This window comes from Cimex lectularius, unplaced genomic scaffold, assembly GCF_000648675.2.
Source record: "Cimex lectularius strain Harlan isolate CLEC.00 unplaced genomic scaffold, Clec_2.1 scaffold6, whole genome shotgun sequence".
In the NCBI taxonomy this organism is placed as follows: Eukaryota; Metazoa; Arthropoda; class Insecta; order Hemiptera; family Cimicidae; genus Cimex; species Cimex lectularius.
Genome location: NW_019392677.1, coordinates 3,527,066 through 3,671,244, shown reverse-complemented (window position 1 = coordinate 3,671,244; position 144,179 = coordinate 3,527,066). Strand labels below are relative to the sequence as shown.

At 34.8% G+C, this 144,179-nt stretch overlaps 5 protein-coding genes and 1 non-coding gene across 11 annotated transcripts; 4 read left to right on the top strand and 2 right to left on the bottom strand.

The window, feature by feature from the left end:
- The first annotated feature begins 13,577 nt into the window (after positions 1-13,577).
- Positions 13,578-13,652, top strand: Trnal-aag. The gene has a single exon. It is a non-coding gene; the product is annotated as a tRNA-Leu (tRNA).
- A 24,540-nt stretch (positions 13,653-38,192) lies between these two features.
- LOC106673647 lies at positions 38,193-40,391 on the top strand. 2 transcript variants are annotated; one of them, XM_014405830.2, is made up of 2 exons: positions 38,193-38,296; positions 39,245-40,391. In XM_014405830.2, exons 1-2 carry the CDS (start codon positions 38,290-38,292, stop codon positions 40,384-40,386), a joined length of 1,149 nt encoding a protein of 382 aa, XP_014261316.1. In that variant the 5' UTR covers positions 38,193-38,289; the 3' UTR covers positions 40,387-40,391. The 2 variants fall into 2 exon arrangements, with proteins under 2 accessions (XP_014261316.1, XP_014261322.1); XM_014405836.2 differs by lacking the exon at positions 38,193-38,296 and adding an exon at positions 39,019-39,188.
- A 13,276-nt stretch (positions 40,392-53,667) lies between these two features.
- Positions 53,668-71,662, top strand: LOC106673637 (abhydrolase domain-containing protein 2). Of its 2 annotated transcripts, none has more exons than XM_014405825.2 (8): positions 53,668-53,753; positions 56,070-56,306; positions 56,366-56,535; positions 64,613-64,780; positions 64,848-65,034; positions 69,627-69,821; positions 69,880-70,034; positions 70,093-71,662. In XM_014405825.2, exons 2-8 carry the CDS (start codon positions 56,152-56,154, stop codon positions 70,284-70,286), a joined length of 1,224 nt encoding a protein of 407 aa, XP_014261311.1. In that variant the 5' UTR covers positions 53,668-53,753; positions 56,070-56,151; the 3' UTR covers positions 70,287-71,662. The 2 variants fall into 2 exon arrangements, with proteins under 2 accessions (XP_014261311.1, XP_014261305.1); XM_014405819.2 differs by lacking the exon at positions 53,668-53,753 and adding an exon at positions 55,637-56,013.
- LOC106673665 (beta-1,3-galactosyltransferase 1-like) lies at positions 70,143-83,546 on the bottom strand. 4 transcript variants are annotated; one of them, XR_002909973.1, is made up of 7 exons: positions 83,200-83,546; positions 80,763-81,007; positions 80,438-80,709; positions 80,228-80,376; positions 75,325-75,545; positions 74,807-74,978; positions 70,143-70,269 (listed from the first exon to the last, which is right to left on the bottom strand). XR_002909973.1 is itself a non-coding variant. In XM_014405858.2 (6 exons), exons 1-5 carry the CDS (start codon positions 83,315-83,317, stop codon positions 75,325-75,327), a joined length of 1,005 nt encoding a protein of 334 aa, XP_014261344.1. In that variant the 5' UTR covers positions 83,318-83,546; the 3' UTR covers positions 70,143-70,269. The 4 variants fall into 4 exon arrangements, 3 of the variants coding, with proteins under 3 accessions (XP_014261344.1, XP_014261338.1, XP_014261347.1); XM_014405858.2 differs by lacking the exon at positions 74,807-74,978; XM_014405852.2 differs by lacking the exon at positions 74,807-74,978 and having other exon boundaries at positions 70,214-70,302.
- A 240-nt stretch (positions 83,547-83,786) lies between these two features.
- LOC106673618 (guanine nucleotide-binding protein-like 1) lies at positions 83,787-91,879 on the top strand. The gene is made up of 12 exons (XM_014405800.2): positions 83,787-83,879; positions 84,037-84,210; positions 84,277-84,388; positions 88,707-88,917; positions 88,990-89,130; positions 89,674-89,983; positions 90,049-90,134; positions 90,276-90,401; positions 90,465-90,590; positions 90,661-90,808; positions 91,041-91,181; positions 91,260-91,879. Exons 2-12 carry the CDS (start codon positions 84,132-84,134, stop codon positions 91,517-91,519), a joined length of 1,740 nt encoding a protein of 579 aa, XP_014261286.1. The 5' UTR covers positions 83,787-83,879; positions 84,037-84,131; the 3' UTR covers positions 91,520-91,879.
- Positions 91,880-94,057: 2,178 nt separating this feature from the next.
- On the bottom strand, positions 94,058-140,153 carry LOC106673787 (vacuolar protein sorting-associated protein 13D). The gene is given in 65 exon segments (XM_024225489.1): positions 94,058-94,805; positions 94,865-95,027; positions 95,099-95,230; positions 95,288-95,428; positions 95,613-95,725; positions 96,554-96,753; positions 96,822-96,996; positions 97,057-97,446; positions 97,525-97,830; positions 97,904-98,011; positions 99,509-99,690; positions 104,209-104,241; positions 104,466-104,646; positions 104,706-104,901; positions 105,376-105,578; positions 105,650-105,794; positions 105,857-106,035; positions 106,123-106,347; positions 106,410-106,517; positions 107,855-107,962; positions 108,022-108,201; positions 108,272-108,491; positions 108,574-108,790; positions 108,862-109,015; positions 109,246-109,385; positions 109,446-109,537; positions 109,917-109,940; positions 110,041-110,181; positions 112,692-112,862; positions 112,918-113,311; positions 113,375-113,510; positions 113,571-113,765; positions 113,899-114,172; positions 114,434-114,941; positions 115,001-115,204; positions 117,784-117,979; positions 118,058-118,226; positions 118,288-118,549; positions 118,614-118,779; positions 118,854-119,023; positions 119,079-119,465; positions 121,964-122,246; positions 122,308-122,500; positions 122,565-122,786; positions 122,946-123,125; positions 123,197-123,365; positions 123,438-123,686; positions 123,753-123,947; positions 124,162-124,257; positions 124,324-124,515; positions 124,574-124,728; positions 126,332-126,510; positions 126,759-126,897; positions 126,968-127,128; positions 127,184-127,307; positions 128,274-128,593; positions 129,472-129,670; positions 129,743-129,899; positions 131,738-132,167; positions 132,279-132,596; positions 132,712-132,876; positions 132,940-133,188; positions 133,863-134,045; positions 134,103-134,293; positions 139,864-140,153. Coding segments are annotated over 65 exon segments (12,660 nt in total). The 5' UTR covers positions 139,961-140,153; the 3' UTR covers positions 94,058-94,679.
- Positions 140,154-144,179: the final 4,026 nt, after the last annotated feature.

The following is a 144,179-nucleotide window of genomic DNA, read 5'->3' as shown; positions in this document are numbered from 1 at the left end:
TTCTTCTCATTAGAAAAATCGTAGTTGTTCTGACTACTAAAGCTCAACCAACCTTTCAACCACATATTACAGACCTTCTTCTTCTAATGTCGAAAATCCTTGAAAAACCATTCTTAAAGAGCTTAATATCAATACTAGATTCTCATAATATCGCTCCTTCTCTCAAATTCGACTCCCGTCCTCTTCATTCCATGAGTTATCGACACTATCTTCTATGCTTTAGAGAATGAAGTATTATTTGCGTGCTCAGAAGGAGCATAGGCAAGCTTTATAAACTTAAACCTTTCTTACCCACTTACCCTAACCTGAAATCCTATCTAACGACCGCTACTTCATATTGAGGTACGGCAATGAGTTCTTGGAGGTCTGACAGAAACACGTCGGCGTCCCACAAGGGATCATTGTTGGTCTAATCCTTTTTATTATTTAAACTGCTGGCCTACGTCGTTACACCCAAAAGCCAGCATCACTACCTCACCAGCTGATCGAAATCCCCAAAAAACAATAACTAACCTTATAAAAATTTTTTTCGACTACTTTGGGCATCTGGAGTGGAACTGTCTGTCAATCCATCCAACAACCAGCAGGATCATAAGCACGTCCAATCCTTCCAATCGAAATTGATCAGACAAATCGTCAAAGCTCACAACTACGCCACTAACCTCACAATTTATAACGATCTCAACATGCCTATTCTCAACGCACTGAAAATGAATTTGTCCTCAAACTGAGTGGCTTCTCATGGCTTGTGTCTTCCTGGTGCAGCGCTAGACTTAGTGCGAGTGTTGTGACCGCGTGAAAAACATAAATAATAATTTCACTAATTTCGTGGTCCGCTTGATCAATTAATACATTACAATTAATTAAGGTTTTTAGTTGAGATGAAAAAAAGTTAATGGCACGAGCGGGATTCGAACCCACGATCTACGGCTAGATACGCCGCTGCTCTACCACTTGAGCTATCGTGACCTCGATCCACTCGGACATCAACTTCCTATCTCAACCCTTTTTTTCGTCTCAACTAAAAACCTTAATTAATTGTAATGCATTAATTGGTCAAGCGGACCACGAAATTAGTGAATTTATAAGATTTAAAATTAACTACACTTCACTAAAGCTCTCCGAGGCCATTTCATTTGTCGTCGAGAATCCAATCCGATTACACTACATTTGAAAAATGGCAAAAAGGAGGGAAAACTCATAAGGTGGGGTTGAGATAGGAAGTTGATGTCCGAGTGGATCGAGGTCACGATAGCTCAAGTGGTAGAGCAGCGGCGGATCTAGCCGAAGATCGTGGGTTCGAATCCCGCTCGTGCCATTGACTTTTTTTCATCTCAACTAAAAACCTTAATTAATTGTAATAAATATTAATATGTATATAATAGAAATAAAAACATTATAAAGGATTTTAGAAGAATGATTTATACTCGGTCGTACTGATACCACCGCTTTGGCATATACACCCGTAACAATTTTTAAACTATCCTTTTTCGGAAAATCGCTGGTATGCAGAAAAGAAAATATTGAACGAAGATTTTCTTTTTTGTCTTTAAAATATTTATCTGGTAAGTGGACAGTAATACTGTCCTCTATCCATTGCTGAAGTTTCCAGTCAAACATCGAAAATAGAAAGCTTTGAAGACTCAATTTTAATAAATAAAAATGTATAACGTTCAATTACAATTATTTAAAAAATTCTATTTTTTAAATTAAAGTGTTCCTTTAAGCCAAGTAAAAATTAAAAGAAAACAAGCTTTTGAATATACCGACACATCCCGCTAAGTCCCCAGGCCCGTACGATTAACTTACTTCTTATTAAGTTACCTTTTATAAAAAATGCAACATCTGCGAATTACAAAAGTTGGAACTTTCTTGAATTGCCCTCCGTTTCTTCTTTCTAAGTGAAAAATCCGTTCTGAACTTTCGGCAGTGGAGAGAACTTTTGATAGTTTATAAGTTAAGGTTAGATTCGTGTTTCTATAGTCATTTACAATTTTTTTTTTTAATTTGGAAGTTGTAAAAGTTTAGCAATTGTCTTGTAAATACGTTTTTTTTTTGTGTTTTGAACTTCTGATAACCCATTTGTAAAATTTACGTTCTACTGAGTATTTTTGTTGTTTATAATATTGAAAATTCAGTATTTTACCTTACCAATGAAAAAACACGTTACCTATTAAAAAACAACTCTTCCAATAAAATTGAATTAAAGTATGGTTGACTTAGCTGCATCAATAGAATGGGTCAAACCAGGTAAAAAATTGAAACTGTCCTTTCATCCTTTCTTATCGCCGTAAAATGTAACATAACTCAAATTTTGCGACGAAGAAAACCCCGAGATTTCTTTTCCGTTGGCCATGTATCACGGCGTGACCGTCCTAGCGAGGATCCTCGGGAAAAAAACATGGAAATTGTAAGAAATATATTCGTAATATTTACGTTTATAATATGCTTGCTATACGTATATCAATATATCAAATAGTACAATATCTTTCGGGCGATGCGTAGGTACCCATTGTGTTAGGATATAACGTTCGACCACCTTTTCAATTATAAAAGGTTCGACGTACATAAAACATATTTCGGCATATCATCAAACCTGTGCAAATGTCTTGAGGCACGGCAGCGAGCACAAATCGTGTACCTCAGGGTTATAAGGAATTTTAAACGAATATAGAGTTCATGGCTAGGTTTATTTACTCGAGAATGGAGTGTGTTCAACCCCGCTTCGAGGAATATCGAGTATTCTGGTGGAAGGAATATGAACAGATTTCTATGTTTGTATCTAGTGTTGTGTTTATGTTAATTTATTGAAATGATTACATCCATTATATACTAGCGTAAAAGAAGGGCTTATTTATCCCCGCTTCGAGGAATATCGAATACCCTCGGGTGAGTCTGTGACGTCTGGAGGGTAAAAGTATTTATTAGCGAGAATAGACTGGGTTCAATACCGCCCCGAGGAATATTCGAGTAGTCTGAGGTGAGTGTGCGACGTCCGGAGAGTAAAAGTAATTTATTAGCGAGAATAGACTGGGTTCAATACCGCCCGAGGAATATTCGAGTAGTCTGAGGTGAGTGTGCGACGTCCGGAGAGTAAAAGTAATTTATTAGCGAGAATAGACTGGGTTCAATACCGCCCCGAGGAATATTCGAGTAGTCTGAGGTGAGTGTGCGACGTCCGGAGAGTAAAAGTATTTATTAGCGAGAATGGAGTGGATTCAACCCCTCTCCCATTAATATCGAGTACTGTGGGTTACTGAGTGATACCAGACTTCTATGCTTGTGATGTTGTATATATGTTTTGCACATATTTTACACTTGACAACCTAAGGGACAAACGAGAGGCTAGCAATTTTGGATATCGAAAGTGTATATAATTTTATATCCAGTTTATACACACTTATATAATTTTCTGACAAAATAACTTTCAACTGATATCATTCCGGCGTCTATCCGTAGAATATCAGACGGCTTTATTTTTAACGAGTGAATTTTAAAATTTCTACCCTTCCCGGGTTTTAAAATTAACAGAATGATTGTATGTATACATACATATATATATATATATATATATATATATATATACGATGTACAGAGCCAATGAGTCAATAACAAAATAGAGACGCCTAAACGGCTGTAATTTAAAAAAAATCATTAAAGATCAGAAAAATATTTAAAAAACACGCAGATGATCTCAGCGTCTGTCGGTCCATAAATTTCTTACTTTATATAATTATTAATATTTTAGTTTTGTCAAATTTCAAATTTCAGCATATTAAATACATCATTTTAATGCCAGTTTTACTAACAATATCCTTTTAAAAAGGACAAAATATCCTATTCTGAACAATAGCGTAAAGCTCCTAAGCAACACGTTGCAATGGTTTTTCAGCTAAAGAATTTATTCTTTTATTGTTTATTCTCAAATTTATCCGTACACTTGTGAGATAATTATTTTGTACTAAATTCACAAGTTTTCGTGGTCCGCTTGACAAATTAATATCATGCAATTAATTAAGGTTTTTAGTTGAGATAAAAACGTCAGTGTCACGAGAGGGATTCGAACCCACGAACTTCCGCTAGATACGCCGCTACTCTACCACTTGAGCTATCGTGACCTACATCCATTATTTTTCTCAAGTAACATTAATTACTTGAAATATATTAATTGGTCAAGCGGACCACTAAAACTATTGAATTTAATTAGTTAAAATGAAGTATACTTCCCTAAAGCTCTCCGTGGCCATTTCATTTGTCGCGATCACAGAACCGCTGAAGTCTACTGGTTGAATTTAGTTAATGACCTCTTTTTTTTTTAGATATATGGAAAGAAATTAATTTAATTATAGTTAACAAACTTATAATATTATCAGAATTTCTTTATGCAACTTTCTGACAAAATAACTTTTAACCGATATTATTCCGCCCTCTATCTGTTGAATGTCAAACGGTTTTATTTTTTACGAGTTAATTTTAAAGTTGCTACATTTCCCGGGGTTTAAAACGTATTAATCGGACGATTTCTTTGATCGTCACATTTTGATCTCCGAAAATTAATTAGAGTGTAGAGGAATCCTAAGTTTTAATTTACATAATATATTTTGAAAATAAACGTAAACACCTTTCGCTGGTAAGAAATGTACGAGCCAAGGGAAAAAAATCCAAAGGGAGCAGGCAAGGTTATGTGAAAATCATGTCCTGCATTACGGATCGGTCGTGCCAAACTGTATAACCTAACGCCGTCCTCTTTCTTGTTTTTATTTCGTTATCCCGCTTTTGGGCACGTGCTCCACCAGTTCTAAAAGCCCTTGACGATTTTTTACAAGAACAAAAACTCAAAAAATAAATAAAAACTATTTAATTGTTAAATATAAACGAACATGTCATTAAAAGAACAACAACAAAACAGAATAAACAATCTGTTGATGTCGTCTAATTGACAAAATTACTTATTTAAACTAATTATTTTTTTGTATAAGGTATTAGTTGAGATGAAAAGTCAGTGTCACGAGCGGAATTCGAACCTCGCCTAAGTGGTTAGAGCAACAGCGATTAGCTGAAGATCGTAGGTTCGAATCCCGCTCGTGACACTGAATTTTTCATTTCAACCAAGACCTTACATAAAAAGAATAATTAATTGAAAGAATAAACAATTTTCAATAGAACATGGTCTTCTGCGCCTGAGAAAAAAAGACGATAGCTCAAGTGGTAGAGTAGCGGCGTATCTAGCCGAAGATCGTGGGTTCGAATCCCGCTCGTGCCATTGACTTTTTTATCTCAACAAAAAACTTTAATTAATTCTAATAAATAACATTATAAAAAATAAAAAATTTGACAAAAATAAAATAAAAATAAATAATTAAAGAGTATGCAAAATGGAATTTTTTAATTTTTGTTTTGTCAAAGTACGACGTCAGGGTGTCCCATTTTGATTTTTGCTAATACTGGAAATACCTATAGCCAATTGAACCGTATTCTATCTTGCCCCTAAGTTACCTTTCAATCCACGTGGTGAAATTCAGAAAATTCTAATGCGCAATTTCTGTCTTTTATGTTCCGTTTGACTTTTCTCTCCTTGTTTTCAATTCGGCTTTTTTTTCTTTTTATATAACACGAAGTGAGGGTTGTGCCAAACGAATATCAGATGGAGTGAAGCTGCGTATAGGGACTTCGGCCTCGGAGACATATCGCACCCTCTGGACCTCTTACGTTATCAAGCCCCCTTAGCACACCCCAAGCTCACTCAACTCGACAAACCCCTCTTACATTTTTCGCCCATTCCTATAACCCTCTCTTTTCAGGGTCGGAACTGCTTTTCCTTTTGAGCTTTTCCTCAAACAAGAAAAATTCCTCCGTGAAAAACCTAGCGTGAATAACATAACCCTCCATGCGTATTAAGATTACACAAAAAATCAAATCTATATATTTTATGCAGGCAAAATAAAAAATAAATATAAAAATATTGCATAATTAATACAATTAAAATATAAATCTATCATTCTATTGAATAATTTAGACTACCAAGCTAAAAAGAGAAAAAAATCCATCTATCTAATTTATGAAATAAAAATAAAACTAATAAATGCATTGAATAATTGAAACACTAAATATGAAACCTTTTAATAATTTAACAACCAAACTTAAAAAAAAAAAAAAAAAAAAAAAAACCTCGAATCTATTGAATAATAAAAAACTATCCAAACTATGAAGTAATTAAAAAATCAAACTAAAAAACCTTAAAAACCTAAAAAACAAATCTATTGAATGATTTAAAAAATCAAACTAAAAAAACTTAAACACCTAAAAAACAAACCTAATGAATGATTTAAAAAAATAAAAACCATTTACTCTATTGAATTAAAAAAACCTATCAAATCTATTGAATGATTTAAAAATCAAACTAAAAAGCTTAAAAATCTAAAAAACAAACCTAATGAATGATTTTAAATAATAAAAACCATATACTCTATTGAATTTTAAAAAAAAGTATCAAATCTATCGAATGATTTAAAAAATCAGACTAAAAACACTTAAAAACTTAAAGAACTCACATTTATTAAATAATTAAATAACTAACACTTATCAAATCTATTGAATAAATGTGTAGTGGTTAGTGACCGTTAATCAATAATTATTCAGAAATTGTGAGATGCGGTCTGGTGTGATGTAGGTTTCAGAAAAACATTTTCTTTATCGTGCCAACGTTTCAATCTTTATTCAGATCATCTTCAGGGCTCAAAGTGTTTGTCTTCAGCCCTGAAGATGATGTCAATAAAGATCGAAACGTTGGCACGATAAAGAAAATGTTTTTCTGAAACCTATCACACCAGACCGCATCTCTCGATTTCTGAATAATCTATTGAATAATTTAAAAAATCAAAGTAAAAAAGCCTAAAAAGTTAATTCTATTGATTAATTAAAAAACACAATAAAATCTACACAAGAATAACACCACACTTTATGCCCTGAAGATGACCCGAATAAAAGTCGAAACGTGGGAAAAAAAATGAACAAGTGTTTTTCATTCTTGAGCGCTCATCACTTCAACAAATTATGAAACAATAGGTCATAAAAAAAACCCTAAACAACTCAAGTCTATTAATAATATAAAAAACTGAAATCTCTGAAGTAATTAAAAAACTACAAAAACTTAAAAATCTAAAAAACAAATCTATTCAACAGTTTAAAAAAATAAAAACTATACACTATTGAATATTTAAAAAACTAACAAATCTATTGAATAATTTAAACAATCAAGCTAAAACACTTAAAAACCTAAAAAACTCAAATCTATTGAATAATTAAAATCTACACAACACTTTCACACAAAACCAATATGACACCGCAAGAATAGCACCACACTTTATGCCCTGAAGATGATCCGAATAGAAGTCGAAACGTCGACAAAAAAAATGAAAAATGTGTTTTTCTAAACTACCGCATTAAAAAACTGAAAACTCAAATTTATTAAATAATTGGCAAAAATAAAACCTATCTACTGTATTGAATAACTTAAATAATAAAAACTAGCAAATCTATTAAATCATTCAATTGAAAATAAAAAGAAAACAAGGTATTAATTTTTTTTTTGTTTACGCTGGCATATTATTAATTTTTTATATTTAAAAAATCAAAATATAAAAAATTATCGAATCTATTGAATCATCAAATTAAAAATAAATTAAAAACCATCTATTGAATAATCTAAACAAGCAAAGTATAAAAACTATCAAATCTATTCAATAATTTAAACAATCAAAATTTAAAAAAACTTTTGAGAGATTCAAACAATCAAAACATAAAAAATTATCCATCTATTGAATTACTTGAACAATCAAAAAGTGAAAAAATATCCCAAAAATTAAGAGAAACTATCAAATTATTTAATAAATTAAACAATGAAAATAAAAAAAGACATCTTTTCTGGAACGTTTAACTAGCTGAATAAATACTTTTGAACTTACTTCATCAGTACTAACTTTTTTATTATTTCAATTTAAAAAAATCTTCGTTCTTTTTCTTTTTAATAAATAACACCATCGATTGATGCTTTGAAATTCGGCATTAATTGGAATTCGCTCAACCATCTTGGTCCTCTTTTCGTCCTCATCAATCTGTTCGAGTGTTCTCGATCCGCTCGTCAATCCACTCACGAACGTTTTTATTTAATTCAATCAAAGTCAAGAATGTACGGAAAAATATTTTTTTAATGAAATATCGTCGATGTTTCTTTTCAGCCTGAGGGGGCGACGTAGCGAGGATACATCGTAAAACTGCCAAACACCCAATATTCAGTTCAATAATGTTGACTGTATTGTCGTCTGTGGTTGGGAATCCAGTTTTTTTTATCAACTCAACGTTGAAAACACTGGGAACAGGAAAAGCACCACGACGACTGACCACATGTTTCAATAGAGTCTGAGAACAAAGAATTGAATTTTCAAGCCTTTTTTAACTTTGTTTCATCTAAAGGTTTACCAAATACAATATAAAAAAATTATAAAAGACTATATAGTTTTAAATATATAATTTTTTTTACATTTACACACTCATATTATTTCATCATTAATTTGAAAAATTAATCATTTCCATATACGCTTAATTCCGGGATAAACTGCCCAGATAATTCTCGGGTATTGTGACAGTTTTTGCTTCAGTTCTGATGAAGACATGCGGATGTTGCTGCGGGAGACAGGTACGTTTGTCAGTTCGTCTACACTTTCTTTACCAGAAAACTGGATTTAAAAAAATTAATAAATAAAAATAGCCAGGTTTCTTTTCGGTTTAAACATAAGATTTTCTAAAGAGGTATTTTCAAAACGCATTTTTATATTACTTTAAAATCAACCTTGGCCCAAATATTATTATTCTGGGGAGAATCTTGAAAGAAATTAATCGCCCTGTTGACGTTACCCGGGGAAATTCGGGACCTTGAAATTTATATTCAGCGCAGGGTGGCCTTAAATAAAAGAAAAGTATTACTTCTTTATTATATACTGGACAAGTCCGATCCACGACTCAATTATGAAAAAATAAGGCATCAAAGTTGCAAAATCTGAATTGTAGGAAAAAATACTTAATAAACTAAGTCCCTGTGGAAGAGGATCTTGAACAGCCATCGGATTCAGGCAGTCTATTTTATTTTGGAAAGGTTCCCATTTTCCGCACGGTCCGTAATATCCGGCCGGCCGTCCTAGCCGCGGATGAACTTTGCTCGTCGTTCCACCCTCCGAAACCACTCGGTCCAAGTTGGCCCCGCTTTAAACTTTACCGGCTCACATACGGGGTCTTAGAGAAGGCAACTTTTAACGACCCTTCGGAAACGGTTCGTGTTGTTCACATCTCCCTAAGGCGTTTTGAACCACCATCTAACGAACTACTATCGGCTTTCGACGTGATCTTTGTTTCCTCTGGCAACGTCTGTCATTAGACTCACTTCGGTGATCAACTTTCGATTTCTGCTCTAAATCAAAATAACCGGTTACGCTTAGAAGGCTGCCTAATTTTTTTATGTACGTTTTTAAGGTGTTTTTCAGGGACATACAACCATTTCGACGTATCATTTTATTACAGCGAAATAAATTTCGGGGGCACCAGCCTGCCCTCTTCAGTCTACATAGTAAAAATTACAAAGTTACATATTAAGAACAATTTTTTCAATGTAATTTTAAATAAAACATAGTTAAATAGCTAAATTGCTTAAACAGAAACCTACCTTGTTTCAATTTCAGAAACGCATGCACTAAAGCGGGGAACGCACTTACCCGCTGCAACACTAATCGAAATTGGGCATAGCAATTGTAGGAATCTGTTTTATTTTATTAATTGTTTTTGCAACCACAACAGCGCGCGCCTTTACAGTTTACAGTGTCTGTTCTGTAATGCTATGTTTTATGTATTTACGGTAGGGATATGTTTGTATAAATTTATGTTCTTGTAATAAAAAGATCCATAGGTAAAAGTAATAATTCAGTGAAGTAATTTTTCGCCGAGTTTATTATTGTATGAATCTCTGAAGATGATCTCAATAAAGATTGAAACGTTGGCGCCACAAGGAAAACGTTTTTCTAACATCACAACCGACCGCATCTCACGATCTTTTAACTAAGTACATTGATCCAGCATACTTCTAACATATAAATAAACACAAAAACGGAAAGAGGCTTACAATGAAGTAGGTAAAAAAAGTTCGGATTTAAGCACTCTTTAAAACCATTGAAAACAAATTTGCATAGCAATACAAATATAATTATTTGAGCGGCAAATAGCCTAGTGCAAGTTTTGTCTCGCGTGTCCGATGTTTCACTCAAAAATTCATACCTCCTCTAAATTTTATCCAAATTCAAAGTTACCATTAAAACGTTCTATTTATGTTCTTTCGAGCTATGTTAACAAGATGTAGAATAAATCATTACCAAAAACATGTTACATACTGTGCTTGAACAATATAATCTGGCTCTTTATAAAAAGCGAGCAGTACAAACTTCACGATACAGCATTGGCCATCTATTACTAATTTTGAAAGGTACAGCGTCGATCGTTCGCCATTTTTGCCATTTAAGGGGATGAATTTCCAATAGAATAAGAAGAAAATATAAATCTATTTGTAAGAATGTACATTACATATAAATTTACAACAAAAAATAATTACAATTAATTAAGGTTTTTAGTTGAGGTGAAAAAAAGTCAATGGCACGAGCGGGATACGAACCCATTTTTTTCATCTCAACTAAAAACCTTAATTAATTGTAATGTATTAATTGGTCAAGCGGACGACGAAATTAGTGAATTTAATGAATTAAAATGAAGTACACTTCACTAAAGCTCTCCATGGCCATTTCATTTATCGTCGAGAATCCAATCCGATTACACGACATTTGAAAAATGGCAAAAAGGAGGGAAAATTCAAAAAGGTGCGGTTGAGATGGGAAGTTGGTGTCCGAGTGGATCGAGGTCACGATAGCTCAAGTGGTAGAGCAGCAGCGTGTCTAGCTGAAGATCGTGGGTTCGAATCCCGCTCGTGCCATTGACTTTTTTTCATATCAACTAAAAACCTTAATTAATTGTAATGTATTAATTGGTCAAACGGACCAGAAAATTAGTGAATTTAACAAAAAATAATATTTGCCTGCTGTCAAAAAGCAAAGCTTTTACTAGACAGGAGTTTTTGGAGATCATCAGAGAAATAAACGGAATATATGATTACAAAAGCATAATGAAAAACAAGCAAATAAACAAACATAATATAGAATAAACGTGAAGCATGAAAAAAAATATCTTAACTACAGTTAAGATATTAAATTTTTTGCTTTCTTTGATTTTTTGAAATTTTGAATAATGATCTTCTCTTTATAAAAAAACGAAGTGCCATATTTAATGAAAAAATTTAATATTGCGTAGTTTTTACATTGTAAAAATGTCAGTTGGCCGATGAATTTTGTCTTGTGTTATATAACTAGTTATAAGATTATTTTTATATATACACTGTAAGCAAGAGGAACAGGCAAGCATGAACCCACATCATTACAGTTACAAGTATGAAAAGCAAACTTTAAATTATAAGTATTGTCACGATAGCTCAAGTGTTTAGGGCAGCGGCGTATCGAGCCGAATATCGTGGGTTCGAATCCCGCTTGTGACACTAGCTTTTTCATTTCAACAAAAACTTACATAAAAAGATTAAGTAATTGAAAGAAGTAATTTGATCAATAGACCACTAAATATAATGGAATTAGTATTTATTTATTTTTTAATGAAAAGTGTAATACATTACATTTTTTGTGTTTAAAAATAGAAAGTTTGAGTTTAACCAAAAATTAATCATTTTCATATCATTATTTATAGTTTTAGTTAAATTAATTAAATTATCACCTGAGAAAATGATACAAGTATCATCTGCTTAACTAAAATTTTTCTCATAGAATTTCATTTTCAAAAAATCATTAATATATAATAAAAACAAAGTTGGGCCTAAAATAGTACCTTGTGGTACTCCTGATTCAATGTGTAAAGTAGAACTATAAAATGTCCCAATCTTTATGATTTGAGTTCTGTCCGATAAATGCGATTGAAGGAGTTTAACGGGAATATTAAATTTATAATAAAATTATTGTTTTCTCAAAAATTTGTTTTCGTCGTTCCTTTTAGGTGCGAAAAATGAAAATCGCCTTTATTTAAGAATATTAAATGGCAATGACCGCACAACGAAATGTCAGAACGCAGACTTCACCTCTTAAACGGTCGTGGGTTCGATTCCCAAAGTCCCACCTGGATTTTCTGACACTTCCCACAGGTATTTTCTCAAGTTTTCTTTTAAATTTAACTAATTAAGAATATTCTTAAAATATTATAAAACAGTAAAAATAATATTCATCAAAGGCCAATAAAAAAATTGAAACTAATAAGATTTATTAGTTAAAGTTTTATGAAACTTTTTTTGAAAGTTTTATTGCTTCAATTTGTGCTCTAATCAATTCTGCAAGTTATGTTAGTATAATTGCTGTTAGAAATTAATATTTATGATCTGTGAGGTTTCAAATTATACATATTTCAACACCAAGAGTCCAATTTACTTAATTAATTTAAATGGTTTAGTTAGCGTAAACTTCTACCACGAATGTATGGACGGCTTTACACGGCTTTTAATATTTGTTTGGAAACTGTCGCAATAAAAATAAAATATTTCGGATTAAATATATAAACTCGATTGGTTTAAATGTAGAATGATGTGAATTTTTCCTGAATAGAGAGGTAAAAGAGTTTTAAAAGCGTATTCGTTCAGGTGAAGCCCCCTTAAGGCGAGTAATCTTTATAAATTGTACTCCAGGGATAAGGAAAAAATCTGGTCTGCCAAGTCGTTAATAAATCTGTGTGTAATTCTTCGTTTAGATATGTTGAAGATCCGATGTAACAGAAGGTTAAAATAAACGCTTGGTAATAATAATAATTATCCATTAGATTTCGTGGTCCGATTGACCAAAAATATCTTTCAATTAATTAATCTTTATGTAAGGTATTGGTTGAGATAAAAAGTCAGTGTCACAAGCGGGATTCGAACTTGGGGAGTTGGTGTCCGAGAGGATGGAAGTCACGATAGTCACGCTCAAGTGGTAGAGTAGCGGCGTATTAAGCCGAAGGTCATGGGTTCGAATCCCGCTCGTGACACTGACTTTTTTATCTCGACTAAAAACTTTAATTAATTGAAAGATATTAATTGGTCAAGCGGACCACGAAAACTAGTGATTTTGATAAGTAAAAATGAAGTATATCTTCAGAAAAAGCTCCCCGTGGCCATTTCATTTGTCATCGAGAATCAAATAGATTACAGGACATTTGAAAAATGGCAAAAAGGAGGGAAAATTCAAAGGGTGGGGTTGAGATGGGAAGTTTTTTTTTAACGAGGGTTCGCAACTGCAGAGGTCATATAAACCCTCAGGGTGCCGGTGTTTTTGAAAAAAAGCCCATTTGTAAGCATGTCGGGTTCGAATGCAGGGCCGCTGTATTCGAACCCCGGACCTTTACCTTACAGTGATGAGCGCCTTGTCAAAGACTGGAAGTTATTGTCCGATTGGATCGAGGTCACGATAGCTCAAGTGGTAGAGCAGCGGCCGAAGGTTAGCCGAAGGTCGTGGGTTCGAATCCCGTTCGTGACGCTGACTTTTTTATCTCAACCAAAACCTTACATACCTTACCCAAAGAATAATAATAATAATTGCTAGTTTTCGAAAATCACGACATTCTGCAGTCTAACTGTTTTTCACTGAAGCTGTAGAAGTTATCGTATGATTCTTTCTTTCTTTCTTTCTTTATTATTATTATTTTTTTTTTTTTACCAAAACCTTACATACCTTACATAAAGAGTAATAATAATAATCGCTGGTTTTCGAAAATTACGACATTCTGCAGTCTAACTGTTTTTCACTGAAGCTGTAGAAGTTATCGTGTGATTCTTTGATTCTTTCTTTCTTTATTTATTTTTTATTTTATTTTTTATTTTTATTTTTTATTATTTTTATTTTTTACCAAAACCTTACATACCTTACATAAAGAGTAATGATAATAATCGCTGGTTTTCGAAAATCACGATATTCTGCAGTCTGACTGTTTTTCACTGAAACTGTACAAGTTATCGTGTGATTCTTTGTTTTCCTTAGTCCTTGTTTATTACTATTGTTTATTCTGTTATTTGCTTTCTTCATATCGAAAATCGAATCCAAAATACGCCCTTATTCAAGTAGATTTTCCAAGGCATCTATGATTGATATTTAAAATATTCTTTTTGATTTTCAGTTTTAATAGTTTCTCAAATATTTTGATGAATTTTTTTTAAGTATCATCGAAAACTAAATTTTTAAAAATTGGGTAAAAGTTTTGTAAAAATTTTTGACCTTTTTTTTCTAGAGTTACAGTCGTCAATTTCTTAAGTTTTTTAAATAAATAACCGTTTTCAAAAGTCAACAGAGTAAATAGGAGATTTTTAGAACTCCTTCTCATTTATTTTGGTTGTTTTTGAATTCATGTGATGGGGTATTGATTGGTTTTTGGACTTAACAACGACTTCGTATAACTTTTTATCTCTGATCCATGATCAATGTTATTACTACTGTTAAAAAGCTCAATTTATTTTCCTCCAGTTTCTTTAAACAAGTTGTAGATAGATAAAAAAACAAGCATTAAGAAGAAACCGCATTTCAAACATTAAGTAATGGATTCTGGTTGACGGAAATGAGAAAGCCAAAGGATTGTAATCAAGTCGTCAGTTTTCGACCATTGGAATCGAGATTTTACAAGTTTTTTTTTTTTACAAAATTAATATCATGGTCTTGATGCATAAAACGAAAAACAAGTTATCTTGCGATAGATTTTGTTCCGAAATGTTTAGATCCACCCAACTTTTTAACACGGTGATGTATTTTTTTAAATGCTAACTTTTAAAAAATAGTCAGGCCTAATTATTTAAGTTATAGTTTTTTATCTAAGGTCTTGGTTGAGATGAAAAAGCCTCTAACCACTTGAGCCATCGTCCCTTCCACACTTTTCCCATCCCCTTTCAATTAATTAAGGTTTTTAGTTGAGATAAAAAAGTCAATGTCACGAGCGGGATTCGAACCCACGACCTTCGGCTAAATACACCGCTGCTCTACCACTTGAGCTATCGTGAATTGACCCTAAAACAAATGGATTAATATTCAATATGTAAAAGAAGTATCACTTCACTAACAGCTCCCCGTGGCCTCTTCATAAGTCGCTGAGAATCCTGATTATACGCTTTTGAAAATTGCAAAAACAGGGAAAACTCGAAAGGACGTAGATTGAGACGGGGGCTAAATACGCCGCTGCTCTACCACTTGAGCCATCGTGACTTTGATCCCCTTTTGAATTTTTCCTCCTTTTTGCCATTTTTCAAGGAGGGAAATTTCATCTCAACCTACAACGTTTCAAATTTTACGAAATTTTCGTTGGAAAATTGGAAAGAGCTGGTTATAGCAGCATATGGCCGAAGGCCGTGGGTTCAAATCCGGCTCATGTCACTAGGTTATTTCATCTCAACCTAGACCTTCGATAAATAAAGATAAAATAATCAATACGATCAATTAAGACTTCTAAAAATATACCTAATTATTACAATTAATTAAGGTTTTTAGTTGAGATAAAAAAGTCAATGGCACGAGCGGGATTCGAACCCACGATCTTCGGCTAGAAACGCGCTGCTCTACCACTTGAGCTACGTGACCTCGATCCACTCGGACATTAACTTCCCATCTCAACCCCACCTTTTGAGTTTTCCCTCCTGTTTGCCATTTTTCAAATGTCGTGTAACCGGATTGGATCGAGTGGATCGAGGTCACGATAGCTCAAGTGGTAGAGCAGCGGCGTATCTAGCCGAAGATCGTGGGTTCGAATCCCGCTCGTGCCATTGACTTTTTTATCTCAGCTCAAAACTTTAATTAATTGTAATATATTAATTGGTCAAGCGGACCACGAAATTAGTGTATTTAATGAATACCTAATTATGTTAAACAAACGCAGTTAATTTGAAAATGCGAAGATTTACACGATATAGATTAGATCATTAGGTCAGGTGACGGAGCTTATGATCGATGCGATGTCACGTCGTAGGTGACATGAGACATTGCGACACCTTAATTACAATCAGACCTTGATTGAGATCACAGACAAACGTTGAAATTGTCGTTACGCTTCGCTCAGTCGCAAACAGCTGTAACGTTATATCGAAACATCCTAAAATTTGAAAATAATTACAGATCTCCTAATGAAGTATTAAAATGAGTGTTAATAATTTGTCCTCGACTTGATGAACAAACTCAGACGTCAAAATCGGTCGATTTTGATAATTTAATAAAACTGGTTTACTGAAAAACCGTTTAAACTGAAAGATTACAGAATAAAAAGTACTCAGAATTGAAAAAATTTATTCATTTAGTACTTAGTTCAAACCGTCCCAAAACTGAATAATCAAAATATAATAATAGTAATAAAACCATTAGGTGTTTTATAACAGTTTATAAGTAAGTATCTCATTAACTTCATTAATTTCGTGGTCCGCTTGACCAATTAATACTTTACAATTAATTAAGGTTTTTAGTTGAGATGAAAAAAGCTAATGGCACGAGAGGGATTCGAACCCACGATCTTCAGCTTGATACGCCGCTGCTCTACCACCTGAGCTATCGTGACCCCGATCCACTCGGACATCAACTCCCCATCTCAACCCCACCTTATGAGTTTTCTCTCCTTTTTGCCATTTTTCAAATGTCGTGTAATCGGTTTTGATTCTCGATGACAATTGAAATGGCGATGGAGAAAAATGGCAAAAGGAGGGAAAACTCATAAGGTGGGGTTGAGATGGGGAGTTGATGTCCGAGTGGATCGAGGTCACGATAGCTAAGGTGGTAGAGCAGCGGCGTATTTAGCCAAAGGTCGTGGGTTCGAATCCCTCTCGTGCCATTAGCTTTTTTTCATCTCAACTAAAAACCTTAATTATTTGTCATTAGCGTCGAAAGTTGTGATACTCTTCCCTTGCAAATAATGACTCATTTCATTCATTTTATCGAAAATATCTGATAAACATATATTGCCATTTCTCATCATTGAATACTTGGGCAATTTGACATTGGGGCCCATCAACAGAGATGAGACTTCAGAACGTAAATCGTCAAATTTATTATGCATGTTAGCTAACAATATCAGACAACGAATAAAAAACGGTTAACATTTAAAAATTTTAAATAGTTAAATTCACTAATTTCGTGGTCCGCTTGACCAATTAATATATTACAATTAATTAAGGGTTTTAGTTGAGATAAAAAAGTCAATGGCACGAGCGGGATTCGAACCCACGACCTTCGGCTAGATACGCCGCTGCTCTTCCACCTGAGCTATCGTGACCTCGATCCACTCGGACATCAACTTCCCATTTCAAGGTGTGGGTTCGAATCCCTCTCGTGCCATTAGCTTTTTTCATCTCAACTAAAAACCTTAATTAATTGTAAAGTATCTCATTAACGTTATACATATCCAAAATTCTAAAAAAAAAAAAAATTAAAAATAGATTCACTAGTTTTCTTGGTCCGTTTGACCAATTAATATCTTTCAATTCATTAAGGTTTTTAGTTGAGATAAAAAAATCAGTGTTACGAGCGGGATTCGAACCCACGACCATCGGTTAAATACGCCGCTACTCTATACTTGAGCTATCGTGATTTCGATCCACACCAACTTCCCATCTCAACCTAATTTTCGAATTTTCTTCATTTTTGCCATTTTTCAAATGTCGTGTAATCAGGATTCGATTCCCTGCGACAAATGAAATCATGCAAGTGAAACTACACTTCGTTTTACTCATTAAATCCATTATATTTAGTGTTATATTGACCAAATTATTTCTTTCAATTAATTAATCTGTTTTTTGTAAGTTTTTGGTTGAAATGGAAAAGCTAGTGTCACAAGCGGGATTCGAACCCACGACCTTCGGCTAAATACCCCGCTTCTCTACCACTTGATCTATCGTGACTTTGATCCACTCGGACACTAACTTCCCATCTCAACCCCACCTTTTGAATTTTCCCTCCTTGAAAAATGGCAAAAAGGAGGGAAAATTCAAAATGTGGTGTTGAGATGGAAAGTTGGTGTCCAAGTGGATCAAAGTCAGGATAGCTAAAGTGGTAGAGTAGTGGCGTATTTATCCGAATCCCTCTCGCGACACCGAATTTTTTTATCACAACTAAAAACCTTAATTAATTGAATGAAATTAAAAATAGATTATTGTACATCTTTACTGAAAATAGAATAATTTCTGAACCAGAAAAACTTTGAACTCTTCTAATTTTATTTGAAAGTAGGTTTTATCATTTCTTGTTTTTACTTGACGTCCTTTACTTTTTTATACAGAAGAAACTTTATGGAGTAAAAAAACGAAAAAATTAAAATGGTATGAGATTTGAAAAATATGACCAACCATGAAATTCGTGGTATGTTAGTATCTGACGATCATTTTGTACTCGTTTTTAAATTACAAGAAAATACCATGAAGAGCAAGATGATACTCATAAGACTAAAACTATTTCAGTAGTTAGTCACCACAAGAATTTATAATTTTATTTTTCTTCCGTTAATAAGCTTTATACGTTGAAAAATGTGTAATATTTTTTGACATTCCTAATTTTGACATTTTGTTAATTTTATACTTTTATTTTGTTATTTTTTATTATAAATTTTGCATAATGTAAATATTTTTATTAGTTGTAATCCTAGTTTTATTAAATTGTTCGTTTTATAACACATTTCGATATGTTATTTGTTATGATATATTATATTTATTCTTTTGTGATTTTTGAATAATTATAGAGATTTTTTCCCAATCTTTATGAGAAATATGATTTGCTTCTAGATTTGGAATTTGTATATATTGTATGATATTTGTGAATAGAGATCCAGAATTGTAAAATTATTAATTCACTATTTTCGTGGTCCGCTTGACCAATTAATACAAGACAATTAATTAAGGTTTTTAGTTGAGATGAAAAAAACTCATAAGGTCGGGTTGAGATGGGGAGTTGATGTCCGTGGATCGAGGTCACGATAGCTCAGGTGGTAGAACAGCGGCGTATCTAGCCGAAGGTATGGGTTCGAATCTCTCTCGTGCCATTAACTTTTTTTTCATCTCAACTAAAAACCTTAATTAATTGTATTATAAAATTAATTGAGATGGTTGGTGAATAAAGGAAAGCCTCTGGCTTCTTCATGCCTATAGTTGCCAATTTGGCTTGCTGATGATGGGTCAGCAAGTTCGAAACGTCCGTGAAAATCATGATTTTTTCGCTAAAGTGGTTATAAGATGCAACAATAGAAATTATTTTAATTTCTTTTGTTAATCAAGCAAAACTGCCACAAAAAAGGAAGAATTTGTGTTTGAATAGCTTATATTTTTATCGAGTTCAAAAAAAGTTTTGCTAATTTTTGTTCAATTTTATAAAAACTTGTACACACCCGTCTCTATTTTATTTTCCTCTACACGTATTTTCCGGGCTGCAATATTTTCCGCAATTTGGCCAGATAAAAATGTCAAACGTCAAGCTGGCAATTTTTTTTCTCTGTCCCGAAGGGAATAGGAGAATGCTTGGCATTCTTCGAGGGTTGGACTTCAACTTTGCAACAGCATTATCGAATTTCGCTTCCGATCAACTTCACGAAGGGCGTCGAGCTCATGATATAAATCCTAAGCTGAGCCGATTAGATTCGGCTTCTTTTCGCCTTTCCTTTGACCCGGCCGAGGCGCAACGGGTAATTGGTATTCTTTTCATTTTTCAGCTGCGAATGGACGAATCTCATGACTAACGGCTCACACCCATTTGTTCCTTAGCAAACTTTTATATTAAACTCTGCACTTTTTAACCAAAAAAATCCAGTTAAACCGTACAAGAATCATTATTTTACTCATCTTAAACTATTTTTAGCATCTAGGCACTAAATTATCTCCGCTTAGGCCATAATGTTTTATAACAAATGTACAGATTGCAATAAATAAACCTAATTTATATAAAAACAATAAAATAATATTGGAATAAAGTTACAATATATTTAAATAATATTTGAGAATTACGTGAAATCGATATTTTCCGCTTTTTAAAGTTGAAAGTACTTCTGAACTAGTTACAAAAGTGTTAAGGAACTGTTCGAAAGTTTGCCTCAAGAAGTATCCCACGTAAAGTTTTAAGATAGCTTGTCATACACACTTGCAATAAGTTTTTTAATATCTTCATTTATTTTTATTATTTACCGAAATCCTATGTTTATATCCCAATCCTATCCTAGGTATAGAAACAATCAAACAACGGCTGTGTCTATGTTTCTTTTTAATAGATTTTTCTATATTATTGGTGGTCCACGTCTCGTCCAAAAACTTTCCCTATCGGATGGATGGTTTAAAATATGAATCGGCATCGTTTTTTCATCAATCAGGCTAATCAAAGCTGGCGTTCTACAAGGACGTTTCCTAAGTGTAATTCTCTATACCATGTACACTGCTGACATACCTACACGTCCAAAAACCCAAACAACACCGCAATCCTATGTACATGTTCCAATCCTATCCTAGATATAGAAGCAATCCAACAAAATCTGAATCTCATTACCATTAATCGGTGGTGGATCAGGTTGAACAAAAAAGCCAATAAGTAACGTTAAAGCTCAAATGTCAGACCTGCCCACCAATGCTCTTAAACAAGACGTCCATCCAATCACGTCCGGATATCCCCTACCTTGGGCTTTACTTAGATAGCGGACTTACGTGAAGGATTTAGGACCATCTGAAGTCGCCTGAAGTAATGATCGACTGCGAAGTTCAACGGATTCAGATTTTATTGCTTTTACCTCATTACGGAGAGGTCATTTAATAGGTTCCTTGATAGGTAGACAACTCCAGACGGCCCGTAATATATGAGTGATCTTTAAAACAGTCATTGTTCGTTATCATCGGTTTCGTGAGAATGCCCTAGTCTCTAAAAGTTCCGCGTCAGTCTGCACCTGGCCTATTCGGCCTTTTCGGACGTTTTGATTCTCAAGATGAGAGCTGACGCACCTCCGCATACGACAGAAGTGTGTTATATTACGTTTTTTCCTTCTTCTCGGGAAAAAATTAATAAAGCTTAAATAGTGGCGGGACGAACCGAGAAGAGAAACGCGAGAAGCAGGAAGCAATTCGCGGCCTGCAAGATCCTGATCGGCAGGGCATTGGGTCCGAGATTGAAAAAAAGAAAAGAAAAAAAAGCAAGGAGAGTCAGTTCGACATAGACGCTCAGAGGACGAGGTGGTCTCCGTGAGGAAAGAAAATATTCTTTAAAAAAGTGTAAGTGTTTGAGTGGCTTGTGATCCTAGTCGTGATGATCGGAGAGTTCCTACGAAGAGAAAGGGGCTGATCCCGGCAAGTGAAGAGTGATCCCGTGAGTTGGTTTATTTCAAATTTCTTATCAAGCCTGATAATTGCGGGCTAGAGACATTAGCTATAAGTATAAGCCTTTGTTAGCTTTTAATTTAAAAGAATTGGTCTATGAACTTGTAAATAGAATAGTTGTGATTAGTATTCGTTTTTTAAAAATCGTACTTTTAAACCCTAAGTAAGCTAAATACCTTAAGATATCTTGCTTGTGTTAACGAATTAACTCGGATAGAAGCAGGAAGAACTTCATCATTTAGCTCCTATCATAACCCTGGGTGGAAGCGCCATCAGAAAGAAGAGAGCGAGAAGCGCTACATCAGTCGTCTGGGGCCTGACATGGAAACCGTATCTGTCCTTCCTTTTCTTTTTCTTTCTATTGTTCTACTCTTCTTTTCCTTCCCCCCCCCTGGTTTCGGTATTTATCCTTCTCCAAAAATACCGTGTCGCTCAACATAACACCTGTAAATAAACTTTCACCTCCTCACCGACCATCACTTGTCTCTCCCTTCAACACGTCCCCCACTTCTCCACTGAGCTACCGCCAACGTACGTGCAGACACAGTAGTAGTAAGAAGCTGTAACAGTTACTTCCGCAGCATTGGTGTAGAGGCAGCTCAGCCCCGAAGGACCAAGAACCTCGCTCTCCGCTTGCCCGTTCCGAGTGGTCGAGTCCGCATTAAGCATCAAACCGTATGCCACGCGCAAAGGGCTACCTAAGCCAAAATCAGCCTGGTCTCTCGCCCACTCCCTAGATAGAGAAGGCTACTCTACCTCCAAGAGTAGTGGGGCTTCCCCAGCGTAGAAATTACCGGATCCGCTCCGGCCGCGGTTTGTTTAAAGTGGAATTGCTAACCACCCCCTAGAGAAGACCGCCTACGGTAAAAGCCTACCAACGAGCTCAGCCTACTCCTACATGCAAAGCATACTCGAGCAGGAGCAACCGATTCACTACCTCAACGCTTATACGCTGCCGTCCTATCCGCCGTATCGTTCCCGAGAACTCGTCGTCAACAAGACAAGAGGATCTTTAGCGTCCGCACCTGGCCTACTTGGCCTTATCGGACGTTTTGATTATCAAGATGAGAGCTGACGCACCTCCGCATACGACGGAATGGTGTTACCGCCGCAGCATTGGTGTAGAGGCGCCCCAGCCCCTAAGGGCCGCGACAACCTCGCTCTCCCCTTGTCCACTCTGAATGGTCGGGCCCGCATTGTGCATCGGGTCGTATGCCGCATGCAAAGGGCTAACAGGCCGAAGTACATCAGCCTTTTCTCCCGCGTACTCCCTAGATATAGAAGGCCACTCTATCTCCCTGAGTATAGGGGCTCCCCTTGCGTAGAAACTTTCGGACTTCCGGGAACGCCCCGGCAGCGGTTTAGTTTAAAGTGGGATTGATAACAACACCCTAGATGAGCACAGCCTACGGTAAAGTCTTTTATCGAGCTCAGCCTACACCTACCACGCGCATTCGAGGGTCGCCATAGGCTCAGCCTAGGTGGTCCGATCCTTCGCTTCCCCAAGGGTACCACGCCGGCCATACGCACAACAATGCAAAGCATACTCGAGTCAGAGACACCGATTCACTACCCGTTTCCGTTCGCTTACTCACGCATTCGAGGGACTATTCAGCATGGTCGTCTCGTCCTCAACGCTTACACGCTGTCGTCCGGTCGCAACGTCTCCCCTGAGGCCGGGGATAATTACACTGGCCATACGCATAAGTGCCGGTTTGGTTTGTGGCGATCTGACGACTGGGGCAGTATGTGGAGATAACGGCCGGTTTCATATGCTATACATGAGTCACATTCTTTCTAAAGACAGTCAGTTATGGCATGGGATGTCCCATTCGCCCAATTTATGGAGGATTACATGGCGTTAATGCACGATAATGCTCGACTGCAAGTAGCTCGTGATATCACCCGTTACTTGAACAATATGGAGATTAGCATTGCAAGCCAGTTCCCGTCATAGCATAAATTAAAATAATTGTACTGAATGTTAAACATATATTTGATCCGACGGGTGGCCCACCCAGTAGGGAGGTAAAGGACTTTTTCATAAACTGATCATAGAAATGCGATAGTTGAATAGTCTTTCCATAGTAATGGCTCTGTAGTTTAAGTCGAAGGGTTTTCTCGTGTGAGAAGGTTGTCGCAAACACGGATCATCTGGCTGTGGGACATCATAAATTTCCGGTCACGTCAGACGAGGAGGCGATATACAAGGGGTCAGGAGATAATTTGGAAACTCCCGACCATTATGAGTTATTGCTCGGCCAATCATTATAAGAAAAAATTTGACCATCTGAATCGACAGTTTTTGCTTTACCTTCTCTCCCCTACTATAGTTTGGGGATGATTTGGAAAGCAAAGCCAGTCAACTAGAACACTCATTCAAGCCAACTCAGGGACTTAATCTGGTGGTTCAGAGAGCCAGACAAAGGCATGACTTCGACTTCAGGGAGTAGAGTCGAAGAGTTTCCCGATGTAGGATGAGTCGAATTTCAAGTGTCTCGTAAGCGGTAGATAGGAGGACGGACTTAGTCAGCAAGATTCAGAAGGACTCAGAGCAGTCATTAAGCCACATACCGTCTCTGACTCGGTGAAAGGACTCATCCAGCAAAAGGACATGGACCAGAATTGCGGCCAAACGGATAGTCGACTGTCAAGGTTCAGGAAGCTGCAGGAAGAAAACAGGATTCGAATCCACAATCTTCGGCTCAATTCTTCGCTGGTCTAATCACTTGAGCTATCATGACTTCAATCCACTCACAACACAATCACAACCTACATCTTTTCAAATTTTTCCCTCTTTTTGGCATATTAATTTAAAAAAGCTATTGATAAAAAAATAATAATTGACTTTTAATGAAACCTTTTAGGTTGCTGGTAATAAACCGAAGTATAATTCTAAAGCTGTTCTAACCAGCACGTTAACCGTGTTTTACTGAAATGTAAAATGATGAGAGATAGAACTAGTCGTGAACGTACACTCAATCGAACACCCCTAAATATTTTTAATCCTGAGGAGATTGGTGAAAGCCCGTTGCGGTTACAAAAGCACTAATGACTGGAGAAATAATTCACCGCGGTCCCGGTTTGTGTATACAATACAATGTATCACAATCAACTCAGCAATTCTAAGTGTGGAATCGCGATTTCAAAACAATGGCATGAATGGTTCAAACTGCGGCTGATGACTATTGAACGAAACAAACCCAACGAGCACTGTTTCACTCCTAATGTTAATTTATTTAGCCTAATTGAAACTCTATTTGAATTATTACAAACATTTACTTCGAAATTTCTCGAAACAATACTATTTTCAGTTCAAATTTTTTGCAAAATCGGATTTTTGCCGGTTTCAAATTTCTAAAACTTCCACACTTCGGTTGTATGTAAAACCGGGTTAAAGAGATTTTTCTAAGAAAGCGAAATTTAAGACTACCAAATGAAATGTGTGGTGATTAGTGACCGTTAATCGATAATTATTCAGAAATCGTGAGATGCGGTCTAGTGTGATGTAGGTATCAGAAAAACATTTTCTTTATCGTGCCAACTTTTCGATCTTTATTGAGATCATCTTCAGGGCTCAAAGTGTTTGTCTTCTGTGCGCACTCAACATGTCACGCAAGAATGACACAATTACGCAGAAGACAAACACTTTGAGCGCTGAAGATGATCTCAGTAAAGATCGAAACGTTGGCACGATAAAGAAAATGTTTTTCTGAAACCTACATCACACTAGATCGCATCTCACGATTTCTGAATAACTACCAAAAGACTATAAAGGAGTTTGTGATCAAATTTAATTAACTATATATTTCATCTAAAGTCTTGTAAAAGCTAGTGTCACGGGCGGGATTCGAACCCACAACCTTCGGCTCAATACGCCGCTTATCCAACCACTCGATCTATCATGACTTCAATCCACTCCGAAACCAGCTCCTCTTTATAACCTAAACCCTTACGAATTTTACGAAATTTTAGTGTTTTTTATGTTTTTATCTAGAAACCTTATTTCCTTATGTCTTCTGAAAAGAAAGTACAGTTAATAATTGATAATACAATACATAAACATCGAATTACATGGCGTTGATTAACACTTGAATTAGATCAAATACACGAACCACACTCAACTTTAAGTTTGGTTTACATGTGAGCTTAGTTTATTTTCCTGAGGTGGTAACAACACAGTCGATCTTTACGGTTTGTAAGCATTGAAATTTCGTTTTCGTATATACAGGTGTCAGGTTAATAACGTCATAAACTTTGCCGGTGAATTTCACAACACCAGATTGACAAAAAATTTCGTATGAACCGTCGTCCGATTCTCAACCCTGCGGATATTCAACATTTTATGATTTTTTTTCAAATATCTACGGATTTTGTCATAAATCTACTCGTAGCTCCTGAACTATTCGTTTTTGTGGAAATAAAAAAAGAGCATTAAATTTTCTTTATAAAGATATCCTTGTAGAATTTTTGGTAAACAAAAACCACTAAATCTTTCAAAAACTAAAATATTAAATTAAAAAAAAATTACATTTGCAACATTTGGAAAAAATCACGAAAGTGCTTGTCAAATTTTATAAAACTTTCTTCGTTTAATAAACTTTCTAGCGGTATAAACTTTTCTTTAATTACATCGAACAAAATGCAAAGATTTTCTGCTAAATGGGAAAAAAGAAGTGCCGTGTGAAAAAAGCAAATAGGGTTAATCTAGTAATTCAACTTTTTCTCCCGGGCCAAAACTTTGATTTGATTAAAAAGCAGAAAACGAAAGAAAAATTAAACAAAACACATAAAAAAGTGACAGTAAACACAGCAAACAAACAAAGCAGAACAGTTAAAAAAATATCGACATTAAAGACAGACAAAAGAGAAAAATGAGCAACAATACAGAAGTTGTACAACACAACTTTAACTTTATAAAAAAACACTAACATTTCAACGAAAAAATCAAATAAAACAGTGACAGTAAACATAGCTAAAAACCAAAGCAGAAAAATTCGAAAAAATATCACATTAAAGACAGACAAAAGAGAAAAATGAGCAACAATACAGAAATTGTAAAATACAACTTTAACTTCATAAAAAGACACAAACATTTCAACGTAAAAATTAAACAAAACACATAAAATGTGACAGTAAACATAGCGAAAAAACGACAGTAAACATAAAAAAAGGTCAACGTAAACAGCAAACAAAACACATAAAAAAGTGACCTTAAACATCGCCAACAACCAAAACAAAAATAATCGAAAAAATATCGTCAGTAAAGACGGATAAAAGAGAAAAATGGACAATAGATGCAGAATTTAAAAAAAAACACAACTTTAACTTTATAAAAAAAGCACAAAAACGTTCATCTTAAAAATCAAACAAAACACATAAAAAGTGACAGTAAGCATGCAAACAACAAAAGCAGAAAAAATAGCAAAAATATCAACATTAAAGACAGACAAAAGAGAAAAAAATGAACAACAATACCGAAGTTGTAAAACACTACTTTAATTTTATAAAAAAAAAGCACAGAAATTTCAACGTGAAAATCGAACAAAACACATAAAAGAGTGACCTTAAACATAACCAACAACCAAAACAAACAAAAAAATCGAAAAAATATCGTCATTAAAGACAGACAAAAGAGAAAAATGGACAATAGGTACAGAATTAAAAAAAACCACAACTTTAACATTATAAAAAAAGCGCAAAAAAGTTCAACGTAGAAATTAAACAAAGCACATAAAATGTGACAGTAAAGCAAACAACCAAAGCAGAACAATTCGAAAAAATATCGGTATTAAAGACAGACAAAAGAAAAAATGAACAACAATACAGAAGTTGTAAAACACTACTTTAACTTTATAAAAAAAGCACAAAAACGTTCATCGTAAAAATCAAACAAAACACATAAAAAGTGACAGTAAACATGCGAACAACAAAAGCAGAAAAAATAGCAAAATATCAACATTAAAGATAGACAAAAGAGAAAAAAATGAACAACAATACCGAAGATGTAAAACAATACTTTAATTTTATAAAAAAAGCACAGAAATTTCAACGTGAAAATCGAACAAAACACATAAAGTAGAGATAATATGTATAGTGAACAAACAAATTATGTTGAATTTTTCTTTTTTTTATTAAGTTAAAGTTGGGTTTTACACCTTCGGTATTGATGTTATTTTTTTAATGTGTTTATTGTTGATATTTTGCCCAATTATTCTATTACTGTTGTTCGCTATGTTTATTATCTTTCGACGTGAGCATAGTCTGAGAATGTTCATTGATTGCACTCCACCATTTGAAAGCATTCCGTCCAAGACAACCAGAACGTTTCTTTCATACTGCAAATAAAAAGGCAGGCTTATCACAAAGAACTTTTGAAGGGGATGGTCGACCTGAGATTAGAGATCACTTTGCTTAGAGTGTACTAAGGAGATCCGCCTCTTATCTTCTACTCGAGGCATTCGCCATAAAACAAACTATACGCTTTCTAAATTTTCCATGTGAGAAATTTTCACGGTTTGTAATTGGTTTTATTAATTTCATATTTATGAAAATAACACAGTTATATAATAAATTAATTACTGAGGCGGAGTGTAATTTAATTTACCGGAAACCGTTTATTATAACGTTTGGAAATTGGTTTGGACCGAATTTTCCGTATTCATTAATATTCATCGCCTGCGTGGGCTACCCTCGTGGGATTTAGCAGAGTAACAAATACGAGGTTAGTAGAATAACCGACACCCCAAACCGCCGGCCGACCAGCAATCGCCTAACCAGGGGAAGATTTGATTTCAAACAGCAAATAAGGGCCGTCAGAATTGGTAATCAACAATGTGTTGGAGATTCAGTTTCAATTTTGAAAAGCCGCTTCTTCTTGTTCATCAATTCAACTCTACTGAAGAAGACAAAGGTTCTTGTTAAGTTGTTAAAAAAAATTCAAAACTGTACGAAATTTTTGTAGATTCTAATTCACGCCGTTTTCATTGGATGAACAATAGGTTAAATAGCCATGTTAAATATCACAAGTGTTAATCATAGAGCATAATAGCGGCATAGTGATGTTACGTCGCGCCTGATGGTGAACTATAACAGCATATTATCGGATTTCTACATGAAGCCTGCGGGGTGATGATCGTAATTTGGTCGGTTTCAGTTTTGTCTGTTTATCCAATGGAACCAACGGATAGGTTTTTGGTTGTTCACCACATCCAACAGTCGGACCAGCATGACCAGCAAAGCTCAACTATTAGAAAAAATGTGAAATATACTCTTGAGGTTTACGGGGTTATGACTTAAAATTTGACCATTTTCTATCAATTGTCTGCCTACACTGAGTATAACCGACAGGCTTTTACCTTTTTACCATACCAATATCGAGTTCGACAAACTGAAAAAACGAGACCAGACGGTCCAGCATGCTTCAAAAATCCAAGCTGTTAGATCAAATATGAGATATAATTTTGAGATGACCTATAACTTAGCCTTTTCCGATTATTCTGGTCTGCCCATCCTCGCTGTGTCTCACCGACAGGCTTTTACCATTTCACCATAAACAATAACGCGTCGGACAAGCTGAAAACAGCGAGAACGGACGGACCAGCATGCTACAAAAAGTCCAAACAGTTAGACCAAACATGAGATATCCCCTCTTGAGGTCGATGTGGTTATGATCTAACATCTGGCCGTTTCTGATAATTTTGGTCTGCCTACCTTCACCGAGCCCTACCGACAGGTTTTTTTGTCTTTTCACTATACCCAATAACGCGTCGGGCAGAGTTAAAAAACGAGACCAGACGGACCAGCATGCTTCAAAAGTCCAAGCTGTTCGATAAAATATGGGATATACTGTTGAGGTCGTCTGCGTTATGACCTATAACTTACCTTTTCCCGATAATTTTGGTCTGGCTATCCTCGCTGTGTCTAGCCGATAGGCTTTTACCTTTTTTAGCATACACAATAACGCATCTGACAAACTGAAAACAGCGAGACCAGACGGACCAGCATGCTACAAAAAGTCCAAGCTGTTAGACAAAATAAGAGATATGTTCTTGATATACAGTGACGTAATTTGGTCTTTTTCAGTTTTGTCTGTTTATCTAATGGATCCAACAGGTTTTTGGTTGTTCGCCACAACCAACAGTCGGACCAGCATGACCAGCAAAGCTCAAACTATTAGACAAAATGTGAAATATACTCTTGAGGTTTACGGGGTTATGAACTAAAATTTGACAATTTTCTATCATTTGCTGCCTATCTTCACTGAGCATAACACTCAGGCTTTTACCTTTTCACCATACCCAATATCGCGTCCGACAAACTGAAAAAACGAGACCAGACGGTCCAGCATGCTTCAAAAAGTCCAAGCTGTTAGATCAAATATGAGATATACTCTTGAGATGACCTATAACTTAGCTTTTCCCGATAATTTTGGTCTGGCTCTTTTCGCTGTGTCTAGCCGACAGGCTTTTACCATTTCACCAGAAACAATAACGCGTCGGACAAGCTGAAAACAGCGAGAACGGACGGACCAGCATGCTACAAAAAGTCCAAACAGTTAGACCAAACATGAGATATCCCCTCTTGAGGTCGATGTGGTTATGAGCTAACATCTGGCCGTTTCTGATAATTTTGGTCTGCCTACCTCCACCGAGCCCTACCGACAGGTTTTTTTGTCTTTTCACTATACCCAATAACGCATCGGGCAGAGTTAAAAAACGAGATCAGACGGACCAGCATGCTTCATAAAGTCCAAACAGTGAGACCAAATATGAGATATCCTCTTGAGGTCATCGGGGTTATGACCTATAACTTAGCTTTTCCCGATAATTTTGGTCTGGCTATCCTCGCTGTGTCTAGCCGACAGGCTTTTACCTTTTCACCATACACAATAACTCATCTGACTAACTGAAAACAGCAAGACCAGACGGATCAGCATGCTACAAAAAGCCCAAGCTGTTAGACAAAATAAGAGATATGTTCTTGATATACAGTGACGTAATTTGGTCTTTTTCAGTTTTGTCTGTTTATCTAATGGATCCAACAGGTTTTTGGTTGTTCGCCACAACCAACAGTCGGACCAGCATGACCAGCAAAGCTCAAACTATTAGACAAAATGTGAAATATACTCTTGAGGTTTACGGGGTTATGACCTAAAATTTGACCATTTTCTATCATTTGTCTGCCTACACTGAGTATAACCGACAGGCTTTTACCTTTTCACCATACACAATAACGGACAAACTGAAAACAGCGAGAATGGACAGACCAGCATGTTGCTAAAAGCCCAAACTGTTCACAGTTTTGTAACAACAACTGTTTTGTCCAACTAAATATGAGATGTACACTTGAGACCGGGGTTATGACGTATAACTTGGTCATTTCCGATAATTTTTGTCTGCCTATCTTTGTTGTATCTAACGGATGTATTTTGTTGCTTTTCGCCAATTTCAATAACGCGTTTGCGGGCTGAAAACAGCAAGAACAGTCCGACCATATATCACCATATTCATTTTTTTTTATTTTGCAGTCCTAATTTATTTAATTTCGTGTTATAATTGATCACCTTTGAGGTTGTTCATCATGTTTGAGCCTAAGACTTTGTTGGCCGTTCGTTGGCCGGTTTTTTCAGGTTGAACTGAGTACCTACTCTGAGTACGCACCTCTAAGGGATCTGAATATTTGGTTCTAGAAACGAACCTTCTTGCGTTCTGGACCCATCAGTGTCAGGAGAATCTTTTGGCCTACAGCATATCTTATTTTCTTCTTTCGATGAACCTCATATTTTATCTATTTAAAAAAATCAGATATGCGCGCTGCGATTCCCTCATAAAAAATACACGAAAAAGCGGGTAAATTTTGCCGATAGCAGAGCCTAGGGTAACTGGAAGCATTTCACCGCAAAACTCCCCCCTTAATTAATATTCTACGTAAAGGCCGTACGTGAGACAATTAAATAGAAACGTGCCCCCTTGCAGCTTTCGGGGGTCCTCCAGCCGATTAATTGTTCCGACAGCGATCAATCACGGTTATCTCATGTTAAAGTTCTGGCCAACTGAAATCTCTCATATTTCACTTATTCGGCAGGTTTATGCTATTTGTCCGGGAGTAATTATTGGAATGTTTATATGTACAAAAAGAAAAATGTACCATAAAAAATCTACAAGATATTAAACAAACAAGAGGAAGCATAGTGAACTTCAAACAATTTTAAATCATTTGAAGGTATTTGCATTAAACGTATTGTTATAATAACATATTTCACTAAGTACAAGTTATTTTCAGTACATAATTGTACATTTTTAGCATTTTTTCTTTAAAAAATGGCTACTGCACGAACCTCCCGTAATGTTTACAGAGCGGTTCGTATTTGTCGCGCTAGTGGCTTTAGGTTCGAATCTCAGCAATTACCCATGGATTTTTAATTGAGGATAACCTGAAAAATACAATTTTCGAGATAAGTTCGACCCACGGTATAAAGATGATGAGGAAGAGGATTGGAATAAAGACAATGAATCTTATTGGATCCTCGTCCTCATCATATTGGGAAAATTGTATGACCCCTCCTTAGCGACACCCAGACTTCTTTAAGATGAAAAATGGTACTGGAATTAGCTCGACCACGACCAACCTTTAAGCCAAAACTCCAAAAGAAATGTTTTCATATCAGATCAATAGAATAGATTGAATTTTTTATTTTTAAGTAAGTTACAACAAAATAGACCAAAAAAAGAACTATGTGTTTGACAGCATGGATTTTATTCCGTCCGCCGGAGTTTCTTTTACAAAATCATAAAACCTGAAGTAATAATTAATAAGAAATAGATAATGCTTTATTAATGTAAAAAGCTTACATCGAAATATTTTATTATTTTAAAACTTAAATTCTCTTAACCAATTCATACTTATACTGACAAGCATGTCTGGCATATTTATAAGGGAACCAACGTTTTCCTTCAACAGAAACTCAAGTATTTGTACCTTTGTTAGTTGAAAAGATCATACACGTGTCACGTTCAGATTTAAATGAACCGCCATGCCCCTCCACACACTCAAACAGTGAAAGGAGTAGGGGTCAAGAAGGGCTATTTTTTTCAAGTCCTAGAACAGATCCTTTTCTGGCTTGTGTGGGTAAACAGCTATTTATGGTAAAAAGAAAAAAATTGGTGTGCACACTATTCAAGTAAGTTAATTTTATTACTTTGACGTCAAAATAAAAAAATAATAATTGTAATTTATTTTTAAAAGGGTATATATTTTTATAAAGAAAGATAAAAGAAATATTTCATTTTAAAAGTTGTTTTAATATTTTAATTGTATTTTCTAATTGGTGGTCAAAATTTTAATAATAATAATTTCTTTACCTTTCTTTATGGAACTATAAAACGAGAATCAAATTCCATTTTAAAATAAAGATTTGTAGATTTGAGATAGGTTTGTTATAGGATAAAAGTTTCTTTAAATTAAAAATAATAATTAATAAAATATATTGTCATTTTATGTGAAAATAAATTGTAATTAAAGATTCAAATTTAACAAACATTTGGTGTCGTATTTACTTTGGTTTAAATGAAATATAAAAGGTGCCTGGTCGATAAATGAAATAATTGTAGTCAGGTCCGATCGTAAAAAACCTCTGGGACCTTGTTTTCGGTTTTCCGAATTCAGGGTTGGGCCCAACAAAAAAGAAGAAGAGACACGCTATATCACATATGCAAAAACCGAACCTGGACTGCATGGATTTCATAAAGAGCATAACCTCTCAATGTCTTGCCGCCAACCCTATTTAAGCATGGCACTTCGCCACTCAACTTGAACAGCCATCGAAGATCAGATAGATTTAGACCATCTAAGTTTGTCTAAGGTCAAAGAGATCAGGTGAAAAACCTGCAAAGAATATATTTCTTCGATAGATGAACACGACGGAGGGACTCATTTCGTTGAATTTCGGAAGTACGGCTAATCCAAAAATTACTTTTGCCGAAATATTGGCAAGTCTATAATCTGCGGACCTTAAAGTTTTGACTTGAGCAAAGTTCACGTTTAGAGTATAAACAAAAGATCAATGCAGTTTCCAAGCACAGTAGATGGTTGGGTTTGGCAGACGGTTATGTAAATAATTTCGTGAAGATGAAGTGTTGTACTTTCTCCACCTCATCGTACAATTGGTATCCCAGATTTGGCACCGGTAACATATAATTGATCTATAGACTGCATTGAATACGAAGTATTTTCCTCTCAGCGGTACGACGTTCTGCATAATGAAAGCAGACCAGGTTTATCGCTGTTTTGGAGTCAAGAGCTTTTTTCGAGATAAGTATGGACAATGAACGATTGATTGTGAGTATAACTCCAATGTATTTGTAATTATTGACTGTTTTGATTCTCTTCCTTTTCAAGGTAAGTTTATCTGTTGAACGGAGTTGGCCCCCTCTTCTAAAAAAAACCCCACCTTTATAGAAATAACAAATGATGGAGGGAGTGTGGTGTTCAATCCTTTTTAAACAGATAGTTCCTACTCACAGTAAGTTGTTTTGCAACGATCCGGATTTCGAGCCTTTTAGCTCATCATCAGGTTGTAGAAGTCCTTCAACCTGATGATGAGCTAAAAGGCTCGAAANGTGGTTTGTTAAAGTTAGGAGGTTATGGATTAATTCGAATTAATCCTTTTTAAAAAGATAGTTCCTACTCACAGTAAGTGTTTTTGCAACGATCCGGAATTCGAGTCTTTTAGCTCATCATCAGGTTGTAGAAGTCCTTCAACCTGATGATGAGCTAAAAGGCTCGAAATCCGGATCGTTGCAAAAAACTTACTGTGAGTAGGAACTATCTTTAAAAAAAAAAAAAGTTTTTGTCAGAAGAATTTTAGATTCCCTACGTTTTCAGACGTACGGCCGTATTTATTTATTTTATTATTTTTTATTAATAAAATCTAGCCAGAAAGAGGAAATATTCTGCTTCCAACGGTTGTAATTTGGATAAAATTCGGAGAATTTTTCAATTTTTTAATTGAGAAAACGATTTCCCCACTTACGGATCTAGCTAAAAATATTTTTTATTGCCTTGAAAATACGTATTGAAGAGCTTTAAAGGGTGCTTAAAAGGACTCCGAATTGTTAAAAAAAAAAAAAAAAATTGTCAGCCTACTTCACTAAAAATGTTTTTTGATTTTTGTAAATATTTATACACATAATCTCATTTAATTTCATTCTGCTCATTATTTTCTCATATTACAAAAAACCAAATCAATTGGTAATAATTGGTGTAATAAACTTGAATTTCATGCATCGATATTTTCTTGTCTTATGTACAAAAACAAATCGACCGATATATAATTTATAATTACTATGGATTACAAGTACAAGCAAAAGAAATACTGCAGAATTTGAAGGATTCGATTTTTTTAATTTTCCAAAAATTGCAATAATTTTAAAAAGAAGAATCCACTGATCCACAGTAAACTTTACAGGGATTTAGGCCTTTATAATTTACACCAAAGGCGTGAATTTAGTCTCCGTGAATTAATTAGAACCGGAAAATAAATTAAAACATTAGGGGAGATTTTTGTTCATGTTATTCTTATTTTTTTCCCCTGATAATAACATAAAATCTAGCCAGAAACAGGAAATATTCTGCTTCCAACGGTTGTAATTTGGATAAAATTCGGAGAATTTTTCAATTTTTTCATATCGAAAAACAATTTCCCACCCGCGGATCTAGCTAAAAATATTTTTTATTGCCTTGAAAATACGTATTGAAGAGCTTTAAAGAGTGCTTAAAAGGATTCCGAATTGTTTTTCAAAAAAAATTGTCAGCCTACTTTACTAAAAATGTTTTTTGATTTTTGTAAATTTTTATACACATAATCTCATTTAATTCCATTCTGCTCATAATTTTCTTATACTGCAAAAATATCCAATCAATTGATAATAATTGGTGTAATAAATTTGAATTTCAAGCATGGCAAAGGCAGAAAACCATAACAAAACAGACTTACAAAAACAAACAAAGTGTTTGGCTTGCCGAGAAAGTAGCTAAAAAAATACTTATATTTATGTATATTTTGAGGTTTGAGGTCCACTTGAACTAACGGGTGATGAACTTCGGTTTTTTATTTTCTTGTCTTATGTAAAAAAAAATCGAATCACCTGATATATAATTTATAATAACTATGGATTTCAAGTACAAGCAAAAGAAATACTGCAGAATTTGAGGGATTCGATTTTTCTTTAATATTACAAAAATTGCGATAACTTTGAAACGAATCCACTGATCCACAGTAAACTTTACAGGGATTAAGCCATTATAAATTACACCAAAGGCGTGAATTTAATCTCCGTGAATTAATTAGAACCGGAAAAATAAATTAAAACGTTAGAGGAGTTTTTTGTTCATGTTATTCTTATTTTTTCCCCTGATAATAACATAAAATCTAGCCAGAAAGAGGAAATATTCTGCTTCCAACGGTTGTAGTAATGCTCAAATTGGATAAAATCCTGAGAAGTTACGGATTTTTGATTGGAACACGGGACGTCTGTGAAAAAAATTGCCCCTTCGATGGATCGGGCCAAAATATATCTATATTTTTATTGTGAGGAAAATTCGCATTTAAGGGATTTGAACGGTGCTTAAAACGAATCCAAAATGAAGCTAATTATTTTCTTACCTTGCATAAAACCTGTAATAACTTTCAAATATATAAATAATGAAGCAGAAAACTATATTTAATAAAAGACTTAAAAAATCCAGGTGAACTTGAATTTTTGCTTTATTTTCTTGTCTTAAGCAAAAAAAAAAAAATCGAATGATATACGATAATAACTTCAAATTATACGCATAGGAAAACAAATTGCAATTTAGAGAAGACTTCGATTTTTTTTTCTTCTAAGATTACAAAAATTATGGTAACTTTGAAATGACTCCACCGATCTACAGACAACTTGACTGAAGTTTCGAACCTTACAAGCTACACGTAACAGCACAAACTTCGTCTTGGTAAATCAATCAGAACCGGAAATATAAAATGAAACGTTCGAAGTGGTTTTGTTGATTTCATCTTTATTATTCACATTTATGACGACATAAAATTTCAACGTCTGGCAAAAATTACGTTTTCCGAAAATCACAAAAATCGTGTTAACTTTGAAATAACTCAACCGATACGTTAAAGGATTTAGAACCCCTATAAACTTCACGTCATGGCACGAACGCGGACTCCATAAATGAATAAGAACAGAAGATATAAAAAATAAATGTTTATTGATTTCATCCTCATTTTTCTCACTTATAATGACATAAAATCTAAAGACGTAACATTACATGAAATAAAAATATTCTGCTTCCAATAGTTAGAATAACGTATAATTTGAATAAAATAGAAATGATAAATGATGGAGTGAGTGTGGTGNAAGGCTCTAAATCTGGATCGTTGCAAAACAACTTACTGTGAGTAGGAACTATCCTTTTAAAAAGTATTTGAATAAAATTCCAATGAGTTATAAATTTTTAAGTGAAACTCCTGACAATAAATTAAAAAAGGCCCCCCAACTAGCCCTAATCCAGCCCAAAAAGTCTATTTAAATATACATTTTTTAGTAAAAAAACAATGTTGATAGTCTTTTTTGTGTCTCCCAAATTACCCCTGAATACAAATTTTTGGGAAAAACAACATATTTTTTTCTCGAGTTGTTCACTTTAATTTTTTTAAAACAACAAAAACGGTGATAATTTTAAAATTGCCGATCCGCTTTATCCCTACCAATTAATATATTACAATTAATTATGGTTTTTAGTTGGGATAAAAAAGTCAATGGCACGAGCGGGATTCGAACCCACGATCTTCGGCTAGATACGCCGCTGCTTTAACCACTTGAGCTATCGTGACCTCGATCCACTCGGACACCAACTTCCTTTTGTCGCCGAGAATCCAATCCGATTACACGACATTTGAAAAATGGCAAAAAGGAGGGAAAACTCAAAAGGTGGGGTTGAGATAGGAAGTTGATGTCCGAGTGGATCGAGGTCACGATAGCTCAAGTGGTAGAGCAGCGGCGTCGTAGATCGTGGGTTTGAATCCGGCTCGTGCCATTGACTTTTTTATCTCAACTAAAAACCTTAATTAATTGTATTATATTAATTGGTCAAGCGAAATTAGTGAATTTAACCGACAATTTATTTCGTGGTTTTGCTCATAAAATAACACCATTTTCGTCGAGTAGCGTCACAACCATATTTTTTGTAGTTTATTTCAAACTATGTATATGTAATTTTGTCGTTATATTAATTACAACATTCCTATTTTAATATAATCAAAATTAAACGAGATCAAAAATTCATGAGTTTTTATAAAAATTATTTAATTATGATGGTTAGGCAGAAAATTTATCAAAACACCGGAATAACTTTATTTAAAACTATTAAATTTAACTAACAATTTATTATATGGTTGTGCTCATAAAATTTAACTAACAATTTATTACATGGTTTTGCTCATAAAATTTAACTAACAACTTATTATATGGTTGTGCTCATAAAATTTAACTAACAATTAATTACATGGTTTTGCTCATAAAATTTAACCAACAATTTTTTTCATGGCTTTGCTATAAATAATGCATTAAGAACAAAAGAGGGGTCGCGATTGTGATACACGCTGTGTGACTGTACGTGGCGTGCGTTTGACGTCGGATAGATGTGCACACCTTACTAAAACGTGGCAAGGCGTCGGGTAGCATCTGGTAGCGTTGCATGGCGTAGCATCGGCTAAGTGTGTTCCCGGCTTAAACCGTTGGCCACCCGTGTCAATTTGTCAACACAGGATGGAAGGTAAAAATAGAAAAGTAGAAATATTGCCTATAAACTTCAAGCCTACTAAAATTTAAAATGTTCTCGACTGTTGTTTTTTATTCTTACATAAACCTCGCGGTCTCTTTCAGGCCAGAAGGTGCCCATACAGGTTATACTGTATGGCCAATGCATATGTCTAACCAGAAGAAAAATTTTTGTTGAGCTTTTATTGATTTCAACTCCATTTTTCTCACTTATAAAAACTAAACGTTAAAAAATTCCATTTACGTTTTCTTACTCAGTTGATCAAGTTACTTCTTTTAATCAATTAATTATTCTATGTAAAGTCTCGGTCGCGATGAAAAAAGTTAGTGTCATGAGCTGGATTCGAACCACGATCTTCGGCTTGGTGTCCGAGTGGATCGAAGTCACGAAGTAGACAGTTGACAATATTGCCTCGTCATGCCTGCTAAAATTTAAAATGTTCTAGGCTGTTATTTTATTCTAGCATAAACCTTGCGGTAGCTTTCAGGCCAGAAGGTTCCCATGAGTTATTCTTGTATGACCTATGCTTAGTCTTGCCATTATGGCCTTTTCCCTTTTTGTTCACCATGGACCAGAAACCGATTTCTTTCTTAACCTGCCAGTTCATGCGATTTTTTCATTTTTTTGCTTTAGACAACCCCGCTAGAACATATAATTTTTAAAAATCGTCGAAAATTGCAGATTATATTTAATTATTTGTTTGCTTTATTTAAAAGTTTGATAAACCAAAGAAGAAAGAACGAAAAATTTCTAGTAGTATAAAAATGAGAGGTTAAATAAATATGGATCATTTTGACATAGTATGTGATGGAGGTAACGGTTCCACAGATGGTACATTTTGCCTTATTAAATAAAAACCTACACAATAATGGAAGAAAATAAAAAGGTTAAAAAGTCAATTACTATAAAAAAGTTAAATTAATTGACAAATCAATGTTTCAGATTGGCTTCCGATGGGATTTCTCATGAATGAAGAAGTTGAGGAGAAAACTGGTGAAAAATGGAAGTGTTCCAAAGAGGAAATGCGTTCATTTCTGCTGTCGAACGATAGCCAAAGGCACGAAGCATTAGACCAAGAGAGAAAACTCCCAGACGACAAACCGGAATGGTACGACGAAGAACTTCTTAAAAGTGGGCAACAGTTTTCGCAGAAATTTTTCATGCCGATCTGCATGTCCCAGATCGTTGGACTTTTGACATTGCTCTCTTTTAAAAACAGCATCAAGCCTCTGGTTTACACACGAAAATCCGACTCGTTGTATACGGCCAAAGAGAGGTATCTATCGACGGTTTTAATAGTGAATTCGTGGTACGAGTCCGATCTGTGGGACAAGAATAGTCAAGGTAATAAAAACCTCCAAAAAGTGCGGAACTACCATTTAAGCGTTAGCAAAAAGATCAACTCCCTATCGGACGCCGAATTAAACAATAAATGCTCCCTTTCTAGCACAATAGGCCGGGAGAATATCAAGTGCCATCTTTTTGAAAAAGTGGCCAAAGATTTAAAAGGGTTGGGCGGGGAAGAGATAAGGAGATACAACCATCGCACGGTTTATTTTAACCAGGCGGAGATGTCGCTCACGCTTTTCGGTTTCATGGGTTTGGTGGTCGCTTGTCCGGAAAAATTCGGCGTTCCCGATAATGAGGAAGGTCTCGCTGGTTTCGTCCATTTATGGAGGGTCGTAGGATACATGCTGGGCGTAAGAGACGAAAATAACTTTTGCAAAGGATCTTTGGCCGATGTGAAAGAGAATTGTATTAAATTGATCAAATACGTTTTTAGGCCGAACATGGAAAATATAAACGACGAATGGGAACATATGTCGAGGTGCGCGGTCGACGGGCTAAAAATGGAACTGGGCGGTTACCAATTCGAAGTTATCTTCCTTTGTTTATTATGGGTTTATGATTTAGACCTAACCAACATATTAAAAAATGTAAGTTGGGTTTGTAGAATTAAATTTTACATGTATAAATTTGTAATAGCTTACTTGTACAAATTTCATTTAATTAAAAGCGCAATTAATTTTTCATTAAAAACCACTTTACGGCATGCTTTGAAAAAAAGAAATAAAAACGTATAAACAACATTTGATTTTATTATTTACACCAACTTCCTGCCCAATGCGACAACCAAACTTCGTTATAACGTTCTTCTGATGTCCAGGGCAAAACAGCTCTATACCCAGGATGTAATAAAGCCCAACAATGTATAAAAAGGGTTATACGGTTACGTATACATAAAAAACTTTTTACTTCATTTATAATTAATTGTACACGTATTATATACAGCATTTTCCAGTCAAATGAAACTTTTGTCCAGGCAAATTAAAACTTTTTCCAAGCAAACAAAAACCTTTTTCAAACAATTGTAACTTTTTCCAAGCAAAGGAAACTTATTTTCAAGGAAAGGAAACCTTCTTTCAAACAAATGAACCTTTTTCAAACAATTCAAACTTTTTCCAAACCAAGGAAATTTTTGAAACTTTTTTCAAACAATAACTTTTTTTCAAGCAAAGGAAACCATTTTGTCAAACAATTGGAACTTTTTCTCAAGCAAATGAAACTTTTTTCAAACAATTCAAACTTTTTTTCAAGCAAAGGAAACCATTTTGTCAAACAATTGGAACTTTTTCTCAAGCAAATGAAACTTTTTTCAAACAACTGAAACTTTTTTCCAAGTAAAGGAAACCTTTTTTCAAACAACTGAAACTTTTTTCCAAGTAAAGGAAACCTTTTTTCAAACAATTTAAAATTTTTCCCAAGCAAAGGAAACCTTTTTTTCAAACAATTGAAACTTTTTCCAAGCAAATGAAACATTTTTCGTAACAAAGGAATTCGTTTTTTCAAACAATTGAAACTTTTTCTCAAGCAAATGAAACGTTTTTTCAAACAACTGATACTTTTTCCAAGTAAAGGAAACCGTTTTTCAAACAACTGAAACTTTTTTCAAAAAATTTTTCCTAACAAAGGAAACCTTTTTTTCAAACAATTTAAAAATTTTCCCAAGAAAATGAAACCTTTTTTAAGACAACTGATACTTTTTTCCAAGCAAAGGAAACTTTTTTCAAACAATTTTTCCTAACAAAGGAGACCTTTTTTTTCAAACAATTGAAAATTTTTCCCAAGCAAATGAAACCTTTTTTCAAACATTTGTAAGTTTTTCTCAAGGAAATGAAACTTTTTCAAACAATTTTTCCTAACAAAGGAAACCTTTTTTCAAACAATTGAAACTTTTTCACAAGCAAATGAAACTTTTTTTAAACAATTTTTCCTAACAATGGAAACCTTTTTTCAAACAATTGATATTTTTTCTCAAGCAAATGAAACTTTTTTCAAACAATTTTTCCTAACAAAGGAAACCTTTTTTTCAAACAATTGAAAATTTTTTCCAAGCAAATGAAACCTTTTTTCAAACATTTGTAAGTTTTTCTCAAGGAAATGAAACTTTTTCAAACAATTTTTCCTAACAAAGGAAACCTTTTTTTCAAACAATTGAAATTTTTTCCAAGCAAAGGAAACCTTTTTTCAAACGACTGAAACTTTTTCCAAACAAAGGAAACATTTTTGAAACCTTTTTTCAAACAATTGAAACTTTTTCTCAAGCAAATAAAACCTTTTTCAGTTCCTTTTTTGTATGTTGTGTAGTAGTTTCATGTTTGTATTGTCCATAGGTTATTTTCTGTTAGGTGGGTCGCTAAATTCGCTTTTATGTCTTCATCCCTGAACGATTTGATGTATTATTTTAATTTTCGTCCTGCCTATTCCATGTATTTGTCCCCACACATAGTATGTATATTGTTAGTATGTATATTTTGTTTTTTGTAGTTGCCCCCTCTTTTCGAAGTTTTGTCTTAATAATTTTCCTATTGTGTTTTTGGTTTTCTCTATGCTTTTTGTGGTTGTTTTTATGCCTAATTTGTCGAAATTGTGGTCCATTTAGTGTCAGTTGTCGAGGTGATGTTTTGGCAGACGACAGGCAACTATCAAACAATAAGTTTATCACAACATAGGCCACAAAAACAGGAAATTTAACAATTTAGAAACTACCCGAATTTCAAGATTCGAGTTGATTTCGGCAGAATTATTTTGCTCTTGTCAGACCAAAACAAGTAATCATTTAGAAATAAAAATTATGAAACCATGCTGAACTGACATTGGGTCCATCTTCACTCGCTGGTTTGTGCGTATTCAGAAATCCAGATCCAATGCTGACCTGCAGACCGAATCCAGCAACGACTACAAAATTAATTTTATTATTAATTAAGGTTTTTAGTTGAGATGAAAAAAAGCTAATGTCACGAGAGGGATTCGAACCCACGACCTTCGGCTTGATACGCCGCTGCTCTACCAGGTCGAGGTCACGATAGCTCAGGTGGTAGAGCAGCGGCGTATCAAGCCGAAGGTCGTGGGTTCGAATCCCTCTCGTGCCATTAGCTTTTTTTCATCTCAACTAAAAACCTTAATTGTAAAGTATTAATTGGTCAAGCGGACCACGAAAATAGTGAAATTAATTTTATTTTTTTTTTTTAATTTTTTATGCTCTCCATATTATATGACAAAAAATAGTCCACGCTATCCTATCTTTACATTATTTTTCTTGTTATTACATAATAAATAATTAGGTTCACTTCTAAAGTTTAAAGGTAAGAAATAAGTTTAAAGACTAAAACTGCTTAGTTTAGTTCTAAAGAAGTTTTCCAGTTGACTGTGGCATTGGATAATTTTTGTTGTTTCTGAATCAGACGATTTTTGAACAATACATCAGACCTCATCTTTTATTCATGATGTAAACATTAATCAACCCAATTTAAACCTTTTACGTGGCAGTGGTTCGTTTGATAAGTACATTTTAGCAAACCTTTACAGAACTTTAGGGTAAATTAATATTTTAATTGAAATTGGAATCAAAGTGTTGCTTTTGGCAGAAGGTTTCCGTATCCCAATTAAGGGATTTGAAGTAGGCCCGCTCGTGTGGAAATGCTTAGCATCGAGAGGCCGTTTTCCCTCGAGCTTTTCTTTCTCGGTCATAACGGTCGAAGTGATGACCTAAAACCCGATAAAGGCCCGCTTTTCTCGAGACGTTGAAAGCTCTATAAAACCGAAAACGCGTTCTTCCACTTTTATTGTTTTTATATTTAAATAAAAAGAACTTTTTCCATTATATTGAATCGATGTAGACAAAAGCAGGGGTGATTTGGTGCATCCACTCTCGCTTAAGTGTTCTGACTCATCGTCAGTGAAGCCAAACTGAAATGCTGAATCATTAGCGAATCATTTTTATTTTTAAACTGAGTAAACGAGTTAATAATTTTGCTTAATAAGAGGTTGTCAATTGATCTACAGGAAAAAATTTCTGATTTTAAAACTTTTTTTTATACACTCAAAGACCGAACACTCGTTGATTTGTTGTTTATGTATAATTATATGAATGAATGAATGAAAAAAGTACTTTATTAGATAAACAAAACAGAAAAAAAATTGCCCATAAAGGCAATGTTTATCAACCGTCTTTATATTTCCGCTAATTACTGATTTACCAAGACGATCTACATGGAAAAAATTTCTGATTTTAAAACTTTTTTTATACACTCAAAGACCGAACACTCGTTGTTTTGTTGTTTATGTATAATTATATGAATGAATGAATGAATGAAAAAAGTGCTTTATTAGATAAACAAAACAGAAAAAAAATTGCACATAACGGCAATGTTTATCAACCGTCTTTATATTTCCGCTAATTACTGATTTACCAAGACGAAGTTTGTGCTATTACGTTTAGCTCGTAAGGTTCGAAACTTCAGTCGAGTTTTCTGTGGATCGGAGGAGTCGTTTCAAAGTTGCTATAATTTTTTAGAAGAAAAGAAAAATCTAAGTCTTCTTTAAATGTAAGCAATGTGTTTTCTTGGGCATGTAATTCAAGGTTATTATCATACTTTCTAAGGTCTTGGTTGAGATAAAAAAGTCAGTGTCACGAGCGGGATTCGAACCCATGACCTTGGACTAAATACGCCGCTGCTCTACCACGAGCTATCGTGACTTTGATCCTCTCGGACACCAACTCTCCGTCTCGACCTACAATTCCCTTTTTTTTGCCATTTTCAAAGTCGTGTAATCGAATTGGATTCTCAGCGACTTATGTAGTGGCCAATAAGAACGGTTATAGGTTGAGATGGAGAGTTGGTGTCCGAGAGGATCGACACGGTAGCTCAACTAGTTAGAGCAGCGGCGTATTTAGTCGAAGTCGTGGGTTCGAATCCCGCCCGTGACACCGACTTTTTTATCTCAACCAAGACCTTAGAAAGAATAATTAATTGATTGAAAGAAGCAACTTAGTCAATTGACTACGAAAAACGTAAATGAGTTATTATCATATATCAGTCAATTTGTTTTTTTGCTTAAGACAAGAAAATAATGCAAAAATTCAAGTTCATAACCTGCATTTTTTAAGTATTTTTCTAAAGATGGTTTTCTACCTTCTGGATTCGTTTTAAGCACCGTTTAAAGCCCTTAAATACAAATTTTCCTCACAATAAAAATATAGAAATATTTTGACTTGATCCACCGAGAGGATTTTATTCAAATTGAACATTACAACCGTTGAAATCAGAATATTTCTGGCTAGATTTTGTTATTATCAGGGGAAAAAATAATAATAAAATCAACAAAAACTCTAACGTTTTAATTTTTTCCCCCGGTTCTAATGTATTTACGAAGGCAAAATCAACGCCTTTTTTGTTTTTCCAAAAATCTGTATTCAGGGGTAATTTGGGGTACACAAAAAAGACTATCAACATTGTTTCTTACTAAAATATATATTTTTAATAGACTTTTTGGGCTGAATTAGGGTTAATTGGGGGCCTTTTTTAATTCATTGCGAGGTGTTTCACTTAAAAATTTATAACTCATTGGAATTTTTTTCAAATTGTACGTTATTCCAACTTTGGAAAGCAGAAATTTGTTTATTTCAGGTTATGTTAACAACGTTTAGATTTTAGGCCAATATAAGAGAAAAAAATGAGGATAATATCAACAAAAAGTACACGTTATTATTTGGAGATCGTGAGATGCGGTCTGGTGTGACGTCGGTCTAAAAAAACATTTTCTTTATCGTGCCAACGTTTCGATCTTCATTGAGATCATCTTCAGGGCCTGGGATTTACAAACAAAAACAATAGATTACACAGTTTTTGCCAGCACAGATTTCCTCTTCAAAATTTAAATAGTTGTTTCTTACTAAAATATATATTTTTTAATAGTCTTTTTGGGGTGAATTAGGGCTAGTTGGTGGGGCCTTGTTTAATTTATTGTCAGGAGTTTCACTTAAAAATTTATAACTCATTTGAATTTTATTCAAATTGTACGTAATTCCAACTATTGGAAAGCAGAAATTTGTTTATTTCAGGTTATGTTAACAACGTTTAGATTTTAGGTCATTATAAGATTTAAAAAAATGAGGATAAAATCAACAAAAAGTACACATTATTATTTGGAGATAGTGAGATGCGGTCTGGTGTGACGTCGGTCTAAAAAAACATTTTCTTTATCGTGCCAACGTTTCGATCTTCATTGAGATCATCTTCAGGGCCTGGGATTTACAAACAAAAACAATAGATTACACAGTTTTTGCCAGCACAGATTTCCTCTTCAAAATTTAAATTGTTGTTTCTTACTAAAAATATATATTTTTTAATAGACTTTTTGGGGTGAATTAGGGCTAGTTGGTGGGGCCTTGTTTAATTTATTGTCAGGAGTTTCACTTAAAAATTTATAACTCATTTGGATTTTATTCAAATTTTTGTGTGGTGATTAGTGACCGTTAATCGACCGTTGGCACGATAAAGAAAATGTTTTTCTGAAACCTACATCACACCAGACCGCATCTCACGATTTCTAAATAAATATTTATTCAAATTGTACGTTATTCCAACTTTGGAAAGCAGAAAATTTCTTATTTCGGGTTATGTTAACAACGTTTAGATTTTATGTCATTATAAGAGAAAAAATGAGGATAAAATCAACCAAAACTCAACAAACATTTTTTTTTATAATCTTCTGTTCTTATTCGTTTATGGAGGCCTCGTTCGTGCCATGACGTGAAGTTTATAGGGGTTCTAAATCCTTTAAAGTATCTTATGGATAGTTGAGTTATTTCAAAGTTATCACGATTTTTGTGATTTTCGAAAAATGTAATTTTTCTATATCCTGATAAAAGAAGAAAAAAGAAAATAAAGGCATCTATTGTATTTTCCGAAAAAAAAGAAGTTTTCTTAATAGGACAGAGAAAATTGACTGAATTTATTGGAAATTTAAACCAAAACACAGAATTGTGATAAGAAGAATCAACGTTATCTCAACCTTTATGGTATTGGTTGAGATAAAAAAGTCAATGTCACCACCGGGAATCGAACCCACGACCTTCGGCTAAATAGCCGAAGTCACGATAGAGCAGCGGCGTATTTAGCGGAAGGTCGTGGGTTCGAATCCCGCTCGTGACACTGATGTTTTTTTTCTACCAATATCTTACATAAAATTTAATTAATTGAAAGAAGTTATTTGGTCAATCGGACCACGAACTCTAATGGGTTTTCTCAACCGTTTATCGAATTCAAAAGCTCTGTCAGAAGAATAATAAGTCGGGTTGCTTTCATGCCATTAGGAATCGATGAAGTGAAACTGGTGAAGTGTTGACAGCGGTGTCTTTTTATAAATGGATCGATCACCTGAGATCCGCTCGTCTTCGCTGTTGATTCTGTTTTTTCTCCTGTTTAACTCAAGACGGTCCGGAGACCTTACTACCTTGTACGCCAGCCTTGATTTAAAAAAACTCAGAGTATCTTTATGTTTCTCTTTCCGTACATGAGGTTTTTTTTTGCCTTATGATCTATGCATATTAACCATGGTGACGAATTCTTGTATGTATGTTCATATTTGGGGGGGGGGTATCGTGAAAAAAGGGCCAGAGGCGACGGTGGGAATCGAACCCACGACCGCGGCGTCTATGAGCCGAGATTCTCTCACGCTAACCACTCGGCAACCGAGGTCCCCTCGACCTATTCTTTTGGGGACATTTTTGTAGGAAGACGTTGATATTCGCTATTTTATTTTGAGAATTGTTAAGGACTACAAAGGATATCGGTGACCTGACACTTAGAAAGGGGAAAAACGGTTTTTGAAAGATATAGGAAATGAAAACCAACGTTCTAAAATATCACTAAATCGAAAAGAGAAAATAAGGTGACGAGCGTTCTATTCTATTTTCACCTATTACGGCTGGATTCATCTTAAGAAGGAGGAAGAACTCGTCGGAGATACTGGAACGAAAGCTCTCGTTAAAAGAAAGTTCCAATTTACTTGACTTAAACATAGATTTTACATAACTACGCAAAAAAGGGATAAGGAAAAAGTTTGACATAAAACTTACGTCAAATATAGTGCTAAATAAAAAACAGCTGTAATAATAATGACTGTAACGACATCGATCCACATTTAAATATTCCCTAATAAACGTCGGCCGATCAAATATTCTTTGAATAATAAAACTTTAGTCGCAATACTTGAAGTTGTATTGGATTTTATATTATTCCTTTTCTGCGGTCGATTGGAAATTAATAAATCATGTTATTTCCCCTTAGGGCAAAATATGTGAGAGTGTTTCTGAGTTGACAGGTCAAGTTTGTTCTAGGTCGTTAAATTCATTGTGTATACATTAAATTTCAATATAACATAATTCCTCAAAACATAGGCCATCGCTATCAACTACTTTAACCCATCTTTTTAACAGAAATTGAATTTGCCAGTCTTTGATTTTCATGGGGAAGAACTCACATCCTAGTAATTTTCGAAGTTCGGACTTTCAAAAAATGAGCCATTGACCGGCAAAGACCGTAGACAGACGGTGCGACGTCAGGGCTGTAAGGAGGCTGAGGCAAGATGAATAACACCTTTCATTTCTGAAAAATTTTCTTTGGCTAAACATGAACGATAGACGGAGCTGAAATATCGCATAGGATGGTACTTCTCCTTTAAAACTCCTCATATTCTTTCGGGTTTTTCACAGTAAAGCTCTGCGTCAATGTGCCATCAGGCAGCTCAAAGTGCAAAACACCCTCATAATTCCATCAAACACAAAGCATAATCTTTTTTCCAAATCGATCTTGGCGAACTTCTGCTTGAACCTGTTGACCTTGCGGTACCCGCTGTTTTCGGTAGTTAATATTCTTAAAAATATCCGTTTTTCATCGCTTGTTAAATTTCTCGTCCAAAATCTATCATATTTTGGATTTTGAAGCAAACTTTTACAGATATCAACTCGTTGTTGAACTTGGGCGGCTGACAAGTCATGTGGATCTCAACTGGGTCGTACACTTGGGACATTAAGCTGTTCTTAATGACGCTTTCCGTTGCACTAGAATCTCTGCTAAACCTACCTCCACTGGAAACATTTATACAAGGAGAGGCTAGGAAAAGCTCATAGGCTGTTTGTTTTATTTCCCATCCACCTCCCCGCCGTACCTAAGGGAGACTCCATACCGGCGGACCACGGCCACCAAACTAATTCAAATGGGATGCAAGTTTAGGGGATCTTATTGTGCTTAACGTCTTCCTTCGACCTTGCCCTGAAAGGGAAGACCCAAGGAAGAAGGGAATTTTTTTCTTATTATTAATTTATCTAATCTGTCTCCCCCTTGCTGGTTAATCCTTTTGAACACTTTCTAATAAATACAATATTTTAATAAATAAATAACAATTATGGGTACAAGGAGTAACCAGCCCGGAATTAAAAGTTGTGGGAAACGCTAAGATCTAACAAGTAACTTATCATAGGAAGAAAAAGAAGAAAAAAGAAAGAATGAAAAAACTAATCAGGTACTTTATCCACTATAGCTCGGCTAACAGGCTTGAGGACCTCAAACGTCCTCTTTTCTTTAACCAGTTCGTTGAGGGTCGGTGGCCAAGTGTGGCGGAAGAGGAGCTTTAGTGTTTCCCCGCACTCTCAAGGAGGGGGCAGTTGAATAGTCTGTGTTGGACATTGTCATCAACTCCGCAGTCGGGACCCAGTGGACTGTTAGCTCTACGGAATCGGTGCAAGTAAGCGTTGAAATTTCCGTGACCTGTCATTATTTGTGTGATCGAGAAATCTGGTTGAAACCACTTTGCTCTTGCTCGGTCCTCAATACTGGGTAGAAACTCGTGGGTTAACCTTCCCTTGGTGCTTCTGTCCCATCTTTCCTGCCACAAGTTGTCTATCCAAACTGTAAGGATCTCCTGGATTTTAAGCTCATGTAGGCTCTAAAAACAATCAAATTGGATAGGAACAACAATTCGGGCATACAACCATAATTAATAAAATCAGACACCCATTCTTAAAAATGATGATGGTAGACCACCTTACATGTCTCTTGAGAAACCTGTATAAGGATCAACAAGCGACAGTTTGAACCGGATATGGAACAACTGATTGGTTCAGAATAGGAAAAGGAGTACGACAAGGATGTATATTGTCACCTTGCTTATTTAATATATGTGCAGAGTACATCATGCGAAATGCTGGCCTAGATGAATCACAACCTTGCTGGAGAAAAGATCAACAACCTCAGATATGCAGACGATACCACTCTAATGACAAAAAATGAAGAGGTCCTAAAGAGCCTCTTGCTCAGGGTAAAAAAGGAGAGCGCAAAAGCGGGCTTGAAGCTCAACATCAAAAAACTAAGATCATGGCAACCGGCCCCACACTTCTTGGCAAATAGAAAGGGAAGTCGTGGAAGTACTGACAGAATTGATTCCAGATCACCGCAGACTGTTAAAGCAGCCATGAAATTAAAAGACGCCTGCTCCTTCGGAGAAAAGCGATGGCGAACCTAAACAGCATGATAAAACGTAGAGACATCTCCTTGCCAACAAAAGTCCGCATTTATGGTATTCCCAAGGTCAAAGCAATGGTATTCCCAGTAGTCATGTATGGATGTATGGCTGCGTATGACCATCGTTATACATACCCCCCCATGACTACTGGGAATACCATTGCTTTGACCATGCGGACTTTTGTTGGCAAGGAGATGTCTTTACGTTTTATCATGCTGTTCGCCATCGCTTTTCTCCCAAGGAGCAGGCGTCTTTTAATTTCAAGGCTGCTTTAACAGTCTGCGGTGATCTGGGATCCCAGGAACGTGAATTCTGTCAGTACTTCCACGACTTCCCCTTCTATTTGCCAAGGAGTGATGGGGCCGGTTGCTATGATCTTAGTTTTTTGATGTTGAGCTTCAAGCCCGCTTTTGCGCTCTCCTTTTTTACCCTGAGCAAGAGGCTCTTTATGTCCTCTTCATTTTGTGCCATTAGGGGGCGTCGACGGCCGCAAGGTTTAGTCTTTGACACGGCGCTCATCACTGTAAGGTGAAGGTCCCGGGTTCGAATCCAGCAGCCCTGCATTCGAACCCGACTTACTTACAAATGGGCTTTTTTTCAAAAACACCGGCACCCTGAGGGTTTATATAAAAAAAATGCCTGGAGTTCCACAAATTACTGATATAGACTAAACCCGCACGACAGTTAGGTATTGCGTTAGTGTTTAGAATTGAAGGGGCAGAATCAGATTTGTTTTATATATTTGTAAAACAATTATTAACTTTTTTTTAAATAAATCGTTTTGTTGAATTATGCTAAGGTTTCTATTAAATATTTATTTTTAATAATGGTTCATTAGCACCTTATTTATTATAAAATACACTACTAGTTTCGACGCTCGATTGGTGGCATCCTTTTCAAGTGTTTCATTGAAGATTGTCTCTGTTAACTTGTATTTGTCTTTTTTTTGGTGTTCATTTTCTACCAATTCGTTCCCAATATCTCAATCTGACAGGTGTTCTATCCTTTTCTCGCGTCCCCGACGTCCTTTTTTTATGGGCTTATTTTTTACCACTGGTGGCTACACGTCCGTCGGGACACCTTCGAGAAAAAAAAAAAAAAAACAAGTTAACAAAAATTTAATCTCCAACAAAACACTTGAAAAGGGTGCCACCAATCGAGCGTCGAAACTAGTAGTGTATTTTATAATAAACAAGGTGCTAATAAACCATTATTCAAAATAAATCTTTTTTTAATTACATTTATTTGATATTTATAACTACAAATATTGTATTAAGATAATATGTTCATTGATGTTGAATTTATCATTTAAGGCTCTTTTAGGAGAAGTTTCCCAGTGGAAACATTTTTTTTACACTAAAATCTTGTTCAGGCTTCACTCAATGAGAAGGTCTCGTGGCCACTTTCGCTTTAATCGTCTTGGAGGATTTCCAGGTAGGGTTGGAAGTGATCGTATTATTAGATTAGTGTGTGTTCAGTAATTGTTGAAATTTTTTATAGCGGGTTTTGATGAGTTCAAGTACAAACGGGATGTGTAGATCGTTATGAATAGTGTAATTTGAAACGTAAAAAGGAGCGTTTATAATTTGACGGAGAATTTTATATTGGTTTGATTGGAAACGTTGGAATTGGAATCCTTGGTTGAGCCCACACTTCACAACCATACGCCCAGACAGGTCTAATCATTGTCTTGTAAATTAAAACTTTGTTTTCATTGTCTAATTTTGATCTTGAGTCAAGCAGTATTTTTAATAATTTATAACGTCGGTTTGTCTGCTGTCTTTTCATTCTTGTGTGGGGATTCCAAGTCAGTTTATCCATGAAAAGTCCAAGATAACGCACAAGGTCAGTGGTAGGCAATGGGATTCTACACCCACTGCCCAATAAATACTTTTACGTAAGGTTTTTAGTTGAGATAAAAAAGTCAATGGCACGAGAGGGATCGAGAATCCAACCCGATTACACGACATTTGAAAAATGGCAAAAAGGAGGGAAAATTCAAAAGGTGCGGTTGAGATGGGAAGTGTCCGAGTGGATCGAGGTCACGATAGCTCAAGTGGTAGAGCAGCGGCGTATCAAGCCGAAGATCGTGGGTTCGAATCCCTCTCGTGCCATTGACTTTTTCATCTCAACTAAAAACCTTAATTAATTGTAATATATTAATTGGTCAAGCGGACCACGAAATTAGTGAATTTTCACGTAAGGTAAAATTTATCTGTACGCTTTTCGTTAGGTTTATCTTCATTCTCCACTTTGTGAACCATACTGTTAATTCATTCAGGTGCTGTTGTAAGTGCTGGGTGTTAATTGAGGGGTCCGAATTACGTGAAAGAATCGTTATATCATAAGCGAATGTATGTGTTGAAATATTAACATGTGTAGGAATATCTCGAGTGTATATTGAAAATAGAAATGGGCCAAGTATGCTTCCCTGAGAAACACCCGCCCTAATGCATATAAGGTTCAGTTTCAGTTCCCTGACGGCATCAGCAAAATCGGCCCGTAAGATAAAATCTCAGTATAAGATAGTACTCGAGAACGCCACGTCGCCTTAATTGATAATGGCCTCGAGACCTCCTTGCCCCTTAATCCCTCATACTGAATGCCATGCCCGTAAACATTTTTTGGGTACAAATAAAATAATATTGTAAAAGTTGGTCTTATGACAGGTCGAAACAGCGAGAACAGCCAAGATAAAATTGAAAGGAAACGACAGGTTCATCACCTGGAAGACGTCAAGAAAAAACCTCCTGAGTTTACTTTCATCATAAAACCAATGTATATAGCTACTGGTTGAACGTTCATTACCCCGAAGACCTCAAGAACCTCTTGGTTTTCTTTCCTCGTTAATAATTTAGAAACTTGAAAACTATACAAAAAGACATAACACTACGTATTCGTGGGCTATAAAGAATACTTAAAACGAATCCGAACTGGTTTAACAAAATGACCTACGTAACTGGAATTAATTAATTTATGTAATTTTGTTTTCGTATTTTTTCCATATTTTTAATATCATTTAATACGATCCTGCATATTATTTAATTATCTTAGGACAGAAAACAAATCAGCTGATATATAATAACCTTGAATTACATGCCCAACAAAAGGCATTGTTTCAATTTGATAAATTTTGTCATTTGAGTTGTTTCGCTTTCACCTTTCATTATTTTAAGTAAGAATATCTCTAACTGGAACCTACAAGGGAAACGGGAAATTGAGAAAAATAGATTTGTTTTAATTGACCAGTCTGATCCGAGTTATAAGCAGGTTGAGGCAAGGCATCTTCAACTGATGACGGAAAACACCCGAAACGCATCTGACAAATCCGAAATGACCAAAAATATTTATGTGTAACGTCTCTTATAAACAGATGTCCCAAAAAAATTAAAATTAATTAAAATTAAATTAATAATATAAACTAAAATAGATAAAAATAATAATAAAATTAATTAATAAGAAGTTTAAAAGGTTGGTACCAATGAAAATAAAAGAAAGATAAACATAGAGGAGCTCGAGGGGACAGAGTTCAGACACTCTCTCTCCTGAACCCGAGCAGGATCAACCTAATTAAAAACACAAGGTATTTAAGATCATTTCTTTTAATTCCGTATATCCTTTGAGTGATCGCCAGTTAAATTTATTTGTTCATTTCAATTTATTTTATTTTACAAAAAAAAGGGGGTATTTTGTTTTGAGTTTATTAAAGATCAATAAAAATATAATTTATTTTATTTTACAAAAAAAAGTGTATTTGTTTTGAGTTCATTAAAGAAAATCAATAAAAATACATTTTATTTTACTTTACAAAAAAGGTGTATTTTGTTTTGAATTTGTTAGAAAAAATCAATAAAATATTATTTTGTTTCTGGAAAGAATTTTATATTTTATATTTCCACGGAGAGGTGACATGTAACAATTAAATCCTCTTGGAACTAACAAGAAAAAGTTACAAAGAAAAAGAGAGATTTTTTTTAATTCAATCAAGTTTGATCAGGGTATAAGCAGGTTGAGGCAAGTAACAACCTTCCACTCCGAAACGTAAAAAAAACACACATTTAATTAACGATTAAATCAACTTGGAACCTGCAAAGAAAAAGGGAAAATAGAAAGATAGATCTGATTTAATTCAATCAAGTTTGATCAGGGTTATAAACAGGTTGAGGCCAGGAACCTTCCGCTGACCATTGGAAAAAGCCGAAACGCATCTGACAAGACCAAAAACATTTAAGTAACAATTAAATCCACTTGGAACTAACAAGAAAAGGTGACAAAGATAAGGATAGTTTTCTTTTATTTCAATCATGTTTAATCAGGGTTATAAGCAGGTTGAGGCCAGGAAACTTACACTGACGATGGAAAAAAGCCGAAACCCGTCTCACAAGACTAAAAATATCAATCAAGCTTGATCAGGGTTATAAGCAGGCTGAGGCAATTAACAAACCTTCCACTCCGAAACGTAAAAAAATTTTTTATTAACAATTAGATCAACTTGGAACCTACAAAGAAAAATGGACAAAAAGAAAGATATTGTTTTAATTCAATCAAGTTTGATCAGGGGTATAAGCAGATTGAGGCAAGTAACTAACCTTCCACTCCGAAACGTCAAAAAAAATTTTATTAACTATTAGATCAACTTGGAACCTACAAAGAAAAATGGACAAAAAGAAAGATATTGTTTTAATTCAATCAAGTTTGATCAGGGTTATAAGCAGGTTAAGGCAAGTAACAAACCTTCCACTCCGAAACGTCAAAAAACATTTCATTAGCAATTTAGATCAACTTGGAACATACAAAGAAAAATGGACAAAAAGAAAGATATTGTTTTAATTCGATCAAGTTTGATCAGGGTTATAAGCAGGTTGAGGCAATGAACAAAACTTCCACTCCGAAAGGTCAAAAAAAATTTTTTTGTTAACAATTAGATCAACTTGGAACCTACAAACAAAAATGGATAAAAAGAAAGATTTGTGTTAACTCAATCAAGTTGGATCAGGGTTATAAGCAGGTTAAGGCAAGTAACATACCTTCCACTCCGAAACGTCAAAAAACATTTCATTAGCAATTAGATCAACTTGGAACATACAAAGAAAAATGGACAAAAAGAAAGATATTGTTTTAATTCGATCAAGTTTGATCAGGGTTATAAGCAGGTTGAGGCAATTACAAACCTTCCGCTGATGATCGAAAAAAGCCGATAGCGACAAAGAAACCAAAACAGATCCGAAATGACCAACAGAAATCCTAAAACTACGTACATACTTATTAAAAACGGGAAATGTCATGTACGTAGTTACATTTAATGAAAATTTTTCATAATATCACGCAATTATTTATTTTTTACATATGATTTTTCTTTAAATATATCTTATCTAATGATTTGTTATCCATTTGTCAATAAGATTTTAAGGTATAAACGAAAGAAGGGAGATTTCATTTGGAAAAAAAAATTCATTTTATTTTAACATTCGACTTACTTGCAAGATCTTCTGTCTTCAATCCATTTTATTTTTATACGAGGGGTGGTTAAAAATTATTTGCCCTGTTGAATTGGTTAATGTTTCAAATATTTAGCAAGGCAAGGTCACCGTTAGTCGTATTAGTCGTGGTTTTCCAAGGGGCGTGACCATTGGTTAGCGAGTGGAACCACGGGAGTGGTGGCATTGTCCGGTGGAGGTGGTAGCTACGTGTTCAACGTTCAACCAGGTTTACGCCTTTACGGTTCCAGTCGGCAAGAGAATGTGTTTAGGGTTGTTGTTCTCTCGTCCCCGGTTTATCTCGATACGTATTTACTCTTTGACTCACGCATTTTAGTTCCGACAGTTTCACCCGAGGACTATCAGGTATTTGATTTTTTTCCCTTCTCCTTAACACTTTGTATCATGTATGTTGCGGATAGAACCGTCTGAGCCGAATTGGCCTGATAGACCTCACGAGGTACGCACCGATGAATATTGACAGAAAGGAATAATCTGTAAACCATGTCTGCCGCACTGGTGGCTATCGTCGCCGTTTTTTTATGGTTCGTCTTCAAAGTGCTGAATATCAACAGCCAATCTCAGAAACCGAGGGTATACTGCAACGACACGGACTTCTTGGCCGTCCTGGTCAAGATGGTACCCAATCTGGACGAGTCGTAAGGAGGAAATCAATTTATCGTCTCAACCGCTTGCTTCATACGGTTTTTCATTCCAGGTACTTTCCGACGAGGCTGTGGGGATACAACGGTCACATCCAGACCATTGTGCACAGCATTATCGGTAGGGTTAAGTGTCCGTGGCCGATCGGAGAGCGGTGCGTGCTGGTGCTGTCCGACGGAAGTACTCTCACCTTCGATCTGTATCAGCCGATAGTCAAAGCCAAATGTAAGTCGAAATTGTTTCTTATCGAGAACACTTCACCTGTCATCAGGTGCCATTGATAAGTCAATTTTCACCAATTTCACTATAAGTTTGACAGTTCATCTAAATTACCATAAGATACATAATGATTTCAAGTTACAAACCTCTCTGTTTGTCATATTCAACCTGTCGCAGATTTGATTCCCAATAGCAATTTTCTAATCTTTCACGACACCTATAAAGTGATACAATTATGCACAAAAGATCGGGGATAAGATGAATTTGGAAAAAAATTCATTTCCTTCGTCAAGCTTTCAAAGAATCCCTCTAAATCAGGACTTAGGATCTATAGACCCATTAAATATTATGGCATAATAAAGTTATCATTTTTGTTTAATAGAATGGTGATCTATCACCCGTCCATTCTGCATTACTAGCAAAGTAGCAATTCGTGATGTAGGAGGGCTTAAAATCCAACTAGGCGTTCACTGTCAAGGACAATTTACAATATTTCTTCCATACTATTCCCAATTAAAAAGCCATAGGCTGGGATTTGAACCCTGAACCACTAGGACTTGTACGCCCTAACCACTTCCTTCACCTCTACAGTCTCCTGTTAAATTAAGTCTGATACAATCATGGTTCAAGTATAACAATTGACTTGTAAAAGTTATAGAACTTCTAGCCAATCTTTCACAAACTGTTCCAGTTCAGTCTAATCTACGGTTTTGTTAGTTAACGTACCATCGTTGCGGTCCCCTTTATATTTATATTAAGGCTGATACAATCATGGTACGTTAAAGTATAACGATTGACTTGTAAAACTTCATACCAGAACATTTACCCAATTTTTCACAAACTGCTCCAGTTCAATCTAATCTACGGTTTTGTTAGCTTAAATTGTTTATTGTACTAACAAAAAGTTTACTTGAAAGGCATTATGAAAGTATGTCACAGCTTTTTTTCTTTCTTTTTTTTTGGTGGGGGTTCATCTTATGTATCATTATGACAAATAAAGGTACTGTTCTCTTTCAACACAGTATACAAACATAATTGGAATAAAATTATAGCATATTTGTCATTCAAATGCTACAGGTGGTTTGGAAAAAAATATTCCGATCGTTCCGGTTTCTCATGGTAGAGATAAAACTGTTTTAAAAACATGGATTGAACAACTCTAAAATATAGCTTTGTTTTACTTTAAAACTAAAAAAAATAATAATAATAATAAAAACTNTGAATTTCTAAAATGAGTCACTCATACTTCTCTAGCCCACTTTCACGTCATGGAGGATTATCAGGGCTATAATAGGATAACTGTTAAGCTAGAAGATAAAAATGTTAAGGGGATTCATTGATTTTTATCTCGTCAAAATAAATTTGAAAAAAGCCTTTGTAAAATTTGGGAGTTGGAATGATAATCCGTTAATATCCTAGTCATCCAGATATATTATTTTTTGTGTGGAAAAGTTCATTAACTTTTAAATATTTTTATTTAGTTTTCCCTTATTTTAGCTTTGTTTGTTTACCTTCATAGTTTATCCCTATGAATTTACCTATCCTTGGAGCTTATTTATTTTTATGTTTACTAAGAGTTAAAAGTTTATTGTTATTAGAGGTCGTTTACCTTTGAAATTTGGCCGCTTTCGTATTGTGTACGTTGGAAGTTCATCAGTGTTTAAGGGTCCCTTACCTTTGGAATAGCTCCAAATATACTGTCTGTTTTTAGAAACAAAAATTCAAGCATGGTCAGAAAAAATTCAAAATTTTCCACTCATAGAAATTCTATGGCTATAAAAATAATTATTTAAAAAAGGAAAGAATTACTCTCATTTTCTCCTGTGGGTTTGATATAAGATTGCAATTTATTAAAGAAAAAAATTTTAAATTTAAATTACACTAAAGAATTTTTTTTTCAGTTTTGATAATATAAAAAATAACACCAGATAATTTTAATTTATAAAGACTTAAGGTTTTTTTTTCCTACTTAAAGGATTGCTTCGGTCTCAATTAATCACCATCTTCTAAAAACACTCTTCTTAAAAGAAGTAGAAGTAGAATTAAAAATTTGAAGAAGAAAAAATAAAGTGAGTTGCGTCAGGATTGAACACGTTAAAATGGAGGTCTCTTAAATCAAAACCCTCCTATCAACCCACAATTTGGCCTTGTAGTTGAAGTGATTCATTCACTTACAATTAGTCTGAAAAGCGGATAACTCTTTTTATGTTCTGTTTACACATCAACCGTAAGAACATATCTCATACCTTTTACAAGAAGAAGGGGGCTAAATCTAAAAGATCGCAGTGGAGGAAAGAATTGTATTCTGCATCAACCCCCCGAAAAAAACTCTTTTTATAAAATTGAAGTTGTTTTGAAAAAAAAAAAATCAAATTTGATTTAGACCTAATTTTCACACCCAATGTACTTATCCACCTTGAAATTTTATTGTATATATTTTAAGTAATTGTAATAATTAAGAAAAATAAAAAAACAATTTTGAACAATTTATTTGAGTAAATAAGAAGAAATATATCATTGTACATTAAGAGGTCAATAACGATCGCATTGGGAAAATGTATAGCTCATCATGTCAAACTTATTGGATTGTTCGGTAATGACTTTTCCAATATAAGCGTATTATTTGATGTGTAGTGCTCACTTTTATGAGATTTTTTACTTTATTGCTCTATTAACTTTTGACATCCATTTTTGAGGCTAATGAAAACCTGGTTTAGTTTTCTTGTTGATAAAATGTTTGTATTACTAACACGTGTTGTAGCTTTTTTGTAACATAAATCTATAGACTTAAAAAATACCACTATATAAATTTTGGAAAAAAGAATGAAATCAAAACGCCCAACTCAAAACTACTCTGGAACTGACTGATTACTCTAAGAAAGCTGAGATCTACAAATAGCCTGATGTTAAGATCTCAGGTCTGTGGAAGTTTCAGACAATGCAGCAGACACCTAAAAAGAACTGGACTTCTGGGCTAGTAAAGAATAAGCATGAGGCAAACAAAAAGACTACTAGGGAGAGGAAAAAAATCAATGGAATAAAAAGGAAATTGCTTAGTAATTTAAATTACTTTTTACATATTATGATCAATTAAAAAAACCCTGTTGGGATTTGAACCCAGGACCACAAGCAGATATGAGATAGACACAACTGACATATTTACAGGACATGCTTCAATAGTTTTTCTCTTCAAAAAAATTTTAAGATGGCAAACATTGCCCTGTAATAGCAAGAAAAAGTCTACAAAAGCGGTTCTTGTGCAATATTGATTTTGTTAACATACCCCTGATAAGAATTTTGTACTTCATTTAAAAAAATAAATAAATAAAATGTAGGAATACCATTAATAGAGATCGGACACAACAGACAAAATTGTTTTAAGTGCTTAAGTTAATTATTTATTTCATATATGTGTAGTGGTTATAATTGACCATATTAATTATTATTTTTATCTAAGATCTTAGTTGAGATGAAAAAGTTAGTGGCCTGAGCGGGATTCGAACCCACAACCTTAAGCTTTCGGACCTAGCTGAAGGCCATGGGTTCGAATCCCGCTTGTGACACTAACTTTTCCATCTCAACTAAGACCTTAGATAAAAAGAATAATTAATTGAATTAATTATTTATTTTTAATTTAAAGGACCAATCCCTCTGACTCCAAAGGGAGAAAAAAATACCTAAATTTATGTACTATTTATGGTCTCTTAAACAATCTTTACTCTATTGGCATAAGAGTAAATTAATCCACTAATTTTTACACAAAAAAATTCCATTCATTTAATACTAACAGCAACTCCAGTCACTGGAACGTAATATAAAAATTTGAATGTTTCACTTAGTCTAGTAATATACAATTAATTAAATGGACTGTTGAATTGAATAATTCCATGAAGCGAAATTGGCAGGTGTCCTTGGTAGAAAATTGACTTGTCAATTTCCTAGATGTAGCAAGTTATAATGTGAATTAACAAAAGGTACAAATTGTTTTCTGTCAGGTACAAACTGGTGCCGTGCTGAAAACACCGTTTGTTTTTAAAGTAGTGTATAAAGACAAAACAAAAAGCCAAGTCCATTCTCTGGTTTATTTTCTTTTTATTTTCACTAAGTCCATGGTAGAACTGACGTTTTAATGTCAGAGGTAAGTTCCACGGATTGCCTTTTAACGCTTATTTTCTCCTTATTCTCTTTTTACAAATTAACAGCATGTTTATCGTATTTTAAGTGAATTATCGACCAGATGTAAAAATAATCAATGGATATAATTAGCGTCTGTGTAAATGTATTTAAATAAGTGGTTTGAATTGTAAATCTGTATTAGGCAGGAGTAAAATTAATATTTCAATTCTTGCTTGGAGGTCAAGGCTACGCAATATACATTGATTGTGACTCATCGTTACGAATTTGAAACCATTCTGTTTTTCTAATCGATCCATTGTTTTCCTTATTTAACAAAAGCTTTAAATTTGTTTTCCATTAGTGGGAGGTCTATTTGCAATTTCAAACGCATGGTCCAGTTCTCTTTTAAATCAATAAATTAAAGATTAGTCTAAAAAAAAGTGGTGACTCAATAGACTAAAAACAACCTTCAAACAAAACCATATCATAGTAAAGTTTCATAAATGATTTTTTAAATTTTTTAAAGGCCATCCAATTCACAGCCCACTTAGCTCAATTGCCAATTTGTTTGAAAATCCCCTTAACTCGTGTGAAAATGTTTTAGTTATTTCCTCTTGCCATAGAAACTAAACTTTTTTCAAAACTGTTATTAAAATGTAATAAATATTAATTTAAGGATATCAGGAAAAATAGAATAACATTAAGCAGTTTTACTGCCTAAAATTAAAAAGTTATTAAATTTTTTAACTTACGTTTCCCCTTAAGCCATAAAAATTTTATTAATAATATATATATTTTTAGAAAAGTTATTATTGCTATTGAAGGAAGGCTATAAACATGGTATGACCGATTTTAACTAAACTATTTTTAGTGATACTAGGTTGAAAAATACTAGATGCATGTCCAAGTGATCTTTCCAATCATTCTCAGGAGCCAAGAAAAACATTTTTTCTGCCTTTGTTGTGCATATATTCAAGGTTATTATATATCAGTCGATTTATTTTTTTTTTTTTTTCTGACAAAAGATAAGTAAATAATATGCAGAGTCGTATTAAACAAGATTAGATATATGAAAAGTTACAAAAACAAAAAGAAACTTCTAAAAAACAAAAAAATTATTGTTTGAGAAGTACAATTTTCATTCATTTTAAGCACCCTTTAAAGCCCTTAAATTCAGTGGCATGGTTCGTGAATAATGTTTTCCAGTCTCTGATCATGTTTTGGGAGATCTTAATGACTTTGAATGATTGAGGTTTTACTCTTGAAGCTCTTAGCAGGTCGTACCAGTCAGGAGGCACCTTCATTTTTGTTTTAAGATTAATTAGTCCCATATTTTTGCCTCACTTCAAGTAGGAATGTTCGCATACCGGGAATATAACTTTCACAGAGTCAAAACCTTTTTTGTAATATACTAGAAATAAAAAAGAAGCCAATTCTTATTTTGACCCCGTACAAATCTCAGAATATTTCTAGTTTTATAACTCCTTGATGAAGATTGGTAAAAATTAAATGATTAAAAAACAAATAACTTAGTTGCTTCATTTTTTAACAATTGTTTAAGATTAAAAATAAAAAACCCCAAAACAAATAACTTAGTTACTTCTTTTTTTAACAATTGTTTCAGGTTAAGAATAAAAAACCGTTCAGAACTACGAAGCATGTATGCATTAACTGTATATGAGTTTATGTCGGTTGTATATGTTGTTTGTGGTTATATTTGGTATAATGTTAGATGTATCGCCTACTTTACTTACTTAGGAATAATTTGGATCTTGTACAGTATGGATGAAAAACAAATTCAAATGTTATCTGCCAAGATTTCGACCTATTTTAAGGCATCATAGCAAAGCAATAATAAAGATGTCTACAATCTTTATTTAAGATTGTTTTGCCCTATGATGACCTTATATGTAGTTCAACAACTTGGCAGATAAGAAATTAATTATTTTTTTTTCACCGCGACTGTACCGAGATCCAGATTCTTCATGATATTCGGTAAAGGTTCTTCTGATAGTCCGTTAATATTGCCTAGAAATACTCTGGTTTTTTTTAAACTCTATCCTTGCTTTCTCTTTTCAGTTGTAAAATTCTTGTACTTCTTAAGTCCTTTTTTTGCCATCAAACTGAGCAGCTCCAATGCTCATACCTCTTTTTTTCCTTTGGACGCTCGGACAAACTTCCTTCTTTTTCCCCCTTATAGCAGATTTTGACTCTTCACCTTGAAAAATTGTATTTTTCCTTCCTAGTGGTTTATTAGTAGTCCTGAAGAGCAACTATTTGGGCTCTTAAATCTCAATTTCAGGAACAAAATGGCATAGCTGCTTTTTCCCCTGTACCATTCATATATGATCAAAACTGGCTGGAAATATTGAGTTATTTATAATTATTTGTTAAAATCGGCGTTCCCACGTCCTTAGCCTCTTGCAAATTGTGACAAAACCCCTGTAGCTAAATTTTGTCGTTTAAATTGTTTTAAATTGAAAAAAACTAATGCTTTCGCAATTCTTTCGACGAAATATGGAGAGTCTTGAGAGATGAGGAACATGATTCTTTTTTATTTAGAATGTTTGACCGTTCAAAAAATTATCGTAATTAATTCGATGGTGTGAGGGGGTCCTGGATAAGGAAGAAGTTTGTTTTTCTATGGAATCTCTTTTTTTCATTGGTGTAGGAAACTTCTTAAGTTGAAATTTCACATTAGAACAGATTTCTCAGATATAAAACATTGCTCGAAAGTTTTATTTTATATTTGATGATGATCAGGGATGAGGTTTTGAAGGTAAAAAAACAACAAAACAATTCTTGATCTCCCAGTTTTCTTCTATTTATCATCCGAGGTCTCAATGATATTTAAGTGTTTTGTTTCCAATCTTAAAAAGTCATGGAAAATTTTTGATAATTCTTATTATCGTATTTTGTCTTGGTGCAACAGTTTTTTTTTTGTTTTTTTACCGTCTTGTAGCATTTGTTTTGTTGATAACAGGTGAATTGGTGCAGTTATCTCACTGTAAAATTTAATGGTTGTATAATAACTCATTGACCTATCCCGTGTCACCCACCTAGCAAGTCAAATATATCTGTTATTAATTGCATAATTTAGCGGAATGATAATCACCAAGTGCTCTAAATTAATAATAAAGACCAGATAAATTTCGATGCATGATGTAATAAATACCAAAGAGTCAAAATATAATTTTAAAAAATACCTATTTACTAGCAAGGTATACAATATTGAATCTGATGAAATTTGAACACAATAAAAAAAAGTTACTTAATCCCGTCTAACTTAAAAATGGCAATCCTGAAAAGGTGGGTTTTCTGATTTTGACACTCCGAGGGTGTAAAATTGAACTTGTAAATTTTATATGCATGATTTTATACTATCGTTAAAGCATGGATTGTATATATAGTTAATTATTGCATGGGAATAAAATTAACTTTTTTTTGACAAATATTTTCCCAATAATTGTGCATACAACAAATGTTTTAAATAAAGTAAAACCAAGTATAAAAAATAAATAACTGCAAGTTCTAACTGCACATTGTCCTCAGACCCAGTTCTAAACTAGTTTATTTTTAATCAGTCCAGTTCTTAACTAGTTTATTTGTAGTTTGAGCAGCATGCTAGTAATTAAGGCAAAGAAAAGAATGGCTAAAGACAAACAGCTAGAATAGGAGGAGAAAGCGGATGATGAGCGATTTTTATTCACTCAGAATGATTTTATCCGTGAGGTAAATCTGCTGCATAAATTTTGCTTGTCTACTTGAATGCCAAATATGGGGGAAAAGACACGTAGGATTTTTTCCATTTTAATTTATAGTGATTAAAAAAGTTTTTATCGTAAGAAATAGGTAATCAGAAGAAATTTTTTTTTTAATTGAAATTACTAATGCATTAAAAAGGGCTGGGGGACTAAAGTTTCATACAGCTTATTAAATCTACTAATTTAAAATTATGTTTCCGCAGGTGATTTGACTATTGTGGTCGTACCAGGGATATGCAACACATCAGAAAGTGTTTATATAAGGACTTTTGTGCATTACGCTCAATGCCATGGATTCAGGTGCGCTGTCCTGAACCACCTAGGAGCACTCAGCTCCGTTCCTTTGACTGCTCCTAGAATATTTTCATACGGTAATTTTTCATTTGTTAAACACCTTAAACACGTATCTTTTTACGACTTGTCAAATGCCGATTATAGGTCACACAGGCGACCTGTACGAGATGGTCGAACATATTTCTAAAAGGTTTCCATCTTCCAAAATCGTATGCTTGGGATACAGCATGGGAGGAAACCTTGTGACGAAGTATTTGGGTGAAACGATTCACCCTAAGCCAAAGAACATAGTGGGAGCTGTTTCTATATGCCAGGGTTATGATATTGTAAGGTAATTTTATTTTATTGTATTTTACAAGATGTCAAACCTTAAACAAAGTAAGCAGCATTGATGCTAAATTGTTATTGCCAAGCAAAGCAAGAATACCTAGCTAGAATTCATGCTTATTTACTTTTTGGCTGAAAGATAGATGAGGTTCAAAAATAGAAAAAATCAGAGAGAAAATCCCATATTATAAAGGTTATATATTAACGATAAAATCGCCATCACCAGATAACACGTGCTTCATCCTCTTACTTCTTGACCTCCAATCTCCTCAATATCCTTAACAAACATGCCCCCCCTAAAAACCCACACTATCCGTCGTCCTCCTGCTCCTTGGTTAAATGACGAAATTAGAGCCCTAATTAAAAGACAGGAAGCGGCAAGAAGGTGCTTTCGTCGAACTAAACTTCCTGAAGACCACTCTTCCTTTCGAGCCCTTCGCAATAAAATCCAATCCTATATCCGTCGGACCAAAGCCCTTCATTACCAAGAGGCACTCTCCACCAGTCCTGATCCTAGAGCAAAATGGAAGCTCCTTTGTAACATTAGCTTATGTCGCCCACCCAACTCACCATCTTCCTATCCTGTCTCCCCTGAAGAATTAAACTCCCACTTTGTCTCGCCCAACTCTTCTTCATCAATGCCTGTCCCTATACCCGCTCCCTCTGGACCCTCATTCAGTCCGTCTAACTTCTATTTCTCCTATCTAACCCCAGCCGAAGTCCTTGAGTCCATAACCAAATCCCACTCCAATGCCATTGGAGTTGATGGCATCCCTATCCATTTTCTTAAACTCTGCCTTCCAATATTACTACCTGTTCTCCTTCACATCTATAACTACTCACTCCAAAACTCCGTTTTTCCGACAGCCTGGCAAAAAGCCCTTGTCCACCCTGTCAATAAAACCCCCAACCCATCCTCCCCTACAGACTACCGTCCCATTTCCATCCTCTCAAACCTGTCCAAGCCCCTAGAAAGATAAGTCCAAGCACAAGTCTCCAGGCACCTTGAACAGTCCCATCTTCTCAACCCCCTCCAATCTGGCTTCCGCCAAGGATATTCCTTCCAATCAGCTCTAATAAAAATTACCAGTGACCTCCACTTAGCAATGGACCAACGGAAAGTTACTATACTTGTCCTTCTTGATTTTTCTAAAGCCTTTGATTCTGTCCCTCACTCTTCGCTCCTGTCTAAACTCGAATCTTTTTCCTTCTCTGCCAGCACCATCCGTTGGTTCCACTCCTACCTTACCAATCGCCACCAAGCTGTTTCCCTTCCCAATGGCCTTACCTCCTCCTTCCACCCTCTAAAATCTGGGGTGCCCCAAGGGTCTAGCATCTCTCCTATCCTTTTTTCCATTTATATCAATGATCTGCCCGACTCCATCCAGTCCTGTCACCTCATATCACCTATATGGCGATGTCTCCCAAATATACATATCCTTTCACCCTTCCGATCTTCACTCGGCCATTCTCAAGATCCAAAAAGACCTAAACTCCATCAACGAATGGGCCCATAAAAATTCCCTAGTCCTCAATCCGTCCAAATCCTCCGCCATAATTATCGGGTTTAGGGTACTCCTCAATTCCCTCCCCAGCATCCCACCTCTCATGCTAAATAACCACCCCATCCCCTTCTGCTCCTTGGTTAAAAACCTAGGATTAGTCTTTGACCAAAACCTTTCCTGGCATTCCCAAATTTCCCGCTATTGTGTTGCCTCCCTCAGCCTGTTCCATCGGTCCTGGCTTCTCTTACTTTTCTCTACCCGCAAACTCCTTCCCTTATACTTCCCTTCTTCGATTATAGCTGTGTGGCATACGGTGGTCTCTCGGAGAGGGAGAACGCGCGTTTGAAGTGTATTTTGAATTGTTGCATAAGATTTGTGTGCGGCACCCCACGGGGTTGTATTTCCAACGTTCCTGGCATCCAATCCCTCCAATTCAACTCCTCACATCACACTCGTAAGACCCGCTCATCCCCAATCGACCTTGTCCTTCCGCAACATACAACCCATACCTTCGAAAGATCCTTTCTGACCCAAGCCCCTAAATTCTGGAACTCCCTTCCCCTTTTTATTCATCACGCTGCCTCCTTTTCCTCCTTTAAATCCCACCTGTATAATCACCTCCTCTCCCTCCAAGCAGAGACCTCACGATAACATTTATTATTTTTATTTAATATTCTCGTAATTTTCTCTTCTGGCCTGCCTTACTGGCATATATTGTGCAAAGATTTCTAATTTTATTTTATTTTTTTAATTTGTAACTTCATAGAAGGTACTTCCTTTATTTTATCTCATGTAAATTATTCTTAGGGGACACCAGTCCCAGGATAAAGTTATTTTTCTTCTTCTTACTAACAGGTAATTCCTGCATCTTGTCTGCATTACTTTTGCCGGTTTTCAAGTGCAAAGCTACATTTGATCTAAATTAGCTGTTCTTTAAACAGTGCTCCTCCTGAGACAGTTTTCAGTCACGTGTTCTACGACCCTATTCCTTAGACCTATCCTCAATGGTGCCTCCCTTAGACCTAGAGTGTGAATCTCTCCATGAATATACCTCACCAAGGACTTGTGGTCTGAGTCCATACGGACAATGCGTTTCCTAACTTCAGATCTCTCCACAACCTGATGTGCTTCTGTCCTCAAAAATGCGTCACTTTTGGTCTGAGTGATGCTGGCCATTGCATTTTCTCCACTCCAAACGTCTCTTCTTAAGACTAGAGTCTGTGCATCTTCTAAGGCTGGCTTTCTACTGCGCGAAAATCACTCGTAAAACTTGTCTCACGACCTAGCTGGGACAGCGAAACTTTTGGCATAAGGATGTTTCTGGTTGAGCTGACCAGTTTTTTAATGCACATCAGTGTTTTTTTGTTTGTTTCTCTCTGTCTATGAGTATGAGAATAAACCAGGAGGACTGCATTTGACTTATCCGAATATATCAACCTAAGGATTTTTTTGGGATGCTAAAGGTAAAACTCATCATAACAAGAACAAGAGAGAGGTTTCATACAAGGAAATGAGCATCAAAATGGGGCAAAGATTGCATATTGCAAACTTTTTTTTCGATGGTTCGCAACAGCAAAAGTTATATCAACCCTTATATATAAAATCGGTGCTGTGATTTTTGGAAAAAAGCCCATTTGTAAGTATGTCGGGTTCGAATCCAGCGGCCCTGCATTCCAAGGACCTTTACCTTACAATGATGAGCACCGTGTATAGCAAATTCTGATGAAGTGATTGGTGTAGTTATAAATGGCATGCTTGTCTTGTGCAAACTGATGGCTCGTCTTGTTTCGCCTCGTCGACGATCGCTTACCCGATCTATCTACCTTTTCAGGGCTTTCTTGAAATTAAAACATCAAAACTACGCCATCGCTGAATGATAAAATAAAATAGGTTTTTTTATATAAATTAAAAAGTGAGATTAAAGTAAAATAATTCCAAAGGAAAACAGTGCTTTATTCAAACCGAACCAAACACAATTAAACGGTGTTAATCAAAATTAAACAACACAATCAGAATAGGGTTCACCACCGGCCCTTCCAGCATCCAAGTTTCAGGCCTCCAATTACTTGTAAATGATTTTATTATTAGGTCACTAGCACCTTGTTTGCATACCTGCCCCAGTACCCCGAATCCTTCGGGCAGCCACAGTAGGTTGCTGGAGAGGGGCAACCGGCCATATTGATAAGTGTGGTTTGGTGTCATAGCGTTTCATGAGTAATTCTCACGTTTAGTTGCATGAGTTATTTTTTTGCACAATGGAAACCCAGCTTAAAATGCCTCACTAAGGACTTATACTCACAGACGATGCTGATCAGTGCGTTTTCTCAACTCCAGACATCTATTCTTAGGCCTGGAGTCTGAGTATCTTCAAAAATACCTCACTATGGACTTACAACATGACTATTTTGGATGATGCACTTATTCAAACTCCCGGTGCTTCTCCTTAGGCTTTGAGTCATAGTCTCTCCTCAAAAATCGCCAAGGTTGTCTGAGTCTATCATTGAGATGGACAATGCTGTGTGATGACCAGCTTTCAAGATTGTCAGTCATGACCTAGGACGATGCTTGTTTCTTTATGGGCTGGCAATACATGGAATTTACTCCAGCCTAAATTAGAAAGTATAAAATTTCTTATTTAGCATTCATTTTTTTTTTTTTTTTTTTTAATATTAAGACAGTTTGGCATTAATGACAGTTGTCAGAATTTTGCTATGTTCAGAGAATGATCGGATATAAGCAGGGCAACCTGGCACTTTATAACTCGCAACCATTTGCAAAAATGAAAGAAAACAGTTACTCGAATAGAAATGATACAAGTGATCCTAATTGTGAGTAGGAACTATCTTTCTAAAAAGATTAAAGAGTTACTCGCCTTACCCTGCTTATAACCTTAACTAGCCATTCAAGATGGCAATTTGCCAAAACGTGAGGCACCCAACAGTAATTCACAGGCCAAGGTGGTTCAAGACTATATCTTTGCTTGTAATAATTTTTATTTAAAAATTAGCCCAACTTTTATGAAACTACCGTTTTTCCCCCTTATCAATAGAAATAGTATGATTAATGTATTTTTCCTTTTAATTTATTTTAGAGGTACTTTTTGGCTTCTCCAATGGCAAAATTTCCGACGATTCTACCTCTATGCCATCACCGAAGCGATGAAAAATATTATTCTGAGGCATCGGTCAACCCTTCTGTCTGAGAATGCTAAACAGGAGTACGGCCTAGCGGAAAAGGAAATAATAGCAGCTGCCACTTTGCCAGAGTTGGACGATGCATATACAAGGTATATGTTTTGATTATTAAAAAAAAAAACTTACTTATTTTCTTTGTTTAATCTATAGGAAGGTGCACGGTTTCACGAACCTGTCAGAATTGTACGAATGGAGCAGCAGTATTAATTACCTTAAGAATATCAACGTTCCTATTGTTTTTGTTAATTCTTTAGACGACCCTTTGATCCCTGATGTACTTCTAGACCCTCTCAAGGAACATGCAAGTAAGGCCTTAATCAAAACACTTTTTTTTTTTAATCTTTAATTCTCAATGTGTTCTAGGTACAAATGAAAAAACTGCGTACGTCGAATTGCTTCACGGAGGTCATTTGGGCTTCTACGAAGGCGGTTTCCTTTATCCGAACACAGTTACTTGGCTCGATAGGACCCTTATCGACATGGTGGCAATGTTTGATTCTCTCCCCATGTTAAAACTGCCTCATAAAAGCTCACACGCGTCTGAAATCAATTTTTAAAGGCTGAGCAGCACAACTATAAACAAAAAGAAAAAAAACCTAAGTAATTTTCCTTCAGTGATTTTAGTTCTTTTAAGAATATATACAATAAGTTTGTGTTGTATTTTCATTTTTAACAATGCTTATTAAAAAAAAAAATGTCTTTTCTTTTTCTTTTCTATTTAAATTCAGTTGTATTTGTTCCATAGAGGCTTATAAGGATACTTAAAATGTACATCCAATTTCAAAATCTGGGGAAAGGGTTTCAAATTAAAGTATTCTTAAGTGCACTTAAAGATATATTTTCTTAAAAGATTTATTATATTCACTCTTCTGATCAAACAAGAAAGGTATCAATAACTAAAAGTAATTTTTATGGGTGTTAGCCATAGTCAATTTACAACGTTGTTTAATGGTTATTAATAAAAAAGTATTAAAAACGTTATTTCTAAGCTCAAATATGAATATATGATGTTAACTTCTTTATATAGCTTTTTTCTGTTAAATTGGTACTTTTTTCTACCAATTTAATACTTTTTCCAACTAAATTAGTGCTTTTCCCAAGCGATTTAATACTTTTTCCAACCAACTTAGTACCCTTCGCAAGCAAATTAATACTTTTCCCGAGCAATTTAATACTTTTCAAATGTGGTAGGGTAAAGGGGGATATCAAACAATCATACTGTCAAGAAACGAAATTTATTATTGAAAATAAGAAAATTAACAAAAATTTATTTTATAGTCAATGCAGGGGACATCCAGCAACCGCTGATGGTAATTTCAGTATCACGACCATGAACTGCTGGTACAGTGACAACAGCTCTCGTGTTAACCCTTGAACGTGTACGTGTCCGCCGCAAATGTAGATTAAATCCTGATTTATCTATAAAAATTAATTTTGCACGATTTTGGGGGACCCATATTACAAAATCCATTGCAAACTGCCTTCGTTGTTGTACCGTTGACTCAGAATTCATGCGATCTATTTCAATGGACGCTCGCTTCAAAGTTATTTTTATTGACGTTAGCCCTCGATGTGTTGAAGAAATAGACAAATTTATGTTGTGTAATGAAAGCTGTTCTTTAATATCTTGTAATGATAGGCCCGCGTTTCGAATGCCTTTTAAATAAGTATTAATTTGCTTGGGAAAAGTATTAACTTTTCCTTAAAGTAGAAAGGTACTAATTTGGTTGGGAAAAATATTAAATTGCTTGAGAAAAGTATTAAATCACTTGGGAAAAGTACAAATTGGTTGGAAAAGGTTTTAAATTGGTAGAAAAAGTACCAATTTGACTGAAAAAAAGCTATATTTATGTAAGTATGTGTGTTATATTGTACCAATAAATTGTACTCTTGTTACAGTATTTTTATAATTAAAACTCGTTTTTTCTCGTTATTGTTTATTTTATGGCATGCTACCAACAGTAGTATATAGTATCAGCCCCCAATCCATTCTGAAGGCCGAAGGGGTACTAAGTATTCCACCATCAACCCTCTAACATAATAATTCACTCAAATAAATAAATACACATTGTAGTGCTACACAATAATTATATATTTTTTATTTATTTTACGGGTTCGCAACAGCAAAGGTTCTCGGGGTGCCAGTGTTTTTGAAAAAAAAAAATTTGTAAATATGTAGTTTGAATGCAGGGCCGCTGGATTCGAACCCGGGACCTTTATCGTACAGTGATGAGCGCCGTGTCAACGCCCCTTTATACAGAAACACCTCTCTTGTGATTAAGGAATGTTGGGTGCCATACCTACTTGCTCCCTATAAATGGCCAAGGTGTGGCAATCTTTCTCTACAAGTGGGACACCTGCATGGGGTTTGCATAAAAGCAGTCTGTATTTTCACGGTGCAAAGGGTGGTATATGGGGCATGGCATATAACCTGAAAATAGCGTCGCGTTCTTGGGCACTCCCTTTCTCAAACCAGGCCCTACGGCATTTTTCCTTAAGACTCCTTGTATGCAAAAGGGCTGTCCAGGCTCCTGCTACTTGTGGAGAGACCCCTGGTGGGTACTTAAGAATGAGCTTAGTTTGGTAGAGAGGCCCTCTTCCACTTGGGAGAGACAGTTGCCTTCTCTGTCTAGGGAGCATGGCAGGAATGCCGGACAGACGCATGCCAGTCCTTTGGCTTTTTTTGCTATGCAGCACTTGGTAAGGTGCGTATGGCCAACCCTCCCCCTCGGAACAGGCAAGTGAAGGAGGTCTTGGTCCTTGTCTTCTACAATGAACTGTGAATGTAACACACATTCACCCATAAGCAGAGGTGCATTACCTCTCACCTTGAGAAACAAAACGAGCTTGGTGCGGACGAAAAAGATCTCCATATCTTTTTCAGGACTATGAGCAACCATGGGTAATGTTCATGTGTCAATAGGGTATGGCCAATCTTCAAATGGTTGAGCACGATCGCTTCCTTGCCTTTCAGACCTTCGGTGGGCTATTTCTAAGTTGTGGATGATGCTGGCTCATTGATGCTGCCAATGTTCTTTTATTGCGTCCTTTACTGCACGTACAGTGTCATTAGACCGATCACTGTGGTTGTGCCTGGACGTCCCAGTTTTTGCCACCTCCTCTGCACATGCCTCCACCCAACAATTAAAGTACCTAGACAACTTTTTTTCCAAGGCACTCGTCAGTATATCTCTCTAATAAGAGCATGACTGAAGGTTTCTACCAAGAATCAGTTATAAATGGCTGAAATAGCACTCAGGGCATTGGCACACTGCAGTCTCCATCATCTCCAATCACCCTGAGCATGTGCAAAATTGCATACAGCTCCACGTACATACTGTAATGCTAGTTTGAGACATGTTCTATACCCGTATTTTAGCCAAGATGAAAATCTAATGTAGAAATATAGGCCAGCAGAAGTGTGGCAGTGTACACAACCTGGCTAGTACTGCAAGATCAGCTGGGAGGAACCAAAGAGGCGTTGGTCAGTTTCGCAGCTCAAGTAGCCCTCCCTAAAGCCGGGAACACACCCAATGCTACGCCATGCGACGCTACCCGACACCTTGCCACGTTTTGGTGGGGTGTGCACATCTATCCGACACAAGCACACGTCGTGTACAGTCCACAGCGTTTTTCACAATAATCACTATCACAATCGCAACGCATCTTTTGTTCTTAATGCACTATTTTGAGCAAAACCTTGTACAGCCATGTAATAAATTGTTAGTTAAATTTTATGAGCACAACCATCTAATACATTGTTTGTTAAACTTAATTGTTTTAAATAAAGTTACTCCTAACCATCATAATTAAACAATTAATTCACTACTTTCGTGGTCCGCTTGACCAATTAATACATGACAATTAATTAAGGTTTTTAGTTGAGATGAAAAAAAGTTAATGGCACGAGATGGATTCGAACCCACGACATTCGGCTAGATACGCCGCTGCTCTACCACCTGAGCTATCATTATCTCAATCCACTCAGCGTATCTAGCCGAATTAACTTTTTTTCATTTCAACTAAAAACCTTAATTAATTGTCATGTATTAATTGGTCAAGCGGACAACGAAAGTAGTGAATTAATGATTTAAAAATGAAGTACACTTCACTAAAGCTCTCCGTCGCCATTTCAATTGTCGTCGAGAATCCAAACCGATTACACGACATTTGAAAAATGGCAAAAGGTCATGATAGCTCAGGTGGTAGACCAGCGGCGTATCTAGCCGAATGTCGTGGGTTCGAATCCCTCTCATGCCATTAGCTTTTTTTCATCACAACTAAAAACCTTAATTAATTGTCATAATTAAACAATGTTTATAAAAACTTATGCATTTTTTATCTCGTTTAATTTGGTTTACATTAAAATAACATGTAATTAATATAATGACAAACTTACATGTACTTAATTTGAAATAAACTACAAAAAATATGAGTGTCCTGTTCTGATGCTACCCGACATTACAAAATGGTGTAATTTTACGAGCAAAACTATGAAATAAATGGTTAATTAAATTTTATGAGAAAAACCGTGTAATAAATTGTTCCAATTTTAGTATATGTACCACCAAAGCGAGTACAATAAATTGTTAGTAAAATTCATTATATCAAAAAATTCCGGTGTTTTGATTAATTTTCTACCTAATCATTAAAATTAATTTTTTAAATAAAAACTAATTAATTTTTAATTACAGTTAATTTGGTTTATATAAAAATAAGTATGTTGTAATTAATATAACGACAATAATACATGTAGTTTGAATAAAAATATGAGTGTCTGGTTCTTTTGTCTTTGACTATACTCAATGCGACCCGACAAAAATCTGGACAGTGGAGATCGCCGAGTGTCGGGTAGATGTGCACGGGGGTAATGCAACCTTATGGAAAATCGGAGTTTGGATTTGCGTCGGGTAGCATCGGGTAGATGTGCACGGGGGTAATGCAACCTTATGGAAAATCGGAGTTTGGATTTGCGTCGGGTAGCGTCGCATGGCGTAGCGTAAGTGTGTTTCTGGCTTAAGGCTTCGCCAAAAATAACGTAAAGGGATTACGTCCAAGTTCAAATTCTCTCGTATACCTGGCTATACTTTTTTCAGGATCGTGCCTGCCAAGGGGTGGCTGCCTGGCTTGGTCGAGAAACCCGCCGGATAACTGAGAGTAAGCTCCGGGTTTCCTGCAATGAACTTCAACAGCCTTTTCACTTCTCTACTCTCGAAGAGTAAGAACTAGGTGAAAATTAAAAATTTAAACTGAAAATAAAGTTTATTTTTTAATAGTTTACAAAGACAATTTGTTGTGGTAACTTAATAAACAAATCAGCAATCTTGACAAGAATTTTTATATGAAGATATTTTTAATTTTTTTCAATTTGCAGCCTACAAGAATGTAATAAAACAATAAGAAATTTAATTAAAAAAAAAAAATTAGACGCGGATAAACAAATTTATAACAGGGTTAACGCTTGCTTAACAAATTGTCTCTCAGATTTGATGTAAGTACATGAGAGCAGACTAGTTATGGCTTTCTTTCTCCTAACAATAGCACATCGTAAATTTAATATCAAAATCTCTAAAAAATATAAAATCACAATACTACCTAATGACAATCGCTCTGTATCTTCTTCAATTTAGTACGATGTGTCGCGGTCAGTCTCGGCTTTTCGACGCAATTGTTCCTGTTTTTCCATAAGATGTACAGCTCCTGTGGGGTCATCCTGTGATTCGTGATCATGTTCAAAAGGCAGTTATCACTCAAGTGCAAATACGTGAATGCCATGTTATTCTTCGGTTTTACGCCAGCCTTCAATGCACAAATACCTGAGAAAAAGTTCCATCAGAAAAATCAATTTTCAGCCAAGAATATAAATTAATTTTTAAAAATGGTTTTGAATGGTAATTAAATCAGTCAGGACTTGTGAACAAGGTGTCAGAAAACTTTAAATAATTTCTTATGCATCCTTCCTGCTGCTCCGAGTGCACATATTCTTTCAATCAGCCCTGTTCAGTGAGCAGTTGTACTATCAAATAAGTCCTAGGTTTGATGACGGTAGCTGCAAATCGGTGAACTCATGTTGAACTGGCACACGGGCATTTACTGAGTTATTCAAATGAGTTTCAGCATTGTGCCTCTTTAGTGAGGAATTGGACACAGACCCAATAACTGTGACCCTGTGCCGTTTCAACACAAGTCCTAAGTAATTATTCTTTTTATCTTAGGTTTTTTAGTTGAGATAAAAAATTGTGTCACGAGCAGGATTCGAACCCACGTCCTTCGCCTCAATACGCCGCTGCTCTAACCACTTGAGCTATTGTGACTTCGATCCCCTTGGACACCAACTCCCCATCTCACCTACCACCATTCGAATTTTTCCTCTTTTTGTCATATTTTCAATTTTTCATCTCAACCAAAAACCTTAGATAAAAAGAATAATTAATTGAAATAATTAATCTGATCAATTATGACCTCTAAGCAAATATGGAGTCTTAAGTTTAGTATGTTCTTCTCCTTGGTTCTCATCATATTTTATGCTGGTATATACTAATTAAAATTATGTAATTTGATTCAGTCCAAGAAACATAAACCTTGGTCCCTTACCAAAAATCCACAAGTAGTCCTGCTGTTAGTTTCTGTGAATGAACTTTTTCAAGTTGTATTGTTTCAAGTTGCAAGTATCGTTTTAGTTGAATAAAGGGTTAAAAAACTAAATATTGCCAGCAGCTGGTTTATATTTTGCTTTTTAGGGTATTACTCCATAATCCACTCTATAACCACATAAAGTTAACCCAGAAACATGTCAAGACAATCCAAGTACTTATAAGAAATAAATAATAGACGAAGAATTTTCAGGAACTAATGAAGATGAACTCTGAAATGACTGTTTGGAAATGACAACAATCTATTAGACAGTGAGTCTGAGTCTACCGACAATGAGGAAGAACATACTGTGAATAAATATGGTGGATCAAAAAGAATGAGATTGCTTTTAAATTTTGAAGAAGAGAATGAAAAAAAAAATGATCAGCTTACTTCATTGATGGAACTTAACTTACTTCATTACTGAGAAAAAATAAAAATAGGTGCTACATCTGGAAGAGTAGAACTTCATAACATTACCTGAGAATCATAAATAAAAAATAAAAATAAATGGGGAGTCGAAATGGGAAGTTTGTGGCATGGGTGACCAAAGTCACGGTAGCTCAAGTCATATAGCAGCGGCGTATATAGCCGAAAGTCGTTGGTTCGAATCCTTAGAAAAAAACCGTGTAGAATTAATTTTGAAAAATTGTGTAGAATTAATTGAGTAATTACCAGAGAAGAACCAGGTTTAAAGGGATATTCAAAACAACATTATTAAGAGTAAGAAGACTGCATTTTCAACCCCACATGAGAAACATAAGAATATGCACGATAGAAGAAGGAAATCAAGTTTTAGAAACTGAATGGAGATTATCTCGAGCTAATTGTTGCAGTTTTAGATGCACGAGGTGAAAAAAAAATTTGAAAGTTTCTTTTTTGTGGAATAGAGCATGCATGGGGTCCTCAATTTTTCTTAGAAACCATGAGCAGAAATTGCTTTACTACTAATAATAATAAAAAAGTGCAGACGGAGCCAAAGTTTGAAAAAAGATAAATTCGCCTTGATATCTGAGGTATGGACTAAATTAATTGAGAATAGTCAAAAGTTTTGACTATTCTCAATTAATTTAGTTTTTTTGACTCACAACTGTTATAAACCAGGGGCAAAAATTACCATGGACGTCCAATAAAAGCAAGATGCAGCTTTACCCAACATATGCCCAATAAGCCAGAAAAATTGGCATCAAATCCTGGTTAGCAATAGACAAAAATACACTTCCATATTTGGAAATATGAAACGGTTTTCAACGAAAGTTTTCAAATAATATAATTGTGCTCTTACAATTGATAAAAGAAAGCCAAAGAAAAAAGTACTTTTACTTAGCAAAAGTTGAAAAAAAAAAAAAATGAAAAGTTTACCCAAGATCATTTCATATTATACCAAACTAAATTCGGTGTGGACATGACCGGCCAAATGGTGAGGAAATAGCCCAAAGTCTTGTATATGGCCTATCCAATTATTTTTTAATATCTTTGATTTAGAAGGCATAGATGCCTGGGTACTGTATAAGAAAACGACAGGAGAAAATATATCGAGACAAGATTTTTTACTCGTTAGGAGTAAAATTGCCACTGATAAGCCTGAGAAGAATAATATATTTTTTAAAACTTTTTTAATTTTTGCAGTTTATTTTATCATTTTATTATTTGCATTGTAGATTTTTGGACATATTCTGCAGCATGAGATTTTATTTATTAACAGAACGTTTTTGGCCTCATGACATGTCTTCTTCAGTTTTAAGGTGAGTCCGCCAAATAAGTTAATTGTCAGCAAGTCCACAGATTTTATGTAGGACAGAAAAATGTAATTCACACTGAAGAGGACTCATGTCATGAGGTCGAAAACTTTCTGTTAATAAATAAAATTCCATGCTGCAGCATACTTCTGTTCAACAGCCTACTATACAAAATAATAAAATAAAAATAACAAATAAGAAAACAACATTGATTAATTCTACAAGTTTCTAATAAAAGTAAAACATGTCAAATATAGTAAAGACAATAAAACCATAAAAATCTGTTATAAATGTATGAAATATGTTTGTGAAAAGCGTACGTTGGAACCTGACTAAAAAATGATCCTCAATGAACTTCCTATTTGTTTTTTTTTTGTTTGTTTTTTTTTTGAAAAAATACATTTCGTTTATTTATTACCCTAAAGTTACATTGTTTAATATTTTCTTAACAAAATAAATATTTCTCCATTCAATCAGGAAAAATGAAGACCAAAAGACCAATCATTTAACCGGTTGTGATACAAACAGGTATATATTAAATCTCGTTACATGTAGTGTTAAACTTTGCGCACGCACGAACATATGAAGTGTTTAGTGACCGTTAATTAATGATTATTTGTAGATCGTGAGATGCGGTCTGGTGTGACACAGGTTTAGAAAAACATTTTCTTTGTCGTGCCAACGTTTCAATCTTTATTGAGATCATCTTCAGGGCTTTTCATGTTTTCTGTGTAATTACTGTATGTTGTGTTGAGAGTGAGTTAAACTCTGCATTTTCCGTTGCCTGAGAAAATGAATTTTTGAATTGAATTTTTATCAAATGTGATAAATTTGCCAATTGTTAACAAAAACCTTTTAATGAAGATAAAAAGTTTGTGCAATAACCTTGGTATCAATGATAGAAAAAAACTGTCCGACTGAGCATTACTAATGAAACTATGTTGGCAAGATTGGGCAGGCAAGAATGATCAGGAACGATCAACGGTGACCGATATGACTTTGGCGTTTACAAGTTTAACCTTGATTTTTTTAAAAATAATTTTTAAAGGATTATATTGGAATTAGATTAAATTAGATACGTTTATCTCGAAGAAAAGGCAAACCTTACATTTTTAATGATAACATTTCAAATAGTATTTAAAATGCACGATGATAAAATAATTTTGTATGATAATACAAACTGAAAAATACCAAAGAATTTTTTTAGATTCAGTATGAAAACAAAAGTGTCAAGAGATAACTAGAATCCACCAATAAGAAATCCAGGTGATAAAAAAAGTGTTTACAAAAATAATTACCACCCCTGTCAGCAGAAAAATCCATTTGTTTATTTAAGAGCCGGTTCAGGTCTTTATACTTCAGTCGTACAGTGAAATATTTTGAAAAATGAGTAAAGCTTTAAAAATAAAATAAATAAAGAAAAAATAAATAAAATAAATCATCCAGTTTTTCCATGAGGTTTTTTAAGTTTTTAATGTACTCGCTCACAAGAAGGAGCCTTTCAAATCAACCACGCCAGACATGTAAATGCACATACACTATTGTGTATGTGCAAATATATATAAATAATTTGTTATAATACAATTTTTTTAATTTTTGGTTTTTGAATTTTGTTTACTGTTGTAAAATAAATAAATAAATGGGGGAAAAATTCTATAAGACTTTGTACACGTTATTATCTGGGATATTCCAGATTTAATGTAAAAAGGTGATTATAATTTCAATTTTATTTTATACCAATTAATTATTCTTTTTATCTAAGGTCTTGGTTGAGAAGAAAAAGATAGTTTCATGAGCGTGATCTGAACCCATCCAACCTGCGACTTTTTGAATTTGTCCTCTTTTTGCTATTTTTTCAAATGTCGTGTAATCAGGATTTGATTCTCAACAACTTATGAAGTGGCCACGGGGAGCTTTTAGAGAAGTGGTTAATTCTTTAATTATTATATTAATTCATACATTTTTAGCCAAAGGTCGTGGGTTTCAACCCGCTCGTGACACTAACTTTTTCAACTCAACCAATGCCTTAGATTAAAAAAAAAATTAATTGGAATAATTAATATTGTCAATTATGACCACTAAAAATATATGGATTTATTTTATGCATATAAAAATTAATCGTTTACCTGTTATGTAAACGTCTTCGAGGTGAATAAGAGGAGTTGTTAATGCAGCATTGAAAAGTTTCACAGCCACCTGCCTAGACATTACATATCCCGTCCCAGAAAGATAATTAGGATAAAAAGCTTTTCTGTACAAATATTTTGGGCTATACCTAAAAAAAAGACCCAAACTAATGTAAAGGTGTTCGTTACAAAAATTTAACCCTGACGTACCATTTATTATTAACATCTAAAATAGGTTTTGCATGGCAAATAAGGGAGCCGAGGAGGACAACCGTGTAGTTGAGGTTTTCTAGAAGCCTGGACAGATTGGTAACGTTGACAAACACGTCGTCGTCTGTCTTCATGAGATATGTAGAGGACGGACAATAATGTATGTACCATTTGAGCATCATGACACTTTTGATCGTGAGGTTGTTGTACGAATCGATGAAATTCTCCTGAATAACATCGTGATATTCGCTGCTCTCTTGCTCGATTTGTATCTGAAAAAAAAATATTGAAACAATTTTCATCGGCCGGTTAAGCTTTCGCTCACCTGCAATGATATGTTGTACGTCCAACCAAGCAGGAAGCCCACTCTCACGTTTGAGAAATTGTGCAAGCCCCAGGTCTGGCGTATAGCGAGCCTTCGATCAACATTTTCTGGCGCTGAGCAGACTATGATTATTACATTTACTTTCTGATCTTCACATAAATTTTTCCCGCTTATAATTGATGTTATGTTCTCGGGAACTACATAAACTCTAACATCGCGGGTAACATTCAACTCCCAACCTGCAACTGGAGTAGAAAAAGAGTGTTAATATATTATTTGTTTAAATATACATACACAAATATAAGCGGTTAAGATATCCGACTCATATTTGCCACGCTAGCGGTCCTGGGTTCAAATCCCAGCATAACCCATTGTTTTTTGTTTTTGTTTTTCAAATGGAAAATAGTATGAAAAATGTTTTGTAAACTCCTTGTCCAAGACACTCAATCAGACGTTAACCCCTCTTGTAAAACAGTAATTACTTTACTTTACAAATATAAAACATTACTGAGGAATAAAACGAAAATTGTTTTTTAAAAAAAAATCTGTAAACCTTTTTTACAGTTGGGTTTTTCTGATTTTCACAACAAAAACACAGAAATAATTCTATCACTTGTTTTTATCAATAGATATTTTTTTTAATGCTATATTTTAAATTGGGAATATTAATTAGATGTAAACACACTTAATCCTTAAGGATTTTTAATGTTTAATTTTTACAGAATTTAAATCGTTTATTCAGTTTCATTTAAATTCGGAAGCAATAAACTGTTTAGTTTTCATCTTTGTTTTCTTAATTTCAATTTTTAAACTTCAAATGCCAGTTAATGCTGAGGATGTTGTGCGTGGTGTGGCACTTATTGATGATGGACGTTACATCATGTGTGTGGTTATTGCCATCAGAGTTCCCTACGAAACATTAAGACGTTTTCGAGAAACTGGAACCTATCTTAGAAGGCCCAGTTCTGGACGCCCTAGTATAACAGAACCAGATGATCATTTTTTGACTTGGAGAATTTTTCAAACTCCGCACCTTACTGTTGTTCAATTGATTCATCAGCTCCAGGAATTTTGAGGTCTCCAAATTTCCGAATGCACTGTTCAAAGAAGATTAAACCTGTATGGACTGATGGCTTTTCGCCCAGAATTGACCAGAACCAACAGAGTTGCATGTCTCGCATTTACTCAAGAACACAGCCATTGGTCTTTGGATGATTGGTCCATACTTTTTACAGTTGAGTGTAGATTTGCTCTTCGATCTCCAGATGGGCATGAAAGAGTGTGGAGAAGGCGAAATGACAGGTACAAAGCATGTAATTTTTCCCAGAGCCAACCAACATAGCTCAGCGATGGTGTGGGCACGAATTTCAATGAAGAGTTGCACAGAGTTGGTTGCTGTTCATGAAGGGTCTTTGACGTGGATGTCATTGTGGTACATCATGCGTTGCCTATTCTCGATTAAATCAGCAACAATCCTAATCTAATGCACAATAATGCCACATGTCGCACAAACGTACCTTCAACAGCATAACATCAGGGTCTTAGCCTGGTCAGCCCCTTCTCCAGAACTCCATTGAGCATTTATGGGATAACCTCAAAAGACAAAGAAGAGCTAGTCCATCGCCTTCTGATACCCACCACGATCTTGAAAGGACTCTTCGTGAAGAATGGGCCAACTTTCAGCAGAGACATTTCCAGGCCGGTAGAAAGTATGCCGAGGCGTCTTCGAGATGTAATTAAAAACAAATTTTATTTGTTGATCTTTCTTTTTTTTTCCGTTACCAATTTACATTTTTTTTTAAACTCTTTTAGACAATTATTACATGTTAAAAAATGTGAAACTACGTTATTTTATAAAGATATATACAAATCAAGTTATATTACAAGTGAGTGGAATTTTTCGCCTGTCAGTGTATATGCAATTAAAAATATTTATGGCCCTGATGTATTGGATCAGCTGCTGCCTGCGCCATGCCCCAAGATCATTTGGATGTCATTTTTTTTTCTTTTTGCCATCAGTTATTATTGAAGTCTCCACATAACAGGCACCTCCACACAGCATACTACTTCCATGTCTTCTTCGGAGTGAAATTCCTTATGAAATTAGTGACAACCTTATTAACAGTATGCCTGACAGGTACACAGAGGTTTTATCTAACAGAGGACTTTGTTTTAAAAAAATATTGTGTACATATAAACAAAATGCAGTTAAAACCTTTTATTTCATTTTTCAAAATCTCAATTCAATTTTCCTCTGGTAAAAAATAATTTCTAATAAATTGCAATTTATAATAAAAATATCTAGAGAAAGCAAATACTACAAAATTGGCAATATACCTATTCATTTTTGAGCAGTTTAAAAGAATGGACCAATCTCTGGAAGGCGGTTTAAAATAAAAGAACATAAAATATAAAATAAAAATTAAATTTCACCTACCTTGTTTGACTGGAGGGCGTTTATAATCCGGGAAATATATAGCAAAAGTGTATATAATGAAAACTGTTATCAAGACAACGTACCTAAGCAATTTCTTCCACTCACAACCCAATAGCATCTATTATTAAAAGTTGAATACAAACGGTAAATCAAAAAATAAATAATTAAAATACTCTAAATTCGAAATGTGCTATCATTGCCAGTGATGCGAGGTATAAAAATCTTTAGGATCGGATAACTGAAAACGACAAGTATCAACTGGCAACTGAAGAGTACCAAATACCAAGTACCAAGTAGCACCGGCCAAACGTGCTGTTAACTGAACCAGCTGATCAGACTGTCAGTGTCAGATAAATCAGGAATACAGCCAAATTTCTCCTTTTTCACCTTCTTGAATTTACTTTTAAATGTGCCTCGTATCACTTTGTTAATTAAAAAAAAAAAAAAACATTTATCGTGTCATTTGCAAGACATGAAATACATGCGTTTAGTTTTGAACTTTATATTCACTGGAATATGCAATAATCTGTTGAACCTTCCTACAATACACGATACAAGCTGAGAAAATAGCAGAATTTCGCGTTTTTCTAATTATTTTTTGAGTTTTTATTTTTAAAAAAGGTAAATTATGAAGTTACAAAGTATTTTTCAAGTCAATTCTAAGAAGGAATTACATGAGTGTAAGTTCTAGAAGGGTCATTAGATAATGAGACAACTGCATGTGTCATGATGTTATATATTACTCAGATCAACTATAAGTATATTGTTGATTAAATTTAACAAATATTTATTTAAATACTAAATAATAAAAAAAGGGATGTTTTTTCTGATTTCCAGGCAGCCTGCAACTTGACGGGAGGTAGCCCACGTGTTTACCCTAGTAGAGCAGTAGGTCGTAAACTCTTTTATCACATGTTACACACCAGACGTTTATGCTGCTGATGGCACCCCAAAGGAAGAAGCCCTTCAGCGGAAAGGCGAAGAAAGAACAGCTCAAAGCTAAAAAACAGGGTAAACTAAGGTCCATCCGGACGATAAACACTTTTTGACTCTGCTTACTTTTTTTTTCGTTTTAAGGAAAGAGGATGCCGAGTCTGGTGATGAGCAGGAGCAGCGATGATGACGAACCGGCTGTGCAAAGGATCAACAGACAACCGACCAAAGGGCCTGGAAAGTCCAACGTCAACAGGTTCGATTTTGTTGAATCATTAATTCATTTATTTATTTTAAAGGTACAAGGGCTTTAAAAGCTCCTTTACACGTACATACATTCGTCGTGGATTTAGTCTTTTAAATATAGTTAAGCTGCGTTTTCCTAGCAACGGGTTTCGTCATTGCAGAAGTCGGAATTCGAAGTCGTGATGACTACGTAGGAACCGACTAACCCATAGAACAACTTGATCCAGTGTTGTGTATGTAGTATATAATAATAAATAATATCTTTATTTCGCAAGCTCATTCTGCACCATTTTAAAGTCTTGCGGAATTCATGTAACCTCAATTAAAATATATACGGGACATTCTAACCTTACGAGCATGGTGAAACATACATTTGTGATGATGGAGGGGAAGTGCACTTGGATTTTGGCAATTATGAAAGATTTTTGGATGTGACTTTACAAGCGATAACAATATAACAACAGGTAAGATACATCAACATGTGATACTAAGGAGGAAGAAGCAACTAAGGGGGTCGCGGTAGCCGAGTGGTTCAGGCGTCAGACTCTAGGCTAGTAGATCTTGCAGTCGTGGGTTCGATCCCCACCATCGCCTCTGGACTTTTTCTGACAGGGACCGGTGGCCGCAATTGAAAGAAATTGACACGGCACTCATCAATGGAAGGGGCGGGATTGGATCTCAGCGACCCTGAATTTGGTCCCAACCCCCTTCAAAAATGAGTTTCTTCGATGGAAGAACACCGGTACAACGGGGGCTCAAGTTCAGATTTGTGTTGCGAGCACTCCCCCAAAATATGGAGCCAGGGATAAAGTACAATAAGCTGTACAGCTCAGCTGCAGTGCTCAGGAGGGAACTCCTCCAGTCCCTGGTATCAAAAAAAAAAAAAGAAAAAAAAAAAGAGGCAACTACCTAAGGAAAACTAGGTCGAGATATATCTTGATCCATAGGTCTGTCAGAAAGTACAAACCAAATAATTTTGTAAAAAAATAATCCTTAATGCAAATTCTTAGGTTATTAACAGTATATGGCTGTCCTAAGCCCCAACTTTTAATAAGTTTAACAAGGTCTTCAGTCAGGTGGTATATCCAACTTAAAAGGGGATTATCGAGATAATAACTTGCCAAATCAGAATCTGGCATTAAGAGAGGAAAGTAATTGTGTTTGGTTTATAATTATTTGTAACTTTGAATTCGTTAAATTCTAATCCAAATAGTAGAAATTAGGAAATAAAATATGTACATAATAAATAAGTGATAACATTTACATACAATAAAACAAAATTAAAATATTTTACAACAAATAAAGTAATGAAGTTATGATATAAAGTATTAAGTTAAAAAAATTAAAATACAAGTAATTAAGAAATGATGTGTGGTTAATTAAGGATTATTATGTTACATGAACAGTGAACCAAACTCAATTGAAAATAAAAACTACCTAGGGAAAACTGTACAAGTTGTTCCTCGTGTGACTGATACGATCCAAGAATGGGTTGAAAAAGTGGCAAACCATCCGGTGAGCGAAGAGAGCAAAAAAACCTGATTTTTGCATCATCGAACTGGGTGGAACGATCGGTGACAGTGAAGGAATGCTGTTTGTTTTGGCTTTTAGGCAATTTCAATTCAGAGTGAAGCAGGAAAACACTGTGCACATGTATCACTTGTGCCTCAGCCTAAATCTGCTGGAGAATCAAAAACGAAACCAACCCAGGCTAGTGTGAAGGAACTGTGAGGATTTGGTCTTTCAACAGACCTCATCGTTTGCCGTACTGAATGCAGAAAATGTCAAATCAAAAATATCTATATTCTGCCATGTTCCACCAGAGCAAGTACTATGTGTATCTATGATGTTTCTCCTATATACCGAGTGCCCCTGTTGATGGATGAGCAAGTAATTGTTGAATTTTTCAACACTAGATTAAAACTGAACATTCCTTTGCCAAAGCCGAGAAAATTCATGAGACAATTGCACAGGTTTGATGCACTGAGAAAAAAAAATGAATAAAGGAACTTTATTTGTTCCACATCCAATAATGTATAATTAAATTACAGCCACTAAATAAGTACCATTATGGCATGGAAAAGTCCGTCTGCTGGAGTTGAATGAAAACAGGATAACAAAAGTGCAGAATAATACAAAATGTAAATTGAAAAAAGAACTTATGACTTGAACAGGATAAGGAATAAATTTAAAGAGAATATTAAATCAATTTTACCAAACTTGTGCGCCAGGCAGAAGCCAAAGAAATGAAAAAATAGAAAAAGATTCAATCTAAACAGTAAAAGTTATGAAATAAAATATGTACATAATAAATAAGTGATAACATTTACATTCAATAAAACAAAGTTCAAAATGTGTGGTGTTTAGTGACCGTTAGATAATGATTATTCGGAGATTGTGAGATGCGGTCTGGTGTGACGTAGGTTTTAGAAAAAACGTATTCTTTATCGTACCAACGTTTCGATCTTTAATGAGAACATCTTCAGGGCCTGGGATTTATAAACATTGTTTAAATTTTACAGATACATGTAGGATGTGAAAAAAAGTGAATTTATACAATGCTAGAAAATTTTAGATTAAAAAAAAAATGAATTATACAATGATAGAAAATTGTAGATTTAAAAAAAGAATGATTTATACAATGCTAGAAAATTTTCTAGCATTGTATAAATTCACTTTTTTTTATCTAAAATTTTGTAGGATTGTATAAATTCACTTTTTTTCTGCTTCTTCACCGTATGTATGTATCTGTAAAATTTAAACAATGTTTATAAATCCCAGGCCCTGAAGATGATCTCAATAAAGATCCAAAACGTTGGCACGATAAAGAAAATGTTTTTCTAAAACCTACATCACACCAGACCGCATCTCACGATCTCCAAATAATCAAAGTTCAAAATATTTTACAACAAATAAAGTAATGAAGTTATGATATAAAGTATTAATTTTAAAAAAAAATCTAAAATGTATAGAGTTCTTAAAAATTAATGTGTTGTTGATTAAGGATTATTACAATACATATAGAAAATAATGAATCAAACTTAATTGAAAATAGAAAAGAAGAATTAGTCGAAAATAAAAACATAAACAAAAACAAGCGAAAATATATTTTACATTAAACAATATATGTTTACTTATTATATCAATAAAAAAAAGCACAGTGCAATATACATTATTAATAAATCATAAATATAACAAATAAACAATAAATAATTATGACTCTTGAATTTTCCTTAATGTTGGGCATCAATTTCTTTTATGACCTGAACAGGATAAGGAATAAGCTTAAGAAGAAAACTAAATTAACTTTACCAAACTTGGGCGCAAGGCAAAAGCCAAAGAAATAAGAACATAGAAAAAGGCTCGCCTAGTTTAAGTAATAAAAGATAAGAATTAAAACTTATGACCAGTTGGCATAGGCGAGGTAAGGGTCGCATATAGCAAGAAAAATAGTTGAACAAGGAAAATAGAAAATAATGTAGAATAAGGTAATAAGGCAAGGTATAATTAACAAATCAGTACAACTCTCGTGATAATTGGTAGTGCAGAGGGCCTGGACCATCCAGTCTCAGGTGGGGACAGCTAAGCCTCGCTAGGCCTGCTACTTGGTCAGGTGTGGAGTCTTATGGCAATCCAAGCCATTTGGTTACAAACTTAGTTAAAGAAAAAGAAAAAAACCAAAAATGTGAATAAATAAATTAAGAACAACTATAAAATCTTTGGGCCTCTCGTGTAACAACAACACTGTCGATGGGTGGCCCTCAGAGGGTCTGGCTCTTAGAAGAAGAGTCATCCTCACCAGATTAAGAATAGGCCATACCAAATTGACATACAGACACTTACTTTTAGGCCAAAGTTTGTGTATGTTTCTGGCATGAGAAAAAAGGTTGCTCGATATGTCCCTACTAATTCCTGTTCCTTGATTCCATAGAGCGCGCAGGGATGCCACCTGATTTGATCATTTTGCTTGAGCAGCGGGTATTTGGTCCCCTGTTCCAATTTTTGGAAGAACCGGGGGTTGTTCTGTTGTATGTAGAAATAACAGTTGTGTTTATCTAATTTGTGTTGAGAGTGAATGTATTTATTAGCGTAAATGTGTGATGTGAAATGTGTTATGCCATCATGTTTTTTATTATTCACTTAAATATTAAATAATTATCTATTTATTTATTAATTTATGTATTTATCTATTTATTGAAGTAAATGTGTATTTAGCCTAAAAATTGTAATAATAGTTTAGTCAAACAACAGCACTGTTATGACTAATGGTAGATTATATATATAAAACAAGGTATTACTAAAATATTAATTGATATTTATTCATCCAGGTTTAATCTCCAGTTTCGGAAGGATTCAGAGGCCGAGGTCAAAAAAGGGAAGGAAGAAGCAACAAAGTCATTGGTGCCTGTAAAGCCTGAAGAGCTTGAAATCGAAGCCGAAAAGTACTTTCCTCCTGATCTGAAGTTTCCGACCAGGCCGCCATGGGATTTCAGCATGTCGAAGGAGGAGCTAAACGCTATAGAAAATCGCCACTTTTCCGTGAGACGCAGTGACCAAATAATGTCGAAAATGACACGGGGGAAATAACCAATTGAGGTTATTTATTTTTAGGAGTATTTAAAGAACGTCGAGGAAAAATTCAGAGACGAAAACCTTAGCTACTTCGAACTCAATCTTGAAACATGGAGGCAATTATGGAGGGTCCTGGAGATGTCCGACATCCTTTTAATCATAGTCGATATCCGATATCCGGTACGTTTCCCACAATTAATATTTCTTACACCACAATTAAAGAAATAATGAGTATACGATAAATTGGTCTTGAAAAATCATTATTTCTCAAGGTTTTTAAAGACAATGATCCAAACTAATAAAAAGTATTAAAAAAGAAACATTTAATAGTTATTTTCAATAATATTATAGAAATAATTTATTCTGCCAATTTATTAATAAGCTTTGCAAAATGCATTGAAGTTTCTGCCTCTTCTTGCTAGTTTTGACTGTCAGAACCATTCTGCCACTTCAGTAGGGTTATATGCAGGGTGAGGCTTGCAGTTTAATCAGAGGCAATTGTTTGTAAAAAGATGCGGTTAGCAAAATAACACACAGACTAGAGAAATGAGTCTGTCAGAAAAAAACCCAGTGAGGTAGGCAGACTGATCAAGTTAGAAATAAACTTTAAGCTTAATTTTTTGTTTTACTAGATTACTTCTAATTTCCTAGTCAATAAAAATGTCCAATTTTTTAAAATAACTGTCATTTGTAATGTTCAATGCTACCCGTGATGTTTTTCAGGCTCTGATGTTTCCACCATATCTATATGATTATATCACAAAAGAACTGAACAAAAGTATAATCCTTGTACTCAACAAGATAGACCTGGCCCTGCCGTCTGTCACAGTTGCGTGGAAAAACTATTTCAAAACGAAATATCCAAAAATGGAGATCGTTACGTTTACATCGTTTCCGTCCTACAACCTCCTGCAGTGTTCATCGGTCAAGTCGTTAGGGCTCCAAGTCAGGAGGAGGAAGGTGAAAATGCGCATGGCAGCAGAGGGCGCGCAAAAACTGTATGAGTCTTGTAAAAATATAATCAAAGACGAGGGTGAGTATTTGGTTTGTATATTTTTTTCCTCGTCTTTCTCAGGTAATAAATTATTTCAATTGTAGTCGATATCTCTTCTTGGAATGAAAAAATTAAAGAAGAAATGAATTTAGAATACGATGATCAAGTTGAAATCGGAGAAACGATCAATGTAAGCTATAATCTAATCAATTTACATGATTCACTAGTTGAGTTCATCAGACTTAACCTTAATCTGAGCCAAATTGATGTCGATTTTGGTTCAGTACATCTGACATTGATAAATAACCATTTGACTTTATTAACATTACAGTTAAAATCTCAAGACACCAACTTTTACGAGTTCAAAAAATTTGAAGGTGGAATGGTAACAATAGGTTGCATCGGTCAGCCAAATGTTGGTAAATCATCGCTTCTAAATGCCCTCATGGGTAAAAAGGTATAGTCATTGTTGGAAAATCCAATAGATGAATTTTCATTTCTCAAAGTGTAAATTTGTTAGGTCGTTAGCGTTTCACGTACACCCGGTCATACAAAGCACTTTCAGACCATATTTCTTACATCAAACGTAAGGCTTTGCGATTGCCCTGGTCTAGTCTTCCCATCCCGAGTTCCCAAGGTACTCCAGGTAAGTGTATTATTCAAGTTTATATTATTTGAAACATGTTAATTTTTTTTTTTTTTTTTTTTTTTGGTAGGTGTTAATGGGTTCTTACCCAATAGCACAACTCAGGGAGCCTTACACATCTATAAAATACCTTGCCGAGAGAATCGACCTAGTCAAGATGCTCAAACTAGAGCACCCTACTAATGATGATGAGTGGTCAGCAATAGATATTTGTGATGGTGAGAATACTTTTAAAGCCTATACCATTTTCTTTAATATTTTGTCTAATATTTCTTGATTAGACAATTTGATAGAATATCGAGTTTTGTCTACTGGCAAAATTTTGCTGAAATAATAAAGAAACCTTTGTGTGCTCTAAACATGTTACATCGAGGATCCTTTTAGAAATACGATTTGCTGATATTTAATTTATACAAGGGATAAATGTAATATTTTTTCTTTTGTGGCAAGGTTGGGCCCTGAAAAGAAAATTTTATACTGCAAGGACAGCACGTTTGGATACGTATCGCGCAGCGAACAACATCCTACGTATAACCCTCGATGGAAGAATTATCCTTTGCCTTCTTCCTCCAGGTTATGTCGCTGAGAAAGGTATTTCCTCGCATTCTTTTATGTAAATTTAATTATTTCGACAATCAGATTTTTTTTTTAATATTTGTTTTCTTAAAGAAAAATGGGAAAGCCATCCTGAGGTGGAGTCGGTCGATTGGATCATGGCCAGAGAACAGAACATCGAGGAAAACTCTGACCTTTCTACCGAAGACGAAGAGTCCGAAGACGGCGAGAAAGATTTCCGGGCCAGGAGGATCTTCGCCGGCACGTCCAAGAGCAGGATTGAAGAAGAGAAGGACGATGACGGCGACGACGAAGAAGAAGAAAGCGACGATTTTACAACAGGGAATAAATTTGCAGCTTTACACGACGCTTGAAACTTTCTGTTTGCTAAGTGATATTTCTGCCAAATTTGTATATAACAGCCCTAGGGTTTTTTTTTCTTTTTATAAAGCACGTTAATAATTTTTAAATAATAAACTATCATCGTGGGTTACATTTCAGTTATATTGAAATAAAATCATTTTACGTTTTCTTTAGTAAAAAGAACGCTCTGATTTATAATACGTTTTCATGGCTTGATTTACATTTGAAAAATATTTATTTATCCCATACATAAAGATGGTGCTTCCTTTGTAATTAAAAAAAAAAAAAAAAAAAAAATGGCTAGCATTATTAATAAAACATGAGTATCCACCTACATTGTACATATTAAATGCTTTTCCACTATTTAAAAGCAGTATTCACACACAGTAAATTTGAAGTTGCATCAATTCTTAACATTGAGCATGTAAACAAGCCTAAAATATTCAGAACATTTCAAAGAGCGATGTACCTGTTGGAAATGTTACCAAAATGATTTTAATAATTACGATCGATAACATAAAAAATGCAAAGAAATTAAATTCTTGTAATAAATGTTCATGCAGGAATGTTAAATATATTATCAAGAAGTTTGTTATGCTTATTTGTTCTCTATTGCATAATACTTAACACCTTTTTCTATTTCGTACTCTTATTTTACTAGATTTAGTGTTGTTCACATGAAACTTAAGATATATTTTCCCCCCCGAGCTTTTGTATCAGATATCCCAGCACTAGTTGCCAGAAATTGCGACCAAAATATAGTAAAAGACGTACTTGAAACTTTAGAGTGTTTAAGGTTGATTTGGTACGCACCTGGGGCGATACAAGATTGGAGCGTCGTGGCAAAACAGTGATTGTTGTCATGGTACTTAGATCCATAGGTCTGGAGGGTAACGAAAAGGCGAACCAACCTCTGGATTTAACCACTGCAATCCAGGCTGCTGATGCATAAAAACATCATTAAAAGAAAATAGCAGTCTTGTTTTCAATGGATTGGTGGAAAATTAAGTCGCATAGTTTATTACAAGATGAACGCAAAAAGTAAACAAAAATTTTTTTCTATGTATTTGTACTTGTTTTCAATGGAAAATACCTTGCTGATTGGTGCAAAATTAAGTCGCATAGTTTATTACAAGATGAACGCAAAAAGTTTTAAAAAAAAATTTTTTTCTATGTATTTATACTTGATTTCAATGGAAAATATTCTGCCAATTGGGAAAAATTCAGCTTGTAAATCTTATTGTTTACGAGATGAAGTAAAAACAATCTGAAATTTTTTTCTATGTATATTTGTTTTCTTTGGAAAATTAAGCTCGTAAATGTCATAGTTTACAAGATGTACCCAAAAAGTAAAAAAAAATCTGAATTCTTTGTCTACGTATTTGTACGTGTTTTCAATGTTAAACACCCTCCCGACTGGCGGAAAATTAAGCTCGTAAACCTCAAAGTTTACGAGATGAACATAAAAAGTAAAAACAATCTGAAATTTTTTCTATGTATATTTGTTTTCATTGGAAAATTAAGCTGTAAATGTCATAGTTTACAAGATGAACACAAAAAGTAAAAAAAAAAAACTGAATTCTTTGTCCATGTATTTGTACGTGTTTTTAATGTTAAATACCCTACCGATTGGCAGAAAATTAAGCTCGTAAACCTCAAAGTTTACGAGATGAACATAAAAAGTAAAAACAATCTGAAATTTTTTTTTAAATGTATATTTCTTTTCATTGGAAAATACCTTGCCGATTAAGGGAAAATTAATCTCGTAAATCTTATTGTTTACGAGATGGACACAATAAGTAAAACAATCTGAATTTTTTCTAATTGTTTTCAACGGAAAATAACCTGCTGATAGTGGAAAATTAAGCTCATAATTCACAAAGTTTACGAGATGAACACAATAAGTTAAAAAAATCTGATTTTTTTTTCTATGTATTTGTTTTCAATGGAAAATTAAGTTTGTAAAGGTCATAATTTACAAGATGAACAAAAAAAAAAAAAAAAAATCTTAATTCTTTTTCCATGTATTTGTAATTGTTTTCAATGGAAAATACCCTACCGTTTGGCAGAAAATTAAGCTCATAAACTTCAAAGTTTACGAGATGGACAAAAAAGTTTTTAAAAAATATAAATTTTTTTCAATATATTTGTACTTGTTTTCAATGGAAAATACCCTGCCAATTGGTGGAAAATTAAGCTCATAAATCTTATTCTTCACAAGATGACCACAATAAGTAAAAACAATCTGAATTTTTTTCTAAGTATTTGTTTTCAACAGAAAATACCCTACCGAATGTCAGAAAATTAAGCTCATAAACCTCAAAGTTTACGAGATGAACATAAAAAGTTTTTTAAAAAATCTGAATTTTTTGAATGTAATTGAACTTGTTTTCAACAGAAAATACCCTGCTGAGTCGCATGTCGCAGCACCTTAACTAACCTCCTTTCGTACTGTGTAACCGATAATGACAAGGACTTATTCTACAACCCAACACAATATCAGAAAAAAAAAATCAATAAAAAAGTTATTTATTTGTATTAACATAAGACTAAATATTTTACAACCTAATCAAAATATAAATATATATATCAATTTAAATTTTTATTTTGTATAAACACAATATCAAGACTAGTGAGCATTAGGACTCATTAAAAAAGTGAAAACGTTTCCTTTGGCCATCAGACTAAAAACAATTATTATACATAGTTAACTAAAAAACATTATATAAATGTCTTGTTTTTACTATTACTGTTTTGATGAGTTAACAAGCAATATATAATTGCACATGAATAAAACATAATAAATCAATTTAATTTAAAGCTCAAAATAAGAAAACATTTTATAAACGTAATGACTAACTTAGAACACAAAAATAAAAATAAAACAAGACATTTAGATAGATTTTAGACAATTATTTCTTTATCACAATATATACAAGAGGTTCTAACCTGAATTTTTTTTGTTATAAAAATATGTATTTAATTTAATTAAAAGTACAAAAACGGTAAACATCGGTCTAAAGTGACCCAAAGAAAAGAAAAACTTAAAAGGCAAGGTTTTTTTTTTTTTTTTTGATTTGAAACTAAATTATACTCTTGCCATAAAAAATTAGCCAAAAAATTATGTACAAATTTTGTCCATTTTTTTTTAAACTCGGGGGATATCACATGCTAGTACAAAATTAGTACGTTCTGTTTTTCTGGTGTCGTCCACTCTTCCAGTACATCACTACGACCCATCAGGGTCTGCTGACGCTCTAAGTGTCTACCTTTGGCAAAATTGAGCTGTTGAGAAACCTAAAAACAAAAAAATTAGAATTTGCGTATTTGTCTATGGCCAATAAAAAAAACCTTACCCAAGAAGCGATGCTCTCGGAGTCACACCTGACTCTTGCGTTCTTTTCGCCGTCGCTCCTCATGATTGAACTCGCATTGTCTACTTTCATAGTCAGTTCTATATAATGCACCTCTTCTTTCGGCGTCTTGGCCACTTTGAGTGGTTTGCAGTAGTAAAGTCCCCTGGAGAGGAAAAAAAAACTCAAAGAATATAACATGAAATGAGGTTTAAAAGTTCAAATTTGTCCACTTACTCTAACTGTTTTTCAAATACGCAAACCAAGCCGTTAGATATCGAATTACAACTGAACACACGGAGGCTCTCGCTTGAAATTACTATTCTCAGGTCTTCGTTGATACTCCTTAAAACTTCATAAGCCATAAACCTAAACAAACAATTAATAATAAAGACCGCTGATTTATCGTTTTAATAAGCATCGTACAGCTCTGAATAATTGTGATTGTTGATCTTGTAGAGGAACTCTTGTCCTTGGCTTTGCTTTTTGTTGTAAGGAGGAAGAAAGCCTGATGGGCTCGTCACACACCTCGGAAGCCTCCGTCTTGATGGGATTTGTTTGCTGGAACTAATGTAAATTTTAATTTGTGAAAAGACAATTTAAAATGGTATTAAAAAAAATTATTTCTATCCATCAATCAATTTGATCATAGGGTACAACATGCCAATTTACAAGAAATATAATTTTAAACTATTTAAAACCTGCGTATGTACAATAATAGTAGAAAAATAGTAAAATTGTTAAGTTCTACCTTTTGCTTGAATCCCTAACGGCACTTGCCGTTTCTGTCGCCAGATCCAAAACGCCGACAACTGGCTTTGTGACCGTCCCTACAATTCCTTTCGCCAGACCGGAAATTGTTCCCTTAAGAATAAAAAATACATAAATCATGATTTTTATTGAGGAATGTTAAGTTATGAAGTAATTTGTAGGGGGCAAGTTTAATATTCTGACCCCGCATTTTTTTTATTGGGGTGTTTAAAAAAAAACCCTGAGACGACAATGAACTTTTATTTTTTTGTCTAGTTTCTCAAGAGTCAAACAATTTTGATCTATCTCTTCAGGATAGTCGAATAAGAATAGGAGCTTAAATATTTCAAATTGTACATAAGAACAAAGTGAACAGTCGGGTCTGATCAAGGAGACTCGTAGCTTAGGGGAGCTGCCTTTGATTTTGAGCTAGGAGTTCATGGTTCAAGCGCAGGATATTTATTTTGTTTATTCATTAATTATTTATGTTTGTTTTTATTATCATTGATTCTCGTTTTTTTTTTTTTTGGGATTCACTATTTTCCCCGGATCAAATAGTGTCTCGCCCGAATATATTATTGATTTCCTGGGGATTCCCTTCTCCATTGAGCATGGCAGAAGTTGCCATATCGTAACAATACTTATAAAGAAAACTCCCGTTATAAAGAACGTAAAAATCCTTATAAAGAAATAGATTTTTGAGAAAAGCAAAAAAAAAAAAAACTGCAAATATCTATCCAAATAAAGTAGGTAGAGAAAGCTGTATGGCGATATGTTAATTGGCGAAAGGGTCAAATGAGGAAATAAGAGTCCGGTACAGGTCAAAAACGCCCGAGTCGCCTCTGTGTTAACATGTTAAGACAGGAATTTTTAGGATATATTTTTACATGGGTTAACTTTAAAACGCAAAATTGTTCGATAAACTAAATGATTTTTTTTTACCTGCAACCCGTCATTGTTGTAGCCGTCGTAAGTCTGTCTAAAGACGCTTGTGACACCGCCGAGGAGACCGAAACCAAATCCTTTGAGACCAGCCATGAGGTGGTCGCTACTCGAGCCGGTCTGGACATCTCTGATCTTTTGTCGCCTCTCTTCGTGAGTATCGTCAAAGACCACACGGCCAATTCCATCGCCGAGTGATTCTTTAAAACGACGTCGTTTAAACAAAAATATTTCTTTGGTGGAAGATTAGATCGATAGAGAAACTTACCAGTAACCTTGGCAGCTGAGTTTGAAAACCCGTGTGCAATGTTTTTAAAAAGATTTGTGACGTTTCCTTCGGACAGGAAGCCAGACACACCTTCAGAAACGTCGTTGATAAAGCCGAGCGGGTTGCCCAAAAAGTCCACTGACACTAGAATAGTAGCCGCCTGCCATTTTAATTCCTAAAAATTAAAAATTCAGTCAAAAAAAGTAAAATTATGAAATAATAAGACAGATCGTACATCCTTGTAATGTTTGAGTATTGAATTGATAAGGAATTGTGGATTCTCGAAGCAATGTTTCCTGTTGAAAGGTTCAAGCTCTACAGCAGCGTCCTCAAATCGGATCAGAGTCAAACCGAGTTTTTTCTTAATCGCCGTCAGTCTATCGCTCAGTTTGTTGCTTGTGATCACGCTCAGACGTACTTGCGTTAGGGCGATTTTCAAAAGGCCAAAATAATACCGTTTGGCATGAACGGATGCCGCTTCAGCTAGTATCCTTCGCGTCTCGAAATCGCTTTCGTCCGTTGTTTCAGTCTCGTCCTCAGAATACCAGCCGGTAAACAATACAAGTTTTAAAAGCAGCCTCTCGTCTATTATTAACGAGCAGTTTTTCACATTAGCAATTAAATGCTGGAAAATAAAACAGAAACAATTTGCAATAAAATGATTTAAATATTCAATAAAAGTACAAATGAGTTGAAAAAATACCTTGAATATATCCGCATTGTAGGATTTTTTTGTTGGCGTCCTCTCGGCTGATATGCTGAACGCTGGTCTTGCAGCCTCATTCGTGTCTGAAGTTCTTGAGATCGGAGTGACGTACAGAACAACCGGGCACTGAGCCTCGAACACTTGATTGTCCACTTGAATGTCTTGTACACTGGCGTCAAAATATTCCGAGTTGGGCATAAGAACTACATTGATCTTTATCGAGCTCAGCCTTGCAAATATAAGCTCCTCAGGAGGATTCCTAGATATGAGGCTTATTCCAAGCGATGGTAGGTCGATAATTAACTACAAAATTTTATTTTTTAAATAATTGTTTATCTGTTTATATCTGAAAATAAATGAAAAAATAAAAACCAACATGAAGTTCTTTGGATTTACTCTCTTCCTTCTCACTACTAGAGGATTCACCTAGAATGTCAACCCAATCGCATTTTCGTGATAATTTTTGAGCTTTGATCCTAGATTTCTGAAAAATGATCATTAAAATCATACTTTGCAAAGGAAAAACAAACTTTTAAACTTAGGCTTAATGCAATGAATTTACAAAGAATCAAGCCTGTTAAGGATAAGGTGACTCCAGACAGGATTCGCAAAATGCTGAGCAAAGGTACGCCGAATCCTGACTAGTAAGGACGGGCAACAATATTCAGTGTTCGCCTTACTCAGCTTATTGTCTGTTTTCTTGTACGCTTCACAAATATTCATGAATTAACCAGACTCAAATTTTCAGCGGCCCAGAAGCTAATTGAGTTTAAGTCTTCTTGAATTCTTACAAGTTCAGCTTCAAGGGGCCAAAAGGAAAGTGAAATTTAGACATCATGCATTAATGCGATGAGAGCAATATTTCATAGATTTAAATAAGCCAAAAACTTTTCTACAATCACGTTAAGTCCATTTTCAGTGGTCCAGGAGCTAATTGAGATTAAGTCCTCCTGAACTCTTGCAATTGCCTCTTGTCAAGTCAAGAACTATGGGAAGGAAAGGTAAATTTGGAAGTCATCTGCATAACGGTGCATTTATGAATTTAGGAATGTCAAAATGTACTTAATCATGTTTTAGTTAATTACAATTAATTAAGGTTTTTAGTTGAGATAAAAAAGTCAATGGCACGAGTGGGATTCGAACCCACGATCTTCGGCTTGATACGCCGCTGCTCTACCACTTGAGCTATCGTGTCCTCGATCCACCCGGACACCAACTTCCCATTTCAACCACACCTTTTGAATTTTCCCTCCTTTTTGCTATTTTTCAAATGTCGTGTAATCAGATTGGATTCTCGACGACAAATGAAATGGCCACGGAGAGCTTTAGTGAAGTATACTTCATTTTAAATCATTAAATTCACTAATTTCATGGTCCGCTTGACCAATTAATATATTACAATTAATTAACATTTTTAGTTGAGATAAAAAAGGCAAAAAGGAGGGAAAATTCAAAAGGTGCGGTTGAGGTGGGAAGTTGGTGTCCAGGTGGATCGAGGTCATGATAGCTCAAGTGGTAGAGCAGCAGCGTATCAAGCCGAAGATCGTGGGTTCGAATCCCTCTCGTGCCATTGACTTTTTTATCTCAACTAAAAACCTTAATTAATTGTAATATATTAATAGGTCAAGCGGGCCACAAAATCAGTGAATTTAATGTTTTAGTTAATGATTATTTGAAGATTGTGAGATGCGGTCTGGTGTGACTTAGGTTTAGGAAAACATTTTCTTTATCATGCCAACGTTTCGATCTGGCCTTCTCAACGAAGCACACATCTACACAGAAAACACTTTGAGTCCTGAAGATGATCTTAATAAAGTTCAAAACGATAAAGAAAATGTTTTTCTAAACCTACGTCACACCAGACCACATCTCACGTCTCCAAATAAACATTAACTAATGGTCACTAAACACCACACGTTTTAGTCAATTTTAAGTAATACATGTTTTAAATATTAATAAAATAAATTTAAATAATAATAACCTTTTGCTCTTTGATGTCGACTATCTTCAGAACCCTGGTTGGACCGTCTGTTACAATGTGGACAGCTAGATAACCCGAGCCGGGCCAGAGCCGCTGCCGGCTCACTGCTTGTTCCAGTGGGAGTCCTTGCTCCGTAGTCTGGTACGTGACGGCCTGGGGTGGCCCTAGGACGGCATCGCTCCCTAAACAATCGTAAGGGGTGAACTACAAAGCTTAAAATTTAAGCTGAAAAACTAACGAACAATGAGGACTGACAATAATTTTGATACAGGCACAAAACACTATTTACATGATTACATTCTTAATGTATTCATAGGCTGGCAAGAAATGTAAATGATCCTTTATGATCTATGTTGATTAGGCTCAATGAATTGGTTTTTAAACAATTTTTTTTTCTTTAATATTTCATTATGATTTATTAAAAATAAATAAACACTTTAGACTAATACGCAGAATATTGATGAAAATGGAAAAAATACTGGAATGCAATGAACGGAGAGAAAAATGGTGTATCAGTTTGACCAGGGCAACAACATACAAATATAAATAGTCAGTCCAAACAAAATGAAATAAGAATGTGACTTCTCATTTATTTACTATTTATTTGTATCCTGTATATGAATATACATATTACAAATTGTTCTTTGTGCTATAAAAACCCAGACACAAACGCTAACAATACGGTCAGCACTGTACAAAGATGACAGAAGCCAGATGATGTCAGAACTCAATTTGTTATCGACTTAAGTACAAAGGGTGCGGTAGGCTCTCAGGATGGGAAAGAGATTGAGCAGTTGGGTAGGATGGGCTGAAGATTCGATTACAAAAGGAATATTGAGGTCATTGTAGATAGCGAGATTAGAGACATAGAAGGTGCATAAAGAATTCTTCTGAGGACTTTTCCTTGAATGCTTGAATTATATGGATATTAGAAGGCTCAGCGCTACTCCCACAGTATGTCCAAATAGGTCGAAATAATGTTTTTTTACTGTGGTTTGTCCTTTACCATCTGATTTTGGTACAAAAAGTGTTAGTAGTTGTCAAAGTCGTCCGATTAGTTCTTCAGTCTACTAAGTAGAGTTAGTAGTTTGCTCATAATGTATGGATGTGGATAAGGTTCATTTGTCTTTGTTCAGCTTCATTTTCCAAATTTTATATCATTCTTCATTGAGCTCAAGATGCCCCTGAATATTTGAAGTTAGGAGATAAAATTACAGTATTGTTGATAGGTTATTAGGATGTATTGGTAGATCAGCAGTAAAATAAAGATGAAACTATTTATTTTGGTTGTTGTTGAATTTGTCATGTAATGGGAGGGGATTTGTTGAACTTCACAACATCTTAAGAGTATGCTCCGTGCTCCAAAACCTTGAAAACGCAGCATTGGTATGAGCAATAAAAAGTAAAACAAAGAAAGAGGTTGTGATGTTCAACAAATGCCCTGATAAATAAGTACAACTCCAAGAATGCTCCTGGATTTTGGGCAGATGCATGGTCTTGTCTCTGAGAACTTATCGTCTTACTTTGTCGCAATGATTTGAAGATTAGTTAATAAGGAGTCGATAACTTTTTTAATTTTTATAACCCTGTTAAAAGCACTGCACACTAAGAACACATCTGAGCTCTCTGTTCTCTAAAACATAGGAAGTGGTATTGTCTGAAGCATTGCTGAATTCTGTTATGACGATGATGGAAACTGAATGAGGAAAGAATAGTTATATGAAAATCTAGGATGATTGTAAAATTTGAAGTCAAAATTATCAAGAAAAAAACGAGTATATAACCCTGACCTAAACTATTATCTTATTTTTAAACAATATTTCATGTTTTAAGGTAAGTCAAAATGGAAATTTTTTTCTACTGATTTTAACATTTCTGAGAAATTTTAAACATTGAACCTGCTTTTCAACAACTAATTTGGTTCGTTTTTAACAAAATGATTGTTGTTTTTATCTAATCTAACATAGATTAAACTTGTGATTTGGATTATAAAAAGAATAAGTATAAATTGTCCATAAAAAATGATTCATGATGCCTTAAAGCTTCCAACATGTGATATGTTGTAAATGATATTTACAACTACTTGAACATATTCAAAAATAAAATTATAATTTTAATAAATAGTCATTCAATAAAATATAAAATATATACATATGTTTACACTTTAAAATGAAAAACTTTTGGGTTGTCTGGAAGATAATGTATGTTTACAGTTTTACCCCAATAAACTGTTTATGTTCGATGGATTATTCTTTTGTATGAATGTCAACACTTTTTAATCCTCTTCCAAACAAAAATGTTTCTTTACCTCAGTAGCATTTCATTACTTGGGAATAATTAAGATGTCAATGTGTGATTTTCATATAATTTCGTTTTTTCGAAATTAAACTCGATTGGAATGGTGCCTAAATGGACAGAAACATTATTAAAGTCTGGGGCAAGTACTGTTTTCAGAAATGGGTTAAACAATTTCAAAAGGGAAACTTTAGACTTGAAGACAAAATTCATGGAAGGACTTCTTCCCTAGATGATGATGTTCTGCTTTTTAATTTAAAAAAGAAGAAAATTTTAAAACGACTGTTCAAGAACTTGCAGAAATTTTTCAGTTAGCAAAACGACTGTCACTGACTACCCTAATACAATTGGAAAGGTGAAAAAGCTCAAAATTTTGGTTCCTCATGCATTAAACAATTGCAAAAAAAAAAAAAAAATCATCATTATGAAGTTTATGCAACACTTCTTTGCTGAAACAGAAATGAACTTTTCTGGATCGAATTGTTACTTGTGATGAAAAGTGGATTCTTTAAGGTAACAGCAAGTGGCTCGACAAAGCAGAAGGAGCACCACATTTTCCAAAATCCCAACTAATAAAAAAAAAGGCACTGGTGAATCTTCGACGGTCTGATTTACTACAGCTTCTTGAATCTTGGCGAAACAACGTATTGCTCTCAAATTGAAGCAATGCACAAAAAATTGGCAGTATTGAAGCCATCTTTAGCCAAACAGAAAAGGCCGATCCTGTTACACGACAACACTCAGCCACAAGTCAACAACATGAAATATATATATTTTTTTCTTTTTTTTTTTTCTTTCGAAAAGGTAGATTGGGGATGAAGCCAGGAAGACAGAAACAACATTTATTTTCTTGTCGAGCTTTTGGCAGAATATATCGCCTTCATCAGGACTCTATTAACAAATTAACATAAGTAAATTTTCAAATATACAATTTTCAAATTTTCCTTAATTATTAACTCGAAAAAAATCGTTATACTATATGAACAGGTACATGTGTGGATAACGGATAGCCGGTAGAACCCACCTTCGATAAACGAAGGTAATAAATATTCCTAAATGTGACAGTATTGGCAACTGGCTCAATCTTCAATCTATAAAAAATTCCCTAACATTTTGGTATCAAATATCACAAATTATACAATTAAAAGAAAACCATAAATTAATTTGAAACAATCCTAAAATTGTGATAGCCTTAAAATATAAGAACAATTTGGGAAATATGATTTTTTCAAAATTGAAATCAAAAGTGCCAACACAACTGTGTAGCAATGTTGTGTATAAATTGTGTTGTAACGAATGTAGTGCAGTGTATTATGGTCAAACTAAACAATTATTGAAAAATAGATGTAAACAACACGCCTACGACGTTAGAGATGTAAATAGGGACTGCGCTTGCCCAACAGTCAAAAATATAACCACACGTTTGATTTTAACAATCCACACATGTACCTGTTCGTATAGTATAATGATTTTTTTCGAGTTAGTAATTAAGGAAAATTTTAAAAATTGTATATTTGAAAATTTACTTATGTTAATTTGTTAATACAGAGTCCTGATGAAGGCGATATATTCTGCCGAAAGCTCGACAAGAAAATAAATGTTGTTTCTGTCGTCCTGTCCTCATCCCCAATCTACCTTTTCGAAAGAAAAGAAAAAAAAATATATATATATTTAAACTGAGAAGGCTGATCATTCACCAAAGAAAATATTAAACAACATGAAAACTATTCTTGGTTATGAGGTTCTGCCTCACCCTCCCTACTCTCCAGACTTCTCACCTACTACCGTTTTTTCAGACACCGTTTTACAGCATAAAAAATTTATTGATCAAAAGTGTTAGAAAATGTGTTTCCAGTATTTTTTAATAATAAAGATTCAAAATTCTAGTCAGAGGGTATAGAGACGCTACCATCACGTCAGGAGTATTGAGAGTGATGGTATTTTAATTAATAAAAATATTTAATATAATTTAATTAGTTTTATTTCATAACCATAAACCTGCATTATTTTTCAGACAACCTAATAAAATAAAATACATGTTCCACTATACGGCATGGTAATAAACCGTCTGCAAGGGACTTAGATAAATATTAATAGTGCATTGCATATAAGAATATTTAAAGAAAAATCTAAACATTCTGACAAGACAAAATCAAGCAAAATTATTATGAGCGACTGGAGTGCACACACAAATAAAATTAAAACATTGACTACAAGAAGAAATGTTAATTTAGAAAGGAAAAAAAGGAAAGGCAGTACTGCCGATAAGCTTAGTGTATTTGAAAAGTTATTCTTTTGTTAAATGGAAAAATTGGAAATGAATAAAAGCTCTGTTTTTCGTTCAAGCAGATTAGCATATAGAATATGACTGGAAGAAGTCAAGAAAAAATCTAAATAATACATACACAGCTGCCAAGGCACACCAGAATTGATTGCCCCTGAAAAATATCAATCTTGGCATATGTAAAATTTTCTATTTCTAATACCGAAAACTTAAGAACAAAATATTCAGAGAAATCTAATTTGCTACAAGGAAAAAAAAAATGAAAAAATGAGAATGTGCTAGGATGGCATTTTCAAAAATATTAAAACATGAAATTAGATCAAAGCCATAAAAAAAGTCAGTGTTATAAAAAGTTAAAAGAAAACCATTCTGGCTCACCTTTCTGCAGGCCGTAGAATCCATCTTTTGCCTGGACACACATGCTGTTGTGTACACAGCACAGCCTTCCATCCTCCGTGAACCTCCAACTCTGCGTTGAGCTCCGCCTTTTATCTGGCCTTTGGAGTTTGAGACCGACGTAATGTTTGGGCTGAGGCGCCGGGTCGCAAATATCAAGGACCTGGAATTAAAATTTCATTAGTAAATTACATCGAATAAATTTACGATTGAAAAATCTACCATGATTTTATCGGATCGAGCTCTCGGTGGAGCAGAACCTTCATGCTGTAGATGACCGTCTGCGGTCATTCTCCATAGCTGGGATCTCTCTCCTTGAATTTTCCTCGACAGGACGACTTTACCAGTCGACACATCGGGCACATCAAGAACCAACTGTTGACACTCCACATCCAGCATATCTATATGCTCCCTCATGCTGAAATTCATAAATTATTTTACTATAAGCTGGTCTTCATCTTAGAATAAATTTTGTTAAAGTGAGAACAAAAAAACAAAAAAAAGTTTAAAGGGCTGAAAATTAGAAGGGGCGATTACCAGATGAGAAAAACATGACGTCCCCACATCTGGGAAACATATATAGAATGGTGACACCCAATTATTATTACTATTAATTTATTTGGGAGAAAAGGAATAGCCATGGAAAAATCTCTACTGAGCCCCAGAAACCTGGAGACCGGGTGAGTTGTCAACGGTCCGAGGAGAAACCGGTAACACGTTGAAGAAATTTTTTATGGAACAAGGAGGCGTCTGGTTGTACCCAAGAGGGTCGGAAAGGAACTTATGTTCTTATCCATATCCTAATTCCTTTGTTAATGAGTTATTGTAGAAAGCAGTGCACTAATTTTTTTTTGAAAACCAAATTCTTAATAATTTGTTTGAAAATACTTACTTTTTAAAAGTTCCTGTGAAAGCAATGTAAATGAAGTTTTCATATGTCAAGCAACTTCCTTCGCCAAGCTGGTTCATGTCATAATTCGCTGAAACACCTCCTGGCGCAGAAAGCGTCAAAATGTGTGGCAATGTCGGCTCATCCCAGGCATAGGGAATCGAACTCTGCGCCCTTACAGTGCACGGAAGCCCCGTTAAACCGTCCTAATATCAATAGAATACAGTAGAAACATTAAAATGAAAATTTAATATTAAAAAATTTCAAATAAACATACCTGGTGGAAAGTGAGAGAGACTAATGACATATTGTCTATTCTTATCGGAGGAGGCATTGTATCTGCATCGGTAATTACGATGAAATACGTCGCTCCCTGGAGAACAATTTCAATCCGTAAAAAGAACATCCTTCCATTTGGATTCCTAAAGGAAAAAAAATCGAATGCACATTTGATCGTACGAAGGTACTGAAGAGAAAAAATTACCTGATGTTCAAATGGAATGAGTTGTTTCCATCTATTTTGAAACCGCCGGACCACATGCACTGAGGCTCTTCAGTCATCCTCAGGCACAGAAGTTGATCTTTGTCCAGCCTCGGCCAGTGAAACGGAAGAGAACAATTTGGAACTGCTGTCAAATACGTCGACTGGGCTCCTGGGTCATTCTAAAAAATTGTTTATATCATACAATTGATTTTAATCGCTAGAAATTTTTGGTTTTATTGGAAAAAAAAATTGTCGGGAATACTTACAACTGTGGAAGCAAAACATTTCTGAGCAAATTGTAGTTTATAGCTTGACTTGTTGTGCAGCTGATAATGGGCAGATAGAGTGACTATGTTCGTCATGCTATATCTTCCACGACCCTTTCGAACCTCAATGCCAATAACGTACACCAGGTCAGGCCGGTTGTCTCGAAGGCTTATTCTGAGGTGGCGGACAAATACACCCGACTGAAGGGTGAACGCTTGACAGAACTTTTTATGATTTTTATTAATATGACATATGCCGATAAAAGGAATAGTTTATTTTCTGATACCTGAGGTGTTCCGTCATCATGAACTTTCAACCCAACTCTTGCAGTCACTGTCGGATTAGAATCATTGTCAGAAAATGAGAATAACAGTGGTGCGACCATTCTGGCAACCTAAGATTGACAAATGCATAAAAATAAGTTATAAATAATATTTTCGGTAGGTGCAAAATTAAAGGTTTTAAAAATGTGTTTTATTTTCGCATGTAAACAAAGCTAAATCCTGAAATCTAATTTATGGATAAATAATTTTAATGTGGCCTCCCCCCCCCCAAGTGCCAAAAATGTAAAGGAAGATAACAATCAAACACAACCTACAGACATTAAAATTGCCCTTGAGACAACGCTGACTCCACTTCAAAAATCATAGTTCTTGAAAAACACAAAACTTTACAAAGAAATATAAAAACAAACCAAACTATAACACAGCTTCAATGTCTTTCTCATTTAAATTCCTAACAAAAACAAAAATATTTTAAATTCACCAATTAATTAGTATTAACCCAAGAGGATGGGAGTCATCCGCTGGTCGGGGGCTTGTCATTGGGGGTTTGGCAGTGCTTGCCTAGCAGGGAGACACATGGACTTTTCCATAGGTGACACTGTAAATGATTTTTATCTGCATCTCAGACAAAGGGCTCCATAATGCCTCAAAATATATTAAAAATAAATGAAACGAGTACGGAAGCCCCCGCGGTCCGTCCTGCTTGGTAGCAGTGGTCGGGCCGCCAGCCTCGTGCCTGCATTTGGTGGCCTACTTTTCACTCAAAACTTAGCAGGGCTTAAATAACCATTAGAGTTGATAGCCGCCAGGAAAAAAAATTGAGCAAAGTGCGGCTCAAACTGCGCGTAACATCAATATAGTTTAGGGGTAGGGAAGCATTAGCGAATGCACGGTGTAGTGTTGGTTTCAGAGATAATGGTGAAACTAACACAGCAGAGAAATATTGCCAAGAAATGGACAAAATGCACAGCAAACTGAAACGTCTTTGTTCTGCGTTGGTAAACCATAAGGGGCGGATTCTTCTTTACGATAGTGCCAGGCCACATGTCACAATGCCAACCCTGCAGAAACTTAAGGACTTAGGATGAACTTAGGACTTAAGATATACCTTACCGCACCCTCCATATTCACCCTACCTCTTGTGAACAAAGTTCCACTTTTTTAGGAATTTTGATCATTTATGGAGGGATAAAATTATTAGAGAATGCGGTGATGTTGAAAATGCCTTCCAAGATTTTATTGTGAGTCAAAATAAAGACTTTTATGTCAGTAGAATAAAAGCGCTTAACACGTTGACAAAGATGTAGAAATTATAATGGAAAATATTTCAAATAAATTTTCTTTATTTTATAAAATTGAAAATTGTTTCGACTGCCTTTTTTTGCACCAGCCCAATAATATGTAACTAAAGAAATTTCATGATAATCGAGACTTAAAAGTTATTTACCTCGTGTTCTTCATATTGTCCAGCAGTATCCAACGCAACACCTTCCTGCCTGAAAACCAGCGGTATCGCTGTTTTATTTAGCAGCCAGAATGGTGCGTAAATCGTCACCTTTGGCAAAAAACACATAAGATGGAATTTTTTAAAAATCTTTTATTTTATTTACATACTTTGACACAGGCCCCAGGCTGAGAAATGACGTTTGCATTCAAATGGAGCCTTCGCTTCTCCTGGTCGTAAAGCTTCACTCTAGTCATGAAATTGCCGCTGGAGCCATTTATCTGCAAGACACCGGGTTTTGTGAAGTTTTCAAGATTGAACGTAAGTTCAAAATAATTTACCAAGTCGACCTATAATTGAATTATAATAAAAATATAAGATTCAATTTAAAAAAAAAAAAAGAGAAAACTTGTCCAGTACCGTGTAAGTCGTATCCTGCATCCCCGGCTTTACAACTCTATTGTCATTAGGGGCATCTTTGACAGAGTAAAAAAGCTCATAAGGCAATAAGTTTACAATTGTCAAAGGCGGAAGTAACGTTATTGTATGAGCTGGTTGAATCAAAGCTATATTTAAAGGTGGTGCCAATGGAAGATATTTCTCAATGGGGTAATTTTCCCGAACAATTGCTGCACAAAATCTATAAATTTACTCATACAGGATTACAAAGTCTTATTGCACCATGATTTTCTTTTTTTTTACTTTAAAAATTATATTCGTACCTGTAATATTGTCCGTTATTCATTAAACACTGTCTCGCTTCGAATACAGCTTGGCATGGCTTGTCAACTTCCTGCCAGGTGATGGGCTTGTTCGAAAACCTTATATTTTTAGCCTGCGATGATTCATTAAGTGGCCTCGCACTCATGAGTGCCATGGCATGGCTCAGTGGCACAGAAAACATTGCACCAGATGGTATTTTGAGATGAAGTGGGGCTGCTATATTAATTAAGATTCAAATATTAAACATTGGCGTGTATAAATAAAATAGAAACTTTTAAACCACATACATCCTCGTTTAAGTTGTTTATTGTTCAACTGTATTTCTACAACGTCTCGAAGCTGATTGGAAATCTGAAGCGCTGATCTCACAGTTACAAGTTTGCGTGCACTACCTTCTAGAGTTACTTCAAGAACGACTCTGGCCTGAGGCATGTCCAAAACCTGGGAATATTTGAAAATTTGTAGAAAAACATTTAAAATTTTGTTGAAGAGAAAATTTTTAGTTAAAATTGTCAGGTTCTAGGGCTGAAATCTGTGCCAATTTAGGCAGAATGTAATCTATCATCACATCATGACATCTATAATTTTAATAACAGATAATAAACTTAAATAGTAGTTTTATAGTTAGTAGTTTAGCCAAGAAGTCCGGTATTTTCAATTGGCGCACTTACAGCTTGAAGATCTGGATAGGCTTGTCGAAAATAAATGCCGACCCTATCAACCGTGACTGGATCGATCGGCTGCCAACCCTCGACCCTTACCAAGATTTGGTGGCACAATAGTTTGTGTGTGTCTCTGTGACGCACCTTGCCTGGAAAAAAAAAGCAAAGGTTAGAATCATGCAAGCCCTGGAAATTTTCTTAACACTCACCCCTCTCGTGGAATGTAAATGGAACGATTCCTTGTTGATCAACAGTGATCCAATCGACGTTTGGATCAGGAAGGGTTTTCTGTTTTTCCATGCTGAAAAATAAACCAGTTACAATCTTTCTCATTTAATTTTTTCCTGCTTTGGCCACTGCTTAATATAAGAGTAGTTTCATAAATGATTTTTAATTAATTTTTTTTAAACAAAAAATATACAAAATGTCATTAAAAAATCAAAACACAAAGATTGACAAAATAATAAAAGCCAGTATTGTTCTCAACTATTAGTATATACACACAAAATTTAAAAAAATGTATGAGTGGATATTTTCGATAATGTTTATTAGAATGAAAAACGATCTAAATGTTCCAGTTTGAATTAGTAATTTACAAGCTCATTTACGCTTTTGTCATAAATTTGACCAAAACGTTAAATTTACGATACCGAGCATTTAACCCTGCAAGCCCAACTTACCAACCAAGAAACTCCAAAGAACATCTACAAATTTGAATTGTTTAATACAAATTTATAAAATATTATAGAAGAAAGTGAAATAGTTTACATTTTATTTTTAATAATGTATTACAGCTGAACTCACTTGTTTTCAGTTGTTGTGATTGTTGTGAAAAATAATCTTGATCCTGTGTCGTTTTTCAGTGCGAAAGGAATGAAAGGAGATCTCCGTCTATAGCCAGGAGGACTCATGATGCCTTTACTTCCATCATCAGATTTCAGTTGACTAAAATAAAGTCACTTCTTATTTAATTTTTCCAATTAGATTTTAAAAAAAAATTTAAAAAAAAAAAGAGAGAGAGAGAGATGGAGACTGAAGAGGAGTGATTAGGGCCTCCAACTTGTATTTGCCACAATAGCGGTCCTAATATGAATACAGGTAAAGCCCTTAAAATTTTATTTGAAATTAATTTGGACAAAGTATTGTAATGACCCGGCATTTCTCAACACCCAACAGGTAGTTGAACAACGGTTCTCTGAATGACAAGAATTACTTAACTTGATAATAATAAAAATATTTTCTCTATTGATAGGTTGAAAAATTCCAAGTCCTCCGTGGTTGAAAACCTTTATTCAATTTATTAAATTACATGTACGTTCGGACTCCTGTACCATCATCAGAAACTAAACAGAGAAATCTCATGGTATAATTCCCAATCTGATGGGCCAAGAGCCCGAAACGTCCATGTAATTTACTAAATTTAATAAAGGTTTTCAACCACAGAGAACTTGGAATTTTTCAATCTATCAATAGAGAAGATATGAACCGTGGAGTTGGTAGTATACAAAGTAAAATAAAAATATTGTGGAAATATGAAAAGTGGTGAAAAAAATTGCTGTGTCTATTTAGAGATTGTGAGATGCGGTCTAGTGTCTCATGAACTCTAAATAGTCATTAATTAATGGTCACTAAATATTAAAAAATTGCAGTGTTGAACTTTACCACAAATATATATTTTTATATATACCCTCGGGGTGCCGGTATTTTGAAAAAAAAAAGCCCACTTCTAAGTCAGGTTCGAATGCAGGGCCTCTTGATTCGAACCCAGGACCTTTACCTTACAGTGATGAACAGTGTCTACGCCTAAACTGTTGAGGCCACCAAATTTACCACAAATAAGTCTTCATCGATTGTTTTAAGTATAGGGCATCAACTATGTTCTTTTGGTTTTTGTGTGTGCAATTAAACACATTTTAATGAATAAGTATAGGGCACACTAGTCAATTATGTCTTGATCTTTTTATTAATGGCCATTTGCAGTTTTTGAATTCCATTTTGACGCCAGTGAGATCATGGTTGCTGATTATTGGATCTAATCACCATCATTTGTTCATCGTGCTGCCCTTTCATTTCCTGTTGGAGACGGTTGTCGGGGACTGTACAATCTTCTAGAATGTCGCAGTGAGTCGTTCCATTCTGGGTCATGAATCCGGCAAAACATTTCGCATATACATAAAGTTCATGGTATCCAGGTACAATCATTTGTTCTATTATTTAAACCTTGTTTGATTTCAGAAAGCACAGTTGCGAATATTTTTGACTTACTTTATAAAATTAAACATTGTTTTTAATTTGAATTCAACCTGCAGGTATATATAGTTTGTTTGCATGTTATAGAATAAGAATTAATTTTTTTATAAATTTATTGTACAGGGAGAGTTCCACCATTCAGTTTCCTTTTTTCTTTTCTTTGTTTCTTCCAAGGAACTTTTCTTTATTAAATTCAAAGGTTTTCTTAATATTTAAATTTGTATCATCTATATTTTCTTTATATCTTCCTCCCTTCCTTCTTTTTCTCCAGCGTATGACGATAAGGCCAGCCCCCCACCATAGACCGGAGAGCGTTATCGAAACAGGACCACTTCGTGGCAAGCTGTGGAAAAGAGAAAATCGCCCTGCTGTTTTATTGGAGATTTTTGCTGTTACCAATCGCCTAATAATCTCAACACACATCCATCTGTCCGAGGAAGCGGATTGGATGAATGCCAGCTGGGAGTTCACCGGGTTTGTTTTAGTGTGGTGTGCTGGACGACTCCCTTTTTTGGGGAGGTGTAAAATTAAACTAATATAACAAAAACTATTCTTTCAAGAACTAACAAAGTGAAGAAATTTATTTAATCAATTAATTTATTTTGTAATAATTTGCACAAGGACTTGTTTATTTTGTAAGGCCTTCATCATAGTGTCTTAAGTGTGAGAAGAGCACATATTGTTATTACATTATTTTCTCCTTTCATTTTCGTTATTTTGAGTTCCTGTTCCTTGTGTCAAGTCGTAATAAGTGACAGTGACTGGTATTGTTGAAATGGAGGGGTGGCCGTGTGAGAAAGTCAAGAACCCCCCTCTCCAACATAAAGTGGTCCTCTGGGCCGGAGTTCGGTCTTTGCAATGCTTAAATCAACCAACCTTTCATTGTTCATTGTCAAGTTATTTTAACCCACACAGAGGAGTATCACTGATATTGAAATTTTGCAATATGTGTTCCTTAAAGGCGCCATAAACATGGCTTGTGTTTTGGGGTTTGACTTTATTCAAATAAAACAAAGAAAAATATGCTGGTAATGTAAAATATTTTCTTCAATTATTAAAAATTTGTTACATAAGTAACTGAAATATTACAAATGAAAATCATTAAAATGTTAACAAAAATGTCACCTTTTAACTGTGCACTAGCATTAAAAGACAAATTCTATATTATACAAACTCCAAAAAAAAATTATTATAAAATGACTAACCTGTCTTTAGGGTTATAATAGTCTTGCGTCCAAATTTCCTTGACACTCTTGTACAATTCGACTAATGAGCTTGTTATATTTAAGTCGAGATTGTCCTTAGATGCAATTGTTACTTCCAACCTTTTATTTGAAGTATCATCATTATGTTTATGTTCCCAGCAAATATTGCAACTGAAATGTTTTTATTTTAATAAACTTTAATAAAGTCAAGCTGTGAATAATTTACCTCCAGGGCTCGATGAACGGCTCCCAACCAGAAAGCAACCTGTTGTAATAGTGAACAGAAAGTCCCGTTTTTGTCAACCCTGAATTTTTCTCGAGGTTTAGTTTCATTTCGATTTTGTTCAGGACGAACTCGACAAGGGGTACGTCTGCATCACGACAGTCGTCGATGACACATAAGCTAATGCTGTCTGTTTCTACTTCGACATCTGTAAATGAGAACGGCGATTCTCCTGTTTCATGGATAGGGCTTGTTCCAAGGCTGCTGGAAATTACAATCGGCGTTGCATGTTGGGTTAACCAAAGAGCTGCGTCGTCGAGCTGGCCGTTACACTTGTCTAAAGCTTCACAGCAGTCGTCTGTCTTGAAACCCAGGCCTTTCAATTTTTCTATTTGATCTAAAAAAAATATATATATATATTCAATAAAAAAAATCATGATTAAAAAATTTTACTACGTACTTTTAAAATTAACTGGGAATGTTTCTGCCGCTTCTTTCCTCGCCTGTTGTGTTTGCCTAGGAAGGGATTCGAGCATTTGCATAAACATGCAGACATCGTGGTAAGACAGTCTCAAGCTCAGGAGTTGCATGTGCATCTGAAAATATTTGTTTGGGCATTTTTGGCGTTTATTTATAATTTATGAGTTATAACCTACTCTGAGAACTTTGCTTATGTTCCCCTGAAGATCTTCTCGTTTTATTATCTCCATATTGATAGTAACTGGATCTATTATCGATAATGCCGTTTCATCTTCCATGCCGAGGATGCAGGAAAACATTTCACAGTGATTTAAATTAAAGGAAACTGGTTTTGCTATATTCAAAGGTCTGTATGTAATCACAGTTGTGCTCTAAAAAGTAAAAAAAATCTTTTGGATGAAAAAATTTATGACCCACTTAACTTTTTAATAGGCCATATCTTAAAAGATATTTTTTAGTTTCATAAAAATATTCAGAATTATAACTAATCCTCAGAAGTTATACCTTTAATATCACAGCGTTTGTGTCCCATTGTGAGGTGTCTTGTACAACGACAATTTCAGAATCAGTGATGTTGAGTTTCAGCTCGAACGGTATATCCGGCGCCTCTTGTACATACAGAGGCTGCTCTCTGCTGATGGAATGTACGACACTAGGCGCCGGAACATAATCCGGCTTTGTCATGATGAAGTCTTGCACCGACTCCCACCAGTCCAAAATCGCCATGAGCCTCATGTTGTTCAAGAGGATCGTAAATTTTGAAGAGTCCAAGTTTTTCCTGTTGGAATTAAAATTCAATTTGACCTTTGAAGAAAGTGAGGCTTTGGGGGAAAAATTTGTCAAAGAGTTTAAAAAGAAAATATAACACAATGAATTACATACTTTTGCAATTTCTTGATACTAAATCTAAGACCTTTTTCTATATTCATTTTCTTTCGATTTTCTTTTTCTTTTCTTAAAAGCCTTCTTGATTTTCTTTAATCAGATACAACTTAATAAAAGTGAAATAGAAGTTAATAACTTAATTAATGCAATTTACCTGTGATGGATTTGTGCTTGGACAGATCCGGAATCGTCTATTTGAATGGGTTGGAGGATATTTGTGAACACGTTCGATCTTTTGTTTGCCGGCTGATCCTGATAGCGGATGTCGGTGATAAGAATCTCTTGTGATACCAGGTCTATGTCTTGTGTACGGTTGCTGTAGTTATCCACAGTAAGACTCGATTTTATAAAGTTGATGCAGGCTAAGTTGCAGTACGGAGTCAAAAGGCAGACGCTGACGTCCAGAAGGTCAAACTTTATGTACGTGTTTACCCAGACGTCAATCTTTAAAAACAAATTTATTAGGATGACGATTTTTGCAAATTTTCAATTACTTACGTTATCTTCGTTTTTTACGATTTCTGAATAGTGTTTGGGCAATTGCAGGTCATCAAGGCACTCGCCGATGTTGAACGAGAGCAGACCAGATATCAATTTATACTCTTCTAAGGTAAGATTGGCCGCTAGAGTTGAAAGAGTTCCATGGATGCTCATATCAGGTACTAAAGCAAATTTTTTTACAATGATTTGATATTTATTTTAAACAATGAATTTAAGTAACCTGAGTGAATTAAGCTCATCAAGTTTCTGTCAACTTGAAGGCTAAGATGGCATTTTTCTCGTAGCAGAGAGGAGCCTTTTCTTTCGACAAGGTAACTTCCGACAGATATCGCATCCCCTGAACTACCCTTCAGTTCGCTTATTGTTTCACCTTTTGACAGATCCATGCTTTCCAATTCAATTTTCATAACATCAAGAAGAACAGCTAAAACAAACAAAAAATATATAAATAAAGATAGCGAAAAAGTATTGGGTTGGTGCAAAATTAATGCACGTTTTGAAAATTTGTTTTATTTTCATGGGTGCTTGTCATGTAAACAAATCTAATTTATGGATTATAATAAATACTTTAAACTGTTATTTTTTATACAAATCATTTTAGATTATGATGAATTTTATAAGGTGAGGACCTGCGAAATTATATATGTACAAACTAGATCTTCATCAAATTTATTTGTACGAATTTAAACTTGGGCAAAGTGCAGCCCAAACTGGGCGTAACAACAATAGCGAATGCACGGTGAAGCGATGGTTTCAGAGATTTAACCTTGGAGATTTCCATTTTGAAGACATGGAAGGTCGCAGTAGGCCTACTAAAAACATTGATTGAAGAAAATTCACTTCAAGGAAGAGCTTAGTATTGACCACTCAACCATTGTTCTGGAGCAAATTGGTAAAGTAAAGAAGCCAAGCGACAAGTGGGTACCGCAAGAACTAACCGAAGCCCAAAGGCACTTTGCCACCAAAATGATCCATTTCTCGATCGAATCATCATGTGCGATGAGAAATGGATTCTGTACAATAACAGGAGGCATACAGGTCAGCGGTTGAGCAATGATGAAGCGCTTTGCAAAACACTTCCCGAAACCAAATCTGCATGAGCAGAGAAATATTGCCAAGGAATGGACAAAATGCACAGGAAACTGCAATGTCTTTGTCCAGCATTGGTAAACTGTAAGGGGCTGATTCTTCACGATAACGCCAGTCCACAAGTCAGAATGCCAACCCAGAGGAAAATTAAGGACTTGGGATATGAAACCTTACCGCACCTTCCATATTCGCCCGCCATCTCTCCTACAGATTTCCACTGAATAAAGCATTTTGATCACTTCTTGCAGGATAAATATTTAGAGAATGTGTTTAAGCTGAAAACGCCTATACTGGGTGTCCCAGTTCCTTCTGACGAAACTCAGGGAATCGATTCTACTCTTTGTTTGGAGGAAAAAATGCCCAGGAGAAAATTTTCGGAAAGTTCTCTACTTTGAAGATATTCGTCAATTTAGGTTTTTTCAACTTTTCACTACCTTACCACATAAAAACGCTTACAACTTCCAAAATGTTGGGACTACAACAAATCCAATTACACCATTTGAAAGAACGCTAAATTTGCTGCCCCCCCTCAAATTTACCTTAGCTCACGCTTTCGAACATTCAATTGTTATTTTTCAACTCTACTAGAACGTTATTTAAAAACCTGGATATATCACCGTAAAGCATATTAGATGATGTTTTTGTGAAATTTTACAAGTTGTAGGTATTTTTTTGTAACCTCAGTAGAACATGCAATCATGACCAAAATTTTAAATTTTGTAATTTTGACATGTTCCAACTGATATTGGCTAACATTTTATGTCATTCAGATTATTGCAAAGAAGTATCTTACAGCAAATTTAGAATTCTTTCAAATGGTGTAATTGGATTTGTTGTAGTCTATGACAGTGCAATTTATACGGGCCGCCCAAAGCCCTTCCACAAGCGACTAGAAGGAGGAGGAAGGAGACTTCCACGGGAAGAGGCCTGTTGGCTTGGAGCTAAACGAGAGGCGACACGGAATTTTTTTTTTGGTGAAAAGGCAGCAAGGATCAACCATCTTCACCAAGCGAGAATCGGGACTGCAATTATAAGGGCCGCCCAAAGTCCTTACACAAGCGAGAATCGTGACACGTTTTTTTTTTTTTTTTTTTTTTAATTTTTTTTTTGTAAAAAAAAAAAAAAAAAGGATTTTCTTATCATTTAGTTTACAACGAAGAGTAATTTTTGTTTGTTTGTTTAACCCTCACAAAGTCGGTTTTGCAGCTTGTTTATTTCATTTTATTAATAATAATAATAATTAGTTTTGTAAGAATTGCTTCTGTTTTTTTAATTTAAAAGAAGATAATAATAATCAGTCAGTTTCCTTTAATAAATTTAAAAAAATTGTTAATTCCAAACTTAGACCTTAATTTCAAATTTTGTTAATTTCTCAATATAAGAATTGTTTCTTTTTTTAATATTCTTTTGTTTATTATTCATTCATTTGTCTAAACTAGGAAAGATCCACTCCCTCGGGGAAGGTCCAAATAGTAACGCAATAAGTCTCAACATTTTGGAAGTTGTAAGCGTTTTTATGTGGTAAGGTAGAGAAAAGTTGAAAAAACCTAAATTGACTAATATCTTCAAAATAGAGAACTTTCTGAAAATTATCTCCTGGGCATTTTTTGCTCCAAACGAAGAGTAGAATCGATTCCCTGAGTTTCGTCAGAAGGAACTGGGACACCCAGTATGAATAATTCAAACAATGTTTATAAATTCCAGGCCTTGAAGAAGATTTCTATAAAGATCGAAACGTTGACACGATAAAGAAAATATTTTTATAAACCTACATTACACCAAACCGCACCTCATGGTATCTAAATAATCATTACATAACGGTAACGAAATATTACACATTAAAAATAGTTTTGACTGCCTATTCAAAACCTGCATTGTATTTGCACTAGTCCAATAAAAATGATAAATGTTTACCTTTGCCAGTATCGTATGATTTGTGAATGACTTCAGGAGAGTTGGACATCAAGAGGTTGTTTTTAACAGACAGATTTCCCAGATTGGCTATCAAGACGGATGTCGACTGCGAGCTCATCGGAAGGATTATGATCGGTGAAAGCGCATGCACTTCCAAAAGCAACCTTGTTGAAACTGTATTTTCATCATTTTCCAACTAGAAAATCACTTAATAATTAACTTCTAGAATATATATTTAAAAAAAACACTAAAAAGTTAATAAAAGTATACATACAACATTCCCTCGGAAATAACCGACTTCTCTTTTCAGACGGGGAAACAGATTGAAGAACGCCTGGATCTCTGCAACGTATCTTTGAGTATGCACATAGACCAATGATGTCATGTTCAACTTCAATTTTATATCATGGGTTCTCAACGTATTTAAATCAGGCGAATTGAATCTAAAATACAATATTATATTTATTTTTATATTTTGGACATATTCAAAATACAATTGTTTACTTTGTCATGGAGAGTTGGAGCCCTGCAGTTACAAAACGCTCCCTATAGATGGAACTGTGCTGTGGCGTGAGATCGTACAGTACAAAAGAATCAAAGCTCGCTTCAGTCTCAGTCGTATTGCTGCCCGCTTTGGTGACAAGGTGAGCGCTGAAATTCGACATGACTGCCCTAGCCACTTCGTACTCGTTCTTGTTCAACATTAAACTGAACGACTTTACAGTTATCTCGAGCTCAGAATCCAGTCCGGCCGCCTGTTCCGTAACTAGTTGAATATGCAAGAAAATATTAGAGTATTATCTTTTATTTCATATTTTATTGACACTTACAAGATTTCACTGTAGTCGGAGTTTGTATGCCTGGTAGATTTTCATCCCCCTTAAGAATATCTTGATCTATGTGACTTATTCCAAAAAAATCCAACACAACCACCCACGATTCAACATTAACAATTACATCTAAACTGTTAAAATCTACAGTCACATAGCGCGAGTTCTATAAAATTAACAATTAATTAAATATGATATTCTAAAAACAATCAAAAACTTATAGTCTAGTGTTGTCAATACATTTAGATTAGGATGCCTTGATGGTTTCATAACAATGTTTACATGTACGTTGTAAACACTTGGTGATATTTTTTTTGGTGATGGTGGAGGTGTGTAAGGGCAACTCATTCCAATCCCACCCCCGGCCAAGTTCCTATTTCTCAAACGGCTTTCTATAGAATTTTCTGCAACTGAAAATAATCGATGTGAGTGTATTTTACATTATAAATTGTGATAATTCAATACTTGTAATGTGTTGATGCCTGTTGCCCCCGGCGCCGAGTACTTCGCCGGTTTCTAGGTGGTCGGGCAACGAAGAATGCCAGGGCAGGATCGAATTTTGTGGAGATGCGAGGTTCGGGCAGGATTTTGACACGAATCCGGGGATGTTGGCCAAGGGGTCGGACAAATTCGTATTCGAAGAGACCATGATGTGACGATGCTTCGAATCTTCCGGTTTCTGGAGGTCCTCCATCATGACGGAATGGAGAGAGATTTGGATCGTGGTCTCAAGAGTGTGTGCACGCTCGAACTGGACGATCAAATCTTTAAAAGAAAGCTCGACAAACTTCTGTTCCCCTGAGCCAAGATCAGCGATCAGCTCAAGCGTCAATAGAGGAAGCTCAAATTCAACTAAAAATAAAATATTATTTATTCAGACCAAAACATAGAGAAACTAAGGGACTAATTTATGTAAAAATAAACCTTGCAAATAATGATCTTTTAAAATTCTACTGTTAAACGGGGAGCAAAGTTTTTAATTGGAGGGCAGGATAGAGATGTTTGGCTTTTGATGGAAATTAGGCTGTCGGGAGAGAACCTATGTTGGAGAAGGAGGGAAAAGGCTAAGAGAAACAAATGTGAATATTTCAAATAATATGTACTTGTATATAAAATAAACAAGAAATGGAAATTTGAATTCAAGCAGGGTGCGCAAGGAAAACTGGTTGAATGGCGATTTGGACGCCGTTTTCCACTCCACTGGAGGAGTCGACAGGACCAGGACCCCAATGAGAAACATCGTGACACTGAGCAAGCTGAGCTGTTCTTTTTATTTCTTGGCCTGATTGTGATTATTTTTTATTTACCAGGCCTGACTAGTTTTGTTTTATGTAACAAAATCTATTTTAGGCTCTCCAGGTTTTTAACTTTTAATTATATAAGTGGTAAAATATTATTTATTTTATTTTATTTTACTCCTCCTAGGCTTTCCTAGGAGCCTTAGCATAGGAAAATCAATGTTGTAAATTGGTACCCAGGGGATTTGGCCGGACCAATAGTGTGAAAATTAAAACAGATTTTTCTATGTATTTTGAACTACCCTGCACCCCATTGAACCTTAATTTAATTATTTCATTAGTTATCAGTTTTTATTATTATTTTAAATTTTTATGGAAAGGTTGAGATGAAAAATTAGTCACGAGTGGGACTCGATCCATGACCCCCGGGACTTTATATTCCCCCCCATGCTCTGCCTCTTGAATTATCGTGACTTTGGTCCACAAGACATACATTCCTCCTCTCTACTATAATTTAAATTTTCAAATTTTTCCCTTTACCGCCAACATACAAACATTGTAGCATCGTTATGATAGGATTAGCAACAGGGAAATCTAAGGGTAACATCCTTTAATTAAAATTATTTTTATTATTTTTTCCAATTTTTATGCAAAGATTAGTGTAAGCAGGACTCAACCCCACAAACCCCAGGATTATACCACGATGCCTTATCACTTGAGCTATCACGACTTTTCAGTCCACAAGACACCAATTCCTCCTCTCAACCGACTATTATTTAAATTTTACCCTTTACCACCAATATTAAGTATCATTTAGTTGCATTACAACATAGGATTAGCAACACAAAAATTTTGATGTAAGAGTAATATCCTTTAATTAAAATTATTTTTATTAGTTATCAGTTTTTATTACTCTTTTCCAATTTTCAACAAAACCGGGAAATTTTGAAGTAAAGGTAACATCCTTTACAGATATCGTGAGATGCAGTCGGGATTAAAATTATTTTTTTTTATTTATCGTTTTTATTAGTTTTTCAAGTTTTATGCAAAGGCTGAGAAGAAAAATTAGTATTACAAGCAGGACTCGAATCCATGACCCCCCCTGTGCTCTACCTCTTGAACTATCGTGATTTTGGTCTATTCCTTCTCTCAGCCAACTATTTTTTAAATTTTCCCCTTCACCGAGAAAGTTTTGTAACAGAAAGCATAACTCTAACACATAACGAGGAAAGTATTAATTTTTCTTCTCAACCTTCTTTGCATAAAAATTTAAAAGAAAAAACACTTAATTTACTTGGAGAGTATGCAAAAATTGTAAACACCAGCAGGTAGGGTATGATTTAAGAATAGATAATTTAGTATAAAATTGATTAATTTTTTCCTACCCTTCTGTTTACATTAAGGAGCTCCTTCCTTCTTGTCTAACTCAGTATCCCCATATCTCCCCAGCATTTCTTTGTTAATTACCTGGCCTTAATTAGCTGGAACCCCGTCTCTATGTGCTATGTGCAACTACTGCACCAGAACCATTTCTGGGCAAGACACTACATTATTATTTAGCAGTTGGTAGTTTCACAAGGGAAATGCCAAAACAAGAAGGAAACAACAAGGGAAGTTTAGAGGTTCGAGTCCTGCTTGTGATACTATTTTTCTTCTCAACCTTCTTTGCATAAAAATTGGAGAAAAAAAAACACAATTTACTTGGGGATTGTGCAAAAATTGTAGATACCAACAAGTAAGGTGTGATTTAAGAATAGAGAACTTAGCAAGAAATTGATGATTTTTTTTGTTACTTTTTCTTCTCCATTTATATCACCTGCTCCTCTTCCTTCCTTCCTTCCTACTCCTCTAACTTCATATCCCTCTAATGCCCCAGAATTTCTTTGTTAGTTAGATGCTAGTTAACTAGCCTAGAACCCACCCTGACTTCACTGAGCTTTGCACATCTGCTGCACCAGAACCACCAGTAGAAGAGTTCTGGGCATAACACTACCTTATTATTTAGTACTTGATGATGTTTCAGAGTTTTGAGGTCATTTCACAAGGAAAATGAAAAGTGTAGCATAAGGTAAAAATGTTTTCCCAAAATACAACATTATAATAAAAATTTACCTGAAAGAGATATAGATTGAGAAGGAACTTGTTGGGTAACTCTGTTCGTTGGGTGTGCCACAAGCATTCTGGCTCTTAATGCAGGATCCATGCTTAGCGTCGAGACTCCTGTATGGATTTCAGGTTCTTCCAATATGTTTTCAAGGCCGCTACGTCCCAGATTGCTTGATTCCACTATGTCTTCCTTTAAAGATTGCAAGCATGTGTCGATCGTATCGAGCATCTGTTCATATTGGGCACGAGACAAGGAGAATTTGATGTCTCGGACTACATTTCCTTTTATCTGCATTATGATAGTGATAAGAATATTGGTTTAATAAAGATTTATTTTATGTTTTTTATACCTGTAATGTTTCTTGCTGATCTATAAGCATAAGGTCTGTTAGAGAATCAAATAAAATATCGTCTTGATGCTTCATTCGCACGTGGCTCAACTCATGGATCACAGTCAACTGTATGCTTGTATTATGCAATACTGGGGTGCCGTCACTGCTGCTCCCGTATAAATCTTCGGCTCTTAAAAGCGGGCAATCCGCACTGAAAAAATTTACCGTTTAAAGCTTTCCAGTTTTGGAGAAAAACGTAATGCTGTGTTCATTACTTGTTCATCAGACGGTGACTAATGTCTAGTGTGTACAGATACATCGAGCTGATATTAACAATATACTTTTGCATCGTGTACGGGTTTGAATCCCAGGGGCTTGAAGATGGCGAGATGTCGGAATTTTTCAAAGATATACTTCCAAGATGTGCGACTACGCACTGTGTACTTGAAGGTTTCCTTGGTAAAATAACCACAGGACTTGCAAGAACAATGTCCCATCTAATACAAAAATAAGTAATAAAATGCTATTAACATTTTATATGTTTATCAATAATAAATTTTCACTACTAAAATGATAAAATAAAGGTTGAAGAAATGAAACTGGTTAAAAATTCATAGAATATTTAAATTAATAATTATAAACTATAAAATATTTACTTGATAATAGTGTTGCATGTATTTTCAGCCGGACTATGAGGTGTAACAGAACCTCTGAGGCTTTCCATATGCTCTGTAGAGTGAGAGAGGCTTCGGCGTTTACGAGGGGTTTGCGAGATATCGCCTGAAGAACCGTAAAGCCTTCCTCCCATGGAGAGGCTCTGTGCTAGTGCTTCGGCCCTAAAATTATGTTTATTTATTTATTTATTTTTTTTACCGCTTGTAACTTATTTGATGTCGATAAAAAATACCTTGAGTGTACGATGCCCATGGCCATTTCAGTCGCTGCCGATTTAATCGATGCAAAGAGGTTGGCCAAGTACTGCTTGAACTCGACAGCACAGGACTTCAGTTCCATCAAAAGAGGAGGTGAAAGTACATACCAAACCGAAGCCATCCTTATACTAATTTCAGCTAGTTCTAAGTAAAACACAAATACATAAATAGAAAGAAGGTGAATAAAAAGAAGAAAAATGTGAAAAAAATACATACCACTATCTTCATTAAATGAAGTCCTTTTCACAGAAAAGCTAAAAGCCTGATTGGTAGGAACTGGCTGTCCAGAATAACCAGCCATGTTGTATAAGTCTGAGGCGATAAATGCAAGGATGTTTGAGTTTTTTGTAGGCCCCACAAGTGGATCGTTGCCTAAACTTAAAATCCTCTGATGCGTCTGACCTTCAGGTGTCAAATCCAACACCTGAAGACCTCCAAGAGATCCAGTTACTTCCAGGGACGACCCTAGACGCAAAGTAAATTAAAATATGTTTCGCATTAAGAAACGTTTCTCAAACGTGTAACACTTGCCGACATTAGCATGGATTTTCGCTTCTGTTAATGTGGCAGTAGCAATTTTCCTTCCGATTACGCCTGTTTCTTTTATGACTGCTCTCAAAAGAAGTATGTTGAGACGATGAAAGTCAAATGTCAGCTCAGTCCGAGTTGAGACAGCAAAAGATGCCGTCGAGCTTTTTCTACTGACTTCTCCATCAGTAAAATCACCTGGTAGAAAAACCGATTTCATTACACCAATCATGTTTTAAAGTGAGTTTACTGGCATCTTGTTCATAATTTGAACCAAGTTCAGAAAATGTACTATGTGAAGAGGATTTTTGCTGCCAAGGAGGGTGAAAAATGAAATACCAGGCTGCAATGAACTGAGTTTAAACCAAATTGGTGGAAAGGCCCTCAGTTGAACAAATTAATAAACACTTACATTGTGGTTGAGGAGTTGCAATTTTCAAAGTTGATTTTTGCTTAGGGAAAACCCTATGAACGAATCCAACAAGTTCGACAATTGTCTCTTGATTCGCTGAAAAATTTACAAAAAAAAAATTAAAAACATAAACAAACAGAAAACAAATTACACAAAATCTACCGATAATGTCTAAATTGTTGAACTGTATGTTTGCTATTTGGAGATGCTCCCTCTTGGCTTCGTTTGTAGGGCAATTGGCGTTTATGAAAGTAAATTCAACTGTGATGAGGGCTTCTGAGTCAGGCATGTCGTGAAGGAGCAGAGGCGGAATTCTGACCAGTGGCGGCGAAGGTATTTTAACAGGCGACTTGACTACAAAATAATTAACATTGGAATCTGATAAGAAAAAGACAATTTTTATTTATGTCACCTTTGTTATGAGTGATGCTGCTTAAAGCTTGTGAAATGGCAACCGGAGATGTGAGGCCCTTATTCATTTTGTACATGACCTCAGGATCAGGGGAGGCTGGCGACGTTGGTGATGTTGGCTCACTATCCTGAAGGCTTCCACTGACACTGTCCATTCTGCAACAAAATTTAAAAACAAATATTAAAAATTAGGTAAAAATAAAAAAGAATGTTAATAACATAAAGTTTTAAAATATCGATTTACTGGCAAATATTTGTATTTTCTAAATAATAATCTTACTAATATGAATATGTATCTTTACAATTTGTTAATTTACAAAATGTTGAACCTGTTAATTTAATTATAATATTTTGGAGTATTATACTTATTTATTATTAAACAACATATAGACCGACACACAAAGGTGATTTCTGTCCCTCTCCTATATATATTGTAAGGGCGTTTTTGAGGAAATTTTTATTTTTTAATCTAATTTATCAAAAAAATCAGCATTAAAAACCATTTCAAAAAATGTACATTGATGAGTATGTATTTTGCCATCTGAAGTATTGGGCTGGTGCAAAAATAATACAAGTTTTAAAAAGGCCATCAAAACTATTTTTAATTTTTATAAAATAAAGAAAATCCTTTGAAATATTTTCCATCACAATCTATACATCTTTGCCAATGTGAAAACTGACATAAAAAATCTTTATTTCTACTCGTTTATGTCTTGGAAGGCGTTTTCTGTCGGGTGAATATGGAGGGTGTGGTAAGGTTTCATATCCCAAATCCCTAAGTTTCCACATGGTTGGCATTGCAACATGTGGCCTGACGCTATCGTAAAGAAGAATCAGCCCCTTACGGTTTATTAATGCTGGACAAAGACGTTGCAGTTTCCCATGCATTTTGTCAATTTCTTGTCAATATTTCTCTGCTGTGATAGTTTCAGTACACAACCAAACAGCCACCATAATCTTTTTTGAGTGGAGATTTAATTTTGGGAAGAGTTTTGGTGCTTCATCCTTCAACCACTGACCTGTACACCTGTTATCGTACAGAACCCATTTCTCATCACACGTAATGATTTGATTGTGAAATGGATCATTTTGTTGGCGCGTGAGAAGAGACGTGCTAATTTTAAAGTTGATTTCTTTGGACTTTTTGGTACCCACTTGTTGAGCTTCTTTACTTTACCAATTTGCTCCAGATGGTGAACAACGATTCAGTAGTCAATACTAAGCTTTTCCGCAATTTCCCGTTTTTTCTTATGTGAAATTTCTTTAATCAATGTTTTGAATCGATCACATAGGCCTACTGCGACCTTCCCTGTCTTCGAGATTGAAATCGCCAAGACAAAATCTCTGAAATCATCGCTGCACTGTGCATTCGCTAACAAATATATTTGATGAAAATCTAGTTTGGGCACATATAATTTTGCAGGTCCTCACTCTTATAAAATTCAATATAAACAAAAATGTTTTGTATAAAAGACAACAGTTAAAAGTATTTATTAAAATCCATAAATTAGATTTGAGGATTTAGCTTTGTTTACATGACAAGAGTTAAATTCCAATGTATACCATTAACCTATAGAGTTAGTTCAAACCTTTTTGATTAACGAGAACCTAAAGTAAAAATTAAGTGTCTTGGTTTCCCCCCCACAAAAATGCAACCAATAAAAATATATGTATAAATGGAGGAACAGATTTCATTTCAGATTTTATTTCGTCCTGTATATTAATGACCATACGAGCAAAAAATGATAAAGATACATACCCTACATGTTTGTGACTTGCGACTAAAAGTTCAAAATCAGGCCCGAAAGTCTGAAGGGCGTCTACAAGTAAAAGGCCATGAACGCTGAGTGAAATGCTCGTATCAAAAGGCCTCTTTGTGAATGAAACCCTTACACCGTTGACTTGAAGTTCGGCAACACTCCTTCCTCTTGATTGAACCTGGGTGAAAACAATTTGAGTTTAAGTTTTGTCTTTCTGATAGTGTTTCAACAACGTGGTAATATGAATCCTTGGGGTGTTGGTGTTTTTGAAAAAAAAAGAAGCCCATTTGTAAGTATGTCTGGTTCGAATACAGGGGCTGGATTTTTTTCCTTACAGTGATACGTGCTATATCAATGCCTTAACCATTGTGGCCACCGACTCCCCTTGAGTTTCATTTTTAAATTGTACATGCACAGATTGTTTACCTCAAGAGCCATTTGGTCCACTGAGAACTGAAGCATCAAGAGCTTGGCTCCAATGTCAAGATCATCTTCTGCGATATAGCCCTCGTCTTCCAGTGATCCTCCCAAAGGCATCTCTTCTCCAGGGCTATTGTCTTGAGACCTAAAATCCAAAGTTTGAATTTCACAGATATAACAAATTTTATTTTAATAAAGAAACATTACAAACTCACCTAGGAGAAGAAATGAGCCCTTTTCCTGTAATTACATCGATGAGAGTTCTGATCGCTTTTACTTTATCTTCATTGATGTGTGCCACGAGTTTGGGCAGATTGCCGGTTATAGTCAAACTCGGATATTGTGGATCTATTGTGTGAACGACTCTCCTTTCCATCTACACATTCAAAAAATAAATACTACGAAAATAATTGCACATTACAAATTCTCACCTGTAAAGATATGTTAAATTTGTCTAAAATGTGAAGGGAAGAGGTGCCCCTGACATGAGCGTATTTCCAATTGTCCCTTACACAACCGACAAGAATTTGAAGCTCAGAAAGCTCAATTAAATACCTGGAATCACCATTAAAATGTAAAATTAACTCAATATTTTAAAAAATTACAAATTAATTTTCAGAAAACTAAATTGTAAATGCCTGTTAATACAAAAGTTTTGAACAAAACACACTACAATAATTTTTTTTAAATAATAACTCTTAATTAATTACACTTATCATCTAAGATCTTGATTGAGAGGAAAAAGCATGGCTAGCTTTTTCATCTTAACAAAGACTTAGATAAAAAGTATAATTAATTAAAATAATTAGTATGGTCAATTATGACTACTAAATTAATATGGATTAATAATAACAATGTTGATCCTGCACTGGGTTTGTATGTACCTAAAACATGTTTTGGCTTTGTACCATCTTCAGTGAGGACTGTTGGTGACTGTTCATCTAGATAAACATTGTGGGGGTCTGGTGTTGGTTGCTAGGGTCATGGTCCTGGTGTTTGTTGGTTGGCGGTGATGTCGGTTATTTTATATTTTTCTTAGTTTTTTTTTGTTTTTTTTGTTTTGTTTTAATGTTGCTTTCTTTTGAAATTTTGCTTTTTTTTATAAGCACTGAATAAAAAGAATGATATTTAACTAACAGAAAAGTTACAAATAACATTTAAGGATGGAAAGTGTACAAATACACAGTCAAACTCACATCCACACACTACTTTCACACCACTAAAACAGTTCAAAAGAAAACAACACAATAAAATAATTTAAAAAACTATCAAACAAAACAAACAAATAAATGAAATAACCGATAAAATAAATCAACGAATGCACACACCCACTACAGCATAGGCAACAACGGTAAATAAGGACCTACACAAACGAGATAGTTTCTCACTGAAGATGGCACAAAGCCGAAAAATGTTTAATAAACATCAAAAGACCCACATGTGCAAACAGACCCATTGCTAGTTTAATGTATATTCACTGCCTTGCAGACTAAAACCACTGTTAACAACAATCAGGTTTACCTTTCATATAATTTATTATGCAGTATAAGTTCATTTAAGTTGGTTATGTCCACAGACTGGTTTCTCGACGATGCCGCAGAGCTGGCTTCGCTTCCCGGTGGAGTTGAGCAAGGCGTCTGAAATGCTTCCTCTTCTTCTTCTTCAACGCTCAACTCAGACGTGTTCTGTACAAGTGGGACTGACTCGAGTTGACGGTTGGTAAAATGCAACTTGCCGAAGTCGACGACGCAGAGCAAGGCATTTTTATCATTGAAATGCTCCACTAGGAATATCTGCGGGGCTGAGATATCCAACTCAATGTCCCATCCTCTTTTATTGGTCTGAAAAATATAATAACATAGAACACACTTCCAAAAGTATTAAAATTTTGCAAGAGACTGCATTTATTTTTGTCAAAATGCAGGTTTACCAACTACAATTCACCCATTTTATTTGTTAATGATTAACTTTAGAAAAAAATAGTCTTGTACAAATCATTATACAATTTTGGCTAGAAATCGCATGGCAGTAATAGATTTAACACAACTTTCTCATCTAGCTGGGAAATGACACAACTTTGTTATTTTAAATGAGAATCCTACATTTTTATTGTACAATTGGATTCTAGAGCTTATTTTATGCCACTTTTACTGAAAGAAAAATTTTGATAAGAACAACCATTTCTGAGTTATGCCCAATTTTTTTTAGGATGATAAAAAAAATTTTTGTTTTAGATTAATATAAGGTAATTCTGAGACTTTCCTATCCTAAATTAACTTGCTAATGCTAATCATTTCCAAAATAAACTGGGAAGGCCATCTTGATGGTACAAAAAGCATAACCCCCTCACGCTTCTTCCGTCGAGCACAACTCAGAAATGATCGATCCTATCAAAATTTTCCTTTCAGTGAAGTGGCATATAACCTCTAGAATTGAATTGTACAATAAAAATATGGGATTCTCATTTAAAATAACAAATTTACCATCATTTCCCAGCTAGATGAGAAAGTTATGTTAAATCTGTTACCGCCACACAATCTTAGTCGAAATTAACTTGGGGTTTGTTTAAGACCATTTTTTGCTAAAGTTAATCGTTTCCGAATTAAATGGGTGGACTATAGAAGTCTGTCGAAGCCTGTATATTGTGAATATTCCCACTGTCATTTATTTTATTATATAATTTTAATTAGTTGATTTCATTGAACTTTACAACACTTACAGAATGTCCATGTACAATTTGATCCCAGTTGCTGAGAAGCTGTTGTTTTGTTTTTCTTTTCACAGCGTGATATCCTTGTCGGGCAGCCTGTCTCAGGCCAGAATCCATCACGACATGCGGGCCTGTGAAAAATTCAACTATCCATTTTGTTGCCCCTGGATTGTAAACAATGTCTAGGGATTTCGATTTTATCTCTAACCTGAAACAATTTTTTTATTATTACTACTTTTTAAGTTTAAGTTCATTTATATTAATATTGATTTTTTTTTACCTCCGGTCTGCAGAACTGTTAAACGGTTTATATTCGTAGTTAAACTGGAACAAAGGTTCTTCTTTAACATTCGACGTGTTCTGAGATGTATTTACGAGCTTTGCAAGACCAGGGGGAAGCATTTTAGCCTGCCTACCTGAAGGCGCCGACTCACTTCCTAAAAATCAAAATTTGATATATTTGTAAACTTATTCTCTACAATTGTTAATGAACTTTTAGATTTATGAACTTACAACACAAAAGAATAATTCTCTTAAGTTAAAAACTTCATATTATATTGGGTTGGTGCAAAATTAATGCAGGTTTTGAAAATTTGTTTTATTTTTGCAGGTGCTCGTCATGTAAACAAAGCTAAATCCTCAAATCTAATTTATGGATTATAATAAATACTTTTAACTGTTAACTTTTATACAAAACATTTTAGTTTTATTGAATTTTATAAGAGTGAGGACCTGCAAAATTAAATATCCACACTAGATTTTCGTCAAATTAATTTGTACAAATTTAAACTTGGGTGAAGTGCAGGCCAAACCATGTGCAATATCAATACAGTTTGGGGGTAGGGAAGCATTAGCGAATGCACAGTGCAGCGATGGTTTTAGAGATTTTGTCTTTGAAATTTCGATCTTGAAGACAGTAAAGGACGCGGTAGGTCTTCCGTAGTGGATGATGACTAACTCAAAACGTTGACTGAAGAACATTCATGTAAGACAACACATAAAATTATGGAAGAGCTTAGTGTTGACCACTCAACCGATGTTCGCCATCTGGAGCAAATTGGTAAAGTAAAAAAGCTCGACAAGTAGGTAACGAAGCCTATAGAAATTGATGCTTTTAATTTTACACGTCTCTTCTGTTCTGCCACCAAAATGATCCATTTCTCAATCGAATCATCATGTGTATGAGACATGGATTCTGTACGATAACGGGCAATGTATAGGTCAATGGTAGGAAAAGGATGAACTGCCATAACACTTCCAGAAACCAAATCTACACCCAAAAAAGGTTAGGGGACTGTTTGGTGATGTACTGCTGGGGTTATTCACTGTAACTTCCTGAATTATGGTGAAACTTTCAAAGCAGAGAAATATTGCCAATAAATTAACAAAATGCATGGGAAACTGCAACTTCTTTGTGCAGCATTGGTAAACCGTAAGGGGCCAATTCTTCTTCACGATAACACCAGGCCACATGTCACAATGTCAACCCTGTGGAAACTAGGGATATAAAACCTTATATATTATAAAGGTTTAATTCTTTTACAAAATGTCTGTTAGTTATTCAAACTGAGTTAAATTTAAAAATGACAATGGAATTTTTTTTAATGCTGCATACTTATGAATCCCTATATTCGCACTTCATTGCTTATATTATATATATTATGCAGGGTGGGCAACCAAGACCCGAGGAGTTAAATGCCTGGGTTGACTCGTATCCCATCCCTAAAAGGTCCAGGACTTGGTCAGCTCAAGTGTCCTGCATAAACCTCTTGGACCTGTTCACAAACCCCAAGATTTTGACCATTTAATCTCAGGGAGTGATTTGGTGATGTCCTCTCCTTGCTTCAGCAGTACATGTACTACAATTGGAACGATACAGAGAAGATATAAAAAACCTTACCGCACCCTCCACATTCACCCGACTTCTCGCCTATAGACTTCCACTTTTTTAGGCATTTTGATCGCTTCTTGAGGGGTAAAATTTTTAGAGAATGCGAGAAGTCGAAAACACCTTACAAGACTTTAATGGGTCAAATTAAAGATTTTTATGTCAGGGGAATAGAAGCTCTTGTTACGTGTTGACAAAGACGTATAGATTGTGGTTTTTTTTGTTTTTTTTAATTAAAAATAGTTTTGACCGTTTCAAAACCTGCATTATTTTTGCATCAGCCCAATATAAAGTAATAATGTAAACTGATTATTAATTGTAGTTTAAATAGACTAAGTAGACTAATTTGATAGAATACAAAATTTTTACTTGGCTGTGATCACTTACTCTGAGGAGATATCAAAACAGGAAATGCTGAATCCTTAAAAAGGTGGTCTTTGAGGAACAGTGCTCCCAATGATATGTTGAAACCATGCGACCCTGTTCTTGGTCGCGATTCAAACCTCACTGTAACATTCTCGAACTGCAACTCCATGAGTGGATTTCTTGAATCGGTGCACAGGTTAAAAGCACCCTGCTGTAAGGTGAAGTTAAACTGACCAAACACCGTATCTCTTTTGAGGATAGTGTTGTTCTCAATTGAGTCGGCCAGAGCGTCCAGGATCTTTTCTTCTAGAGCAAGGTTCTGTGGTGAGGCTGGTGTGGGCTGTGACGACTGCCAACCGGGAAACCACCTGCTGAGAATACTCACACCCTGTACTTGCGAGTTGGTTGAAGCTTTGCTATTCTTAACAGGCCGTGTTTGACTCATCGCAACCTAAAGACAATTTTCTTTTATGACTTTTATTTTAAAGTGCATAAAATTCTAATATGAAGGAGTAATTTGTTAAATTTATAGCCAACAAGGTTTTCATTTTCTTATACTTACACCCCTGAGAGCTTTTAATTCTTCAAAATCCCTCTCCCACTCTATTCTGTCTTTGAAAGCTTTGACCTCGGGGGAAAGTGGAGAAGTGGAATTTGTCAAAAGCCTGGAGTAAAGTTGAACATAAGCAATATTGTCTTTTGCTCTTTGGTATGCTGATTCCCATGTCGGTTGAGGCTTGACCACCCTACCAATGGCATACAACCACCAGAGCTTTGCATTTTCATGCACAGACACCTTAGGACGAGCCCTGAAATGTCCATGCCGTCTCTGCAGGCTTTTCAGGCCTCTGTTGCATCTCACCATCTCACTGTACTGTACCTGTAACCAACAAACATGTCTACTAATAAGTGAATTCTTTTTATAAATATATACACTTGATTTATTCGTTTATGTTTATTAATATTAATATTATTTAATAATAAGATATTTTCACCTCCGTAAGTGTTAAAGGAACTTGATCTAGAGTGAGATCACATACGATCCTAGGACTGACTCTTGATCTTAAAGGTTTTTCACTCCTGTTTCTTTTGACCTGCGCTTTTGCATTAACTGGACTTAAGATATACTCATGAGCTAGTTTTTTATTATTCATTGCTACCTGTTGTACAAAAAAAAGTTTAAACATATTTTAAAGATAGAATAAATGAAAATAGAAACATACTGCTAAGTCCAATAATGCAAGATCACCCCAAAGATCTGATTTTTCTATCTGATCCCAATAAACGGAAAATCCGGACATCTCCATCAGTTTGAACGATTCCGAAGAGGTCGACGTGGATATGAAGCAAGGGTTCCAGCAGTTGTCGCAACTTTGAACAGATAGCGATTCGATATGGATCCCAGAAGCGAACACCTTGTTGGGAATCGTCATGTCATCTTCATAACGTATGTGGACATCTTTAACATTCAACTGAAATCACAGAAAATAGTAAGGCAGTGTTGTATACAAATTGGCGAACACAAGTTGAACTAGCACCAGGTCAGTTACAGGGTCCATTTACCCTCATGAGTTTCAACATGACTCAAATGCATTTCTGCTTTGCACCATCTTCAGTTAGGAACTCTTTCCTTCACTTCCTTAATGAAGATGACCAAAAGCTGAAAAGTATTTGATTTAAAGAAAATTTTCACTAGTTAATAGGATTGAACCAAACTGTACATAAACAATAAATTTAAAAATCAATTTAAAGTTTGTAACAGGAACTGCGGTAACTAAGTCGTTAGTGTGTCAGACTCTAGGCTTGTAGATCAAGCTCATGGGTTCCATTCCTATACTCATACTCATACTCTGCCTAATATGCAAAAACATGGCTACAAAATATCAAATTTTGGTTTATCATTGTTTGTAATTTGTAATTTCCTTACAATAATTTGAATTTTATGTTGATCATTTATTTTTAATAAAGATATTCATATTTCAGTTGAAATTTCCACTGTCATTTCAATGACCCTGAATTACTGCCAATGTTTTGAATGTAAAAAACAAACAGAGTATGTGCAGTATATCTCTGTACAGAATTAGAAAATAAACCCTTTGCCAGAAATTGCATTTTCTTGTATTCGGTCCAAATGTGTTTTATTTACCTGAAGGTTTTCGATTATGTTCGCCGCAAAGTTCATGCTCAAGCCAAACCATGAGGAATAGCTTGTTGCATAATAGCTGGTGTCCTGGGAGGTCTCTGTCTCTGACCGCCACAAGGCCTCCACAGCATCGAGCTGTCCTAGCTTGTAGTCTTGAAACGCCTGCTCTTCCGCCTCTTCGTCCAGCTGTTATAAAAATGATTTAAAATATAAAATAAATAACATATATATTTTTTTTAATACCTCTGTTAGACGAATAGGGCCTGCCACAACATACAGTTTTTCCATGTAAATCTCCCATGGTGCGCTTGTGATTTGGCTCACAGGTATCTTGAGTTTCACTTTACCAATAAGCCCAGCCCTGACCTGAATCGGCAAACCGACCTGCCTCAGCGCATCTTTCCTTAATGGTAGATTTTCCAACTCAACAGCACCTGCATAATTTCACTTATAGTTTCATGACTAAATTTCAAAACTATTTATTTATACTTTTATATTATTGCATAATTGTTAGTCCAAATTTAAATATATGCTTTGCATTTATTATTAATGTAGGTTTATTTAAATCCAATAACTGTTAAAAATTAAAGAAAAATCAATTTAAAATTAAACCAATTAATTATTCTTTTTATCTAAGGTTTTTGGTTGAGATGAAAAGTTAGTGTCACGAGCAGGATTCGAACCCAAGACCTTCAAATACGCCGCAGCTCTACCACTTGAGCTATTGTGACTTCGATCCCCTCGGACACCAACCTTTCATATCAACCTACAATCTTCGAATTTTCCCTCTTTTGGCCATATTTTCAAATGTCGTGTAATCAGGATTGCACAATTCTTAGCGACCTATGGGTGGGAGTAGTTAGTGAAGTAATTATTTCTTTTGAATTATTCAATTACTCCATATTTGCTTAGTGGTCATAATTGACCGTATTAATTATTCCAATTAATTATTCCTTTTATATAAGGTTTTATCTAAACTAGCCGAAGGTCATGGGTTAGAATCCTGCTCGTGACACTAATTTTTCATCTCAACCAAAAACCTTAGATAAAAAGTATAATCAATTGGAATAATTAATATGATCAATTATAACCACTAAGCAAATTTGGATTAATTTAAAATTCAACTTTCATAATATTTGCACTCCGTAGCTATCTATGTATGATAAGGGCCAAGTTAATTTATATTTTCACACTACACAAGTTTTTTTAAATTTCCTAAAAATTTATTTTTATTGAAATCATTATTTTCTCACATTTTTCTGCTAAGATTAAAAATCAATAATGAACCAAGTGACTGGTTGTACAAAACTTGTAAGTAAAAGTGCAGTGTAGTAAAAGTAAGTGCAGCCTATGACTTTTTGGAAATGATCCAATATTGACTAGCTTCTATTAACAAATCTTCAATATTTTCCAGTTAAAATGGTTTATTTGGACACATTTCCTATTTTCCATAATTATGTTTTTCATGCTTGGGACGAGAGTAGCAATGTGTTGTTTTAAAGGTGAGCAAGATTGAAAATGAAAGACAGCAACATAGATGACTATAAACAGATATTCTATAAACAGACATTCTATAAACAGACAACTCACAAAAGATATACAAAACCCTATAGCAATAGAAAGGTCAAATTATTATTTAAACAAATAAAGCCACAGAAGGCATGATAATATATATGATAATTTTGATAATCATAATTTAAATTAAGTTAAAAAAATGACACAAAATCATGATGATGTTCAAAAAATAATAAAACAAAGCAATTGCAATGTCTTTTTAACAAGCCATAAAAATTGCACATTTAGTTTGTGTAACAGACAGACTTAAAATGTACAAATTTACGGTTATAAAAAAAAATGTAAGAACTTCATATGCAGGGTGAGTTTAACTTATGTACACCCTCTATTTTTTATTTTATTACATTATTTATTTTACGTGCTAACATTTCAATCTTTATTGAGATCATCTTCAGGGCCTGGGATTTATAAACATTGTTTAAATTGAACAAATGCATGTAGGATGTGAAAAGATGAATTTATACAATGCTATAAATTTTAGACTCAAAGTATTTGTACTCACTCAATTTTGAACAAAAGAAAAACACTGTTTTTCGTCAAATTTTCTGGGAATATAAGGACTATGAATTTTTTTCTAATGATTTACCCTTTTAACAAATATAAACACGTAACTACAATATTAAAAATTCTGCCTTCAACCATAATGAATTTATGAGTTTGGCTAAGTAAAGTGGATAAGATCTACCACCTGTCTACAAGTAAACTATCATTTTGAATTGGCAGTAGAATAATCAGTATTAGAAACTCAAAAAATCTATTTAATAAAAAAAAATTAATCAGTTGGCTGTCAATTGTGCAACAAGTGTTAATACTATGAATATTTTATGAGTAAAAACAACAGGTTTTTGTTTTGATTTGATTGCGTAAAAAAATGAAATCAGCGTTTATCAATTTTTGGGTCAACAGTTTTTTTTTGTTTTTTTGTTTTTTTTTTTGTAGTAAAATAATGAATTATATTTCACTTGTGTCAGTTGATTAATCAATAACATTTCTTTCTTTTTCTTAACAGAACTTTCTTTTTAACGTGAGATTTCCTCCTCTGGCCTGTGGGCTGATGAAATTTTTTTATTACTTATCATCTTCCTGGGATGGCCTGTCATTTGAATAAAAGTGAAAATAAAGTTTTTTGAATGGTATTAATATTATTAGTGGACCGTTATTGTCAATTTTTCACTGCATGTTCATCCTAAAACTGTGAGGTCCAAGGTGATGAACCTGTAGTTTGATTCTTTCTGAGTGTGCCTATCATCGTAATTTTGGAATGTTAGACGAATTTTGGTTTGTTGGGTTTTAATCAAAATTATTATTAAAAACAGAACATGATGAGGAGCTGAGGGGCATCATACAGCCCAACCCAGCAAGATTAAGTGGACCAAGATGTCCTGTAACAATTAAATTAAAACTTTCTTTTAACATGTGGTGTTTATGTTTATAGTTAATGATTATTTGAAGATTGTGAGATGAACCACCAGACGACATCGCACAATCTCCAAATATTCACTTTCTTTTAAGTTCAAATGTGATCAACTACCTTTTACAAACATATTGTAAAAATTATGTTCTAAAATCAGAGAATTGTCAATTATTGTTAAAAAGGATGATTGTATCTTTTTTTTAATGAATACTACAGTAGAACCAGTATTAATTTTTTTGTGAAAATTTGTACTATGAATCTTGATCAACCATAAAAGACAATTGTCAGTTATGTAATAAGTGTTTTTATGAGTTAAATTTATTTATTTATTTATTGTTTTGTTGTTTTTTTTTGTAATGAATTGGAAAGATCGGAGCAACGGAAACAGGCAGATCACCATGATTGGAAATATCCAAATCAGTAATCACCCCCACTGATCACATAAGAAAATCTGGTATTTTTTACACTATTTATTCATCTTTTTTCTTTGCTTAATCAAATTTTTCAAAACGCTGATACCCCAAGGTTTGACATAGCCTCTGCTGATGCAACCCTTGTATTTAAAAAAAAAAGTTAGCATTATTGAATAGCCTTAGATTCTAAATTGGAAAGACCAAAGCAGTGAGGACAGGTAGATTCCCATGATCGGAAACAACCAAAATACAGGTTATCATCCCCACAGATTTTTTAAAATCAAACTGTTAGACCTGTTATTAAAATTCTTGTTCATATTTAAAGCACAATTGATTTTTTATATTTTTTATTGAACAATGATGGAACCTCTGTTATCAAATTCCTTGTCAATATTTGAAGCTCAATTGAATGTTTTTTGTTTTGTTTTTTTACTATTGTCAATTGATTAATATTAAGTATAATGATATATATTAATTATTATCAATTAAATTCTTCCATGTGGTTAAATTTGTACTGCAAAAGTTCATCAATCAGTACGAAAAATTTAAAAATAAATTATACAAAGTGACTGTAAGTTGTGCAATAATTCTCTTTATGAGTTAAATTATGCCAAATACCATAACAACAGGATCTGTTTTGATTTGATTGTGAAAAACAGAGGAATCAGTACAGCAGGAATGCCACAATGATTGGGAATGATCAAACTACAGAGTCTTCACACCACATCCAATAATTAGCAAGCACAATTGATTGTTTTTCTTTTTTTTTCTTTTTTTACTATTGTCAGTTGATTAAAATGAATCATTATCAATTAAAAATCTTCTTTATGGATAAATTTTTATAAAACAGTAAACATATTTTCATATAAGCCGACTGTCAGTTGTGCAATAATGTGTTTTTATGAATTAAAAACATGCCAAATACCATAACAACCAGTTGCATTTTTACGCGATTGTGAAAAACAAAAGAATTAGTACAGCAGGAAGGACACGATGATTGGAAATGATCAAACTACAGAATCATCACACCAGATTCAATGAGTGAATTTAATGTTTTTTCAATTGAATTTTGTTGGAATCTGTGAATAAAAACTTCTAGTGAAATTTGAAGCACAATTGATTGTTTTTTTACCACTGTCAATTTATTAATATTAAGTACAACGTTATATATTAATTATTATCAATTAAAAACCTTCTTTGCAGATTAATTTGTACTGCGACAGTTGATCAATCAGTACATAAAACTTTAAGAAAACAACAGTAAACACATTTTCATATAAACCGACTGTCAGTTGTGCAATAATGTTTTTATGAATTAAAAACATGCCAAATACTATAACAACCAGTTGTATGTTTACGTGATTGTAAAAAAACAAAGGAATCAGTACAGCAGGAAGGACACAATGATTGGAAATGATCAAACTACGTTGACATCACATTAGATCCAATGAGTAAATCTTTTATTTATTTATTTTTTAAATTGAATTTTGATGGAATCTGTGAATAAAACTTTTAGTGAAAATTTGATGTACAATTGATTGTTTTTTTACCACTGTCAATTTATTAATATTAAGTATAATGTTATATGTTAATTATTGTAAACTAGAAACCTTTTTTATGGATAAATTTGTACTGGGACAGTTGATCAATCAGTATGACAAACTTGAAATGTAAAATTAGCCAGAAGACAACAATAAAAACATTTTCATATAAACCGACAGCCAGTTGTGCAATAATGTGTTTTTATGAGTTAAAAATATGCCGAACACCAGAACAACCAGTTGTGTTTTGTTGCTATTGCTGTTGCTAATGTGTTCAGCGGGAAGGGCATGATGATTGGAAATGATCAAACCACAGTCATCACATTAGATCCAATGAACATTTTTTTTTTTTTTTTAATTGAATTATGATGGAATGAATAGAACTACTAGTGAAGATTTGAAGCACAATTTTTTTTACTATTATCAGTTGATTAATACTAATTATTATCAATTAAAAACCTTCTTTGTGGTTAACATGTTTACCAGCTATCGTTTTTATCAACTTAATTTTTGAAAACGGGTTTGTTAATGGGAGGTTGAAATTGTATTTTTTGTCTTAATAAAGCTGAATTGGATTGATGAAAAGATTGTCAATTGTCTACAATTTATAACAAGCGTTACCAAGTATCAACTATTTTCCTTATTAAGGCTTAAAAATGGTACATATCGTAAATAATTGATTTTTTTAATAATCCTAAATTTTCAAAAATATGGATGGAGGAATGTCTAAACAAAAAAATAGAATTTGTAATTAGCTCAGTGATAAGGAAAAAAGTGGCAGAAGTCCGTTCTGTTGGAGTGTTGTAAAATTGTTATTTTCGTCACGACGGATGATAAGGAATTTAAAATAGTTTGACAGTTTTCCCGGATTGTTTGCTGGTGTGATTGCCAGGAGTGGGCATATGTAAAAGTGTTAAGGTCACACGATGATTCGACGAAATGTAAAAAAAAACAGTCGAACACACTACACGGTCATGCCTATTGATTTTTCTTTAATCCTTTAACATTGAGGATGTCAGGACATGCAATGGTATGTCCTGCCTTCGGTCCGGTTGTCTCACCTTGGAGGATGGCGATGCTGAGCTGGTCTGTGTTGAGGTTCTCGACATACTTGCCCAGGTAGTTGTTGATCACCCAGGCGACGAGCCCTTCAAGCATAACGAAAGGTTTTTATTTTAAATAATAAACGCGCTTGAAACTTTGCGGATGGTTCAGGAGATCATCCCATCTCGGCGGAAAGGGCGGCAAGCTTTGAAACTCGACTGTCAGGCACTGGGTTCGGCTCCGCTGAACGAAGTGCCACAGAACGGAGTAGATCTAAGGGCGGAGGTTACACAACTGGGAGAAGGGTTATACTTTCGGTTATGCAACGTGCCATGCGTGACGGCGGGTGGGGCGCCTCTTCTACTACGTGATTCATGCTCTATCCCCACCCCTAGCACGCGGCACGCAGCACGCAAGCACCTTTCCCTTTACTTTCGATACCGCGCAAGTCCTTTTTATTTAAATTTCCCTCCAGTATCCTTCGAAAATTAAAACATCTAATAAATTCTCAATTTTATTCCTTTCCAAATTGTATTCAGATTCAAGTCATCAGGAGTTTTATAAAAGCGTCAACACAAAAAAAAAAAAAAATAATAATAATTTGAGTGGTGATTAGTGACCGTTAATCGATATTTATTTAGAAATCGTGAGATGCGGCCGGGTGTGATGTAGGTTTCAGAAAAACATTTTCTTTATCGTGCGAACGTTTCGATCTTTATTGAGATCATCTTCAGGGCCTGGGATTTACAAACATTGTTTACATATTACAATTACATTTTGGATGTGGAAAAGTGAATTTATACAATGCAAAATATATTTTATATATTCAATCAAAGTATTTCTACTCACTCAAAGTGTTTGTCTTCTGTGTAATTGTGCCATTCTTGCGTGTCGTGTCACTTATATAAACACAAAATAGCAAAATCTCACTGGCACTCTCGACACTTGAAGATGATCTCAATAAAGATCGAAACGTTCGCACGATAAAGAAAATGTTTTTCTGAAACCTACATCACACCAGACCGCATCTCACGATTTCTAAATAAATAATAATTTGTGAGATGTTTTGTTGAGGTCTATGATTTGATTCATAAAAAAGAGTCAGCAAACAAAATCAATGAATAAATAATAGTACTTACTAGATAGCTTCTAAGCAGAGAAAAATATTGAGAGAAGGTGCGAGTGCGAGGAAGAGAAACTTAGATAAATTGGTAGATAGATAGATAGAAACATTTCTCATACCCAAGAAGATCCACAAATAGGCACCAAGGGAAGTGCTCAGGATATAGGAAAGATAATATAAGGAATAGCGCACTTTCCACGGTATGGTTATAAGTTATAACTTATAAGCTATAGGGGTTCCTCAATAGACATGTTCGAAGGAAAGAATTGTATTCTGCATAACCCCCCTCCAAAAAAAAAAGTTTCGATTAAACAAAGAAAAAAGACAAATAAATAAAGTAAATAAAAAATATAGTTAAAAAACTAGATTTTCTTTGGGATCTGTGGGGGTGATGAATCTGTAGTTTGGTTGTTTCCTGTCATGGTGATCTGTCTTCGTCTTTCCAATTTAGAATGTAAGTTTATTCGATAATACTTTATAACCAATTAACTATTAATAACCATTTTTTAATTCGAGGGTTTGCATCAACAGACGTCATGTCAACCCACGGGGTATCGGCTTTTTTGAAAAGAGCCCGTTTTTACGAATCAGCCTCTTCAGAAGGACATTTCTCATACTCAAGATCTATAAAGAGGCACCAAGGGAAGTGTTCATTTTATAAGGAATAACGTACTTTTCAAGGTATAAGCTGAAGGTTTTCCACAGTAGATCTGTTTAGGTCACAGTAGAGGAAAGAATTGTATTCAACCTCCCAAAAATCCATTTAAAAAAATTTAAATGAATAAAAAACGTGATGTGTACCTATGTATTTATTAAATATGAGTGAACTATTGCTGTATGCTTAAAGCAAGAAATATAATAATAAAAAAAATGTGGAAAGATAATGGATTTAACTTTAAACTAAATAAATTGGGGTGCGTAAATCTGTGCATTGAGCACTATTTTTTCCGCTGTTAAAAATGCAATGTATCGAACTTTATTCACAAAAGGCTGAATTTAGAAACTTGTATTTAACAATGATTAAGCGATTTTTTGCCAGTTTTGGTCGGTTTTGGCAATACCTTGCCATCATTTATGTTATACCTTTTTGAGTACGAACGCACTGGTTCACCTTGGACTTGAGAAGATAAATAGGAAGTAGTAAAAAGCTTTTTTTCATTTACTAAAATAAGCACTGTTGCGAATATTAGAGTATGTTAAAAAATTCATTTCGTAGGATGAAAAATAAGAGGTAAAAAGAGTGATAGATAATTGGAGTAACCGTTTATGGTTCAATGCTCTTTTTATTCCCTCGTGCCATGGTTGGTGGTTTTATTCGCTCCAGTTGGAAAGAAGGGCAGAACTTTCTGCAAAATCGAACTACCTAGGAGGGATTTTGAACACGTCTCGTCCACCGTAGAGTGGAACGTGGGTTCGAACGATGTGCTATTTCGGTCTCGCCGGCCCGGGCCGATTTTAACTCACGTCTCGTCAACTATTGTAAAATGAGCTCCGAGGACGTTTTTCATATGTCGACGAGACTTTCCCACTCAACGCGCACACGAGACACAGATCAAACGATTAAATTCTGACGAGGTGTAAAAATGTTTTTCACGCTTCGCGACCGCTCTTTATGTACAACCGCTATAAAACTACATGTTAAGTCAAATTGATAATGTATTTGGGTTATGTTTTTATATAATATCGTCTGCTGCTTCACTAAGTCATGATTTAGGAACTTACATCAACATTCTCTCTCTCTCTCTCTCTCTCTCTCTNCACACACACACACACACACAGACACACGCACGCACGCACGCACGTTTTCACTTACTCTCTCCTGATTTTAAAAGGAGGTCTATATCGTTATATAAAACGATAAGTGAAGTGTTAGTTGAACTTTACCCCAATATTTGCCTGACTTTCCTTACTGAGATGACCTCATGAAAGTATATCATTTTACTAGCAAGATAAACATCCGATTTTGTTAAGCGGTGAAGAGTAGAAATATTATGTTACACCTCTTAGGCAGATGGTTAGGTATGTTGCCAATAAAAAGACCGGTTGAGCGATAAGTTACTCTCGTAGGGATAGATGACCGTATTTAACTTTATTTTTTAATTGATATTTTGTCTGGTTACAACTATGCAAGCAGAAATAAATGCTGATATTGCATAAATTTGTTTCCAAAATTATCTCGCCGCAATGTCATAAATCATAATACCACAAAGTGTGTTTTTAAGTAAATTACTTTTGAATATACTTATTTACGGTTTTATTTAACATTGAACTATAAGATTTTTCCCCAATAATTATCGCCAATTTGTTGTTACGGGAAACTTTAAAATTGATGAAAATTTTCAAAAAGTGTTGAACCGGCTGTTTATATCGCTTATCTCGCCGGAAATTGTGTTTGTTTTCCTCCAGCCCTGCTTGTGTTATCTCGATTACGATAATACAAGTGAGAAAAGCGACCCTTTTTGAATTTTCGATAATGAAAAATCACCTAGTCTATTTTCCTTTCGTTAAAAAAGTAAAGTAGCCATGTTTGCTCCGTTCGGCTATCCACAGGAGATGTACCTGCAGCTCATCCGAAGTCATTTCGAGATAATATAAGAGATTAGCCTACTTTTTGAAGCGAAAAAAAAATAAGCCGATGACGTCTAGAGCCGGTTTATAATATTACGAAAAGGCTTCACCTTTGAAAGTAAAGTTAGATGAGCACGTCCACGATTTCTATGTAAGTAGATAGCGATTTATGAGAGCTCTTCTTCGAATAAGGAATCTTGGTGAATTAGAAATTTTTCACGATGCAATAAAACTGGAACTTTCAAGGCATTGAATTAGTTATTGCAGAAGCGAAAAAAAACTCTATGTACCTTTCAATCATCCTGGGATTGAACCTCAGTTGATGCATAATCTCTGATCAATGCTTGATGCTAGGCCTTAATTAGTATGTTGGCTACATGACTTCTCCACTTGAGCTTTAGCTAACTAGACACTTAGTTTCTTTGGCTTCATCTTTAGAGTGCTTTTAGCTTAAAAATTATATGAGAGATGTTTTCTTAGGGATGATGTTTCAATCCATTTCTCGCACCATCCTACAATGTTTAGGACGCTTTGTATTTGCATCTGATTTGACCGAGTGGGATCAAATGTTTTTGTATGGTACTATAAACTGTTAAGGTCTGTGATTAGGTCATCTACTAAATCAAACATAGAAGAAGGCAA

Bases quoted from the DNA above. Each gene is read 5' to 3' on its own strand.
- LOC106673637 (XM_014405825.2), top strand. From the start codon at position 56,152: ATGTCTGCCGCACTGGTGGCTATCGTCGCCGTTTTTTTATGGTTCGTC. The intron at 69,822-69,879 runs GTATATGTTTTG...TTTAATCTATAG, and splicing joins TTGGACGATGCATATACAAG to GAAGGTGCACGGTTTCACGA. The intron at 70,035-70,092 runs GTAAGGCCTTAA...AATGTGTTCTAG, and splicing joins CCCTCTCAAGGAACATGCAA to GTACAAATGAAAAAACTGCG.
- LOC106673665 (XM_014405858.2), bottom strand. From the start codon at position 83,317: ATGCTATTGGGTTGTGAGTGGAAGAAATTGCTTAGGTACGTTGTCTTG. The intron at 81,008-83,199 runs GTAGGTGAAATT...TTTCTACTCCAG, and splicing joins ACGCCCTCCAGTCAAACAAG to TTGCAGGTTGGGAGTTGAAT. The intron at 80,377-80,437 runs GTACGTCAGGGT...TCTTTTTTTTAG, and splicing joins TTAGATGTTAATAATAAATG to GTATAGCCCAAAATATTTGT.
- LOC106673618 (XM_014405800.2), top strand. From the start codon at position 84,132: ATGCTGCTGATGGCACCCCAAAGGAAGAAGCCCTTCAGCGGAAAGGCG. The intron at 90,135-90,275 runs GTAAGCTATAAT...TTAACATTACAG, and splicing joins AAATCGGAGAAACGATCAAT to TTAAAATCTCAAGACACCAA. The intron at 90,809-91,040 runs GTGAGAATACTT...TTTTGTGGCAAG, and splicing joins AGCAATAGATATTTGTGATG to GTTGGGCCCTGAAAAGAAAA.